General features: G+C 43.5%; 1 protein-coding gene and 1 pseudogene across 1 annotated transcript; both read right to left on the bottom strand.

Moving 5' to 3' along the window:
- Positions 1–1,441: 1,441 nt before the first annotated feature.
- On the bottom strand, positions 1,442–64,185 carry Gramd2b (GRAM domain containing 2B). The gene is made up of 14 exons (XM_036204908.1): positions 63,919–64,185; positions 27,900–28,019; positions 24,202–24,301; positions 22,535–22,601; positions 20,634–20,737; positions 16,692–16,787; positions 13,686–13,757; positions 13,511–13,591; positions 10,369–10,480; positions 9,631–9,753; positions 8,977–9,064; positions 7,757–7,861; positions 7,084–7,177; positions 1,442–2,021 (listed from the first exon to the last, which is right to left on the bottom strand). Exons 1-14 carry the CDS (start codon positions 63,999–64,001, stop codon positions 1,980–1,982), a joined length of 1,287 nt encoding a protein of 428 aa, XP_036060801.1. The 5' UTR covers positions 64,002–64,185; the 3' UTR covers positions 1,442–1,979.
- Positions 64,186–102,541: 38,356 nt separating this feature from the next.
- Positions 102,542–102,980, bottom strand: LOC118594755 (annotated as a pseudogene).
- Between the last annotated feature and the right edge of the window lie 18,916 nt (positions 102,981–121,896).

Raw genomic sequence — 121,896 nt, 5'->3', positions numbered from 1 at the left:
GGGTATGGCATGTGCTTTTAATCCCAGTACTTGGAAGGCAGAGGTAGACAGACCTCTGTGAGTTAGAGGATAGCCTGGTCTATAAAGCAAGTTCCAGCAAGAGCTACATAGTAAGACCTTCTCTCAAAAAATATTCCTACACGTAAAACCGATTTTGACTTGATTATTGCCTTAAGATGAACGTCTAGGTGGCAGGGCACGAACAGTGGGACCAGTGAGGTCCTAGGGGATAAAAGTGCTTGCAAAATAAGCCAGACAATCTAAGTTTGATGCCTGGAAGTTGTGGTTTAGAGAGAGAACTGACTCCTGAAAGTTGTTCTCTCTGACCTCCTGCACACACATGCACAAACACACACACACACATGTACAAACACACACACACACACACACAGATAAAATTAAAAAAAAAAAAAAAAAAAAAGAACATAGTACCCATTACGAGGGAAACTACTTGCCCAATAAAGTTGTGTTTTCGTGGCTTTTTTGTACCCACACTGGCGCCTTTTCTTCGGTACTTTCAGTCTCGTGAATGAAGCAGGCAGGGATGGCAAGCTATCTTATCTGAGGCCAAACACCTCATAAAATGTCAATCATACCCAGGAAGCAAACACTTGTCTCCTGATGTCAAAGCTCATTTACTTTCCTTGACATCATTATACCCCAAAAAACTTAAAAGTTTTTTTTTTTTTTTGACTTTTGAAATAAATCCTCCATGGTGGTGATGAATATGAAAGTCACACTGTGGAGGTGAGGACCTTTAAAAGGCACAGCAAGTCTGAGCCAAAAGAACTGACAAACGCAGGAAACAGTTACGTAGAGTCCTTTAGCCAATGAGTATTTATTAAAAGCCAGTGCACCAGGCACAGTTACCCAGTAGGCTGACAAAATACAAATGATGTAACCAATCCACTTATTAGCTTCTCTGATTAAACAAAATACATTTCATAGAAATGATTATAAAACGCATTGCAGATAGAATGTTTTACACTTACAGATCTTACGGTACCCTAAATAATTATTAATACAAAACATCCAACCCATACTGTAAGTAAAGTTAGCAAACCACCACTTATTGCTTTATTGTAGGAGAGAGACAGTCAATTACCATGCTGAAATGGGATTTAGAGTCCAACACAGACTGGCTCAAAGCTGCTACCGTGGTCTACCTAGAATCTCAGAAACAGCACTTCCCGTCACACAGGAAACCACTATTGCAACTTTTGCCTTAAGAATTAGTTGTGGTTTCAGAGTGAATCTAATTCAGTACTTCAGTCTCCCACCTCGAAGATTCCTGATCGGAAGTGGGGGAGAATCACTCCAATTAAGTACCGGTCCCGGGGAACAAAACAGCCCAATACAGATGCAACCTTTAATTCACTTTGCCAGACATGCTCACAAAACTAAAATGAAAAACTAAAACTCATAGACAAAAGAAATCAGAACATAAGCACAGAAGGGGGAAAAAAAACCCAACAAAAAACAAAAAAAGAGACCAAAATGCAGGTGTCTGAAGCAAGCCTGTTCATCTGGAAATATTCACTGCCTTCTTGGAGGCTCGTGGCTAATTTAAAGGGCCATGTTGAGTTTGTTGGTATATGGCGTACCCTTAGGTCTGAAGGTTGGTTGGGATGGGCGAAGGGAGCCGAGAGGAGGCTGGGGAGGGCTGAAAAGCATGGAGTGCAGTGTGTACTGACCATCACCATAACTCTCGAGCTACAGGTGTCCTCCAGGACCTTGCTCACCTCCCGAGATGGGTCTGTTTTCTTCAGGCAGCAGCAGAGACAAGGTCAACTTTTATTGCACAAAAGCAAAACCATTCCCTTTCCCCCTTTCCTGAGCTGGAGAGCTCCAAGTGCAAACACATCTGGATTCTCAGCCTCTTGCGCCTCTGGCCAGCAGGGGGCGCACAGCAGACTCTCTCGGGAAGCACCTTCTTCAAGGGAAAACGAGGTATTATGTTGGCCCCAGCATCTGGTCACTCAGTCACCGTTCTCAAGCAGCTTTTGTAAGTTGTTTTGTATCTTGAAACAATAAAAGAGATGCTGTTGTTATAAATTACAATATGTATCTTAAAGGTCTATTTGCTACGGCTGGGAAGTGCTGGACCTTATTCTACCCAGAATAAAAAGCTATGAGGATGTTAAATTTAAATATACAGCTCTGCCCTGCAGTTTTAACTAGCGTCATAATGTTTAGCAATTCTATTACACATTGCTATGCATAACATCCACAGAAGACTGGCTTCCAGAGAGACCAACTACGTCATATGTTTGGACCTCAAGACTACAGTCCGTGGTTGGGCATTAAAATGTTCTCGGGAAACACAGAATAGGCGAGTTTTAAAGAATCCAGAGCAAGGGATTCTGAACAACTATTAGATAGGCATAGTGAACCCTGTGGATCAAAAAAAACCAATATTCTTCTACAGCCTGGTATTTGTGTCCCCCAACACAACTCAGGGTGAAATGGAACCCCCAAAGTCCTATGCTGATGGTACTGTAAGGTGGGGCTGTGCTCATCATGGCGTTGATGGTTTGATAAGAAGAGACAACCCGCTGGGCGGTGGTGGCACACGCCTGCAGGTGGATCTCTGTGAGTTCAAGGCCAGCCTGGTCTACAAAGCGAGTTTCAGGAAAGGTACAAAGCTACACAGAGAAACCATGTCTCAAAAAACAAAACAAAACAAAACCAAAATGAGACACCCCTGGCAGCAAGCTCTCTCTGTCTCATCATGGAGCTCCCATCTGCAGGAAGTCCTCCACTAGGAATGCTCTCCCTACTTTGACCCTCTCGGCCTCCAGAACTGAGAGCTTAATCTACCCCTCCTCTTTATAAATTACCCAATTTGTAGCATTCAGTGAGAGCGCTGCATAACTAAGACACTGCTTGGAGGAAGTCTATGACATCCTACAGGCGTGTTCAGGGTGAGCAAAAAGAAAGGGCCTCTCGCACGTGTGTGTAGGCACTCATGTGTTTTTGCCTTGACCATGCCACCACATACACAGGCTGGGTCTACATCTGACACTGAGTGTGAGAGAGGATGAGTTACAGAACCGTGTGTGTACACAGGTAACAAGTGATAGAGTAAGAATTAAAAACAAAAATATGACTCCAATTTATGTTCTTCTTACTACGTCATTCTACCATGAATGCCACTTCCAGCCCTAAGAAAATAATTATTTCTTAACCTCTGAGCCATCTCTCCAGGCGGAAAATAATTATTTCTTTACCCATAAAAAACATTCCTGGGGGGAAGGGGCTGCTGGAGAGATGGCTTAGTGAGTAAGAGAACGTTTTTTGCTCTTGCAGAAGACCTGGGTTTGGTTCCAAGCACCCATATCAGGTGTAACTCCAGCTCCAGGTGACTTAATGCCTCCTCTACCCTTAAGGGGCACTTGCTCACATGTGGTGTACATCCATACATTTAGGCAAACACTCATACACTAGAAGAGACAATTTGATTGATTGATTGATTGATTGATTGATTGACTGAGACAGGGTTTCTCCATGTAGTTTTGGAGCCTATCTTGGAACTTGCTCTGTAGCCCAGGCTGGCCCCCAACTCACAGAGATCCACCTGCCTCTGCCTCCCGAGTGCTGGGATTAAAGGCGTACACCACCACCACCCAGCTCCAAATGACAAATTTTAAAGCATTCTGAGCTGGGGAGATGGCTCAGGGGATGTCACAGCTAGCTTCACCTTGCCACAAATTTAGAGACACCTGGGAAAAGGGAACTTCAGTTGAGGAATTGCCTCCATCAGACTGGCCTGCAGCCCTGTCTGTGAAACATCTTCTTAATTGCTAATTGATGGAGGAAAGCCCAACTCAGAGGGCAGTGCCATTCCCAGGCAGGTGGGCTTGGGGTGTATGAGAGAAGTAACTAAGACCCGAGTTCCCAGCACACCCAAATGGTAGCTACTGTCTTTAACTCCAGTTTTGAGGTGTGTGTGTGTGTGTGTGTGTGTGTGTGTGTGTGTGTGTGTGTGTCCAACTCCCTCTTCTGGCCTCTACATGCATGGTATACATGAGGTGCAAATACATACATGTGGTCAAAACATTCAGATACATAAAATAAAAATTTTTTTAAATCTTTAAAAAAAAATTGGGGGATGGGGAGAGGTGCTCAGTGGGTCACAGTGCTTGCTGTTTTGCAGAGATCCTGGTGTCAGTTTCTAGCACCCACATAGTGGCTTCCAACTGTCTGTAACTCCAGTTACAGGGGATCTGATACTCTCCTCTGGTGTCTCTGGGCAGCATGCCCACACACGGTGTTCTTATATACACGCAGGCAAAATAGTCATACACATAAAATAAAATAAGTCTTAACAAAGCGAGAAGGCAAGGGAACCGAGCAAACCAGTAGGCAGCTCTCCCTCCTCCATGGTCTCTGCTTCAGCCCCCGCCTCGGCTTCCTTGGATGACGGACTGTCAGCTGAAAAGCCCACTACTCCCCAAGCTGCTATTGGTCAGGGTTTTATCAGGGCAGCAGATAAGCAAAAGAGGACGGTGGACCTGTATCATTTGGCCTGTGACCATCACAAAGGCCCTGCAGTAGTTCTCAACTCTAGGCTAGGCATTTAGGGGCCAGTTCTGACTGTCAAGCCTGACAACCTGAGTTTAATCCCTGGAACCCATGCCGACTCCCACAAACTGTCCCCTGACTTCCACGTGTGCTTTGTTACGGTATGACGCATAGTGCACACTCATACACACACAAATAAATGTGGAAAAAAGAAAAAAAAAAAAAAAAAAGCAAACAGTGCCAGGGGCAGTGGCAGCACACGCCTGTAACCCCAGCACTCGGGAGGCAGAGGCAGGTGGATCGCTGTGAGTTCAAGACCAGCCTGGGCTACAGAATGAGATGCAGGAAAGGCGCCAAAACTACACAGAGAAACCCTGTCTCAAAAAACAACAACAAAAACCTCAGTAGCCAATAAATACATCAAATGCTGATTTTCAGGAGTATTAGAAAATATAAATAGGGGTCACAGAGATGGCTTGATGAGTATACTTGCAGTTCAAGTTTATTGAACCCCAGCTCTGTTCCTGGAACCCACTAAAGAAAGAACTGACTCCCCAAAAGTTGTCCTCTGACCCCTATATGTGTTCAGGGGCCCGTGTGTACACACTCCTTATACCCTCTCACATCCCATAATAGTAAATAGAAACTATAACAAAAATTCACGATGGGATTCAACTTCAGTGTCAGGAGTCAGCATGGTGTGACTGAAAGGCAGCTAACGGGGGACATCTGAGGGCTGACTTCACGGGACTTGAGGGGCAGGGGGAGGGGGGTCACCCTCGGTTTCCTGTGAACGTGACTGAAAGGGCAGCAATGACCATGAACAGAAACAGGGGAGCAGAGCTGAGGACTGACCCTGAGGCTTAGATATGACCCGTCTCCGACAGCAGAAAAGAATTGCTGCAAACAGCCGAGTCACGTCTCGGGATTTCCCACAGTGTATTTGGGCCTTTTCATTCCCGGGCTGTGCTAGGCAACTGCTCAGCCACCCCTGGGGACATTTGGGCCCAAATCTACTTTTTACAGACTCTGCTTCGGGATGCGAGTGGTCTCCTTTCATTTCTACCAGTCTCCCCAGCTGCCCAGCTGGGCTGGGTCTGAGCCCTACACAGACATGCCAACTGTGGATGGTGAACAAATCCTTCTGTGGCGTCCTGGCAGGGCCAGGCAGGGGAGGAGGGAGAAAGGCCAGGCCAGGCCAAAGGATTCTGTGGGCATCTGATCCAAAGAACAGCATTTACAAGTCAGAATGAGTAAAACTGAAAAACAACAGTGACCCCGCTCTGGAGAGCCGCAGGTAAAGGACTAGGGTAAAACCGAAGGAGATTCGAAAGGTCTGGACCGTGTGAAAGGAGAAGAAGTAAACCTTGATAATTAGGTGTATCTCCAGGATAGTTATGAATGGTCTCCTCCTCATTCATCCTCTTACCGTCTCAAATCTACGAATGAAGCTAAGGACAGGCCCGACCCAGGGAAGGTACTTTGGAGACAGAAGCATATGAGCGGGAAATGAGAGGCAGGTTTATTTATTGTTAGGATGGAACCACGCCTTCTCGAGTGCTAAAGACACTTTCTACTACTGGGCCAGTCCTAAGCAGAAGACCCCCCACCCCCAAGACAAGGTTTCCTCTTTGTAGCTTTGGCTGTCCTGGAACTCACTTTGCAGACCAGGCTAGCTAGAACTCAAGAGATCTGCCTGCCTCTGCCTCCCAAGAGCTAGGATTAAAGGCATGTGCCACCACACCCAGTCTTTTTTCTTAAATGATTTTACTGATTATTTCATTTTATGTGCATTGGTGTTTTGTTTGCATATATGTCTGTGTGAGGGTGTTGGATACCTTAGAGATGGAGTTATAGACAGGTGTGAGCTGCCATGTGGGTGCTGGGAATTGAACCCACGTCCTCTGGAGGAGCAGTTAGTGTTCTTAACTGCTGAGCTGTCTCTGCAGCCCTGAAAGCAAGCAGTAGACTTCTAACCACAACTTGGCCAGTGGTTCAAATTTCAGGTCCCCAGATAACAGCCTTCTACCTCTGACACCTGGAGCAAAGTAATTTAAAACTTTATTTATTCCTTATGAGCCAAGGTAGGGACAGGGATTAGACAGTGTTTTGTGTGAGCTGTGAGTCTGCTCTGTGGCTAGTCAGTAGTTTCTAGTTAACTCCCAAATGCATTCCTGCATGACCCCAGTGTCACTGATCACTTACCAGGGGTCTCATGTCCAGCCAGGGACACCAATGATAGACCAACTAAATCACTGTTTTGTGGTGAGATTAAATTCTGTTAAGTTCTGTTTGTTTATGGAAATAAAAGAGGCCAGTAGCAGCCGAGTGGTGGTGGCAGTGGCGCACAACTTTAATCCCAGCATTCAGGAGGTAGAGCCAGGCAGATCTCTATGAGCTGAAGGCCAGCCTGGGCTACAAAATGAGATCCAGGACAGGAACCAAAAATACACGGAGAAACCCTGTCTCGAAAAGTCAAAAAATAAAATAAAATAAAATGCCAGTAGCAATTGAAAGGAACTACCAGATTGCTCCTGTGCCTGAGAAAAATCAACTTACCTTTTCTAATTTCACTATGTTAGCTGTAAGTTCTTGGCAGAGGGCCTCCACATTTAACTGTACTGGTGATCCCAGGCCCGATGGGACTGTCTGCCTGTAAAGAAAAAGAGAAACATCATTAAGAGCAATCCCAGCAAAGACAGGCATGGAATGTTATTTCTGAACAGGAGACTATAGGGTAGAAGAGAGGACCAGCATCATTTTGCCTGTAACTGTCACAAAGGCTGGGTAGTAATTTCTCTGTGTAGCTTTGGAGCCTCTCCTGGAACTCACTCTGTAGATCAGGCTGGTCTCGAACTCATAGAGATCTGCCTGCCTCTGCTTCCCCAGTGCTGGGTTTAAAGGCGTGCGCCACCACCGCCTGGCTTACTGCCATTTTCTAAAGATAAAGGTGTATGGTGTAAGGCCAGGGTCACAACCATCATCTTAGGACAATTAGCAGAATAACATTTGGCATGTTTCTTGTAGTATTACTGGAGACGTTGACAGCAGCACAGGAATCATGCAAGGTTAAGTCACTCAGTCCTGGACCCTTCAGCCTCTTTACATCCCCAGTGCACACCCAGCTGAGTGCTTCGTACAGAACGTATTCTCAGTGTCTCCTAGGAAGGACTCTAAACTTAGGTCAACTGTTACACCAATCGGAAGAGCAAGCACTGGGAAGCTATCTTACCCAGTACTGTAGGGATCCACAATGGATGTCAGGGATCCCAGGCGCTCCTCCAGAGCGTTAATTCTGTATCTCATGTAGAAAGTGGAGGCGATCAGTGCACAGACACTAGAGGGAGGTAACAAGAAATTTCCAGTATGTTAATGGCCAGGAACCGATGTTTAAAAAACAATGAACTTGGAGCCATTTTTTTCCACTTTGGGAGCATTTTCAAAAAGAACCAAAGGCTTAAGAGACTTTGGGCTAAGTTGAGGGGCTGGAGAGACGGCTCAGCAATTGAGAACATTTGCTGCTCTTCGAGAGGACCTGAGTTCAGTTCCTGGTACCTACAGCCAGCTGTAACTCCAGTCCAGAAAATCCAATGCCTTCTTGTGGCCTCCATGGGCACCAGGTGTGCATGTGGTGTATAGACATACATGCAGGCAAAACATTCAAATGAAGTAAAAAACAGAAAAATAATAATAAAGAAGAAAATAAAAGAAAACAAACAAGCAAAAAAAGAAAACGGGTTGGTACTTATTATGAAACTTATACTAAGGAGACTCAAAATGCTGTCACCTAAGTCCTTAAAGTGCAAAAATCAGCCATTTCTACAGGATTAAGGCCACACCCAAGCCGGATGGCTAAACCGAAGCTCCTTTTTGGCACTCTCTTACTCTGGTCTGGGAGCCTGAGTAGAGAGCAACAAACCTTGTTCCCTGGAGAATCACAAATTCCTTGCTTTAATGGGAACCAGATGAGCATGTCTATTCCCCTCTGGTATGAAAGACACCCTAGAACTGAACTGGATCTTCTCAAAAAAGCAATTGGTTATAGACTGGAAGCTGATGAAAAGTTAAAAAAAGTCTGTGCCTAAGTTGTCAGTAAAGATGGTTGATATCTTGCTACAGATGGATGACATCTTGAAGATATTTTGGCTTCCGTTCAGAAGAAGTTGAACACACAGAAAAATAAATGAGCAAGACAGAGACGCTTCAGAAATTACTGACTGTTGCTCAGGACTCAGTTCTGTGGCAGACTCAGCACAATCATTATGAATAGCTAACCTAAGCCTGAGGGAAAGGAAAAAAAAAAAAAAAAAAACGCCCAAGAAGGAAATGGAAAGTGCCAAGAAAAATATGTGGGTTGAGTCAGCACAACGACTCTTGGCAACGTGAAGAGATTATTCATCTGCAAAACTGGATCATTTGCATAAACCACTTACAGAAAACATATCAACTTACACAATTGCATAGAATATAAGAATATGGCGGAGAGCTGGACATTTCTGAGACGTGACTTTAGGCAAAATCCCAATAGTTTCTGACTGACCTGTTGAGTGGAAACCAAAACAGCAGTAAGTCAGCACCCCAGCATACTTCTTTCACTTAGCAATATTTCAACAGGGAAGAGGTACATGAGATGCGGTCGTTCCCAGGTGGAAGAGAAAGTATTAGCAGAAGCCTCCTCCTTGGTATTTTAACCAGTAGGTTCATTTTTTCCCCCAAGTCATTTCATCTAATAATATATATTTGAGAGGATTTTTTTCTGCCAAGTATTGTACTGGGGGGGGGGGAGGTCAATAGAACAATGGAATACCATTATCATTATTGTTATTAATTATTATTATTGTTATTTATTATTATTATTATAGTTAATAAGTAAGAAACAAGTCAGTAACGAGTTTTACCGCCAATTTTTGGTTTATAATCTCAAATTTGTGAATAATGTGGCAACTTCCACGGTGACCCCTGGTAAAGCCCAGAACCAGGAACTACTTATTGAACACATAAGTGGGAAGGGAGGGACCATGAGAGGCAATCCCAGCGGGAAACACAGGGGCTCTTTACGTGTCAACCAACAGGAATCTCCTGCCCACCAACAACCCTGCTCCTCACCATGCGCAGGCAGGCTCTTAGCTTTTCCATCAGGGGCTCTGTTCCCGTGGGCATCTGTCCGAGGTGGTTTTGTTTCACCCTTGGTGACATTCAGAAGCGTCTGAGACTCGGTCACGTGGAAGTCTGTCAGGAAAATGAGGCAAGGTCAATTCGCTCCCCAATATATTCAAAAAATCATAGGATCAGCTACAAAGCCCATGTGTGGATCTCTCATGAGTGGGATGTGGTGCCTGTAGACTGAAGCCCAACGTTCACCAAGAAATAAAATGATGCAAGGAAGCTGAGGTGGCATCCACAGACAGTATCGCTGACTCCTACTGTTACTATTACTGAAATAGGTGAGAAACCTCATGTTGATCTCTCTCAGCCACCGTAGCATGTCAGTGTAAGAGATGCCTGTTAAATATGGACAGAGGAGATGGATTTTGCCGTGGAGGCTATTCTCTCTCTCTCTCTCTCTCTCTCTCTCTCTCTCTCTCTCTCTCTCTCTTTTTCCTTCCAGAGCTGAGGATCGAACCCAGGGCTTTGAGCTTGCTGGGCAAGCGCTCTACCACTGAGCTAAGTCCCCAAGCCCGAGGCTATTCTCTTATTAGGAACCTTTCCCCCAGTTTTCCTTTGCAACTGTCAACTGGGAAGAAAAGGATGGGTCTTGTTTTTCTTATTTGTTTGTTTAAGGTGGGTGAGGGGAGGGTGTTTCGTGGGGCATGGAACTTGAATCAGGACATGATTTCCCCAGACCTCGGGAGTTCTCGGATTCCGGAGTCTGCGAGCCGGAGCTGCTGTACCCTTCCATGTCTTGCCTCCGTTGTCGAACCACTCCATCCAGGTCTGAGAATTCATCGTTGAAATCCTGAGGGGGAGACAATGACGTGAGGAGACAGGCAGGCCTTTGTAAACCCGAGCCCTCTGGCTTAAGCTTGACCCATGAAATATGAAAATGAAGCACGGGTTACCACCCGCTACAGGACTTTCCTAACCTGGGAGTATCTGGTTACGGAAACCGAGATTCTTCAGCATGGTTAGAGTTCCCCTAAGAAACAGCACAGGGCTTGTTTGAAACAAATATCTAGAGGAAATCACTGGCTGGCTGGTGAGAAATGGCTAGTGAGAGGCTGAGAAGTCTCAGCAGTACTGTGCCCAACATCTGACTGCTGCAGACAGCAGAAGAGAAGAGCAGACAGCTCCAATCCGTTCAAATATGTAAACAAAAACGTTGCAAATTATAATAAAAAAAAAATGACAGTGGGCACAGCAAAGAAAAAATACTGTTGGCAAATCAAACCAAGAAAAGAAAAAGCTGCAACCTTTTAAATTAGATCCAATCAGGGTCGGCTAAGGTACAGAGGGTAGGAAGAAGATGTGAGAAAAGGTCACGCAGTTTTAATTCCCATTTCCCAGGCTTCCCTGAAGTGCTAAGGCCTAGGGAGACGCATAGTGTTCCCAGCTGGCCCTGGCAAAGGCAGAATGAGGCTGAGCTCTTAACTGTTGAGCTGCCAATTGGAAAAAGACTCATCTGGTAAGCAAATGAGCAGCTTCTGTGTTTGAGCTTTGTGTTTGTGGTCTTTGGGTCATCCCAACATTCATTAGATTCCTTATAATGATCTATAGGGTGAAAATTTGATTCATTGATTGATTTATACTTAATTTAATGGTTTGAGACAGGGTCTCCATCTATCTCAGGCTGGTCTCCAAGTTCCAAGGTAACTGAGGATGACCTTTAACCCTGGACCCTCCGGCCTCGACCTCGACAGGTGTGTGCCACCATGCCTGTTCCGTTTGGTGCTGGGGACAGAACCCATGGCTTTGTGCACGCTAGGCTAGCACGCTCCCAACTGAGCTACAGCCTAGTCTGAACAGTGAAAAACTTTAGTCTCTTCAACGTACTCCCGACTTACTGAATGCTCATCGTGTACAGGGCAGTGTGCGAGCCACCTTACACACATGTGTACGGCCATATGGTGAGCTCAGCTAGTGTTACAATGGATGAAAGAAGAGGATCAGAGTGGAAGGAACTTCCCTGAGGATGGACTCCAGCTGGGTGGGCTCAGACTGGAAACCATGTTTGCTAAAGTCTAACTCATTGTGTGTGTTCTGTACTGCCCACCTTTCCCCTCCCTGTGCTGTGGATCATTCTGATGGCTTTATGGAGATGGAGATCTACCCTCACTTGAGAAGCATCAGTAAATGCAGTCATGTGATATATAGCCTTTGTGGGTTTTGTTTGTCATAATGATTTTAAGGTCCATCTATACGGTAGCATGTATTAACACTTCAATTCCTTTCTATGAGTGGGTAATATTCCACTGTATACTGCTGTGGGATGTTCTGTATGTCAAATGTGTTGCTCTGATTGGTTAATTATAAATAAAACACTGATTGGCCAGTAGCCAGGCAGGAAGTATAGGCGGGACAAGCGGAGAAGAGAATTCTGGGAAGTGGAAGGCTGAGGCAGAGAGACATTGCCAGCTGCCGCCATGACAAGGAAGATGTAAGGTACCAGTAAGCCACAAGCCACGTGCAAAGATAGGTTAATAGAAATTGGTTAATTTAAGATATAAGAACTAGATAACAAGAAGCCTGAGCCATTAGGCCAAACAGTTTAAATAATATAAGCATCTGAGTGATTATTTTATAAGTGGGCTGTCGGACTGCTGGGCTTGGCGGGACCTGGAGAGAAAACTCTAGCTACAGTATACAATATTAAAGACATCCCATCCATTAGTTAAAGGATGTCAGGGTTTCATCCTACTTTGGGGCTATTATGAAAAATACTGCTACAAACATTCCTTTTTGTTTTTGAGACAAGGTTTTGTTATGTATTCTAGTGTGGCCTATGTAGTCCAGTCTGGCCTAAACCTCATAGCAATCCTCCTGTCTTAGCCCCCCAAGTACTGGGATTGCTGGTGCATGCTGCCACACCCAGATAAACTTTCCTGTTTGAATTTTTATGTGAACATGTTTTAATTACACTAGTTTTTCAAAATGCAAAAGAAGATTCATTGAGGTTGAAACTTGTTTTTGTTTTTGTTTTGTTCTGTTTTCTCTGTATAGCCCTGGCTGTTCTGAAATTCACTGTGTAGACCAGGCTGGCCTCAAACTCTGAGATCCACCTGCCTCTGCCTCCTGAGTGCTGGGATTAAAGGTGTGTGCTACCACCACCCAGCTGAAACTATGGGTTTGTAATTCCTTGACTTAAGGCAAACATTTATCAATAATTAGTGTGGGGTCAGCGGTTTATATGATATTGTTAGACCTGTCTTGGAAAAACACATTTCTATTATAGGTAGACATCATGTACAAATGGGAGATACACTGGAGGTGTTCACTGTGGTCTACAAAGCCTAAGGGAACCGTAATAGCTTTATACCTGTGACCTGAGCATAAGAGCTTTGCCTAGTCATTTCTGAGTTTGCCCATCTTTTCTAAGCTAAACTCTTGGAAGGCGAGAATTAGTTTTAATTTTCCCTGGCTTCTGATGGTGTACACCAGTATAGTACCCTGAATGGACCTTTGTGGCTCTCTTTAGAGGAGCATTGTGTCTGGAATGTAGCTTAGTGGAGAGTGCTTGGCTAGCATGCATGAGGGCCTGGGTCTGACTCCCAGCACCACACACAACAAGACCGGCAAGCAAGCGAGAAGCAAGGTCTTAGGTACCTCTGGTCTCGCTATCACACTTCTCCGTAGAATAACCTATAGATTACTAGAAAGTTAGTGGCCTCCTTTGGATCCTCTGCTTCTGGAGAGAGAAGCTGTGCGCTGCAGCTGTCCCCCAATTACACTGGTCATGAGTTCTTCCCAAGCCCTGGCTGTGATGTGAGCAGAGGGTAGCTGTGGCTCCATCTTTTGCTCGTGCATTTAGATCATTACTTAGATGGCTTACCAGAGGCAGAGATGAAGGGCGATCTGCTCGGAAACTATTTTCAGCAGAAGACGGGTTGGGACTGTTACCCACACTAGTGTTCTGAAATCACAGGAGTAAAATGAAAATCCAGATCAATTACAGAGCTTAGGAAATACCGAAGAAAGGCAGCATAGAATTCTGATGTCACACGCACCTCCAAGTGTCCACACACAGATTTTAGCAGTTTGTATGTTGAGTCTCTGGAGAGTAAGGAGACAAATATGTACTGGAAAAAAAAGTGCAATCAAGAGTTTAGAGTTAAAAAATAACTTGTCACGTAGGTTTTGTGTTTTCTTACAAATTTTTAAATTACATTTAGTGTTGGGTGTATGTGTGCAAGCACAAGCACTCATATGTGTGCCATGGTGTCCCTGTGGAAATCAGAGGATAACTGTTTCCACCATGTGGGTCTTGAAGGTTGAACTCAGGTTATCAGGCTTTGTGGTACACACAAACCTTTACCAACTGAACCACCTTTTTGGCCCCTAGCTTTTATATTTTCAAAAAACAAAGATCATCACTTTTACTATAATCTCATTTTTTAAAATCTGAACATTCAATTTTTTTTTCTTGAATAAAACAAGCACAATCCCCCTTGTGATTTTTTTTTTCTTTTGAGGCAGGGTCTCATGTAGCCCAGGTTGGCATCAAACTCCCTATGCACCCAAAGATGCTCTTGAACTCTCGATTGTTCTGCCTCCACCCGCCAAGGGCACAGATTATAGATGTGCATTCCAGTTTATGTGATGTTGGGGATTGAATCCAGGGTTTCATGCTGCTAGGCAAGCATGCTATCAACGGAACCACATCTCTAGCTCCTTACATCCCACTTATTGTAGTAATAAAATCCCCCAATTGAATTTAAGCACAATAAAAAAAAAAAGTGGAGCAAAATGAAAGCTCCCAAAGGATGACATGGGTATCCCCTAAAAGCATAGATGGGAGGGCAGGACACTAAGGCAAGTCTGGTGGTACAGGCTGGGTCCTCCAAAGTCCCCTCCCCTCCCGAGTGTTTTGTTTCTAAAGGTATTTTGTGATTCCTGGAGGAGGCCTGCGTTATTTGTTCTGACCTAGATTTCTGTAGAATACTTCCCAGCAGCTCTAACAGGGTAGTTCATTTTCATGGCACTTCTAGATTCTTCCTTGTACTAATATGGACATTCCTCACCCTACCCTATTCCCCCCCCCCCACAGGATGCTTGTGAGTTAAGGGGAAAAAAAATAAAAATCAAAGCTAGCCAAATATTTTTAATCAAATGACATATGGAAAGATTTTACTTCTGTGTAAATGATACATCTATAAGATTTGAAAATCTCCTTGTGTGTGTCATGGATCTTTTCAGACTGAATTTGAATGATTCCGTTCATTGACCACCAAGATAATGATGCAACCTCCAAGTCAGCATCATTGCATTCCAGAGTAGTGGGGCGCTATGGGCTCTGGCACTGGACAGATCTAGGTGCAAAGTCTAGCTCTGATGTACACTGGCAAAGATTAAGTGCTTGATAGCTATTTGTATCAAAAAAATAGGCGTGTTAATTTGTTTTTTAGTTTATCAGAATCTATCTATCATCTATCTATCTATCTATCTATCTATCTATCTATCTATCTATCTATCATCTATTTTGATCATTCATCTATCTTACTACATAGTCCAATCTGACCTCAAACTTATGATTCTCCCAGTCTGTTCCTAAGAACAGAGCTCACAGATACACACACTTGGCCAGAACAGCTGTTATTTTTCCTTCTTACCCATACTCCGTTATCTAGTGTGGTTAGAAGGTGAAGGTAGCTTTTATGCTTTCATGAAAATAACAGGTGAAACAAATGTCTAAGTGGAAAGGTTTCTGGCTGTGCAGGTTAGGGCAGCACAGTTCAGGAGTTACTCCAGCACCTTGGTATAGAAGAGAGGCTGTGTGTGTGTGTGTGTGTGTGTGTGTGTGTGTGTGTGTGTGTGTGTGTAGAGGTCAGAGGATAACTTGCTGGACTCAGTTCTCTCCTTCCATCACTTGGGTCCTGGGATAGAATGCAGATCTTTAGGCTTAGTGGCATGCCTGGTTTACATGTGGGTTAGAAAGAACTCTAATTAATTAATTAATTGTGTAGAGGTGTGTGTGTGTGTGTGTGTAGGCCTGTGAGACTGGGGACCAAACTTAGGCTGTCAGGCTTTTGTCAGTCCCTTAATTGGTGAGCCAGGTCCTCTCTCTCTCTCTGTCTCTCTCTCTCGTGTTTTTTAACACAAGGCCTCTCTGTAGTCCTGGCTGTCAATGGAACTCACTATCTAGGCCAGGCTGACCTTAACCTCACAGAGATCTGTCTACCTTTGCCTCCCAAGTGCTGGGATTAAAGGCATGCACTACCACACCCAGCCCAAGCTTTTTCTTTTTCCTTTTTAAACTTAGTTGTTTTTTTAAAAAGATTTAATTAATTAATTTATTTATTTATTAATTTATTATGTATACAGCATGTATGACTGCAGGCCAGACTTATTTATTTATTCATTCATTCATTCATTTATTTATTTATTTATTATGTATACAGCATGTATGAGTGCAGGCCAGAAGAGGGCGCCAGATCTCATTACAGATGGTTGTGAGCCACCATGTGGTTGCTGGGAATTGAACTCAGGACCTCTGGAAGAGCAGCCAGTACTCTTAACCTCTGAGCCATCTCTCCAGTCCCTAAATTTAGTTTTAATCTACTATTATTATTAGTGCAAGCATGCATATGTATGAAGTATGTGTGGCCGTGAGTGCTACAGTGCACACATGTAGAGGGTAAAGCACTATATTTGGGAGTTAGTTCTTTTTCCACTGAGGGATCTGGGGACTGAATGCTAGTGTCAGGTTTGCAGTTAGCACTCTTATCCACTAAGCCACCCTGCCAGGCTCCTGGATCTTTTTTTTTTTTTTTTTTTTAAATGAATAGATTTCATATCGATGTCAACTGGATGGTTGCAGAAGCATTGTTAGCACACAGTAGGTTCCATACCTTCGACATACTTTCCAGAGTACGTCATTCTGCCCACAATGCACGGTTAATGCTGTTTGCTTTCTGTGCGGTTCCTGTAAACTTGCTATTGAAAAGCATTAAATTATAACCACCACAACAATCACCACAGACAAAGCAAAGGTGGTCCTGCACTGCGGTACTCACCCTGTCTGTGACCGTCGATATGATCAGGGCATTTGGCACCAGAAGGGCGGTTTTGGTTTTCTTTATCAGGGTGACGGAGAAAGCTGGGATAGAGATCTGAAACAGAACCATCCAGTCAACGCCAGCTCAGACTTGACCCACAGCCCTCCAAATCTACATCTGGCTCAAGACACTACCAGCAGGCTTCATGAAAAACTGAATCTGGGAGTGCTGGGAACATACCACTGAGCTGTTCAGATGGGGTTTCCAAAGCCACAGGGCACAGCTGGGGAGCTCCAGACATGGTAACAGAACAAATATTTGCCCTGAGGTTCATGCATCAGGGTTCAAGGCTCCGTGGAGGCCTAGGGCTTACAGGATCTGCTCTGGACTTGGTTTTGGGGTTGAGAACAGGTGGGAGGGAAAACATACTGGACAGAAAGTCTTGAACCTGAATTTAGTCACATTACTATATACATGACCTTCTCAACCTGACACGCCATCCAAGCAAAGCTTCTGCCTCCTGATGTATAAGTTCAGACAGCCTTCCTTAATACTCAGAATGTTTTTCGGGATTAAATAAGATAAGGTTCGGAGGACATTCAGTGCTGAATAAAAACTTTCACCAGGTTCCTCATTTGTCTCATAATATCAGAGTTCATTTCTGGCTCAAATAAGAAGTAACAACAATTCTTACTCATCAGGTGAGACTGATCATTTAATTATGTCAATCATGCAAGGCTTAGATATCAGATCCTGAAATCTGTTTGGAGAAATGCATGGCTCATTCAAGGTCCTGTACATCAGAACTTACAAATGTTGGAATCTGAGCTGATCTGATCCAAAATGGTCATTTCCTCCTATATGATAGGCTCTAGGAATATATCGGATGACACAGAGAACAGTGACCACCACTGTTTGGTTTCAAGTGAAAACGACCATATCACCGTGAGCCCTCAAACAGTCTCTCACACATAGGCATGGTTTAAAACAAAAATGATTCGACTTGGTGCATAGGTACACACACTTACTGGAACATGTATTTTATTAAAAAGCTTCATGAATTCTGAAAGAGGTCAGTGGGTCAGTGGGGGAAGAGGAGGGCCTAGGGCTGATTCTGCCAGTTTGAAGGAATAGAAACAATTTTTTTTTTCCGAGACAGGGTTTTTCTTTTTCTTTTCTTTCTTTTTATTACTTTTTAAAGATTTATTTATTATGTATACAGTGTTCTGCCTACATGCATGCTTGCAGGCCAGAAGAAGGCACCATATTTCATTACGGATGGTTATGAGCCACCATGTGGTTGCTGGGAATTGAACTCAGGACCTCTGGAAGAACAGCCAGTGCTCTTAACCACTGAGACATCTCTCCAGCCCCGAGACAGGGTTTTTCTGTGTAGTTTTGGTGCCTGTCCTGGCTCTTGCTCTGTAGACCAGGCTGGCCTAGAACTCACAGAGATCTGCCTGGCTCTGCCTCCAGAGTGCTGGGATCACAGGTGTGTGCCACCACCGCCTGGAAACAACCTCTTAATTTTGAATATCTGCATTCACATTTGGTTCCCTGAGATGAGTTATCCTCTGCTCCAAGGAGTTCTAGGAAGGGAGACTGAAAAATGAGGGACCAATCCCATTTAGATACTTTCCTAAAAGCTATTGTTTTAAAGATTTCTACCCATAAACATTCTCAAGGGCAGGGGATAATTCTGACGTTGAGATCACATTGGAAAAAAGTACTTGAGATCTACTATGATAACAATGATATCAGAATGAGTCTGATTTGGCTACTGAGCAAGTGCCACAAGCACAGAGTGACAAGAGTCCATAAATTCAGGCTTTTCTGAGCCATAAATGACCCAGAAGGAATTTTAATCCTCTGTTCCATGGCTATACAATTATAACCAAATATCTTATGAAATGAAGACCACGTGAGCTTTCAGTGAGACTAGATGGAACATGATATACGCATGTTAATTTTACCGGCATCTGAAAAGCCCTTGCTGGTAACGCGTGTTTTAGGGTAGGCGTTCAGAAAGAGAACAAGCTGGCAGTCTTTAATCTTATTAGATCATGTTGGACTGAGGTCTGTTGACCCTTGAGGGAATTCTGTAAGACCTCTGAAGCCCAAACCTCTCTGACACCATCTTTGGGGTGGGAAGAAACAAACAGACCACTGTCCTGGTTTTCATCCTGTCGCTGCTAATTCTGTCTCCTCTCTCTGGGGATTAGCTGTAGCTCATACAGAAGAAGCCCAAGTGTGTCCATGTATTAAAAGTCCAGGGACACTCCTTTCAGCTTCTTTTTGTCACTGAAGTACATGCACAATTTTCAAACCATTGCTAAATCCCACTAGCTGAAAGCTCACTCACTGCCTTGGTGAACTTATACATTATTAGAAAAGAAAAATCCTTTGTTCAGAATGTCTTCAGTTCCTGGACTCTGACTAGAGACCCAGACTCGCTCTGAATTCAGAGCCATGTTTATCCCACTGAGAAGCAGGACCAGATCCCCCACAGACCCCATGACCAGCTTCTTTTAAATACAATTTATTTATTTTTATTTTATGTGCATTGGTGTTTTGCCTGCATGTATGTATGTCTGTATGAGGGTTTCAGATACTGGAGTTACAGACAGGTATGAGCTATCCTGTGGGTGCTGGGAATTGAACCCAAGTCCTCTGGAAGAGCAGTCAGTGCTATGAACTACTGAGTCATCTCTCCAGCTCTGACCAACTTCTTAAAATCCTGAAATCTAGAGTAATGGAGGACTACTACTTTGCATTGTACTAATTCAGAGAATGCCTCAATTCAAAATATGCCTGTCTAAGAATAACGTATAACAAGCATACATAAAAAGGAACATGAAGTATGCTGCTCTCCAGAGCTAACACCAGCATGATAGAGGATATTCATCATATTCGTTGAGTGGTCCTTATAGGATTACCAATGGCTGTAGGGAGAATGTTTAGATATAGTATATTTATTTCAAAGGGTTCATAACTGGCTACTTTATGGCTATTAAATGGCTTACTCATAATCTCCAAGTACAGTACCTGAAAACTCACTGAGGTCATGCAAAGCAGGAAGGTACTCCTCTGACCTCTGGCTGCCTGAATGAACTGTGCTAGATGGAATGCCATAGTTCACAGGCACGATCGTCTTTTCCTTCTTTGTGGGATAGTTTTAGAAAGCAGGGCCTCGAGAAACTGCTAGTTCCTTCATCACTGAGGCTGTTCTCAAGCTGTGGGTGTCCTGGGTCTCAGCTCAACTTTGTGTTTAACGGAGAATTCAAGGCAGCCACGTTAGAGCATATTTGAGGTCATGGGGCTCTGACTTCCACAGACAAAGCCTTGTACACTCAGGTTCCAGGTCCCTTGTGCCAGCAAGGGTGAGACACTAATTTACAAACCTGTTGTCCTAGAAACTGCTATGGATACAACAAAAGTGGGTGAGTTTTAAAAGTTTATTTTTAAAGAAGGGGTAGTTGTTTGAGGCAGGGTCATATATAGTAGGTTAGGCTCACCTGGAACTCACTTATAGCCCAGCCTGCCGTCAAACTCATGGAAACCCTCCTGCTAGAATTATAGGGTTGAGCCACTACACCCAGCTACATATTTTAGTTTTTAGTGAATGCCTTTGAGATAGATGAGAGCATGTTTCCCAGAAACGCACAAGAACAACTTCAATGTCTCTGATGATATGTGGGTAAAAGGGATTCAGGCCTAAGTGTGGGAGAAGTACAGGGTGATGTGTGTAAGGAAAGGGGGAAGCAAGTGGTGCTTTTGGGGAAGGGAGGAAGTCAGAATCATCTGGAGCATTTAGAGTCATCGAATTTGGAAGCACAAGAAAGGAAACTGGATATAAACTCAGGTCAGGAGGGAAGTAGTTAAATATAGCTAAGTTTAAAGTAATTTCTACTAAAACAGGCAAAGAATACCGTGTTAACCCTTTCTTCTAAACACACCAACCTTAGTGTCTTTTCCAAAGACTTTGGAATGAAAACAAATCCAGTTTTCCGACACGAAGAGCTTTCCTTGGTATAGAATTTCTTTCTGGAGAGCACAGGTAAAGCCTAAGAGACAGGTGGAGCAGCACCATTTAGAATCTCACCAAACTACTATTATTTCCATGATTTCTATTTCAAATAAAAAATTGTCTCTATTTTGGTGACAAAACACACGTTCATACTCCAAAGTCCCATTGTTAGCCACTAAGAAAGGCAGGCCTCTTCAGGGCCAATGCCTCCATTTAATGCAACTCCACAATGGCCTGTCTTGTTTTGTTGTTGGAGAGAGCTCAGCATGACCAGAGATGCTCCTGTCCACCATCTTTGTGACCCTGATTGAGCATGCCCCCAAACATTCACGTCTGTCACTTTAACTTTCAAGCATGTGCTCTGTGAATTTGGGTTAAAGCATGCCCAGAAGTATGTCTGTCCGCCATCTTTCCTTCTTGAACTATGACCTTAAAATGAGCATGCTCAGAAGCATGCCCACCCCCAAAGTGATTTCCTACGTTTCTAGATTCCCAGAATAAAACTCCTAGGCTTGCTTTCTTTGAGGAGGGCATTGCTTTGGAAATAACTCCTGCGCTCTTTATTCACTGCAGGTAATAGATTGTTCCCCATTTTTTAAATTTCTTGCTATACATGTTTTCGCACTTACATACAATATATGAATGTATTTTACTTGGCTACACTATCACTTCTTTATGAGTTTTTTTTTTTTTTTCCTTTTAAGATAAGGTGGTGTTGTGTGGTCCAGGCTAGCCAAGGAGTTCAAATTTTAGACCTGGTTGGGCTCAGACTTGAGAAGCTCCTGCTGTAGTCCTGAGTGCTGGGATTACAGGCACACATCCCCATGTCCACCTCCCGAGTCACCTTTAGCATAATAAAGTTGTCGTGACTAGCACATATTTTTCAATTCAAAGTGTTAGAGACGTTCTATTGTAGAAATGGGAGGAGTGCAAGTCTAATCCCCAGAAACCAAGCATGGTGTTTTCGGGACCTCCTCTATCTGCAACAGTGTGTTACCTGCATGCTAATATAAGCACTCCCGGTCCTCTCTTGCCAAGAGCCTAATGACTCACTGATGATATGATGGTCTCCTTGGGGAAAGAGCACATGACCACACCTTCTGCTGGTTAATGAACAAGTAGATATTAACAAGTAGATACCAAGAGAGGCTAGAGTTGAATCGTGGGTCCTGTGATGAGCCACACGCCCACCCGGCATGCTGGGAAGCTGCTTGGGTGTGACCACTATGCTCTAGACTCCACAGGCATGGATGCTTCTGTACACTGGGGACTATGCTTCCTTTCAGCCTCTTGGGGCAGCCTTTTCTGCCCCAGGCTGATTATCCTAAATCTCAGGATGACTCAGGCACAAACATTTCAGCATAAACAGAAATGGCAAGGACGTCACTGTGGAACCTTCCTGAATGACTGGGTATCACGAGAGCAGGCTGTTCCTTCTGTCTTACGCTCCAGGGTGCTAGTGAGAGGTGAGCGCAGCTGGTACTACTGTCATGGCATGCCCTATACCTTTCAGAAACTTCTTTCTTGATGACCAAGTCTCTGAAATGTGCTTTCCTTCTCCCTATACTGTTCAGACAACTCAAAAACCATTTTTCTAATATAATTCTTATTTGAAGTGTATGCATGTATGTCTGTGTACCATGTTCATGCCTCGTGCCCTTGGAGCCCAGAAGGGGGCACCAATGCCCTGGGACTGGAGTTACAGAGAGTTGTGAGCTGCCATGTGGGTGCTGGGAACTGGACCCAGGTCCTCTGAATCTGCTGAGCCATGTCTCCAGCTCCTTCAGACAGACTTCTAAACATGTAACTTAAACCAATAACAGACGGGACTTACTTTGCCTCAGTGGCTCTTCAGTCGGGACATCAAGAAATAACTTATGAAAGTGCATGTTCGCCTTGTACTGCAGGAGGGCAAAACACAGGCATCAGCACCGTCACCAGAGATTTTTCAACCATCACACCAGTTTAACTACTAATTTTCCAATTCAATCCTTCGGGGAGACACAGGGGACTCAGAATCACATAGGTTCATGTTCCAATACAATGAGCACCTTGCTGGGTGGCCAGCTGAGCATCACATCAGGGCAAAGGTACTCCCGATAAGACAGCAGATGACATTCTAAGGACTTTCACCAGGGAAGGTGCTAGAGCCATACACCCAAGTGCCCTGGGGAAAGCTCAGGGCTTAGAAGCTTTGCACTCAGCTAACCCTGAACTTGACGAAAGCACATGAGGCCAGAGGTAGATGAGCAGGACATAACACTCCAGGGTGGTACAAGTCCCAAGTGTCTGAAAATGGCATCCTTGCAAATTGTACCTGGCTGTACAACTGTGGAGATAATATACATCATCTGCATCCCAACCCCAAGTAGGTAGCACCCCATTCCAGGGTTAGGACACTGTGAATCAGGGATACTGGAGGAACATGACCACAGTGACTGAGAGACAGATCTAGGTCCTTTAGTGACAGGTTGCTCTGCTTCTAGAATGCTCCTGAGAAAATATGTGCTAAGATAGCGGTTCTCAACCTTCCTAATGCTGCCCACCCGTACCATAAAATTATTTCATTGCTATTTCCTAACTGTAATTTTGCTACTGTTATGAATCATAATGTAAATATCTTATATGCAGGATCTCTGACATGTGACCCCTATGAAAGGGTCGTTTGACCTCCAAGGGGGTCACTACCCATAGGTTGAGAACCTCTGTGACAGGAACTCTGGAAAGCAGGTCTTGGATGGTGTGCTATCTGAACCAGCAGAGCTCTCATCTACAAAACCAGACCATCTATTGGCATAAAGAAAGCTCTCAATCGGGCTGTTAAGTCTGGAAAAAAAAGGTAAGGAAAAAGGTTGGAGATATCATAGCACTGGAAGACTAAAACAAGAGGACCATCATGAGTTCAAGGACAGCCTAGGCAGCAGAGTATTGTTGGGGGGAAGGGGTTGGGGAGAAAGGAAGAGGGAAAAAAAATCAATACAGCATGTAAGTACATTATCTGACTGTTGACTGGCCCCCATGGGGGAGGGCAAAAAGCAATCTTTAAAAAAGGCACACCTTGGTAGGGCAGCTGTGGAAACTGAAAATTAAAAAATTAAATTTCATGCCTGTGCCCACTCTTTTGTTTAGTTCTTAGAAGGCACGAGTTCGTGCATTTAGGGGAGACGTGTACAACAACAAACCGCCGGACACTGGGGTCAGGGGTCTTGCTCAGCAGTGGAGTGTGTCCTTAGCACACAGGACTTGGGCTCAATTCCTAGAACCAAAACCCCAAGATAAAACCCGAACTCCCCCAATCTGACCCCAGTAAAGGTGGATTCTGTCACCTCTCTGGGTGCATTGAGCACAGACAGAGCTCTGACCTGTGTGTTCATAGGCCTTGCTTCTCTGTGCGGTAGGTACCGGTAGACCGCCGCTGCATTTCTGGATTCTTACTCTCCACTGGCTCCTCCCACGGCTGCGCGGCCCCCAGAGCCCACACATCCTGCCGTCCCTCATTACCTGGCTGGAAGACGAAGATTTCTTTCTTTCAGTCTTACTTTCTGCTTTACACTCATGCTTATCACCCGACCACGTGGAACCATCAAAACTGGATTTTGACCTGGGGAAATAAAACCCACAGAGATTACACTCATTATAAAACCTCACTGCTGTATCATCTCACGCAAAAGACTGACGCTAGGTTTTTTTTTTTTTTTTTTTCTTCTTCTAGATCCAGATCAGAGCTCACTACACTCTGAGGGCATTTGTGTACCACGTGACCGGGATGAACTCAGCAGGCCGCCATGATGAACTGCAGAAAGGGCGTTTGAGATGTGAAAGTAATTATATCGGTGCAACAGTGTTTCTAAATCAACAGAAAGGAGTCCTTGAGACCCATCACCCAATAAAGTTACAGCTGAAGCTCAATCAAAGAATATTTTTGTTTCACAACCCATTAATATTTAATAAGAATTAACTAAGTGGAGCATTGTGCTCAAGGCCTTAGGCACACAAGAAAGCCTTTATCCTTAGAGAGCTTGTGGGCACACACATCAAACATTGTTTTTCTTCTTCTTCTTTTTGTTAAAGGCAGTGCATGCCGGGCATGGTGGTGCATGTCTGTGATACTAACACATGAGGCTTTGGATAAGGGGGTCCCATTTGCTTTCTGGTCCTGCTCACAGCAAGTGAGAAGAACACATGGAGAAGTCTCAGAAAGCAATACTGGGTAAGGAAGTGCTCCCCCCACCGAGGGTGGTGCTCCACACGGCTGTGCCTTTTCCAGATCATCAAAGGTAGCATTGTCTGTCCCATCTGCCCACAGTCCACACCTCTTCAAAAAGTTTCCTTGTTTCTGCAGTTTGGTTGGCAGGGATGAATGCATTTGAGGCCACCCTGGGCTACACAGAATCTTCCAAACACAAGAGTGGGGTTTGGAAAGACGGCTTAGTGGGTAAAGAGTGAGTGTTACTAACGCATGAGGATCCAGTTTTGGACCCCTAGTACCCATGTAAAAAGACAGGCATGTCTGTGTGAGTCTGTAGCTTCAGCACTGGGTTGGGTAGAGATAAGGGGGTTTGCTGGGTTTATTGCCACGGGCCTAGCTGAAAATGGTGGACTTCATGCTCAACAAGAGACCCTGTTGAAAGGAATAGGATGAAGAGAAAGAGAAAAAAGGATATTTGAATTTCTCCTCTGGTCTCTCAGGGTATACACATGGCCTCACATAACCTTCCTCATCATGTGCACACAAGGCATACCACACAGACTTACACCATCATAAAAGCTGAGTCTTCCCTTGTCTGTTAAAGGCAGAGGTAGAACTTGGTTGCAGACTGATTTAAGCCTGGCTCTCCACTTTAAGCAGGTGTGTGTGAGTCTGCACATTATCTTCAGCCCTGTAGCTGAGAACAGTCATTTCAAACTGGAAAGCATGTATGAGTTCTAGAATTGATGCACGAACGTGTTTTATAATCATGTAGTTGCTTTATTGCTAGTGGCTGGAATAGTATACAGAAGGTCCATAATTTGACACAGTTTCTTAAACTGAAACTACTTATTTGGTTCAAAGTAGGTCTAGGAAGAATCTGAATGAATTCAAATGCCACAGAGGGACAGACATGACAGATGCTGGGCACACAGTAGATGCTGGTTTTCTCTGCTATGAGAACATAGGCTGTACAATGTTTAGGCTTCTCCCAGCAGTTTATGATCCATAAATCAGAAAAAGGACCTCTCAGCAACGCACTGTAGATGGCCTGGACCAACTCTGGATTAGCTAAAACATTCCCTGGGAATTCTGGGATTATTATTATTATTTTTTTTAACTATGAGTTTGCCTATACTCAACCTGAAAAGATAACTATTTTTACAAATGTCAAAAACAATAATGACATTTAGATAGGTATGACAGGACCCAACTGCAATCCTAGTATTTGGGAGACTGAGGCAGGAAGATCATGAATTTAAGGCCATCCTGGGGAATATTGTGGGTTAGGGGCAAGTCTTAGCTACACAGTACCTCAAACACAGACAATAACAACCAAACAATGCTGGGTGTGGTGGTGCACACACTTAACCCGAGCATTCCGGAGGCAGAGGCAAATGGATCTCTGTGAGTTTGAGGCTAGCCTGGTCTACACAGAGAGACCCTGTCTCAAAACAAACATTAAGAAAACAAAATGACAGCAGCAAATAAAATACGGATGGAATGCATCGCTTCTGCTGGTTCAGCGCATGTTATTGGGATTAGAAGGTGGCAGGCAGATGTTTTGAAGGACTATGCCTGGTAGGCAAATACACTAAGAAGGGCAGCTCTCTCTTTACGGGCTTGAAAGGCACAGTGGCACAGCAGCTGCTCTGCAGTGCAGACGGGAAGCTTCTTTGCATAGTACTGATTTCTCTACATCATCTCGGCCCTGGTAGTCTCACTTCCTACAGCTGCCCACAAGCAAGACCAAAGCCCAGTGCTAACTGAAGGCGCTCGAAAACGGTTAAGAATTCCCGGACATGGTGAGCAGAGCGTCAGTGCCCGGTCCTCTGCACCACTGTAGGCCATATACCCTTGTGGTTTCCTACGTCTACTGATGCACGCACAGTTCTCAACTGAAGCCTGAGGAAGTCGGAAAGAACTCAAGCATTTGCAAAGGTGACTCCCCAGTCAGTCACCGTGAAAGAACTGTGAGAGTCCACACATTGTGCTCTTGTGTGTGTGTGTTGGGGGGGGGGGGGGGGGGGGGGGGGGAGACACGGTCATTTGGTGAGTGGGGCAGGGTGCTCTGCCGGGAGACAGCTATAGGAAAATGGTGGAAGATGAGACACCACAAACAGGGTGGGCAGGGAAGACAGAATATCACTGGGAGTGGTACCTGCAAAGGGAAATCTGGGTAAGGAGTTGCAATACAGGCACTGATTTATGAGAGCACCAAAAGGAGGTAGAGGTGGAGAGCCAGAGATGAAGGGATGATAGCTAACTGTCTCCTGGCAGAGGTGGGGGAGGGTAGTGATTCTAACAGTCACAATAATGGGGAGGAGAGTCTTCCCCTTTGTGGAGAGTCCTAAAAACCACATGTAAGCCTGGGGACATAGCTCAGGGGTAGAACAGTTATATATGTGTTCAGCCTCAGGTACCAAAAAAACCAAAAAAAACCAAAAAAACAAAACCAAAATTAACACAACAACAACAACAAAACTTCTCATATTTATTCCTCTGGCTGCAAATACCTCTAAGCTCCCCCTTGGAAGTTTTTACCTCTGAGAGTGATAGATCCTACAGCTCTGTATTAAAACACATCGCTCCTCCTCCCTTACAGCCAAACCAGGGCTCCTTCACAGCCCCAGTCCCAGGACATGGGGAGCTCAGCAGATCCCTGGGATGGGTTCTCCTCTGCTCTTTCCCGGGGCTCCCAGGAAAAGTGAGGGCCAGGTGTGCGGATGCGGAGGCTGAGCAGATACCGGGTGCATGCTGCATTGAGAGCAGACCTTCCTCGGTCAACACGTCAGTGTTTCAGAAAGAGGCAGGCCTTGCGCAGAGGCTGAGGAGCAGGAGCAAAAGGTCCTGCTAGGAAGACATGAGAGTAACAGGGCAAAAACCAGGGCCATGCTTTCTCAGGGCAGGATCTGCTTAGAGTTGAGCCACACTCTTAACGACAACCATAAAACCAGAAGCACCAGTGTTCTCTACAAGCCTGAGAACAAAGGGTCCACTGAAGACTCACCACAGGCCAATGCTTCTCTTCTGGTCTGGGGACTCGGCCTCCACTGACGAGGTAGGGGACTGGGCCGTTGGCGACTTGCTGATCTTCTTCCTATCCTCCACACCATTCTCAGCCTCTAAGCTGGAGAAGAGAGAAAAGCGCTTCACTTTAGACATCCAGAGGGAGGCGGGAACAGAAGTGATGAGGTGCTCCCGAGTTCTAGAGAGAGGAATGACCTTCATTCCTCACTGGCAGCCTGGTCAACTCTGACAGCTGAGGTCCTTCTCGGGCTCCATTCTGAAGCCACTGCTCCGTGGGAGCCTTTTAATGGCAGTCCCTGCAGGTGACACCTGCTTCCCTTGTAAATGTCTGACCGCCCAGGTCTTGCCCGGCTCCCGGCCTGTGCCTGTGGCCCCCGAGCTGCTCAGCTCTGCCCAGCCAAGGCGTGTGCTGTGCTGCAGATCACCTGGAGGCTGGGAGAGCCTGTGTGCGCAAGCGCGCAAACTCGCACACATGGGTGGCCTCCTGTAGGTGCCCGGAACCCCCACCCTCTCTGTTTGCACTTCTCTTATGTCACTTATCACCTTTTGTTGTACTTATGACGGTCCCACTCCGGGTTGTTGTTTTAACTACGTGCTTCCCTAAGCAATTTACAGACTCTAATCTTTACAGCCGCCCAAACTAAGTGGGAATTATTACCTTCATTTTACAGGCAGGAATATCTTGCTCACAGAGCTCAAATCTATTTTAGTTCTGTCCCTTCATAAGGTATCTCTATATACATTCTTTTTCTAATTCCATCCACCCACCCCTCCACCCCTCCACCCACCCACTCATCCATCCATCCATCCATCCATCCATCCATCCATCCATCTACCCACCCACTCATCGCTCCATCCATCCACCCACCCCTCCACCCCTCCACCCCTCCACCCACCCACCCCTCCACCCACCCACTCATCCATCCATCCATCCATCCATCCATCCATCCATCCATCCATCCCTTTCTCCCACCCCAACTCACCCACTTATTCATCTTATCCAATATGGGCGTTCCAAGGTGGGGCAAGAATTGCATTCATCTTTATATTAACCGTTCAATACATCTGACAAGCAAAACCAACTCATCACCTCAGAAATGGCTGGTACTCTCATTTTGTAATTGGCATTTCTTTTTTCCAAGCAGATAAATGCTGAAGTTCAGAGACCAACCCTCTCCTTCTTCATTTTTTCTCAAGGTATAGTAAGAGGGTTTAGTCCACACTGTACTGCTTTACAAGACAAGAGGCACAATGGAAGCCTTTGAACCATGACTGGGCCAGATGTGGAGGCACACACCTTTATTCCCAGCACTTGGGATGTAGAAGCAGGTGTATCTCTGTGAGTGTGAGGGGCAGCCTGGTCTATATAGTAGAAAAAATGCTTTGCTTTAAAAGTTTAGGGGAAAAAAGTACTTTATTTAACCTCAGAGCCAATTTAATTTGTAACCTTGAAGAGTTTAGCAATTGTTAAGAGGTAAGGCCATGTGGTGGTTTGAAAGAAATATGGCCTCCAAAGGGAGTGGCACTATTAGGAAGTGTGGCTTTGTTGGAGTAGGTTTGGTCTTGTGGGAGGAAGTGTGTCACTGGGATGGGGGTAGGTGGGGTGGGCTTTGAGGTCTCCTATGCTCAAGCTACTCCCAGTGTCACAGTTCACTTCCTGTTGCCTTCTAATCAAGATGTAGAACTCTCAGCTCCTTTTCCAGCACCATGTCTACCTGCATGCCGCCAAGTCTCCATGATGACAATGGACTAAACCTCTGAAACTATAAGCCACCCCAATTAAATGTTTTCCTTTATAAGAGTTGCCATGGTCATGGTGTCTGTTCACAGCATCAGAAACCCTAACTAAGGCAGGCCATCTTTGCCTGTTCTCTCTATTCATGTATTTTATGTGTATGAGTGCTCTATCTTCATGCACATCACAAGAGGAGTTCAGATCCCATTACAGATGTTTGCAAGCTACCATGTGGTTGCTGGGAATTGAATTTAGAACTTCTAGAAGAGCAGTCAAGTGCTCTTAGCCACTGAGCCATCTCTCCATTCTCCATGCCTGCTCTTTCTAACCCCTAAGATACACACACACACACACACACACACACACACACACACACACACACACACCTCCCTTTCAATCTCACCAGGCAAAAATCCCCTTGGGAACCAGAGAGACTGACTTCTTTTATGTAGGAGATGACTTCATTTCAGCATCAACTTAAATACTTCCTAAATTTTACACAGGGTCAGATTGCCTCTTGGAGGTACAGCCATGGCTGTTGTGGCTGTCTTGTATGGAAAGAGCTGCCCTCCCTAAGAGCCACTCAGAAAAGGGTATCTCTCCTGATACTTGGCTCAGCAGAGATAGAAGTACCTTGCTCTGAGCACAGACGGCCTAGCAAGAAGCTGGAGAGGAACCAAACTGGGCTGGATTTCAGCCTCTCCTGGACCTGTCCTAACTTGGGCAGGCACTCTTGTATGGGCCAGGGCTCTGAGGGTCGAGTGCCACATCACATGGTGGTTCTGTTTCTGGGACTCTAGATTATCACTGGAGTCTCCAGCAAACATCCCTCAACATCCTATCTGAACAGTGACATTCAATGCAAGACACACTTCCACTCTCCTGGAACACGTGCAAATCTTCAGAGTCGCTTTTCTGCTTGACAGCCCTACTGGGGGCACATCGGCTTCACAGCCTTTCCTACCTGGTCCCCTTCATGTACCTGCTGCCTGCCTGCCTGCCTCCCTCCCTCCCTCCTTCCTTTCTTTCTAAGAGGATTTATTTTATTTTCAATTATATGTATGTGTCTGTGTGTGGGTAGGTACATGTGAGCGCAGGTGCCCCCCCCCCACCTGAGGCCAGAGGCATGGCATTCTCTGGGAGCTGTAGTTACAGGCGGCCAACCACCCAATCAATGCAGGTGCTAGGAATGGAGTCCTGATCCTCTGCAAGAGCTGTACATGATCTTAACTTCGAGCCATCTCTCTCTCTCTAGCCCCTCTTGCTGGCTTAACTCACTAGGTGCCAACGCAGTATCTTGTATTATTCACTTTTCTCCCAAATGCCTTCCTTATTGAATTACTGCTCGAAGTTCCTTAAAATTCAGGCACTTTCTGTTTTTTGTTTGTTTGTTTGTTTGTTTGTTTTTTGTTTTTCCCATGGCACTCAGCTTAGCATTTTATTCTACTGGTAAATTGACTGATGTGGGAGTAATTGTGCATTGTCTCAAAGAGGAAGTGAATCCCATCCATGGGCCAATTCAGTTTCAGGGTGTTGTTTATTTAAAGGTGCTAAGGGCTTAAGGGAGCTAATTCCCAACATGCACCTTTCCTGCAGGGGCCCCTCACCTTGGAGGCCTTGTCAGCGAGAGACCAAAACCCACGTCCAATCCAGACAGTGAAATCAGAGAGCAGTGGCCCACCCTGCTGAGCTCGAGGGAGTAGCCCTGGAGGACTCCCTGTGCTTCCCTTAGGCTGGGGAACTGGGGATTACTGAATATGCAGCCAGGCGGGTTTAACTGGATCATGAGCACAAACCCAGGGTTCGTTGTTGTTTCTAAACAAGAAGACAAACCCTTTCATGGACAAAGACTGAAAAGAGTCAGTGGGGAAATCCAATCAGTCTCTTTCAACGAGTATTTCTTGGAAAGGTCTTTACTAAGCTCTGAGCTTCCTCAGTGAGTGGTATTAGGATGTGGACCGATCTGAGTACCTACCAAGGGGACAGAAATTGCCCCAAGCACAGGACTTACCCTCACTTGCCTTGGCAGGTTAGTCGTCCCCCCCCCACCACCACCACTTTAGTATCCCATAGGCCCCCAGCGCCTTTCGGTAGGAATTTGAGAACAACGAGATGGCTAGCTTATACAAACAAACCTGTCCTGGCCTATGAAGAGACTGTGTATCATACCAGCTGGGACAAGCCAACTTTAACACCACCCTGCCACACACTGTTACACAATCCACAAATAAAAACAGGTCGGACCACCCTTATCAAAAGGTTGGTGTCTGTCATTTCCCAGACCTCTGCTGATGACTTAGATTCAGATTTCAGTTTTTCAGAATTATGTTTCTTTTCTTTTCTTTTTTGGAGCTGAGGATCGAACCCAGGGCCTTGCGCTTGTCTACCACTGAGCTAAATCCCCAACCCCAAGAATTAGATTTCTTAGGTAGAGGCTAGCATCATATCTTTATCTTCTGGTGACTATCCCTGGGAGTTTAAAGAACATTCAACATTTCTTTCTCTCGTGAGCACACTGCCACTAGGCAGAAGCCACGATTAAACTGCTTCTCAGGCGAAGGACATCAAGTGCCTTGCTGTGGTTTAGTTCCGGAAGCTGGAATCCTTTCCAGTTATAGTGACAATTCCGTGTTAAATTAGCCTAACTGAAGGCATTAAAAATAATATGTCACTAGACTTTCTCATGCTAGGAAAGGTTGGGGTCATTTTCCAGCCACCTCTTTTTAAAACTATACCCTTTACCATCTCTACGAGGATCTATGGAGGAAAAATTTCTGGAAATGGGACTGTAGCGGTGAAGGCCAGGTCAGAAGCAGCCCTGTTGCTGAAGACTGGGCCGCTGGACTGGGGACCTCACAGACACACACATCCCCACCTCCCAGCCCCCCACCCCCGGTCTGATGTGCTGCCTGCTAGCATCCTGTGGCTCCACCAAGAGCAAGAGCAGGCAAAGCTGTGATATTTGAGAAGCAGATTTATCCTCTAGGGATGGAGGAGGGTTCTGGGAATTGCTGGGTGACACCCTCTGTAAAAATACAGACAGTTGGTCTAGCTTCCAAAGGAGGAAGTAGAGTGGGCGTTAACAGGCAGAAGGGAAGATACTCTGAGAGACACTTTACTCTTTTTATGGCTGTTGGTCTAGTGAAAAGACGGTCCCTATGGAGCTGGAATTTCCCCGAAAATCTCAGACTGGAAGAAGGAAAACCTGGAAGCCATACCATTCAGAGGAAGTGCTTTGCCCTAGACGCAGATCTCACACAGTTCTAACATCTGATCAGGCAGCCTTTCAGGAGAGACTGGACTGAGATAGTGATGGGTTGGCCAACACCGCTTAGTGATGCCTACCTCTTGTCTTCTATTTAAACCTCGACCTCCAATCAGGACCTCAAACTGAGTCTGGGTGAGGGTGAAGTGTTTACCAGAACTTTCTATTTGCTCTTTTTCTCCAATGTAGCCACGCTGAACAAATCTCTTTTCTCTGCTTTTCATCATTATGCACCTCTTTATTGGAATATTGAGGACAGGTGGCTGAGACTATCTTGTTAGGAAGGTTGGGGCCCACTCTTTGACCTTTGAACTGCAGTGACATGAGGTGTGAACGTGTAGAAGTTGGCAGTAGACGTAAGGATGGCTGGAAGACCCTTCAGCTTCTCCAATGTGGTCAAGGCAGAATATCCCAGTGTAGATAGAGTGTATAACAACAGCTCCTGGTTTACAGTTCTAACCCAGCATGTCTTTGTCTAGCTGGAGTTTATGTGTCTACATTTCTACTTCAGAACAGATACTGTAAGCACCAATACACCTTGTGTGTTACAAATGGAGAGATAAATTCTTCAACTAGTTTCACGCGGCTCACTTTCTCTCCACAGAGGCATTTTCTTTCCCAGTAACTTGTGTGTATCTTTCTTAGGAGACTGTGCAAACGAGTGTGTGCATCTTATCCATGTAAAAGACAGCACACTATTTTATACCTTGCTTTTAAATAGGTTTCAAATTGTTTTAAATCGTGTCTCTGTGTAGGGTAGGTAGGGTGAGGTGAGGTATGTGAACACGAATGCAGACACCCACACAGGCTAGAAGAAGACATCAGATTCCCTGGAGTTGGAGTTACAGGCAGCTGGGAACCTTTGTGAGGGCAGGAGGTGCTCTCAATAGCGTAGCTATCTCTCTGCCTCCTAAGTTTAAGAAAATTACTTACCTATTTATTTGTTTATTATTGTGTGTGTGTGTGTGTGTGTGTGTGTGTGTGTGTGTGTGTGTAGGTCAGAGGACAATTTGTGGGAATTAGTTTTTCCTTCTACTAAGTGGGTCCCAGTGCCTTTGTCTGCTGCCAGTGTGCTCTAAAAATAACAACTACAACAACGTAAAGTACTGTATCTCGGTGCTCTTTCTTCATCAGTATGCATAGATCTTTCTCAACATCACCTCCCTTCCTTCCTTCTCTGTTTCTCTCCCTTCCTCTGCTCAATAGGGTCTTGCCATGTGACCCCCCCCCCTCCTGGGGTAGGATGACAGAAGTCACCACGCCCAGCGTCCTCATTCTTTTTAATGCCTGCATAGAGTTCCACTGTAATAAATAAATGACAACTGAACCAGCTCCTTATTGATGGTCATTCAGGTGGGTTTTAAGTTTCTGCAAATACAAAGAACATTGTGACTAAAGTCTTTATATTTATTGTGTGTATGAATATACCTATAGGATAGTATATATGCAACTCCTGTGCCAGAGTCATGAGATTTAAAAAGGTTGTAGGAATTGTCAAACTGCCCTTGGTAGAGCTTCTGGGACCTACACCCATGAGATACAGAGATACTTACGGATTCCTCCTAAGGAAGCGTGACACAATACATATAGTAAAAGTAGACATCAGAGTCCCTGACACATAGACTAAGATGAACATTTAGTAATGAATTCGAGGGCAAGAAACAGGCGGCACGAGGGAAGTCATCCAGAGACAATGTTGAGATGAGAGGGAAGAAAAGCCATGAGAGAAACATCAGGACAAGACAAGGTCCTGGGGGACGTGTGTGTGTGTGTGTGTGTGTGTGTGTGTGTGTGTGTGTGTGTGCGCAGCGTTGCCAGAAACAGCCTTAGGGTCACAGGAGGAAACGACCTGCTAGGAAGGGCTTTGTGAATCTGGTTTTAAGTAAGATGGACAGATGTGGGCAATAGAAAAACTGTGCCCCAAAAATCCAATCAAAAAAGGCTAAGAGAAACGAACACTAAGAAGCGGACATGATGCTGTGGAGGGGGGCACGGGGTAGGAGGCGGTTTGCCAGTTTGGAAGGCTGGGTCGAGTCTAGCACATAGCTACAGCAGCCTCTCTGGAGTCTTACAGCTCTCTCTCTGTTCCTGCTGGTGTGGGTGGAGGCACTGTCTCTTCCCACCCAACCCTCATTCCTGATCCTTCCTAATTACCCCATTTCTCTCAAAGCCTTGAGTCTCTCATGTAACTAACTCCACCGTGCTTCATTTCCAGGATTTGTGCTCAAGTGACTGAAAAGCAGACAAATGGAAAGCCAGCCCCTCAGAGCACCGTCTGTGCTTTGTGGAGTGAGGGGCAGCCACAGTGGTGTTCCCTTCACCCTAGGGGGACACACAGCAGTGATGTCCACAGTCGCTCCCCTGGAGCCTTCCAGAACATCAGGGCCTGATGCATCCTCCTCGGACTCTACCTCAACCGCGTCACACCACAGCTCCAGAGCTAACAATGGCCTTTCATGGAGCCCTGGATGTCACCCAAGCCCCTCCAGGGTCCTCCACTCTCCACCTACTTTCCATCCTGGCCCGGCTGTTGGTCTCTCCCCTGCACACTCTGCTCCCTCACATGGCCTCGGGAGAGGTCCAATGATCTCTCCTCTATTCCTATCAACCTCTATCTCCTCATTCTCAATATCTGGATGTAAAAAAAAACTGCAGTTAATACCAACTGACTGGACAAATGCCTATATCCGATCCAAGGATAGATGCTGCATTATATAGAAAGCTTATCCTGGAATTTTGCCTCAAACCTGCATGGTAACGTCCTTTTCAAACGTGGGTGACGAGTCCCACCGGCAGAGGGCCCCCCCCACGGAGGGTTGAGGTGAGAGGGGGAAAAGGCCAGTCTCCATGCTTTCCCCTGCTTAATTAGTGCTATGCAAACTTTTTCAAACAGACTATCAGTTAGGTGAGCAATAATTTGAAACCACACGGAAACCTGGAAAACTGTCTCCATTACTAGTAGAAACCACAGCAAGAAAAACCATAATCAAGTGAAATAATTTCTCGGCAGTGGCATTTTGAGGCCGAGCACAGTGGGAACCGACACAGGAGAATAACAAGGCACTCCATCAAGGAGGCGGCAGCTGACATGTCCGACCTCCAGCTAAGGTAGACTGATGTTGCCGATGGAGGTCTCTTGTTATTTACACCCTGTGCACGGGAATATTAGTTTTCATTGCTCGGTACAAACAAAATATGCTCATTATATTGCAATTGGAAACCAGGATATAATCTCATTTATTTATTTGTCTGTCTGTCTGTCTATCTATTTATTTATTTATTGTTTTTGAGAGGAGTCTCACAGACCTAAACAAGGTACAGCAGGCTGGCCCTAAACTTATGGCCATCTTCCTACCTCTGCCTCTTATACCCAGCTATTTTTTCACATTTTTGTCTCCATCGTTTTTTTTGAGGCTGTTCATTTACTAGTGATTGCTGAATATCAAAATAAATCACTTTTTATACACTTATGAGATATAGTGCAGATACTTATTTGATTAAGCTGTGTTTAGGGAAGAATTGGCTTTTAAATAGAATAGACACCTCACTATTCAGGGAAGAAAATGAGATAAAGTACAATATTAACAAACCTTCAGCTATTAACTATTATAAACATCAGAAATATCAAACAAGATGGAAGAATTGGTTAGCTATTTCAGAAAATAGCTAAAAAACGAAAGCTGAAATTTTGGAAAGTGATGTGGTCATTGGGAATATTTTGGAGGAAGTAACATAGAAACAGAGTATGACATGTGACTAAATCAAAATAGCCACTTGGAATTAAACACAATCTCGAATGGTAAAACGCAGCAAAACCCTCTCTTATTGAAATACAAACCAGGAAGTTGGGGGGCTTCAGGCAAAAGTCATAAAAGGCTGAAGGATTCAAGGAAGGAAAAAGGAAAGAGCAAGCTGCTAGTGTACCAGGAGTGCTGAAGCCCTGAAGCCGAAGTGCGCCTGAGGCTGCTATGTTTGCATCTAAGGTCGCAGCAATGAGCTGCTGTACTCCCTGAGGGAGGGCTGATGGGGGAGAGGGGTCTCCCATGGCATCCTGAGATGACGTAGCTTACAGTCACAACACTGCTGAGTTTGGTATATTCCCTGAGAGTAAGGTCTGTAATGCCACAGTCTGAATGTTTGTGTTTCCACAAAATCCCTGGTCTCTCTGGTAAGACACTGGTTCCCAGCTTGTTCCTAGACACTAGGTAAGCCTACCTTGCTCTTGAACTCATCATGCCTCTGCCTCAGCCTCTCCAGTGTTGGGATTACAGGTGTGTGTGTACCACAATGCCCTGCTCTACATAAATTCTCTTGTTGAAAATGCAAATCCTCAAATATGAGAAGTGAGGGGGTACAGTCTCTGGGAGGGGGGGGGACGAGTCAAGAAAGTGCAACTCTCACAAATGTTAGGACTGTCTGTCCTTCTAGAGGCGACAGTAAAGGTGAGTGGACTGGAACCAGCAGCTGGCCCTGCCACTAGAGATACAGATCTCAGCTGTTTGCTGTTTTGTTACAGCAGTTCCAACTGACTGAGACACAAGGCTTTCTTCTTCCAGGAAAAGAATGAACGAGGACCAGGTGGGAGTTCATAGAGAAAAGGGAAGGAGTCAGAAACACCAGAGAGCTACTAATACACTTTATGGGCAGAACATTCCTTCTGGTTAAAACAAATAAATGGTTCTTGGATTAAGTTTCAGTTCCCTTGTTGAGATCTTAGTGGAATTAAACCTACGACAACATTTAAGCCAGGGCATAGAGTGGGGTAGGGGGCGGAATGCATTGTAGTAGAAATACACTTATTTAGCCAGAAGGGAATATTTTACCTATGAACACTGCAATAGCATTTGAAGTTTAAACATACAAACAAAAGCCAGGACCACTGGAGGGGGTGAGGCAGACTCTGAAAGGATAAATGTTTGCTTTTGTTCTGAGGACTCCCCGGGGAGCTCAGCTCCCCTGTCCTGACCTTAACCTGTGGGAGTGGACAGGCACAGGACCTGAAAGCTGCACTCTGCACTGTGGCCGGCCTCTCTGGGAACGAAAGCCTTTCCTCTGTCCTCTGCCCTTTACTTCCCATGACTCTGTCAATCTGTCCCATGTAGGCCAATAAAATAAGTAAACACAGATCAAAAGTTAGAGGGAACCAAAGACCAAAATACATGGTCACGGCAGCTGGACTGAAGGGCACCAAATTCAAAACAGTTCCAGAATGTTCCAGAAGCTCCTCAGGCTTTGCTTCTCCCCAGCTCAAAGCCACAGTTACTGTTTCCTTCTCCTGTGTTCTGACCTCCCATTTCAGGCTGCATATATCTGAAGAAGCATAGGGTGTTCACCACATGGGAATTTCCCAGAGGCAGGCTCACCTGATGCCACACGACACCAGGTAATCAACGCAGCACGGAAGGGGAGGATCCCATGAGGAAATGTACTGGGAATAAATACTATGCATTATTAAATTCAGGATGCCGTTTCTAACTATCAGTCAGGGGTAGAAGCACCTGCTTGCAGTCCCAGCCATTTGACGGTTTGAAGGAGGAAGAGCTCAGGAGTATGGCCAGCCTGAACAATGCAGTGAGACTGGGTTAAAATAAAAATTAATAAAGCAAACCAAAAACTAACGAGAGTCAACTCCTAGAAAAGTGACTGCCAGCTCTTAAAAACAAGATATCGACACATTAGAGAAAACAGCTTTCTACAAAAGGCTTTGTAGAAACACTCCTGAACTAGATACATTTACTTAAGAAAAAAAGCAGTTCATCTATTCCTATGAGAAGCAAACAAAGCTTTAATCCCACTACTCAGGAGGCAGAGGCAGGCGGATCTCTACGAGTTTAATGTCAGCTGGGTCTACAAAGGGAGTTTCAGTACAGCCAGAGCTACATAGTGAGACCCTATCTCAAAAATAAAAAACAAACAAAAAGAAAAGAAAAGAAAAGATAGTATAGTTTTTGATCAAGTTATAAGGGAAGCTTTAAAAGAGTTAATTACATTTTTTTTAATTACAGAAGAAAGTAAATGTCTCTCATTTGCTTTTGTTTCCTCAGGAATTTATCGCCATATGTCATACATATTAATGTCAACAATAATTTCATATTTTACTAAAATAGTAATATTTAAATGCTATATTAACATATTGTTATAAATGTTGCATGTATTAAGACATGGAAAATTGCAAATGATGGTGCCTTACTGCTGTGGGAAAACATGTGTCTGTCCCTATATCTTAAATACTTCATTTTTATATTACTTTATTTTTGTGTGTATGTGAATCTGTTTCTATGTGTGTCTGCTTTGTTGTGTGTGTATGTGGCTGCCTCCAGAATCCAAAACAGGGCATCAGATCCCCTGGAGCTAGAATTACAGCCAGTTGTGAGCTGCTCATTGTTGCTGCTGGAAACCAAACATGGGTCCTCTGCAACAGTATTCTTAAATGCTCAGCCATCTGTCCAGCCCCTAAAGACTTAGATTTAATGCGATTTACATGAGGACAATTACCACCCCACCCCCTGTTTTTTTGAGGCAGGGTTTCTCTGTATAACAGGTCTGGCTGTCCTGGAACTCACTTAGATCAGGCTCATCTCAAACTCACATAGATCTGCTGCCTGCCTCTGACTCCTGAGTGCTGGAATGAAAGGTGTGTGCCACCACTGCCTGGCCAATTAAACCTTTTCAATGAAATAAATATGGTTTGATTAGTCTTACATTTGGCATTTTTATTTTCAATTTTTAATTTTCCCATTACAGATAAGCATTTTGTTGTTGTTGTTTTGTTTTTCAAGACACTGTTTCTTTGTGTAGTCCTGGCCTTCCTGGAACTCGCTCTGCAGACTAGGTTGGCCTTGAACTCACAGAGATCTGCCTGCTTCTGCCTCCACAGTGCTGGAATTAAAGGCATTCGGCATGTATATTCTTTTTTTTTCCCCCAGAACTGAGGATCGAACCCAGGGCCTAGCGCTTGCTAAGCAAGCGCTCTACCACTGAGCTAAATCCCCAGCCCCAACATGCATATTCTTAACCTGTAGTAAAAGCATGTAGCCTTGGAAAACATGTCTCTTCCAGGTGACTTCATGCTTGCAAATCATTATTTGCATCATGGGCACCAACCTGACACATAACCCTCCTACAGCCTTTTCAGTGAGGATGTAAGACAGGTTCTGTCCATTCTCCACAGACATGGGGGCAACCGTGACAGTCTTGAGGAGCCACACAAGGTGACCTCTGAAGGGAGCCCTGTCAATGCCCATCTGATGACGTTCCTCTCACCACGGCCAGTCAGATGTCCACCTTCTCAATATTTTCTAGCTGAGTTCCTTCCTTTCTTCCTCTAGATTAGTTGGCTTAGCCAGGGTCCAAAATGCCTCCTGCTTGGATGGACTCCTTCATTTGAGTTTATATACGACACACTTCCTTTCATATTTATTGGAAAATAACTTAGCCATCAGATCTCTGAAAACGGAGCAAACAGAAGAATCCCACTGTCTGGGTGGTGGAGCTCAGTTGGTAGAGGGCTCATCTAGTAGACATGAAGTCCTGGGTTCAAACCCCAGGACCACAGAAAAACAGATGTGGTGGCACATACATATACCTCCAGCCTTTTCGGGGAGAACGAGCAGAAGGCTGAGATGCTTAATGTCATAAGTTGAGAATGAGGCCAGCCTGGGGTACGTCATGAGATCCCACCTCAGAAACAACAACAACAACAAAAAAATGGAAACAAACCCTTCAAAACTTAGGATCACATCATCCCCCTGCCTCCAAAGCCCTGTAGTTCTCCATTGCCAATAGGATGACACTGAAATGAATAAATGGAATAAATAGGTCCTTTGCAAGGGACAGCTGGATTTCTGGCTCTGAAGCCTAAACACCTTAAGATGACTAGTCTGCCCCTGCTGCAAGGTCTCCTGGGAGATCTGGACGTCTATTTTTTTTTTTTTTTTTGAGATTTATTTATTATGTATACAGTATTCTGCCTGCCTGTATGTCTGCATGCCAGAAGAGGGCATCAGATCTCATTATAGACAGTTGTGAGCTACCATGTGGCTGCTGGGAATTGAACTCGGGACCTCTAGAAGAGCAGTCAATGCTCTTAACCTTGGAGCCATCTCTCCAGCCCTGTACAATTTTTTTTTTTTTTTAGATTTAGCTCTGGATGGGGTCACACCCTAAGTGACGTTTGTCCTAACTTCTCAACCTTTCTGGATCCTGAGACTTGTCTTCCCTAACTCATACCCCGTGAGCTATGACTGCCATGGCAATGTGATTCCTTTAGTACTTGACTTAAACATTACAAATAGACTATGCCTGTCTTTTCCTGCTTGGGCTGTCCCTCGGCCCCTGAAGGGTAGTGTCCCTGGTCCTGTCCCATCTGTGTAACCCACAAAGGTGTAAAGTCATTGGCCTCAAGAACTGCATGTCCCCTAAAGTCCAGACCATCTGATTTCCCCTTCTCTGCCACTCAGTGTCATCAATAGCGGCAGGCAGGGATGGATTTCACTTGGAATTTCCTGAGCTTAGATATACTGGAAGGCCAGAGACATTTTCTTTTTTCTTTCTTTCTTTCTTTTCTTTCTTCCCAAGATGCTATGATGTGATCTTCTTTTTTCTTTCTTTCTTTTTTTTCTTTCTTCCCAAGATGCTATGATATGGTCTTCTTTTTTCTTTCTTTCTTTTTCTTTTTTTCCAGAGACATTTTCTACCGTGGGATGGATCTTGATCTGTGGACTGGACCAGTGAGGGTGAGTCACAAGGAATCAACAGCTGCCCTCCAGTTCTTCCAGGAAGAGGAGTCTGCAAAGGTTGGGTAAGGAAGCTCACCTTCACTGAGGAAGCTTCCCCAGTCTTTCTCAATAACTGGGTGAAAGGTAGTGGAATTGGTCTGGTGACGGAAGCCAGATGATCTTACCACTCTGCTGGGAGTGGCCATTGGGCTACAGTGTGGACTTTGCTTGAGTTGAAAGGGCAATGCTCAGATACCGTAGGCTGCAGGGAACTGGGAGAAAACAGGGTAGACTTTTCTCTATTTATTCCTTCTTGGTCATGGAGAAGGCTACACAAGAGTCTCTTCCACGATCTGCCTAGGAGGCCTGAGGCAGATTCCGGGTGTGCCGTCTCCACCAGGGATGCCTATCATATTTGAGTGTCTTACGAGGAGGTGGGGATTTCCTATGACCCGGCCCACAGACTGTGTCACATCTGCATGGCAGGAGCTGTTCTTGGTTATGTCTTCCTCCAAGTTAGGAAACAGACATCTCAAAAGCCTTTGGGGAGGCCATGAACTGTCCAGCTGATTGGAGAAGCCGGGCACCAAGATGAAAGAAGCGGTGGTGACGGATTTCACTAGCAACATCTAGACTGACCTACTTTTTGAGATGACTAATGAATTTACATCAGGATGAGGTAACAGGAGGCACTCGTTCAAGAGAGAGAGAAAGCAATAGACTCTGAAGCTGATCCTGATTCCCTGCCAACCACACCCACTTCCTATTTATTTTGAAGCAAATCCCCCACGTTATCTTCTCATCTGTGGCTACTACAGCATGTAGCTGGAGAAGAGGTTTCTCAATAGCCAACAGCATGGCTGGGAGAGGGCACAGCAGATAAAGCTCTTGCTGCAACACAAGACTAGAGTTTGGATCCCCAGATCCCAAGTAAATGCCTAGTGGGTATGGCTGGCCCGCTGTAACCCCAGTGTTCTCAGAAGGCGGGGGAAGGGGATCCCCAGAGCAAGCCAACAGCCTACATTTGCTGTATCTGTGAGATCTGGGTTAATAAGGCAGAGAACAATTGAGGAAGAGCCCCAAGCCTCTACACATATGTGCACACATGTGTAGGCATGCCCCCCCCCCACATGGGAACACACATACACATATGCACCCACACCCCACACACATACACATGCAGAACACAAGTAAACAAAACCCAACAACAAAACCACAACGTCAAGTCTGAAAAAGGATCAGGAGCTGCAGACGCTAATTCTAATGGAGTTAAATCCAGATGTTTTTCTCAGGATGGTACTAATGCTGTGCAGGAGGAGGCAGGAAGGAGCATCTCTAGACATACGGTGAGGCACTGGGTACTGGTATGAAACTTGAGGGCCATATTTCGTATCTAGTCCACAGAGCTGCTGTCGGAGGCCAGGGACCCTACCTGCTCTGGCTGCTTAATCTGACATCTGGACCAGATTAGGTTTTCTAATTAGGAGATAGAGAAAGAGATTCCAATTACGTGGGTCAACATGAATAGAGTCATAACTATAACAGAATGTACCAAAGCATGCGGACTATCACAAGGCTGGGCTGGAAGATGGAGCCACACAGAATGCTACAGCTGCTCCTTTCCTATAACCCTTGTCCCATGCCAAAGGGACAGTCATCAGAAAAACCCAAGCAGCACTAGACCTGATAGTCCATCAACACCTCATGTCCCCCCTTGCCCATGGGGTATAAGTTCTGAAACCACCAATAGATATTTTGAAACTGCCAACACAAACTTCAGACTGTTCTGAATCCTACATGTACTATGTTCTTTCTGTACATACATACCTGTGATACAGTTTAATTCATCAGTTAGGCACAAGAGAAGTTGAAATAACTACTGCTAAAAAATAGACTGTATCGAAACACCAGTATCCTTATTCTTACAGTTCGGGACCCAGTATTAAGTCGAATACGAGTCACTCGTGTATCACCACTACATTATCAGCACAGACGCTGCAAGGCTAGTTAGGTGACTAACAGGTAGATAGTGGATGCCACCCCGATACACTGGAAAGGGTGTCTGGGTGAGAAGGAGTGGACAAATGTAAGAGTTTATCTTGTTACTCAGAACGGTATGCAACCAAAAACATACACATTGTTTACTTCTGGAATTTTCCATTTAGTATTTCAGATTGTAACTGGAACTTCGGAAAAGGAAGGCTATCATATTGTATAGGAAAGTTACCATCTCTGCTGGGCAAGTAGGTGTCTGGGCCAAAGTCTCTTTGAAGAGAGGGAAGAAAACTAAGAGAGTATGTGGTAAGGTCTTAACAGTATAGGTTTTGCCTGGAAGGGCCCTGGTTGTTTTTATCTAATTAATGGCACTCTAGTACAGAAAAACAAAACAAAACAAATCCTGCAGATTGAAACAATATTTAGTAAAACAAGAACTGAGATTAGAAATAAGACAGAAAAAAATGTTCCTCCTCTCTTAGGGGTCCTTTATGTGTGCTCAGGCCATACAGTGAACTGGCTCTGAACTCAAGGGACATTTATATGCCAGGGTCAATTGGTGCCAGGGGTCTGTAAAAACACACTTCTTAGCTCTACATCAGACCTCTGCACATCTCATACTCACTAAGATCTTGGCAGCATGGGGCCAAGCAGGGAAGAAACCTTGTAAGGAGGCTTGGTGGGGGGTGGGGAGCAATGGTAAATATATCCCCACACACCAGCATTCCTGGAAAAACAATCCCCATCATGCTGAATGTGTAATGCTGTCTTCAGAGTGAAGTTTCTATACTTATTATAGATACACTATGCATGTTCAAAATACGAACCTTATCTGAGTTTCCAATAGGAGGTACAATCATTGGTGAGTTTTGTTTGGTTTTAATTTTCTCTATGATCTCTGGTTGCCAAAGTTTCATAGATGGTAATGTTTTGAACATACGCTTTGAAAAAGGGGAATAAGAACACAATGATCACTGAGTGGCAGTGGCACATGCCTTTAAGGCCAGCACTTGGGAGGCAGAGCCAGGAGGATCTCTGTGAGTTCGAGACCAGCCTGGTCTACAGAGTAAGATCCAGGACAGCCTGGGATACACAGAAAAAAGCCTATCTCCAAAAACAAAAACAAAGAGAGAATACAATGATTTTGATACCTGCTTTGCACCACATCTTAAACTGGAGCAAATTTCAAGTAAGTTTTTAGGGGTGTTTGTGAGCAGCAGATTCACAAGAAAAAAAAAATCTAGAAGTCTTATAACACACAAACGTGATTGGACACTGGGAAATGCATCTGAAATTGGGTTTTGAATAAGTTTTTTTTTTTTTTTTTTTAAAGTTCTGGCTGATGTAAATACTTAGGTGAAGGAATGAGATTAGGAGAGAGTGGGTTTATATACTACATTCAAATCCTGTCTGGTTTTGTTTTGCTGCGTATTTGGTGTGGCTGATAATCTTGCTAAAAGTATTTTTATATGCATGGTAAGAAAAACAATTCTTGCCGGGCGGTGGTGGCGCACGCCTTTAATCCCAGCACTAGGGGGCAGAGCCAGGTGGATCTTTGTGAGTTTGAGGCTAGCCTGGACTACCAAGTGAGTTCCAGGAAAGGCACAAAGCTACACAGAGAAACCCTGTCTCGAAACCAAAAAAAAAAAAGAAAAACAATTCTTTCTCAGGATAGTAAGAAAAAATTATATATATATGTGTGTGTGTATATATATATACAGAAATACACTAAAACTTTCACTTCAGCCAAATAAAGTGTTTGCAACTGATTTGAAAAACTAATATAACCCCATTGTTACAGCTATTAGACAGACGCTGTTGTTTAGCATCTGTACATACAGAGTACAATTTATTAGGAGCCTGTAACCAGCTAACACGTTTCTAAGCTGACTCCCATTGGGAGAGCTCTTATATAGAATTAGAGCATACAGTCTGTTTTCAAAAAACCACTTCATATCAAGATCGTCCATCACTATGGTACCTGTGAAATCCTACAGGGCATCAGCACCTACATCTATGTCTCTCTATGGTGGGGTGATCAGATGACTTAATCATGCGAGGAGTATGGGAAAGGCAAGGAGTTTCTCAGAGACTGCTGTCGGAATACCTGTATATAATAGTGTGAGTAACTACAGAAGACTGGGGCCATAATGCAGTACTGCCCAGGGCGACACAGTAGAAGAGGCGTGGCCATCCGTCAACCCCTCAAGCGGTCTCAACCTCCTCAGCACCCAGAGGTGAGCCTGCCGCTTTGGCAATCTACATCCTACAGCCCACATGCTGACTGTGACCTGCAGCTTGGCTTCAGGGTCAGCTGTCCCAGCGTGACAGGACTTCAGTCTGTAATGTAATTACAGTCTTCAGGCTGTTACATCTCCACTAAGTGCAGCCAACCGTATCTTAGCATTGAAAAGGCTTCGACAGCTTCTGTGGAGTGGGCAGCCAAGTTGAAAGGGGAAAGAATATTTCAACTCATACCCTATCATAGAGGTTGTTTTTTCTCTTGCTGTGATAACAGATGTTCATTTTGGGAAACCCAAAACGGTATCAATGGTGTATAAAGAAACTGGCAACATAACAAGAAAGCACAATTTACACAGAACTCTCGTTGAAAAAGATCTTAGCGACCTTCTTCCGAGGCCTGTTTCAAGGAATAGAAACATTTACATACGATTTTATATAGGAGGACCATGTGACTTTTTTTTTTTTCAGTTTAAAAAATTATCTAAGATAGCCCTGAGTTCACTCTACTCCAAGAATAGAGATAAATGATGCCTTTTACAAATGCTGCAAAAGATCTCATTATATTAATATATTATTTATTAGCCTCATCCAATATTGATGGCTCTTTAGGATGTCTTGTTTGAATACTATATTTTTAAAAATTTTACTTGATCTTTCCCTTCATATTTCTGAGTTTAACTCCATGAGCCTTTTTTTTTTTTTTTTTTTTTTGCCTCAGACTTACATCAAGGTTCATGCTGTCTTCTAGTATTTATACAGTTTTGTGTTTAAACACATGATCAACCAGGAACTTATTTTAACTATGCAGTAAAGAGGTTTCTTAAATGGCTAACCAGTTACCCCATCTTTTCTCTGTTGATCTGAAAATACTTCCAGATAAATTCGGACTTCTTCCTGACCCTCCATCCTTAGGGCTTCCCCGCGATGTGCTCAGGCCTACGTTTCTATCATTCTGACTTCACCTGGGCATTCCAAGGCCCCGCTCTTTCAAAGGAATCTTAGGGTCATTCCTAACATCTTTCTGAGAGCCAGGGTTCATTTGCAGCTGCACACAGACTTCAGAACTGTTTATCAATGTTCACACTCAGCTCTCCTGAAGAAGGTAAGTCCTCCATTTATCCAGGCTGTCTCCTTCATTGAGACATACTGCTTTACTTTAAATCTAAATGAATTCACTACTAGGCATTTTATATTTTTGATTGCCTATCTGCACCTCTTTCTCCAATTTATATTTTAACTCATTGTTGGTAAGAAAGCTGACTGATTTTTCTGTCCTTTTCTTGGCAATCAGAAAACTTACTGAACTCTTTAATTGCGGTTTGGCAATTAAAACACAATACATAATACAACTTATCCTCAAATCCACTTGTATGTTGAGAAAGTCTGACATCCCACACATGACTCCTGACCTAGCTCCCTTTCTTTACTTTTCCTTATTGCCCTCACCCTCTGACACACTTTCCCGTGAACTCTGATACCTGGGTCCTTCAGCGTTGTGTTTGGGTGGCAGCTCATCGCCTGTAACCTCTAACTGCCACAGCACACACAGACATCACTTCCTGTCACTACGGCTCAGATTGCTCCATGCGGTGGTCCTCCATCAACTTGGTGTCCCTCATGCCTCAACTGCTTGCCTGTGATGACACAGTCTACCAATTCCCAGCCCTAGCCACAGAGGCAGACAGCTAGCTGCCCTTGATGTGTCCAAGCCAGTCTTAAGTGTTATAACCCCTGGGTTCTAAGCAGGTAGGAGAAACAACCCAGTCCTTACTGTGGAGTGAGATCTCTTCCATCAGACGAGCAGTTCTCAGACATCCTCTCCTTCCATTCTCCAAGCTCAAGTTCCAGCCACAGATCACACTTCTGAAGCCCCTAACCAAATGTGGCTTACCTCTCTAGACCAGTGGTTCTTAACCTTCCTAATGCTGAAACCCTTGAATACAGTTCCACTTGTGGCGGAGAAACCCCAGTCATATGTTTTGCTGCTACGTCATAACTGTGATTTTGCTACTGTTATAAATTGTAACGTAAATATTTTGGGAGACAGAGGTTTGCCAAAGGGGTTACGACCCACAGGTTGAGAATCACTGCTCTCGGTAATGGGTCCATGTCCTGACCAAGAAAGGGAAGCCTGAGGTTCACAGACAACAGCTGGTGTCTCCTCCTGACCAACAGTTACATCAGCACAGAACGCATCTGTTCACTCCTCCTGCTTAGGAAGGTGAGGTCTCTCTCTAAATGGTGTTCAAGGCCATCTCTGACACCCCGGGGTGTGTTCTAGTTTTCAGTTATCCACATCATCTTTTCTCCCTTTCTACTGGTTCCTCTCCCTGGTTTATCCAACAGGCTCTCAACTGTCATCAGTGAGCTTCTCCTTCCTTCATTCCCCTGCCACGCCTCCAGAAGCTGCTGCAGTCTGGACCTGCTGACCCTGCGTCCCTCATTTTCTGTCACCTAGCACATGGCAGTTTGGCCTGTAGGCCTGTTGTTCATTCCACTAAAATTTCTCCAGTGATTTTTCTATCACTAAATGCCAAGGGCAATCTTCCATTGTCTTGGGCATTTGAACACTTGGTCCCCAGATGGCGATGCTGTTTGGGGACGTTTCGGTGGGCCAGCTTTGCCTGCTTCCACTTTGTGTGCTGTGGTCTGCTCCCCCTGCCCCCACACACACCCTGTGATGAACTCCTGCCTTCTGAGACAATAAGCCTGGGTAGACGCTTCCTGTCTGTAAGCTGTCTTGGTCATGGCGTTCTGTCACAGCAACAAAAAACTGACGAACACATCACAATCGGATTCTCTTTTCCTTCTTAGTGGTTTTCATAACTCAGTCCCTCAGGAGCATTTTATTTTGTTCGATCAACTATTTGTTGGTGTTTTCTGCTGTGCTGTCTAATCCCCTGAAGTTTTGTGGCCTCTTCCTCTGACCTGCATGCCAACAACATCTGCATGCCAACATCTGCATGCCAACATCTGCATGCCAACAACATCTGCATGTCAACATCTGCATGCCATCATGGGCTCACCCCTCTTTTTAGCTTCCACTCTTCTTTCAAAATCTCCAACCTGATCTTAACCACCACCTGCAGGCTGGCAAATCCCAAATCTACCTTCCAGGTCTAATGCCCATCCCAAACTCAACTTTTATAGAAAGGAACCCACACCTTTATTTTCTATGCTTTGTGGAGTAATATAAAAGTATCATCATCCCTTCCACTCTCCTTCCGGAAGTAAGAATCTTCCTCCTTCCTTGTCACTCCTGTACATCACTTGGTTCTTCCAAATGTACTCTTCCATGGGGTACACACACACACACACACACACACACACACACACACACACACTACAATTATTCAGCCATGAAAAGAATGAAATTCTGCCATTTACAACAACATGCATTGGCACTGGAGACCATTATGTTAAGAAAAAAAATGCCACAATAGTAACTCAGGTGAAATCTAAAAAGTTAAGGAAGCAGAGAGAACAGTGGTGGTTACCAGAGGTTGGAGAGAATATGAAGGCGGAGGGATGGAGGTTGATGATCCATGGGTATGAAGTTTTAGACAGATGGGGGCAAGAAGTTCTGGTGTGCTAATGTAATGGTAGAGTGACTACAGATAACAATGAGTTACATATTTCAAAAAAGCTAGCAGCTATTCTTTTTAAGGTTTACTTACTTAATTTTATGTGTACGAGTGTGTCTGCCTATATATCTGAGTACCACATGGGCAGGGTGCTCAAGGAGGCCAGAAGAGGATGTCAGATGCCTTGGAGCTGGAGTTACAGATGGTTATAAGCCACCGTTTGGGTGCTGGGAATCAAACCCAGGTCCCCTGCAAAAGCAGTCAGTGCTCTTAACTGCTGAGCTGTTTCTCCAGCCCTGGAGATCACTATGTTCAACCTGATTTAAATATTATTCTATTCTATCTATCTATCTATCTATCTATCTATCTATATATATATATATATATATAAAACAAGGTATCCCGCTAATAGATAAGTTTTATGTATGTTAAAAAATAAAGTTGGTTAAAAATTGTATTGATTTCTGCCTTAATGTTCCTGAGGACAGAGTCTGTGCCAGATACTCCCCAATGCTGTCTAACAATGTAGGTACTTTAAAAATGTCCCTTAAATTCAACTACTATGCAAATATAAGTGTTTTCAAGACCACAAAGTATGCTACAAATGTTAAGTATATTTACCATGTGGACAGCTGATACCCCTTAGTATGTTCCTAGTTTCACTTCTGAGGAAAGAGCTTTTTCATCTTGTCCTATAGTCTTCAGACACAATGAAAGGTCACCTCTGGACTTGAAATGTACCAGAGAAGCATGCAGTGTTCTTGGTGATGAACTTGGTCCTCATTGGTGTACAAGCTTAAGTGAAGTTACTTATTTAGGCATTTCACTGTGACACCATGGCAATGTGGGGTCACGAGAATGCAGCTGAACACTGATACGGACCCACAGTGTCTAAGGGGTGGTCTAGCTTGGTTCCAGGGGCAGACCCACCTCACACAGGTGTGTTTACTTAACAAAAGAAATTAAAGAATTAATAAAAATGCTGAATCACTCAGGAATGAGGATCCTCTTCACGTTGAAAAAGCCGTTTCCAGTTTGTTAGGGCTAATAGAATTCTTTACACAAAGGCACCAAACAGTGCTGAGAAGTAGGGCAGTTTCTTCAAAGACCGATTCCTTAGGTTGGCAAGGCTCTAATAAACCAGGTCATTCCTTTCTAAAGGAAGGAACTGAGGACTCAAGGAGAATGGTTCCCCTACAGTGGCAAAGTGTTGGTTGCAGAGCCAATGTTGGAAGCAGAGCAAAGTCAAAGCAGGGACGGGATGCTGGCTAATAGGGCTCCAGGCCCTCCTCTTCCTGTTCTCTCTGTTCGGGACACCCCTAAGTTCACATCAAAAATACACATCCGGGTTGGGGATTTAGCTCAGTGGTAGAGTGCACACTCACACACTTACACACACACACACACACACACACACACAAATAAAATATAATAATTAAAAAAAAGTACTCTTGAACTTAGAAGGGTAGTATTTTTATTTTTCAGTTCATTTATTTCATGTGAGTGTTTTGCCTGCAGGTATGTCTGTTGCCTGCAGAGGTCAGAAGAAGGTGTCTTTGGAACTGGAGTAGCAGATGGTTGTGAGCCACCATTTGGGTGTTGGGAACTGAACCCAGGTCCTCTGAGTCTCTTTAGGCCTCTACTTTTTTTTTTTTTTTTTTTTTTTTTTTTTTTTTTTTTTACAGGGTTTCTCTGTCCTGGAACTCACTCTATTGACTAGGCTGGCTTTGAACTCACAGAGATCTGTCTGCCTCTGCCCTCCGAGTGCTGAAATTAAAAGGCATGTACCATCACCACCAGGCTTCTATTTTATTTTTTAATTATGTATATCCATGTGTCTGTGCACATAAGTGCAGGTTTCTGCAAAAGACAGAGGTGTCAGATCTTTCTGGAACCAGAGTTAGAGGCAGCTGTAAACCACCAGCCATAGGTGGTGAGAACTGAACTCCAGTCCTCCAGAAGGGCAGAATGTGTTCTTAACAGCCAGGCTATCTATCCAGGTCCTCTACCCTACGTTTTGAAGCAGGGTTTCTCACTGAGCCTGGAACCCACCAACTGGCTATAGTGGTTCCAGAGAGTCTGTCTGTACCTCCCCAAAACTGAGATTACAGGTGCACTCTGCTATTGGTTTTTCATGTGAGTGCTCATTATCTGAACTCAGATTGTCTTAGTTGGGGTTTTTATTGCTGTGAAGAGACACCATGACCACAGCAACTCTTATAAAGGAAAACATTTAATTGGGGCTGGCTTACAGTTTCAGAGTTCAGAGGTTTAGTTCATTGTCATCATGGTAGGAAGCATGACGACACTCAGACAGACATGGTACTAGAGAAGTAGCTGAGAGTTCTATATCTGTATCAGCAGGCAGGAAGAGAGAGTGACACTGGATCTCTTTTGAGCATCTGAAACCTCAAAGTGACACACTTCTTCCAAGAAGGCCACACCTCCTAAGTGCCACTCCCTATGAACCTATGGGGACCATTTTCATTTAAATTATACAGATGTTCTCATGCTCTCACAGCAAGTAAAATGGAAACTGTACAAATGGATACATCTCCCAGTTCCTTAAAATATTTTTAATGCTAATGCTATATCAGCATTTATCTGAGTATATCAAAAGAATTTAAAACCATTTAGAACAGAATAGCAATCATAAATACTTGCTGTTTTCATGGGGGCATTAATTCTAGATCTGGATGTGTAGAAATTATTGTAAATATTGCCCAGAAACTGTCTTATTATTTTATAGTTACAACTTGGTTTTGATTTTTTAAAAAAAAAAGATCTTATTTACAGAAAGGTTTAAAGGTATTTAAACTATTCTTGTCCACTTTATTCACCAAAATTGGCTTTAAACAACTTCAGGCTGTTTCCAGAACTTGAATTCTCTCTCAAAAGAAGAGGCGTTGCCAACCCTGTGGCTATTTGATCAGGCTTGGAAAGTAACTCTGCAAGACGGATTTTCAAAAGATTTTGTGAAACTGTGGCATTCTTGCTCAAGTTCTTGGGTTCCGTTGGTGACTACTTTAAAACAGACAATATTTACATGCTCTTCAAACAAATCAGTCACAGCCCTCTAGAAAAACATTCTAGAAACATCTGTACAAAGAAGAACTGAACTATGGGATTTATTTTACTTTATTTTATTGAGGTGGGGACTCTCTATGTAGCCCTGGCTGTCCTGGAATTTTCTTCATAGACCAGGCTGGCCTCAGAGAGACAGAAATCTTCCAGACTCTCCCTTTAGAGTGCTGGGATAAAAGGCATACGCTGCTATGTCTGGCTTCAACTATAGACTTTAAAATAGGAGATTTATGAATAACTACAGTGCACATCACAAAGTAAAGCAGCAATGGAAAAATAGTCACTTCTGTTCTGTCAGAGCAGAGTGCAGGAAGATCTCTGAGTTCTCGGCCAGCCTGGTCAACATAGTGAGTTGCAGGACAGCCGGGGCTATGCAGAGAAACTCTGTCTCAAAAACAAAAAGCAAACACAGGACAATGAACTGATAACCATGACGGCTCAGTTGGGAACCTCCCCCTGCACCAAGCTCAGAAGTCCACCAGCTAAGACCATGTGACAGCTGTGTCCTGATGGTTTTGTTAGTGTTAGAACAGCGCAGTCACTGTGTGGGTAAATAACTACGCTGCAGAGAACCTTGGGAAGAGTGGGGGTGTGATAGCAATGTCTGCTCTGTGGTCCAGATGTGTGTGATCACCCTTCAACCTCAAGCAACCCCCAACCCAAGTGCAGAACTTCTTCTTACGTGATTGTGAGCCACATGACGATGTTTTGGTCAATGAAACACTACACAGATGACAGTGACCCATGAGACTGCAAAGGATCTGGAGGGCTCAGGAGATGTCTCAGTGGTTAAAGTACTTGCATTCAAGCACCAGGACTGGAGTTCAGATCCCCAGAACCCACGGAAATGCTGAGAAAGTACAGTGGGTGGCCTGTTATTCCAGCCTGGTGGGGGGGAGGGGCAGAGATAGGATCCTCAGCCCAAACTGGCCAGAGATGCTAGCAGTATTCGTAAGCTCTGGGTTTGATAGAGACCCCCAAATAAATAAGATGGAAGAAGGATTGAGGATGATTCCAGACACCAACCTCGGGCCTCCACATGCATGGACACTCATGTGAATGTGCACTCACACATGTGTGTTCACACACCTGCAAATACACACACGCACATACACATGAGCATGGAAAAAAGGGGAAAAAATGCTATAACTAATTAAAATAACTCCTGTGACATTATAGCAATATAACATGGTATCATGATGTCCTCTGTGTTTATGGTGATGTTGGTACAGAGGAAATAATTGTAGGGCCAACTGTATGAAAGCACAGTAATATTATCACAAGGTACACACTGTTCGATACCAAAAACAAACTTTTAAAAAATATTTACTGCCATGCTTTTTATGCTCTCCAGATTTACTCTTTTTTTTGTTTTTTTGGTTTTTTTGGTGTCTCCTTCACTAAGGCCCCGGGGGGCAACAGATTAGGCCATTACATGAAGCAAAAGGCCTGGGTGGGCAGCAGTCTGGCATAAGTACACTCTCCGATGTCCACACCAAGGCAGAGTTCCCTAACAGTGCCATTTCTCCAAATGTGTTCCCATCGTCACACAACACAAGACTGGATGTCCACCTGAAACTCAGCCTTGTAAGGAAAACACAACACTGGATTTACGGCCTCACACGACAACAGAATAAAAACATTTGCTTCATTCTGTTAGAAGAAGCATGATACGCCGGAAGTTATGGAAAAGATCAGCAAGGCATTGGAGCACCTTTTGTTGAATTTAACCCATGCAGAAAACCTGGCAGGTCAAGGCTAAGGATTCACAAGAGGAAGTGCCATGAGTCAGGATATGAGGATCAGATGTCCTGGGTAAGAGCACAGGGCAACGGATGGGATTTAAAAAAAAAAAAAAAAAGCAATCGCTAACATTGAAAGAAGCTGGGTGCCACAGAAACACAGCACATGTGAATTTCTGCATAGAAAACGCAAAGCCGAAAGCTCTCCAAGACTCCTCAGGGTTACATCCCAGATAAGTCGTGTGCCACTGGAAGAATGTGAATCTTCTGAATTTTGACAATTTACTTACTATATGTTACATCTTTCTCCCATCTCCACCCCATACTACAGTTTATGACGTCCTGGGACATGTCAGCCCTGGGCCAACCGCACCTCTTACGGTCCCCATTTAAACTTGAAAGTGAGTGGATACAACACAGGTGGTGAAATGGAGGCTCAGCTGCTCAGTACTTTGCCAGGGCCTTTCTTGTGGAATTGGTCTTCTCAATTTCTCCAGTTTATGACCCCAGAAAGTTCTGACAGGAACCAGCTGTGATAAAAACACTCGCTCGCTTGCCCTTACTTTGACTGAGAGACTACTGAAACAATGGACGCAAGAGATGTAATTTCCCTGGAATCGAGCTAGAGGAAGGTTTCTGAATCCCCGGGGCCGCCATGAGGGGACCCTGTCTCCCAGAAAGATGTGCAGTTTTCAGACCACCACACAGGAGACCATGGATTGTAGTGAGGGCGTCAGTGATGAGTAAGTAGGGCGGGGCCATGGCTTAGTTATGTAGAACTCTGAACCTTAAGCCTGAACCTCAGGCCAGGCATCCAAAAGTGGACTGAGGTGGTGGTGGTGTCCCTGGGGTCCTTTGTCTCTCTCCCTACCTTGGCAAATCTCCCTTTTCTGGTTTTCAGTATTGATTTGGCTCCCCCTCCCCACCCCGCCCCATTTTTTTGAGACAGGGTTTCTCTGTGTAACAGCTCTGGCAGTCCTGGAACTCACTCTGTAGACTGGGCTGGCCTTGAACTCACTGAGATCTGCCTGCATCTGCCTCCCAAATGCTAAGATTAAAGGCATGCACCACCACCACCCAGCTTAATTTGGCTTTTTAAATTTAGCTTATCGAGGAGAGGTGACTGAGCCTGGCTTGTTAGCTCTAACAATCCACAGACTCTGACCCTAACTGCAGTAACAATCTTTTGAACTCACATGCCAGCAAGAAATGACCCAGGGTATACAGATATATAAAGTAGGCCTACAAATGAAGCAGTTACTGATAACAAATCATAAAGAAATGTATTTTAAAACAATTTTTGCTATATGTATAATTTTACTATTTCTTAGTGATGGATGTGCTTGATTATTGTAATATAAAGGATTAAATTTTGGCTGAATATTTGATACAAGTACTGCAAGGGACATCTTATAGAGTTGATAGACATCTTGATTTGATAACTGTCAATGCTGAGAATATTCCTTGGCAAATTCAGCAGAAGTATGTTTGGGAGAATTTCAGACACTGTATAATCCCAAACTAAAATTGGCTGAACAATTTTTTTTTTTTAAATATTTAAGATATGTGTGCATCACATGCATGCAGTGCCCTTAGAAGCCAGAAGAGGGAGTCAAATTCCCCTTGAAACCAGAGTTACACATGGCTGTAAACTGCCATGTGGGTGCTGGGAATCGAACACCAACCGTCTGGAAGAGCAGCCAGTGTCCTTGATACCTGGGCCATCTCTCTGTAGTGGGTCCCCAAAACAGCTTGACCACACAGCTGCCATGACAGGCTTAGAGGCCCAGACACAGCTCTTGTGACAGGCTTACTGGAAGGCAACATGTATACCCAGGAAAAGCCTTAAGTTAATACCACCCAGCGAGGGCCTACATGTAAGGGGAAGTACTGACATCCTAAACATTTTAACCATTAGATAAGGCTAGATAAGATGGCCACATGTCCCTGAGTCTAGCACACACCTGTTTTTGTTTTACAGATACCCCTAGACAAATGTCAGCCAATCAGGGTCCTGAACCCTGGAAATCCCCTCACCCAACCACTGCTATGATTAAAAACTCTATCCAACCTGGGCTCAGGGCTCTCTGCTCTCACCACTTAGTTGGACAGATAGAGGGACCAAGCTCAGAACTTGAAAATAAAGGCTCTTTGCTTTTACATATGGGATTTGGTCTCTGTGGTGGTCTTTTAGGGGTCCCGGTGATCTGGGCATAACACTCTCCAAGTCAGCAACTTAAAAACAGCAATTTTTAAAAAATCAAACATTCTAACATTATAATCCAAAGATATACTGATTTGATACAGGGCAGGGAATGATGACAGGAAAATATTACAAAGTCTCTTATCCATAATTAAACCGTTACATCCCTGTAAGAGCGGCAAACTTCGTATGTGCGGTGAAAATACCACAGTTCATAACGGAGAACAGTCTGGGATCTGGGATAGTGTTTCAGGCAGTGTTTGCTGGCATGATGTGGGGAGACAGTGCGCACCCTACAAAGTCTGCTTGCTCTGTGCTCAGAACCAGGGTGATACAGAAACCCACAATGTAACACAGTGAGGAACACCTCAGGTTCATTATGCATTTGATTTTGAGTTCACTGTGCCCATTTCATTCAGAAACCCATGACTGCCGCCAAATTTTTCTTGACTCCCACATTCAGTAATATATCCCATATGTGGATTGCATCCCACAGTTTAAACAGTCAGGCTCCAGGAGACAGGAAGACCCAAAATCTCAACTCTGATTCTCTGGATAAACCAGCAATTTCCTGTGATATTAACCCAGTCATAGAGCTGGTTTGGTTCACTACAGGTATTTTCAAACAAACCAGAACATGTGTATCTTTATCATTCAATGTCCCACCACCGAGGACTGCCTTCCAAAGTACTTTTTGCACTTTTTAATATACTATAATGTTTAATTCCTACCTCAAAGTTTAAACTAGCCACTTGAACACACACACACACACACACACACACACACACACACACACACACACACACACAAATGTAATAAAAGGAAAATTTAAAAACCACGGGAAGCTTAACTGAGAAGAGGTGAGATGGTTCAGCATGGTTCTTGCCACCAAACGGAGAACCTGAGTTCGATCCCTAAGGATCTACATGATAGGAGAGAACCAAATCCTTTGACCTGAACCCCTACACACACACACACACACACACACACACAAACAAAACCAAAAAAAACAAAAACAACCCCCCCCCACACACACACTAAGTTTTAAATGTAATAAAAAATTTTAAAGCTCAGGAAAGCTTTATGGGAAACTTTTACTGCAAGTTATTCATTTTTACTTAAACTTGAAATTTTTTAAGATTTCATTTTATTTCTGTATGAGTGTTTATCTGCATCCATCCATCTACATCTATCTATCTATCTATCTATCTATCTATCTATCTATCTATCTACCTACCTACCTACCTACCTACCTACCTACCTACCTACCTATGCATATGTATAACATGTATGTGCCTGGTGCTTTCAGAGGCCAAAGAGGACATCAGACTCCCTGGAAATAGAGTTACAGGTTGCCGTGAGCTATTAAATGGGTGCTCAGAATTAAACCCAGGTCCTCTGGAAGATAAATACTCTTAACTTTTAAACCATCTCTCCAGCCCCTTGAACTTGAATTTAAAGTTAAAAAAAAAGTATCCCCAAAATAACTACTGAAAATACCAGAAAGCATCCTTTGAAGGCAATGTTTCTATCATGCACATCTATTCTCCTGTTCTACTTACACATGGAGTTAAATAGATTTCTATAGTCTTATTTGTTTGTTTATATATCTAGTTATTTCTTTCTTTTTTTTTTTTTTTTTTTTTTTTGGTGTAGGGGGTCAAATCCAGGACCATATGCATGTGGGGCAAGCCCTCTCCCACTGAGGTTAAATTAAAATCCGTATGTCTCAAGTTATTAAAGTTCAGATTTAAAAAGACAAATTGCATTAAAATGTATATTGAAAGTGTAATTCATTATTCATTATTTAGGATATGATCCAAAATAACATTTGCTGAGAAATATATCTTTAGTTCTAGCCATTTGTTGAAACTCAGTAATAGTACCTTGACCACTACTAAATCAGGTCTATAATTTTAAGGAGCGAGTCATTTGATAATTTGTCAAAAAAAAAAAAAATGCTGAGCTATATGTGAACTATTCATGTATGTAATGGTGCATGAAAAATTCATAATGAAAAATGTAATAAAAATAGCAAAAAAACAAGGTAACAAAATATATAGTTAAATTATCCATTGTGGTTCAAAAAAAGGTAATACTGCACTTTTAAAAGTATCTTTTTAAAAATTATTTTTAATTGTGTGTGTCTGTGTGTGGGTATGCTCATATGTGTGAGAGGAACTGCAGAGATCAGAAGCATCCCATGCCACTGGGGCTGGAGTTACAGGCAGTCGTGGGCTGCCTGAAGTAGGGCGCCAGAAATCAAGTCAGGGGTCCTTTGGAAGAGCAGTATGTGCTCTTAACTACTGAGGCATCGCTCCAGCCCCGGGTTCACTGCCTGCTAACAGCAGATATGCAGTTTGGTGACAAGAGAGTTAATGGCCTCAATGTCTAGCACAATGACCCCAAAAGCAGTAGCTATGGGCAAGCAAATGAACCTACAAATAGCTGACAGAAAGTATGATTCAGACAACAAACATGTGGCGCTCCCCCGACACAGTCAGGCTGAATGCAAGTAGAAGCTTGCCAGATTTCTTAATTAAGGAGCCACGGGTCTCCACCTCCCTAGCTCACCAGCAAACCATTCTTCAAAGTCACCATTTGTAGGTCACCTTGAATAAATTCCTGAGAAATTTAGTGGGGGGTGGGGATGGGAATGTAATCGGTTTACAACCCTTTCCCACTTAGGGTAAAGATTCCCAAGAGCATCTAGTGGGTAGCATGTGGGTTGAGATATGCCAGCAATTGACGGCAGCCCTTGGTACAAACTAAACCTTCAATAAACAATGAATAATTATTATGACAGCAACACTAAATTCCAACAACTGACGACATATATACAAGGTGAGCACTGATAAGGAAGGAAGGGCTGTTTGTGGCTAGTGATGGGTAGAAGGTTGTACATGAAGGAAAATTGGAGTTGATTTCTAGAGATAAAAGAGAAAGGAGAGAAAAACCTCTGTGAAAAGGAGCAGAGGTGAGCAGAGGGAGCTGGAATGGAGACAATCCAACTCTATTCTTTCTCTATACTGTCTCCTCTGTCAGTTTTGTAAGAATATTTTCAAAATTTAATTTCTCTATTAATATTTCTGGTCCTGGGTCTCACATAGGCTATTCAAGCAGCCTACTTCTGAGCTAACATTATCCCGATTTTTTAATTAGGAGTTTAAATGTATTTATTTTTATTTTATGTGTATGGCATATGAGTGTTTTGCCTGCATGCATGTAATTGTACTGTGCATGTGTCTAGTGCCCTTGGAGGCCAGAAGAGGGCATCCAGCCCTTCTGGGACTGGAGTTACGGACAGTTGCAAGCTACCATGTAGGTGCTGGGAACCAAACCTGGGTTCTCTGCAAGAGCAGCCAGTGCTCTTAACCATCTCTCCAGCCCCCTTCATCAACACTTTAAAATGACTAATCATGACTACATATATTTATGGGGCATACACACACACACACACACACACACACACACACACACACACACTGAAATGAGTAAATCAAACTACTTAGCACATTCTGTACCTCACCACCTATCATTTTTTCAGGATGAGACATTTGATATTTTTCTACTTTGAAATATACATTATTTACGTCACTTTAGTTACCTTGCTACCCAACATAGCTCACATTTATTCTTGACATCTACCTGACATTCTGTCCTCTTTATTACAGGCTACACTCGCTTTGTTTGTGCGTGTGCACCCCACGGCACATGTGGAGGTCAGAGGCCAACTTTTGTGAGGCAGTCATCTCTTTCTACTATGTGGGACCCAGGGATCAAACTCAGATCATCAGCTGACTTTACACTCTGCACTATCTCATCAACCCTGAAACTCTGTGGCCTGATCAACAACTCCCCATTCCTTCCCACTCTGTACTCTGGCTAACTATCATTCTACTTCTATGACATCATGCAGTATTTGTCATTCTGAGCTTGGCTTATTTCCCTTAGCGTAATGTCTTCTTGGTTAATTCAAATGTCCCAAATGACAGGATTTCCTGCCTTTTTGAAGCCAAATAGCATCCCTACACCACATTTTCCACTGCGCATATGGACTAGATTTTCTTCATCCCTTCATTCATTAATAGATAAAGACTGATTCTGTAGCTTAACTGTTGTGAGTAATTTGGGTATGGTCATGGTGGTGCTATGTGTTTTCTCTTTAATACAGGGCTGCTAGTATGACTGTCTCACTGACAGTGATGTACAGGTGGCTAATATTAGGAAAGGAGGTTGAGATGGTCTATGCACATCCAGAATTAGAAGGACCTTAAAAATTTGGCAGAAAACTCTGTGTTTTAGAGTAGGCTATGGAGAGCTACTCTGGTGTTCAGACTCTGGAACTAAGGCCCAGGGATAAATGTTTCTATCTAGTGTTTCTATCTAGGGAGAGAGGACGTGGGCTGGAATCTGAGCTGCTGTTGTATTAATCCTGCTTAGCTTCTCCAAGTTTCAATGCTCTTATTTGTAAAATGGAGTTATAATGATGCCTATCTCATTCTGTGTGCAAATGAGCGTGAAGTGTTGAGCATCTTCTCTCTCACACAGCAAGCATTCTCAACAATGCCCACTATTATTACCCAGGTGGCTAGGTTCTGGGTCAGAAGGTGGTGCAGTTAGGATGCCATTCTAGTACTTTGCCACAAATGTTTACTGAGACACTTGGAAGCCCACAGAAGAAAGCATAAACATGTGGTAAGCTAAAACGATTCCAAGGGACATTATCACACTAGTACCACAACACTACAACAACACTCCCTTCTTTAGGTAACTCTTCTCCTGACACCAGAGCAAGAGCTGAAGAACTCAAAAGAAAATGTCTAAAATCTAGATGGAAACAAAAGTGACTCTGGCAGGCTTAGAAAATGTTGCCTTGCAGGGACAAATAAGTTAACAAATTCTGCCATATGATGGCAATAGTTAAGACATCTTAACTACACAGAAGATCCAGTCAGAGGTCAAACTTTTTACAGTACCTTGTCCACATAACATGGCAATGGCTACATGTGAGTCTTGCCCAACCTACCACTCTTCTGAGTTCCAGGACAGATGCAAAACCACGTTTATCTTTGAACTGACCACATGATTGGACAAGCAGGTACTGCAGTACTTGTTAACCAAAATGAATTTGTGAAATGGATTATTCCAAATGAAAGGCTTGTATCAGAGCTATGAGCTTCGGTATGGTCAGGCTTATTATTATCTATGAAAGCATTTCCCTAATATCTAAGCTTTGAATGAACAAAACTTGTACCGATGCTGTGGTAGAGTTTCCAATCAATCCGAAGCACAGTCTTATGCGCGGATCTAGACACTGGGGCATGGCGATTTCTAAGCTTGGCAGCTCTTCAGTAGACTTGAGTCATTTTTCTTTGTGTAAATGGAAGTAGACTGCCTTGGGTCAATCTTGGACTAGGAATTTTAAGACCCAGGTTCTCTAGTCCCCTTTGCCCCTCAATGCTCCAGTCACAATGCCTACATCATGGTGAAAGCATTATCCATACTGAGTTTTCTTTGGAGAAATAAAGTATGCATAAACATGTGTTACTTAACGGTTCATCTTTTTCTTAGATCTGAGTTCTTTCCTTATTTACTTTTGGGGTTTTGAAACGGGGTCTTTCTATATAGCCCTGGCTGTCCTGGAACTCGCTATGTAGATCAGGCTGGCCTCGAACTCATGGACCTTCTCCTGCCTCTGCCTCCAGAATGCTGGTATTGAAGGCATGTACCATCACGCCTGGTCATAGATCTGAATTATTATTATACAGTTAGTATTTTATTCGGGGTGAGAAAAAAACACATTTTATGGGGGTTTTAGTTCTGGCACCCTTTTCCCTTCATCAAGAGGAGTAGGAACTATACCACGTCTCAACCTTTTCTGCAAGATCAAGTGCAGGATGAGGAACATTAGCTTAAGCTGCTGGATACTGGATGGCAAGGAAAAGAGAGGTCAGGAGAACAGAGACCTAGGAGACAGAACGGCCAGGGCCTTGAAACCACGGACCATAGCGGCTAACAGCTTTTCTCCCCAAATGTCCATGTAAACTCAATGAACAGAATCTGGAGCAGTGGTCCTCAGCCTTCCTAATGTTGAGACCCTTTAATACAGTCCCTCATGTTAAGGTGACCCCCAACCACAAAATTGTCTTCATCGATACTTCATAACTATACTTTTGCTAGTTATGAATTGTAATGTAAATATCTGTGTTTTCCAATGGCTTTAGGTGACCCCGGTGAAAGGGTCGCTGGACCTCCAGAGGGGTCATGGCCCTCAGGCTGAAAAATGCTGATCTAGAGCCTGCAGTCACGCATGAAAGTCCTCACAAACAACAAGGCTGTGATTCACAAACACCACCAGCAACAACAAAACATCTAGATGATGCTCATGGAGGCTTCACTCTTACAAATCATCACTGATAGTAGTATCAATAAAACATTCCAGGCTCACCAACAACTTAATAGCATGAAATAAAATTGGGCTTATTTAGATATTGGCTGTGCCATTAGTTAATGTTGCAGCGATACGTTCTGACACATTATGGTAATAGAGCAAATCAGCAAATAGTCAAAGATTCCTTTTTTTTCTTTTAAAAAGAGGAACAAGAATAACAACCACACACACACACACACACACCTCTGGATTATTAAATAAGCATTCAATGTAGCACGAGAAATGAGAATGCCCTTCCAGGACGTAAATCCTTGTGATGGAAATATTTGTTCTCAGTGCGAAGGATTTACAGGTCAGATAGTGTGCAAATCCAATATGCACGGAGATGACTTAAGAGCACGAACACAGCAGCATTTGAAGTGTTTTTGTCTTAGTACATGTTTCAGTGTTCCTTCACGATACTGTAAAGTGTGTGTGTGTGTGTGTAAGGGCACACAGACTTGGAAGGAACGTATACTTGTCTCTTAGGTGGAAACAGCGAAGAGGAACTCTGAGCGCCAGCCACGAGCTCTAAATCAAATAAAGTACACATTATTGTGAAAGCGATCAACACATGACACCCAATAACCAGAGACACCTGGATCTCCCCAGGGATCATTCACAAATGGAAGAACTGAAGCAAATTTTAGCAAGGTTTCTTGACATGGCGCCAAGATTTGAGGAGTTTCCCCAGATCTCCTTTGGGAATTAGAAAACGTCAACTATGCTTTCGGATCCAATACTTCTCATCGCCACCGGATCACAAAATAGACCATGCATTTTTAATGGGGGAAGGCAGGGAGAAAGAAAAGGAAAGAGTTGGAGAAGGGGGAGGGAGGGAGAGAAAGAAACAGAGACAGACAGAGAGACAGAAACAGACAGAGAGACAGAGACAGAGGCAGGCGTTTCTAAACCCTACAGAAGTTTAGAAAGCCTTTCCCATCGGAACGCAGGCTAACAGTTCGGTCAGGGCGCGTCCCCCCCAGAGGTCACTTACTGGGCTGGGCCAACTTTGCCTTCTCTCTTGCCGAGCACTTTGGCGGGCTTGGCGTCCTCCACCTCTTGCTGGAGCTCAGTCATCAGGGCCGCGGCCCGGGCGTACCCTAGGACTTGGCTCCCTACTCGGGGCACCCGGCTCCCGGCCCTCTGGTGCTTTAGCCTTGGGCATCCAGGCGGCCGAGCTCCGGGGCCGCCAACCTGGACACGTTGGAGCCGGCGCGATTGGTCCGAGCCGGGCTGGAAGAGCCCAGGGGGAGGGAAGGGGAGGGTCGAAGCAAAGTGACAGCCCTTTTCCCCAACCCAGGAGGCAGAGGGAGAGCAAATGGAAACCTGTTGAACTCGTCTTTCTGGGAGAGGACGCTAATTGGCCAAGCAGGTGAAACATTTGCCTAACAAGACAATGCAGTAGCCGCCTGCTGCTCTGGGTCTTCTCCCCCCCCCCCCTCCGCACCTTGAGGCTAATCTGGGGCGGGGGACTGGGAGGTGGAGGTGGGGGATGAGTTGGAGCGGGGGATGGGGGGGGGGGTGGACTGGGCAGGAAGCGGACCGCATTGAGTGGTGCAAGCTCACACCAGTGCCCTGCGGGCCAGCCCATTGCCTCGCCCAAATTATCCACACAGGGTAATCTCACTGGGCACAGCCTCTCTGAGCTATATGAGGCCCTCGGTTTGTCAGGCGGGAACAAAAATAATAAGTAGTCACCTTTTTAACCCCGTCTAGTTCTTCAGTGGATAAGAGATGGGAGAGGCAGCAAAAACAACCTTCGAAACTTCCCTAACAATCTTGGTGGGTATAGTTTGGCTGGAGAATATTCCATTATCGTGTCAACAGCTTCCATAAGCAGATGGGTTTTGTTTTGTTTTTTGGAGACACCGTTTCTCTGTGTAGTTTTGGTGCCTGTCCTGGATCTCACGCTGTAGCCCAGGATGGCCTCGAACTCACAGAGATCTGCCTGCCTCTGCCTCCCGAGTGGTGGGATTAAAGGCGTGCGCCACCACCGCCCGGCACAGCAGATGTGTTTTTATGTATTTACAGATGGACATTTGGGGGTGTCCCACCTTCCGTGCTTCTGAATGATGCTGACTATGAACCAGTCAGTGACCTAGTGTTTGTTCAAGTCCCTGAGCTTCCATTCCTTCGGATGCTTATCTAAAAGTAGACATGCTGGGTCACAGGGTGCCTTGAGTTTAATGTTCTCCAAAGCCAAGGTCAGGCCCGTTTCGATGGATGAATAGGGTAAGTCTTCAGGTACACCCTTCGAGCTGAATTACAGAGCGCTAAAATACTGTTTAGTGTTTCAGATTAGCACTTCAGTGGTGTGGCCATAAGTAGGCAGAGCTAGGGGAGGCCATAGAGGTGGGGCTTGTGGGTAAAGTACCAAGAGTAAGGAACCTGCGGTTTTTTTTTTTTTTTTTTTTTTTTTAACTTGCTAAGTTTTAATTACATCACCAAACAGCTAATTGTTGATTCTTTCAGTTATTGGTTTTTTTTAAATTTTATAAATTGTATTACAAAAAAGGTAATAGGTAAAAAATGTCGCACACAAAAATTAACCAGAACCAAAGTCTATAACAGCTCAGTGAATTTCTCTGACGTTAAAATTGGCATTCCGGCTGAGCAGAAATGGGGCACCTCTTAGCATTCGGGAGGCAAAAGCAGTCAGATCTCTGCGTTCAAAGCCAGCCCGGTCTACAGAAAGTTCCAGGACAGCCAGGGAGACACAGAGAAACCCTGTCTAGAAAAACAAACAAACAAACAAACAAACAAACAAGTAAACAAATTGGCATTCAGGACAGAAGCTCTGAAGCTCCGCGTTCAATTTTACATTTTCAGTATCCAATATATTTTATGCACTTATCCAAAACCAAAAGGACTCATAAACAGAATCAGAACTAGCAAGACACTTAGCTTTATATCTTCTTCTATAACTCATGTTCATCACCTGCCTTGTTTTTCTTCATCCAATATTCAGACTTTCCTGTTCTCTTTTCATGTGTACTGTATTCATGTGTACATTTGTCTACATATTCACATATATTATTGGCTAAATTCCACACCATTCCACATAGGAGAGAGAACATGTGTTTTTCTTTCTTTCTGAGATTATGTGACCTTGCTTAATATTATACATCCTAAGTCCATCCATGTTCTACAATTTTTTAAACTCCATTTTCAATTGGAATTGAGCAGTATTTACACACACACACACACACACACACACACACACACACACACACACAATTTTCATGATCCATTAATCCATTAATGGAGAATGAGGTTGATTCCAATGAATAAAGAAGCAATAAACATGGGGGTGCCAATGTCTCTGTGTTAGGCTATGGAGTTGTCTGGACATATGTCCAGAGTGAAATAGCTGGGTCCTTGTGGTAATTCGATTTCTATTTTGAGTGAGAGGAATCTTCAAACTGATTTCCACAATGGCTGTATTAATTTGTACCCCCACCAACAATGAATCAAGGTTCTCTTCCAACTACTGTACAATCAAATTAAGCACAGTGTATACAATATAGCATCAGTCAGTCAATAAGGAAGTCTCATGTGTAGGACAGAGGCAGACGATGTTGCTGAAGATTTGGAGGCTCTTTGACCTTGTGCTGATAGGAAACTCATTACTTTTCTTCCTTCAGGCCTCTGGAAACCTAAATTTTTTCTAATATCAAAGAAGAATTCCAACTCATAGTTATTCCAGTTATTGGAATAACTTTGGTAGAAAAATGTGGACTCATCTTTTTGGAGATAGCACCTTCAAATAGTTCAGAATATTTGTCCATTGTTGACCTTTCCTTAGCATTGGTCTGATCCACTGAGCATCTGTCACAGGCTCAAGGGTAGAGTTCAAAGAATGAGTATGGAAATTTGAGTAGAGGTGTGGTTGTGGTGTGTGACCAAATGGTTACCTAATTCACAGAATATGGCAGGGTGTATATCTATTAGTCAAATGCATTGACTATGCATTAACTGGCTTCGCAGGCCAGTGTGGTTACTCACAGTCTGATGATACATTTTGGAAGGTGCCTATGTTTTTTCAAGAAGAAAACCAAAGGCTCTATAATAATTTACCCGTGCCCAGTATTCATCGTCAAAGTAACCCAGAAACACTTATCAGTCCATTAGTGTTTCCTGTTACAGTCAGTTATCTAAAGGGGAAAATGGAAAGACTTTGAGAGAGTAAGAAGAAAGTGTCACTGGAGAGCTTAATTCTAAGATGTTTGTGTTGTTTGTTTTTGTTTTTCTTTTGTTTTGTTGTTGTTTTTGGTTTTTCGAGACAGGATTCCTCTCTGTAGTTTTGGAGCCTGTCCTGGAACTCACTCTGTAGACCAGGCTGGCCTCGAACTCACAGAGATCTACCTGTCTCTCTCTCCTAAGTGCTGGGATTAAAGGCATGTGCCACCACCATCATCACCACCACCTGGCTAATTCTAAGACTTAAAGAAAAGTCTGTAAGAATCAAAGTTGAGATATATTACTGGTGGCTGATCACTTTGGAATGCTTGATATTTAATAAGAAAGTCTGGTGAACACAGCCTTGACAGTGGAAGAACGTACTATAGTCCATGGAAGCACCTTCCATGGAGCCTTTAAAAATAACAAGACATTTGAAATCCATAGAAAGATTTTTGAACCAGTATTTCCAATGCAGGTAACAGTGTTTAGTAGGACATTTAATCACTCGAGATTTCTGCCTAGAGATGAAACAAACCCCATGTTTCCTGCCCGTGTTGAGAGGAAAAGGACAGAATGGCAGAAGGTACTAGAGCCAAAGGGTAGTTCCAAACCACTAGCATGTATCTGGTTCCACGAGAACAGAAGAGGCGAGGCAAAACCTCCCTCACTTCAGCACTCTTTACATTTTTAAAAATTTAAATTAATTTCTTATTTATTTCATGTTTTTAATGCAGAGCCATGAGCCCTGCTTGCCTTGAACTCACCACATTTGGCTTGTCTGCGGTGCTGAGGATTGAACTCCAGATCCTTGTGCATGCCAGGCAAGCACTGTACCAACTGAAGTACATCTCAGCCCTTCATTCCAACATTCCTCAAAAAAACGAAACAAATGACGCCATGTGCTGTGGTTTAAATAAGTGTTCTTTGAAAAGTATGGTGCCCAGCTTAGGGCAGGATTGTAGAGATGGTAAATCCTTAGGGACAAGGTCTAAAGGGATGCAGCTAGGTCACAGGGGCCTATTCTCAAGAACAATGGGACCTTGGCTCTTCCTACTTTTTCTCTTTGGCTTCCCAGCTACCAGAAGGTGAGCAGTTTCCTCTGGGATGCTCTCTCTCCACACTGCACTTCCTCTGAGCAACTTCCAAAACAACCGTACAACTAATCAGAGACCCAAATCTTCAATACTGTGAACCAAAATGAGCCTCTCCTTGTCTATAAGTTGATTTGTCTAAAGAACAGTTATTTTGTTAGAGTAATGGGAAGCTAGCATACCACATAAGCAATAAATTAAAACCTACTCCATATTTTAATGCACCTGCCCATTTTCTAAATGGTAAATGGTATTGTCGAGTGGGAAGGTATCTAATGTCATCCAGATGAGTTCCTCACAGGCTTCGGGTAAAATCCAGCTCTTAGACCTAGTGAGAGGAGGGCCTGGTACTTGAACTTAGGTCTTCTGACTCAATGTCAACTTCTTTTCTTGTTTTTGTTCTTTTTTAATGCTTATATGTCTTTTTTTTTTTTTTTTTTTTTTTTAGAATTTCATATAATGCGTTTTGATGAAATTCATCCTTATTCCATCCCCTCCAGCTCTTCTCCTGTTCTCCTCCACTGTTCCCTCCCGACTTTATGTGTTTTGTTTGTTTATTTTGTTTTTTAAAAACCCACTGAGTCCACTTAACGTTGCTAGTGTGCATGGGTACAGGGCCTTCTACTAGACCATGGGCAGCCTCTCCTTTCCCAACAACCGTCCATTGTCAATAACTCCTCAACTACAGGTGGAACTTCATGAGTCCTTCCCTGGTCCATGCTGGAGTTTTCTCTGGCTTGATCTTGTACAACTCTTCTCTATGCAGTCACAGCAGCTATGAATTCATGTGTTCAAATGCCCTGTCATGACCAGCAAATACTGTTTTGCTGCAGATGTCCACTACTTCTGACAATTTTTCTCTTACCTCTTCCACTATGATCCCTGACCTGAGCCCTGGGAAGAAGGGAGGGAATATAAGCATCCCATCCATAACTGAGTGCTTTTAGTCTCGTAGTTTGTGTATGTTGACCAGCTATGAGCCTCTGTATTAGTTGCTATCTACTGCAAAAAGAAGCCTCTCTGGTGAGGACTGAGAGATGTACTTATCTATGGCTATAAAGATAAGAACTTAGGGTGCAGTTTATTATTATGTCCATCTAGAACAATGATAGTGTTAGGTTTCTCCCAAGGGCCTATGGCCTATGACCTAGACAGTCGTAGGCTTTTGGCTCAGTTAACGGTACCAGGCACCGTTCCATCTTGTTCAAGGCCATCTTCTTAACACTACTTAGATAGTCGCTCCTGCTTCAGTTGGAACTCTTGTGCTTGAATCTGATTCACATATTCGTACTTTGTCTTAATTTTACTGGGTGAAATGGAAAACTTGCCTATCACACCCTAAACAAAATTTAAAAATCAAACCTCCGTCACTTTTAAAAGATGAATCTGATCTTCAGGGTGTTCAAAAACAACAACAACAACACACAGTGCTCTGTAGAAGATAAATACCCTGTTTTCTTGCCCTCCAATGGGGGTGCTTGTAGGATTATAAAAGCCCGAATAATGCAAAACACATTTTGTTGATGGCAAAGAACATGTGCAATGTTGGAGAGTGTGTTGAAGGAAAGCCCCGTTAGGGGCACAGGTGTGAATACAATATCTGTGGAGAAACAACTTGTCAAAATGCAGAGAACAACTGACCATGAGGACCCAACCCAAACTAGTATACCTACAGTGCTCCCCCACATCTATGATGGCTCAGGTAATGTGTGGAAAAGGGAGCAGAAAGATTGTAGGTACCAGAGGACCAGTATATCTCCTGTGGAACAGTGACTTTCATGTATGATAGGAAAGCTGCCTCATGAAATCTCAAGGATATAATAAGGCTTGTGTAATGACAACCTGAGGTGACACCTGTCTTAGTCAGTGTTTCTATTAGTATGAAGAGAGACCATGACCACAGCAATAGAAACACTTTGTTTTGTTTTTGTTTTTTTGAGACAGGGTTTCTTGGTGTGACCCTGACTTATCCTGGAACTCACTTTGTAGATCAGGCTGGCCTCACTCACAGAGATTTGTCTGCTTCTGTCTCCCGAAGACAGGGATTAAAGGCATGCACCACCATGTCCAGCTTACCACAGCAGTTCTTATAAAGGAATGCATTTAATTGGGGTGGCTGATAGGTTCAGAAGTTTGGTCCATTATCATCATGGTGGGAAGCATGGCGGCATGCAGGCAGACATGGTGCTAGAGAAGGAGCCGATAGTTCTACATCTGGATTGGCAGGCAGCAGGAGGAGACAGAGAAGAGAGATTCACTGGGCCTGACCTGAGCATCTGATACCTCAAAGCCCACCCCCAGTGTCACGCTTCCTCTAACAAGGCCACACCTCCTAGCAGTACCACTCCCTGGTGACCAAACATTCAAATCTGTGAACCTATGGGGGCCATTCCTATTCAAACCACCACAACATGTCAATGTGGATGGAAAGAATTTCCCATCCATTGATGAAGGGTTGCAGACAATCTGTGGCTGCTGACAGAGGGAGAATGTCCCCTTTATAGGTTGTCGAGTCCCAAGTGACCAGCCCTAAACACATGTCTAGATAAGCAACATGAAATGACCTCAGTAAGTTGTGTGTACATGTGTGTGTGATTGTGTACATATGTATGTGTGTGTATATATATATGTATATATATATGCATATGCATGTGTAATAATAAACATTAAAAAAGAGGTTATGAATTTGAGAGGGAGTGGGTAGACATGGGAGGAACTGGAGAGGCAGAAAGAAGAGGAAAGTTAGTCAAGTATAATATTCATGTATGGAATTCTCAAAAGATAAAAATTTAAATCTAAAATAGCTTGTATTTGGAGAGAAAGAAATGTTTGAATTTAGAGCTATTTTTGGCAGCTGTATTTTGAAGTTTCCAGTTGTTTTATAACTGTCTGAAACTGTAGGGATTTCAATAATAATTTATTATTATTATCTCTCATAGTTCTATGAGCTAGATGCTTGTCCCTCATTGGGATACAGTAACATGGAGCCCAGAGATGGAATCAATCAAAAACTCAACTGAACTGGATATGCAAAGTGCATTTTCATTGGAAGATCTGGCTCTTTAGGTGGCCTAGCTAGGAGGGCTGAAAGCCAGAGGGACATCCCAGTCTCCCTGTATGATACTCTACTGAGTAGGCTAACTGTGGAATTCTTATATATAACATTGAGATCTTGATACGCTTGTGTGTGTGTGTGTGTGTGTGTGTGTGTGTGTGTGTGTGTGTGTGTGTGTGTGTGTAACCTGTTGGAGCCTTATGTTCTGCGAACCAAAGTTGAATCTACAGGTTCATTATGAGACAGCCCTGGAAGCCATGCCACTTCACCTGTGTCGGGTTCTATTTATCAAAGGTGAGCCACAGACCAGCCTAGAGTCTGGAAGTGAATACCAGGAACCAGGTCACTAGGGCATTGTTGTAAATATATGAGACACAACAGTGAACAAAAGGGTAAACACCCACCTTGTTATGAGTCCCACATTCTAGCAGTAGAAACCAAAATTCGAAAAGTACAACCAGCCCTCTGTAGTCACATATTCTGTCTCTTCAGATGTAACTAATTGCAGGTCAAAATGCAGATGGGCCTACAGTGGATGTGTCTACACTAAACACGCATGGAGTCTTTCCGCATTTGTATGACAACTACTTGCACAGCATTTCTCCAATATCAGGGATTGTAAATGACTAGAGATATAGGGGTTGTTGTTGTTGTTTTTGACACAAGGTTTCTCTGTGTAGTTTTGGAGCGTTTCCTGGAACTCACTCTGTAGACCAGGCTGGCCTTGAATTCACAGAGATCTGCCTGCCTCTGCCTCCTGAGTGCTGGGATTAAAGGCATGTGCCACCATTACCCGGCTTTTTTTTTTTTTTTTTTTTTTTAATGACTAGAGATTTAAAATGCATATTTTACAACAGATTTTATTAGGGACTTGAGCCTCACTGGCTTTTGGTCTTAGAAACGGTCCACAGAGGATGCTGAGGGACTACTGTATCTGAGTGGCATCGTTTCTCAATGCGTAAGAGATACAAAGACAATGAAACAGAAAAGAGTAGATGGAGAGGGAGACTTGTTTTCCATAGGATGATCGGGGATGCCCCATTGGAAAGGTGACTACTGTTCAGCTGAGCTTTGAAGGACAAGAAGGAGGAAGTCTGCATGCAAAGCTAGCCTGCCAGAGGGAAGAGTCAGGCAGAGGCCCTGAGACTGATTGCTGAGCTTGGCATATTCTAGAAACAACAAAAAGCCTGCTGCTCTGTAGTCTGTCTGTTGTAGGGAGGAAGTAAATGATGTCTCATCCAGGTAATGAGTTTTCTGTCTACTTTTTTTTTTTTTTTTAATCAGTTCTCATCCTCAAGAACAGAATGGCCCTCAAAACAAGGACCCTGTCTGTTGTATTCACTACTCTACCCGAAAGTGTCTGCTTAATGTTAAATGCTGTGGGGGTTTGGAAGAAAATGCCCCCCCCCCAAAGGGAGTGGTACTATTAGAAGGTGTGGCTTTGTTGGAATGGGTTTGGTCTTGTGGGAGGAAGTGTGTCACCATGGAGGTGGGCTTTGAGCTCTCATATATGCTCAAGCCAAACTCAGTGTCTCAATTCACTTCTTGTTGCCTGCATATCAAGATGTAAAACTCTCAGCTCCTTCTTCAGCACCATGTCTGCCTGCACACCATCATGTCCCACCATGATGATAATGGACTGAACTCTAAGCTGCCCCTCAATTAAATGTTTTCCTTTATAAGAGTTGCCATGGTCATGTGTGAAGTCTTACAGAGGTTTCCTAGTGAGATCTGAGCTTGCTTTACCCAGCAGGGCTGCATTAGAGGATTACTTGACCATGTGTGTGGTTACCAGGTGATTGGAAGGGTCTGCACGTGGCTGTGCTCAGGGGAGATCTTTTGCTCCACTCCTTAGAATTTCTATAAAAGGCCCTTTAGAAGATACAGGAGGGGCTGGTGGATATTGATCCAGGCCCTCACAAGGCTATCTTGTGTTTCTGTTTCTCTCCCCTCTATCTTTCTACCTAGTAACTCTTATCCCTCTCCCCTCAAGAGTACCCTGGGGAAAAAGTGGGGGTGGGTCTCCCACAGTCATGATGTCTCTTCACAGCAATAGAAACCCTAACTAAGACAGACGCTCAATAAATATTTGCCAAGTGAATCAATCATTGGCTCGCTGTTTTTTAAGACTGGTGCCCAACCACACTCCTGTAGAATTCTCACTGACCTAAGACATTCGAACACTGGTATTTTCCCACTCCCCAATGGGGGAAAGGAAGAAATGAAAAAGAAATACGTAATAAAAATTTCTCCTCCCAACTGAAAAAGAAAACTACTGGCTCATGCCACATCTCACTTTTCTAGTTGAGTGCAAGTGTCCCTAAACAGAACAGGGGAGTCCGAGACTCCCAGATGGTCTAGCCCATGAGCCACTATTTATGACACACAGATAGAAGGCAGAGTTGCAGAGTCTAGAAACATCCAAACAATCTGTTCCTTCCTTGTTTTGGGATGGTGCCAAGCATCAGTCATCGGACTGGCCTTTCTCCCCCACCCCCCACCCCTCGCCATCTTTTGACAGGTTCTGTTTCTCTCCTGTGAGCACTTGACAGTGTGGCCCACCATTGCCCTTGGCACAGTGTCCTGATGCAGCTAATGGTTATTTATCCTTAGAGTCATTTCTGCCTATCACACTCTGTGTTACTTCAGTTGCACACTTTTAATTGCTTGTTTTTTACTTTATTTCCGTTTTACACCATCATCCTCCTTTTTGACAAACTCTATCAGTGTTTTCTCATCTCGCAGTTCTTCCGTCTATTTACCTTGAAACACTTATTCACGAGAATTAAGTTAGCCCAGAAGAAATATGCAGGAAGAGTGGCAGAGGGGTTGTGGATTGTCAGCTAGCTACAGGTTTACTTTGCATTTTTGCTCCGTTTTAAAAAAGAGAGTCTTCATGTGAGGCAAATTGTGCCCAACCTCCCCTTTCTTCCCCTCTCTGTTCCTCCCCTTTCTTTTCCCCTCCTTTCAACAGTTTTTTTTTTTTCTTGGGGTGGGGGGGCGTTCATCTTATGGACCAGGTCAGATTCTGGGAGATGGAGCTATAGAAACAAACAAGCAGCTTGCTTTCCGTGAACTTGCTATTGTGTCGGAGAGCAGATCCACATATATCTCCCAAGCGTACATCCGTAGACTGTTTTGTTTTATAACTAGGCACTTGGTACTAAGTACCATCGTGGTGTCAAAGAGCGGGAGAGAGGAAGTACTGGCCGTTGTTCATTCCTGTTCTCCTGTCTTGGGTGACACGGGCGCCACCTCCCCTCCCCCACATCTGCACAACTTTTTAGAACTGGCCCTAGCTTGGAGTAGGAGCACTGGGCTCCAGTCCAAGCCCTTAGCTTTGTGTTGGAATGCGACGCCATTAATGGAGCACAGAATGAAAGTCCCCGAGCTGCACAGGGCCAGCTAGAGCAATCAATGGCACTTCTTTCTGCTTTGACACCATCTAAGCAGTGGGGAGGGGAGATGACATGTGAGTTTTATGTGAACCAATTGCAAAACAATTGAAAACTTTCCCGAGGACAGAGTGATTATTACAATCTATCTGTCTGAGAAGACAGGGCCTTTGCCTTCTTTCCGTAGGGCTACATGCTTTACATTACTTTCTGCTTAAAAAAAAAAAAAAAAAAATCCAGATGGAGTCAGCACATTTCTCTGTGTGTTAAGGTCACAGATTAATTAAAATCAGAATTCGAATTTAATCTTTATTGTAACCAAATAAATGAGCTAAAAATTAATCTTACTCCCTATCAGCTGGTAGGTAATAGTCTGTCTACCAAGACGTGTATCACAAGGGAGAGTCACTGGAATGCTTGGTGTTATAAAATTTAAAATTGTAAAAGCAGATCTGTAGTAGATAGCATAAAGCAGCTCCCACTGAGAGCTGCTGGATATCATCCTGGCTTTTGATTGTCTTGGCTTCTCTGCTGCAACCCCAGATGTTGTCCAGTGTTTATTTATTTTTTGTCTTTGGGTGTTCAAGGGATTGTTTTTGGTGTCCTTTCAGTAAACAGGTCTTCCTGTGGGAGCTAGAAGATTTCCTTGCTTGAACTCCATCGGGAGGAGTGTGTAAGGCTTGTCTTGGCCGTCAGAACCCTGTCTGGAGGTGGAATAAGGGCATGGTAGACGGCCAAGAGTCAGGCTGACCTGAGACTCTTCATACGAATTCTACTGCCTTGGATGGATGATTTACTTTCTTAATCTCACTTTCCTCATTTGGTGGGTGGAAGATGGGGACAGGAGAAGCATTTACTTTCTAGAATTACTGAGGAATTTTAAAAGATCATTGTATTGTGACTAATGTGCCAGACACATAGTAAGCATTTGATCGCTCTGAACTATTAACTATCATCATTACATTATTGACCAAGGAATTGCTTTTAACAAATTGGGAATGTGGCTGTCCCTTACTTCATCAGTCCTCAGCATTTAAAGTCAGCCCATAGTATATAGAATATTAATGTCACATGCTGGAGGAAGTTACTAATGCTACATGAGATGTGACCTGTGCCATCCTCCCAGCAGTCAATCTTATTCAGGCTAATTTATTCATGACAGAAATTAAGGTGATGCCTTTAGGTTAGAGGCATGGGTATGTTTAACTTGTTAAATCTCAGCCCTAATCTCTCATCTTCTTGCCCTTCCTCCCCTGCCCTGGACAGAATATCTTTCTTAACAGAAAAGCTTTAGTTTAATTAGTAAAAGTTATTTGAATTAGGAGTTAATCAGTTTTAACTCTTATGGAGATTGGTGGTGGCTTTGCTCTGCTTGGGACTATCCTGATTTAGTCCTGTCTCTCTGGCATACTTATAAGTTCCATTTCATTTCCTAAGCACGACTCTGTCAAATGTAGTGGGAGATGAGACAGTGTCTTATTACATAGTCCAGGCTGGCCTCAAACCTAAGAACTTCTTGCTTCTGCCTTCTGAGTACCCAGATTACAGATGTGTGTTACCACACTCATCTTTAACCTATAGTGTTGACCACACCAAATATTTCAAATGGGCATCCACTTAGCCAGGCTGCTGTGCTGACCAGTGGCTGCTCTCTGTCAGTCGCTGTGTTTCCAACATTTTTATTAAATGACTTGAAAGTTGCCAGCAAGTCAAGGTGAAAACAAATGTAACCAGTTATCACAATTGCTGGGCAACAGCCCAAGCTCACCCTCCACTGAGAGATAACTAGAGCATGTCCTTAAGCACAGAGCTGGTGGCTCATAATCCAATCAGAAGTTTGGATTTGACTAATTCAATCTTATTATTTATCTTGACTTTATTAAACACAGAGCGAGTAACTTTTGTTACTCACTGAGACATACTACGTGTATATGTGTAGGTAAACAACCTGGCTTCCTTCAAGTGATGCTTTCCTGGACTATTTTGCTTTAGGGAAGAAGAATGTAAGGCTGTTTATCCTAAGTCCCAGGCTCTGGCTTTCAGTTTAATCACTTGGGGCGCTTATTTCTTAGAGGCTCTCGTACCTAATGACTACTAAATGTCCGAGGGGTACGCTCTGCCATTCGAAAACCATAGCATATGCCAGTGAACACAGTGAGGTCAGCTCAAGACCCTTCCCTTTGTCTGTGTTACCTCCCATTTGTGTCCTTTATCGACAGGAGCTCTGAAAATGGTCTCTACATTGATCTTAGTGGTCAGTTCCCTGTTCCTATATATTGAACACATTCATTGAACACTTCAATACATGTAAGTTAAGTTTCAATTTTAACAATTTTTTTTAAAACTCCCACTGTCTTCTGTCAAAACTGGTTTAAAAAAAAAATGTGTGTACAGTGAGTAAAGTAACAGATGAACTAAAACACAGCACGTACCAAATGTTTAATCTCATTTTGTCTCTGTTCTGCGGATAAATGTCTCATTATCTCTGCTTTAAGTATTTGATGGTAAAACTTCATCGACGACAAAGGAGTTCTTGATCGGGACTTTCTCCCTGTCCTTTCTCCCATCCTTCTGTTAGTTCACGCGGTAAAGTGTATGACTCTTCGCCACAGAGACCTAGGGAATATCTGCTGACAACGTCCCAGGCCTCATAAGTCCCGGTTTATGAACTTTATGTGGGTCTTTACTTCTTGACTCCTCATTGGTCTTTCAAAGGTTAGTTGAGAGGCAGAATCAAAGGGCTCAAGGAAAGTAAGTAGGGTATTAACATACAACATGCTATGGGATGTTCTGTATGTCAAATGTGTTGCTGTGATTGGTTAGTAAATAAAACACTGATTAGCCAGTAGACAGGCAGGAAGTATAGGCAGGACAAGCAGAGAAGAGAACTGGGGGAAGTGGAAGGCTGAGGAAGGGGACATTGCCAGCCGCCGCCATGACAAGGGAGATGTAAGGTACTGGTAAGCCACGAGCCACGTGGCAAAGTATAGATTAATAGAAATGGGCTAGTTTAAGATAGAAGAAGTAAGCTGGGAGGTGGTGGCACACGCCTTTAATCCCAGCACTCGGGAGGCAGAGGCAGGCAGATCTCTGTGAGTTCGAGGCCATCCTGGGCTACCAAGTGAGTTCCAGGAAAGGCGCAAAGCTACACAGAGAAACTCTGTCTTGAAAAGCAAAACAAAAAGATAGAAGAAGTAGATAACAAGAAGCCTGCCATGGTCACCATACAGTTTGTAAGTAATATAAGAGTCTGTGTATTTATTTTATAAGTGGGCTACAGGACTGCTGGGGCTTGGCGGGACCCAGAGAGAAGCTCTCCAGCTACAATAACACGCTCTATACAGATTAGAACCTTTGGTTTTAGCGAAGAATTTACCAACACCAGAGATTCTCTATTTTACTTTGTTTCTGCTCACAGAAGGCCTGTTAATGATGTGCAGCCAGCCCTGATCGGGTTGAGTAGGTGTAGGTAGGGGACCGAGATTTTATGAAATTAAAGAAAAAGGAAATAAGGCAGTGGAAGAGAGATGAACTGAGGGCTTCTGATATGTCAGGTGTCCCTATTAGGGATCTCTCTCTGTGATAGTAAGAAACAAAGACTCCTCTTCATAGTGCCAGGGATGGGCTACTTGTCTCTGTGTTATTGGGGTGGGGGATGTTTTTGAAATGTTGTGTCAATTTTTTTTTTAATTAGAAATCTAGTTTGAGGGAAAAACGTGTCAATCGTTTGGACAGTGGGAGTCAGTTTATTATTCACGGAAAAATTAATTTTGTCATTTTTGTATTAGTGGCAAACGCACTTTCAAAAATAGGAAATGACTTTCAGGCTCTCTTGGCTTCACGGGTATGTAATTCATAGGCCACAAAGTTCACCCTTTTAAGTGTGCACTTTGTGGGTGGGGAAATGGTTCAGTGGTTAAGAACCGCTTTTCTTTTAGAAGACCCAAGTTTGTTTGCTAGCACCCAGGCCAAGTGGCTAACAACTGCCTTGAACTCTAGCTTCAGGGAGCCCAACACCCTCTTCTGAGCCCCCAACGGTGCTTGCAGACATGCATAGACACTCACATGCACACATAGAGATGTACACATGAGTAAAAATTAAAATAAATATTAAAAAGTAAAGTGCTGTGTGGGGTGGTGCATGCCTTTAATCCCAGCATTAGGGAGGCAGAGGCAGGTTCTGTGAGTTTGAGGCCAGTCTGATAGTGAGTTCCAGGACAGGTAGGGTGATGTAGACAGACCCTGTCTCAAAAACAAAGAAACACCCCAAAAGTAAAGCATATGTCTCTATGGTTTTGTATCACTAAACAGAATTGTGCAAGTATCATCACTATCCAACTATCATCCCCTCTCCGTAAACAGACAAAACCAAAAAGCAAACCCTTAACACTCCAGAAATCCAAACTCTGTGTCTGTGGGGCATCAGCCCCATTGTCCCTTCCTCCATCCTCGAGACTATCCTCTGCATTCTGTCTACAGATTTGCCTACTTTGATCATGTTATTAAAGTGGAATCGTGGAGCCGTTTGGAACCAGTCTTTTTCATCTGTCAGAGCATGTGACAGTATTTCATTCTTTATTATGACCAAATAACATTCTAATAACACTAATCTTCCACATTTTACTTATTTATTCTTTAGTAGATTGTTATATAATGACTATTTACTGTAATATTATATATTTATATACAATTATATATGCACTATAAGCAACATTGTGGTGAATATTTATGTGCCATTGGGGGCTCTGTCATTAGCACAAGTTTCTTCCCAGCTTTTTTGGAGGAGGTATAAATGACTGATAGTCATAAGCAGGTGTTCCTGTGGGCACGTGTAAATTTGCTGAGTCATATCATAATTCTATGTTCTACTTTTTGAAGAACTTGCCAACCTGTTTCATTCAAAGAGGTTGTATGATTTTTATATTCTCAACAATAGTATGGAAGACTCAATTTCTCTACACACCCACACTTGTTAGTGCCTGTCTTCATTTGTAGCCATGTTAGGGGGCACAAAATTGTACCATTGTGGTTTAAGTTTTCCTTTTTTAATGACAAATGATTTTTAGTGCAACATTCTACTGTACTGTTTATTTATATGTCTTGTCTGGTGAAAAATCTGTTTTAATCTTTTGCTCACTTTTAAAAAGACTTATTTTATTTTTATTTTATTTGTGTGTGTATGTGCACAAGTGCACATGCATGCCACATGTGTGTGGGTGCCTGTGGAGGCCAGAAGAGGGCATCAAATCCCCAGGTATTGGAGTTACAGGCACTTGTTGGTCATCTGGCATGGGTGCTGGGGATAGAACCCAGGTCTGGAAAAACAGTGCTCTACCACTGAGCTAAATCCCCACCCCCCCTTTTTTCTTAAAGATTTATTTATTTATTATGTATACAGTGTCCTGTCTGCACATATCCCTGTAGGCCAGAAGAGGGCACCAGACTTCATTACAGATGGTTGTGAGCCACCATGTGGTTGCTGGGAATTGAACTCAGGACCTTTGGAAGAGCAAGCAGTGCTCTTAACCTCTGAGCCATCTCTCCAGGCCAAGAATTCTTAATACTAGACCATAATCAGATAACTGCTTCGTGAATATTTTCTTCCGCTCTATGTGTTTTCTCTCACTTTTATGCTGGTCTATTGCATTTGATTTATAATTGCTGCACTAATACTTTTGGTTCCATATACTAGATTTTAATTACCTCCTTCCTGTAGGAGGGCTGCATATTTTAGCCCAGTTCTGCTACTTCAAGAAAGAGGGAGTTACAGATGGGAGGATCAGGGTCACAGGGGAGCTGAGAGAGCACGGGGTTAGAGCCTTCATCTAGAGTCCGGCTCCTCTCTTACCCTTGCCATGCCCACTCCCCAGCTTCCAGTCTGGAAGATGGAGGACAGCAGTCTCCATTTCCTAAAGTCATGTTTGGATTAGCTCTCGGGGGAGGAAGACATTGGCCACCGGAGACGGATCAGAAGTGTTACGTTGCTGTCGTTTTTAATTAAGAGACGGTGGAACTGGGCCTAATGAGAATCACTTAACACCTAAGTCACCACTTTGTTTCTCAGTGTCTTCTGATTGGCCTCCCAAATAAAAGTCCATGGTTGATAGGCACATAGAAATTATGATTTTATTTCCTTTGATCTCAATGATAAACAAGTCTTTGGGGTCCAAGGAATCATAGATTAAAAAGAATCTGTCATTTGTGGCGTACATTAACATTTTATCAGCATGTTCTTGCTCTCATTAATTAGTGGCTATTTATATAGTTACATGGAAAAAGAGTAGATAAAACTCCTTCTTTATCAGTTAGATATGGACTATAAGAAAGGTCACTTAAAAAAAGAAATAAAAAGAGAAGAAAGGTCACTTGATATGAGTTAAATATTTCCCATGCTTTGCAGCATTATCTCAGAACTTCCATTTAGGTAAAGAAGCATGTGAGGGCCAATCACATTGTTACTGCTCTTGTTTACTTACATTTTTATTATTGTCTTATTTGATGTGCATGGTATTTTGCTTGCATGTATGTCTGTGCACCAAGTCCATGCAATGCCCACAGAGGCCAGAAGAGGAGGACATTGGGTCTCCTGGGTCTGGAGTTATAGATGATTATGAGCCACCAAGTGGGTTTTGAATCTGGGACTTCTGGAAGATTAGCCGGTGCTCTTAGCAGCTGAGCCATTGCTCTAGCTCTGTTTAATTGTTGTAAACCAGATGCGGTGGAAGTTCAAAGTCAAAAGGTCTTAGTCCCGCCCACTCCTGTAGGCAAGTGCTCTAGCAAACGAGGAGGCACCATTCAATAGAGATGCGCTTATCAGTGCAGATCTACATCTATAGCTATATGAATTGTACAATGTAATTTTATGAAATGTTTATTTAAACAACTCAGTGTTAAATTCTACTTATAAAAAGTCTGATGACCATCTTCAGGACCCAAATAGTAGAAGGAGAGAACAAATCCCTACAAATTGTCCTCTGACCTACCGATGCATGCCACCACACACAGAAGAAAAAAAGAAACAAGAAAAAACCAGAACAAAAACAAACAAAAAAACCCACCCCTATCACTTCTTGGCCTTTTGGATAAGATCACTCATTAAAAAGTGTAACTCTTGGGCTGGGCAGACAATTCAGCCATTAGAGCCTACCCTGGCAACCCTAAAGACAAAACAATAAAGCTCTTAATTGATAATTAACATGCAATTGTATTTTTAGGTGCTGAAGAGCTATCAATTAAAGATGGGAAATATAGTGAACTTATATTTCTCAGTGCTGAAGATACTTAAATATCTTTTGGGAAAAAATCGGAATGACCCTCGGAATTAGTCTCTGCTGTGAGATGCTCACTCACAACAACTTAAATTAACATACTCGGGGGCCAGAGGTAGTTACACAAGTCATTAGCTATAACAGAAGCCAGTCCTGCTTAACACACACACACACACACACACACACACACACACACACACACACACACACACACACGGTGGGGGGAGGGACCTTTGATCCCAGCACTTGGGAGGCAGAGGCAGACAGACCTCTGAGTTCAAGGCCAAAGTGAAGCCAAAGGGTTCTCTCTCTCTCTCTCTCTCTCTCTCTCTCTCTTCTTATCTTAGCTTCCAACCTTCAAATCCAGGAGACTTGGGGGGAACAAAAAATATGCTGTGGGTTGAATTTGGATATTTAGGCTAATAGTGTGATTTTCAAAGTGGACACATGAAACTTTGTGACACAATCAGAAACACATATGCCTTCTGGTTGGTGTCTGTGTTGGTCACAGAGACTGGAAGTCCTGGAAGTCAGGACCTGGGTCTTTAGCCATCTAATTAACTTAAGGAATGGCTGCTTTCAACAGACTTTCTTCTATGAGCAGGTGTATGCTAGAGAGGAAAGAGTGTGTTCTTAGCCCCCTCCCCCAGGAACTTTCTCAGGGGAAATATTCCTTTGTTTCTGTGAGAATTTCCAATCCTTCACTACCTTAAAATTACAACAGCCAACTTTAGAATGTTTGTGAGTGTCAAATACTTGTTATATAAACAAATACACACACACACACACACACAATTTCATGTTTACTATTGTACATATTTCCGAATCCCACCTCCCTCTGGGGACTCTGCAGACAAAGGACAAGTAGGAGTGACCCATGCCTTTAATCCTAGCTCTCATGTGACAGAGGGAATTCAAGGACAGCTTGGTCTGCACTGTGAGTTCTATCCAGAGTTACATTACATAGTGTGACCCTGTCTCAAAATAACAATGACAAAAACCACAACAGCAACAGCAAAACAAAAAAATGAATTCTCTGCAATCCCGATTATCATCCCCTCTTTACTGTTGAAGAAAATGAGACACACACACACACACACACACACACACACACACAAATGGATAGTTCCTAAGTTAGAAAGTTCTACACCAAGCAATGCTCCTCACACCAACGCCCCCCAAAAGATGCTAAGGAGCTTTCTGTGACTGTTTAAAAAACATTACCCATCACATTTCCTATTTCACCATATCCCAGAAGCACTCAGAACACAGGCCATTGTCTTTTATGAGTAGATGATCCCCGACATGCCATGCTTTAGCTTTGTGTTTCTTCCACTTCCTGTGATGGTGTTAAAGAGAAGTGTGTTCAACAGAAATCATACTGTGTGTGTGTGTGTGTGTGTGTGTGTGTGTGTGTGTGTGTGTGCACACGCGCGCGTGCGCAAGCATGCATGAGCTGTGGGTATGTGCATGTATTTGTGTGTGTGCATTTTGTGTCTGCACATGTGGGAGCCAGAGGGCAATCTCTAATGTCATTCTTCAGAAGATGTCCTCCTTGGTTTTTGAGACAGGGTCTCTCACTGGGACCTGGGGCTAACCAATTTAGAGAAGCTGGCTTGCTCATTAACTCCGTGGATTCTTCTGCCTCTGTCTTCCCAGCATTGGAAGGCTACAGCTCGTGCTCTGCTGCTATTAACTATTATTATTATTATTATTATTGTTGTTGTTGTTGTTATTATTATTATTATTATTACTATTTGAGTGCTGGAAATCGAACTTGGGTCCTTGTGTTTGAGTGGCAGGAACTTCCTGAAATGTTGACTACTTTTGGGGGGTATGAATGTGGTTTTGTCAATTCCTGGAAGCAAGCTGTCTCTTCAGAGACTGGTTAGAACTACAATGATGTGGAGAGGTTGGAATGTTGCAGGTCCAGGGCTCATTACCTTATCTCGACTAGCTTTAGCACCCTGAATAGCCCATGCCTCGTCCACCTCTGTGGACGAGAACTAACATCCTGTGCCTAACAGATGAAAAACCTTTTGGGAATCTCAGTAGCATCTGAGGCCATCGAAAAACTTGCCTCATCTTGTTCTCACCACCTCTCTGATGTACCCCATCGATGTGTATTAAACTCGCCTTGATTTATGACTGTCTTTGTTCTGCAAAACTATAAAACGTCATGAAATGGCTTCAAATTTGGAACGTGGAATTTGGTTTAACCTAAATCTGTGTTCCTGGGCTCTGGCCACTCAAAATGGCTCCAGAATAAACTCTTATTCCCTTTAAGGCAGTGGTTCTCAGCCTTCCTAACGCTGCCACCCTTTAAAACAGTTCTCATGTGGGAACCCCCCCCCAACCATAAAATTGCTTTTGTTGCTACTTCATAATTGTAATTTTGACACTGTTATGAATTGTAGTGTAAACATCTGATTTGCAGGACATCTGATATGCAACCCCTGTGAAAGGGCCATTGGACCCCCTATAGGGTTGTGACCCACAGGTTGAGAACCATGGCTCTAAGGTAAGAGCTGTAGGTTTTTTGTTTGGTTTTGGTTTTGGTTTTGGTTTCCCTTGACTAACTAACACTGGGGTTTGGGGAGGTAACCCCATCAGGAGTTGAGGTGCATCTGTCCACCTTAGTGGAAACTCACAGAACTGCATAACCAGTTAGGGTCAGCAATCCCATAGTTCTCTTTAAAAACAGTATGGTGCCTATTTCTGAATGTCCCTTCTGGGGCTCAAAGCTATCCTAGGTGACATAAACTAAACTAAGTTATCATTGAATTTTGAAAATAGTAGGAATAATTTGGATCCAAGCCAGGTGAAAGGCAATGACGTTGGATAGATTGGGTCCATCCGTGCATTAGCTCCCATAGTTCATTTAATTTTTATTGGTTTTATTTCCTCACATAGCAGCACAGAAAACTTCCTTTCTTGTTCTGTCCCTTGCTTTTCTTATCTAGGCAGTGTAGGGAGTGACTGTAATCCATCTAGTTTAGTGAAAGGCGCTCAAGTTTATGGAAGTATTCCCACACACTGCGCAAACACAAGAGACAGTCATTTGTAGGGGGCTCTCTGTAAGCACTCACTCATCACGTGCATGCTTCCTGGCAAACATCCCCATTGCTCAGAGAGCTGCAGAGGAAGCAGTTCCTAGAACTTTCAATTCAATTCTCCTTGCTTGTTTTTTTATTTTGAACACAAATGCTAAATAAATCTCAAATGAACAAAGACAAAATCATATAAACACATTTGTTGTTGTTTTTTTAAAATCTGTTGACAGTAAGGGCAACTAAGTTGAGTTAATCTGTGTGTGTTTAAATTTTAAAGATGGGTTAAAAAGTAGAACATAGACGATTAAATCATGCTTTTCTTTTGAAGAACAGTTTTGGATGATCTGCAAATTTTAGTAGAATGAAAATTTCTCAAACCTTTCATAAATTGGTGCTCTCTCTCTCTGTCTCTCTGTATCTCTCTCTCTCTCTCTCTTGAGACAGATTTCTCTGTGTAGCTCTGGTTGTCCTGGAACTCTCTTTGTAGACCAGACTGGCCTCGAACTCACAGAGATCCGCCTGCCTCTGCCTCCCGAGTGCTGGGATTAAAAGCATGCACCACCATCGTCTGACAAATTTGGCTTTCTTATACATCTTGTTGTTGTTGCCAAAAAGATGAAATACTGGTAACAAGAGTTGCTTCCAATCCAGCACGAATTCCTTATAGGAGTTAATCCCCTCAGCTGGCCAAATCATATCTGTTCCTTAACCCAGCACTTAACAGTATGTGGCCAGGGGCAGGGTCTATTCATACCAGAAGCTCAGATCGGCCTGGTGAATACAGTCAGCTGTAGTCAGAAGTGGACACAGCCTTCGAGGGTCTGGGGTTGCGAAATTTTAAGTTTTTCTCTAAGAAACATCATGACTAAAAATCAGGTACAAAGGTGAGTATATTATTTTATGTATTTATATATTATTAGAATGAGAAAAAAATCAATTTGTCAATTTGAAAAAGGCAACATATTCTGTAACATCTTCAAATCTAGAAAAATAAGCACAAGGATTGATTAATCACTGGACAGAGTCTCTGAGATATATATAATTTTTTCAAATTCAAATCTATTCTTGTAAGTGCTAATCTATGTAACACAGATGTCATGGCTGTTTTTGTATTACTTTGAGGTTAGTCCCCCCAGTAGGAATTCTGACACACTAATGTGTGCAGTTACAGTAAAAAAATGAAAACCAGTCTAAGACTGGTTATTTAGTTCCGTCAGCTGAGTCCTGTCCATCTAGTTACCCCAGATGACTGGGCAATTGTCCCATCGCTTGGAACCTGCACATCTAATGATGGGAAGGACTTCTTCAAAGCCTAGCTTCTGGCTCCACGCACTTCAAACCCTTGTTTCTCCTTCCACTACCCACTGGTGGCACCTTAGGGGATGTTCCTGTTCTGATGCTATCCACCGTCCTGCATCCCTATGCCAGTAAGCGGAGAGAACGGGCTTAGTAAGCCATGCGGATGTTTCCTGAAATGCATTCCAAGCCCAGATGGTCAGCAAAGTCTAATGTGCACACAGAGATAAAGGTGAATTACAAAGATAGCTTCCACTGACTCCAGCTAAATGAGTCTCCAGACAGCGTTCCCTAGACCAGAATGTCAAAGATGCCCTTGGCTGTTTGACCAGAGGTGAAGTGTGGCAGAGGGCAAGCGAGTGGAGAAATACAGCGATCAAAACCGTGGTTAGACAGGTAGGAGTGTGTGAGCGCCTCACTAGAAACGCTCCAGGGGCCTTGGAAGGTAAGTGGGGGAGAAGGTTAAGCTGTGTTGGCTTGGTAAAAAAACAAACACAAAAAACCAAAAAAAACCCAATCAAACAACAAACGAGCAACCACACCCCAGTGTGATACATTCTGAAAACTGGCTGATACAGGACCTGGTGCCCACAAATTCAAAAAGACTGCTGACTTGGAGGCGCCAGAATTGGGGTCACAGAAAAGTCCCCCAGAGGTTGTACAAAGCCATTCAGAAGGTACGTCTTGAATGAGGAGTAGGAGTCTATGAGGCCGTTGTAGGGGAAAGAGGGACATGCTGTGAATTTGAAAACCTGGTGACAGCATGGCGCACCGTTACTGAGAACTTGTCCTGTGCTTTGAGTAGGGGACTGTGTGGAGGTGCTGGGGGAGAGACTCTCTCCTGGCAATGATAGCTGCTGAACACGTCCATCCTTTCCCGCTCTGAGAATTTCTGACTCTCCTTGGGAAGAGGCCTAGTCATCTGCGTTTAACCTCCTCCTTCTGACCTCCACATTCTGACCTCCACAGCCGCACTCCGGTACACCCTGGTGCTGCTCTTCGTTCTTGCAGCCGCCTTATGAATCTGCTTGCCCTTCACCCTCAACTCTGAGGGTCTCCAGCAACCCTGCCACTCTGACCTCCTTCACAGGGACACTTGCCCCACACTCAGGAAACAAATGACCACCCTAACACAGTCTCGCTTCCTTTGACTGCTCCCAAGTCCTGCAGGAGGGAGCAGCGATGTCCACATTTTCAGAACTCAGCTACCCAGAAGAGTCTAAATTTCCCTCTTGTCTCGGCGACCCTCGCCTCCCCCCCTGACCCCCGACCCCCGTGGGTAGGAGGAAAACCCAATTTGCTGGGTTCCTGCTCCTCAGCCGGTGAGGACTAAATGCTCCGGTCCTTAGCATCTGGCTGAGCAAGAGAGAAGGTCTGGGAGAGGGGAGATCAAGAGGGGAAGAGGCGCGCACGCCCTCCCCCACGCATTGGTGGCCCCTGCTAAGTGGAGAAGTAGGCGCTGAGTCAGGTCATCCAGTAGAGTCAGCATGAGCATGACTGGGGGGATGCCTTGCACTTCAAAGTCGGTCCCCAAACCAGAGCTCAGGGACAGCTGTCATGCATGGCTGGTCCTCTCTCCTGCATTCCAGCACAGCTCTGCCTCGCTCTTGACATGTTTACCATCATGAACTTGGTGTGTGTCCCCAAAACCCATAGTGGACCTTCCACGTAGGTGCCGATGAGTAACTTTCCCCTTGGTCCCACTGGCACAACGGCTCTCCCAAAGCTACTCGATCCAACAATTCTTGATTTTTCTATTTGCTGAATAATTAATTTAATTAATTAACCAACATTTAATTATTATGTCAATAAATTTAATAATATTATTACAATTTAATTATTAAGTTGAATCAACCTAACTATTAATTTGCCAAAGCTTTCCCCAATCAAATGTATACAAGTTTACAGCAATTTGTATTTCCTTTTTTTTTTTTTTTTTTCCGAGACAGGGTTTCTCTGTCTAATTTTGGTGCCTGTCCTGGAACTCACTCTGCAGACCAGGCTGGCCTTAAACTCACAGAGATGCACCTGGCTCTGCTTCCCGAGTGCTGGGGTTAAAGGCATGCACCACCATCGTCTGGCTGCAATTTGTATTTCTTAAAGATTGTCCAATGTCCTGGGTATTTTAGCAGATAATGTTTTTTGTGATTTTGAATGTAATGATACTGTACATATTATGCATTTTCAAATGAGGATTATCTTGAAGGGAGTTAAGGAAGTGCTCAGTAGCTTTTATAGCTCCTTGGAAAACCTGAATTAGAAGGGTAATTTCTTAGCTTGAAAAAGATTGATAAATACTGAAATGTTAGAGGAATCCCTTAAAATTGGAAACAAGTGGGCTGGAGAGATGGCTCAGCAGCTAAGGATACTTACTGGCTTCTCTTCCAGTGGTCCTAAGTTCAATTCCCAGTACCCACATGGTGGCTCACAACCATCTATAGCGGAATCTGATGCCCTCTTCTGGCATACATGCAGACAGAACACTCATATACATAAAATAAATAAATAAGTCTTAAAAAAAAACAACAGAAAACAAGAATATCTGGAATTGCTACCTATATACAACATTCTAACACTTTCTTACTTATTTAATTATTAAAAAATAAAGATCAGAAGGGTAAAAGCAGGTGGGGCAATGGCTCAGCATGTAAGAACACTTAGGAGTTTCAATCCCAGCACTCATAAAAAGTTCAGTACTGTATGGGGCAGAGACAGAAAGGTTGCTGGGGCTTGCTGAATACTAGCCTCATTTCAGGTTCAGAGAGAGAGACCCTGCCTCAAGGGAATAAAGTGGATAAGGAGGGAGCAAGGCATCCAATGTCCTTCATAGACCAGTGCACAATTGCACACCTCTACACACATATATAATACACCAGGAAACACACACACACACACACACACACACACACACACACACACACGTAAAAACAAAAACATTAATATTTCTAATCATACTATTATCTACAGAGGAACATTTTAAAGCTTATAAATTATCAAAACTAATAAAAGGATGTTGAATAAAAGATCAATTTAGAGATGTGCCCAAATACATGTGAACACAAATACACTCATGCACACACACATTCATGTGTAAAAATCCCCTCGGTCAATTTAGAAACCTAAATACATTTCTATATATTAACAAAGTAACTGCAATAAATGTCTTTACAATAGCAACACAGGAACCAAGTATCTAGGAATAAGTATAATAAATGATTTATATGATCTTTGTGTAGAATGATCTAACATTTTGAGAGTTATTACAGATGATCTAAGCAAATGGAGAGATACATGGTGTCTATAAATATGGATATTTATGCTGTAAAGATGTCAAATTCCTTAAATTGAACAATTGGTTTAATGTCATTTCAATTAAAAATTAAAGTCAATCCTGAGACTCATAAGAGTAACTATGCCCTCTAATTAGGTAAGTAGTCTTGTTTTACCTGATTTTTTTTTACTGTAATATGACTAAAAATTAATAACATGATATATGACAGACTGATTTTGCATATTAAGCAGAAGAGGAAGGCTAATCAATAAGTAATGTAGAACAATTCAATATCTAAATAAAAATTCTGATGCTGTTGATTAACATTAAGAAACAAAGATAAATTCCAAATGTAAGAAGACCCTAACTTAAAAGGAAATGTTAAAGAAACAAATTCTTGTAAGGTCTTCATTGTAGAGAACCACAACCAATCACAATGCAGACTTGTGGAGCCCAGTTCCAGGGGATACATCTAACAAACACCCCAATGCCTAAGGCTCGGGCAGCATTTCCCAAAAGGGACTGAGAGACTGTAAAAGCCAGAGGGTCAGGGAGTTTGCTGTGAGACTGTGTCTCCTCCTAAGGTCAGAAGGAGACCTTCTGTTTACTCCTACACCTGTAAAGTGTCACCAGCAAGACTGCCTAAGCATGAGCTGAATAAGAATGATATGATACCAATAGACATGTTAAAGTGAATGGTGGGAAGCCCACGGGGCCTCAACCCTATACAAAGAACTACAGATAACTGAGGACCACGGAAAGTGGGAGAAATAGTTTTCCCTAGTGAAGAGTTCCCAATTAGTTACACAATACCAAATGGTCAGCCCTGAAAACATACATACAAGGGTCATTATGCAGACTGAGGTTAATTTTAGGAATATATGTGTATATACATCATAGATACATGTGATAACAATTAATGAAAAAAAGAGGGCATGAATTTGAAAGAGAGCAAGGAGGGGTGTGGATGGGGGGGGGAAAGAAGGGAGAAATGATATAATTATATTATAATCTCAAAAAATACAAGAGTAGAAAATAAAGTCTTGGACATAGTGTGAAAAGACAAATTTGAATGAAACAAAAAATGTTACAAAACCTGCAACTGACAAAAAAAAATTACTATCTGGAGTACTTATAAACTGTCAACAAGAAGAAAAAGATAGTGAATCCACCAAAGAAGTGGAATTTAAACATGGCAGCCACGCTGGAGTGATGCTCCTTTTGTTAATGAGGAAAGCATGTGAAAGTTGTATCAGGATTCCATTCCCTGCCTTCCAAATTGGGGAAAACATCAAATGAAGGCAATTCACATGCCCTTGAGCACGATTTTGGTGGTAGTGTAACCAACACAGTAAATTGGAAAATGATTAGGCATTGATGGGCAAAGTTAATAGTGTCCTTGATCTATAACGAGCAAAGGCTTCTTCTACGTGTGTACAGCATACCAGGAGACATGAGCCTAATGATGCTTTCCTTGAGCCTGGAAATAACATTCTGGGATGTGGAGTGCACATCTGAAGTGAGATCACATCATACTCTCTTCCCCCCGCCCTCAGGTCGGCTTGTCATACTTGGAATAGGATGCCAACCTTCACCCTCCCCTTTCTGATCCTGTCATGGACCTGTCTCTCCAGGATCCTCAAGATTTCTGTCTTAGTCAGGGTTACTCTTTCTGTGATGAAACACCATAACCAAAAGCAACTTGGGGAATTTGACACTTCCATATAACAATTCACCACCAAAAGCAGTGAGGGTAGGAACTCAAACAGAGCAGGAACCTGGAGACAAGAGCTGATGCAGAGGCCATGGAGGAGTGCTGTTTACTGGCTTGCTTGCTCCACATGGCTTGCTCAGCTTGATGTTTTTTTTGTTTGTTTGTTTTTTGTTTGTTTGTTTTTTTTAAAAGGATTTATTTATCATCTATACAGTATTCTGTCTGTATGTATGCCTGTGAGCCAGAAGAGGGCACCAGATCTCATCCTAGATGAGATGGTTGTGAGCCACCATGTGGTTGCTGGGAATTGAACTCAGGACCTTTGGAAGAGCAGCCAGTGCTCTTAGCCTCTGAGCCATCTCTCCAGCCCTCAGCCTGCTTTTTTAAAATAGAATCCAGGACCACAGGTCTGGGGTGGCACCACCCACAATGGGCTAGGTACTCTTGCATCAGTCACTAATTAAGAAAATGCCCTCTGGGCTGTGGTGGCACATGCCTTTAATCTCAGCACTTCGGAGGCAGAGGCAGGTGGATCTCTGTGAGTTTGAAGCCAGCTTGGTCTACAGAGCGAGATCCAGGACAGGCACCAAAACTACACAAAGAAACCCTGTCTCAACCCCCCCCCCCCCCAAAAAAAAAGGAAAAAAAATGCCTACAGGCCGATTTTATGGAGCCATTTTCTTAATTGAGGCTCCCTCCTCTGAGATGACTCAAATTGACATAAAAGTAGCCAACACAAATCCTTTATCCCTGGCACATGTTTCTTTCCACACTGTTCGTGGCTGGCTCTTTCTGTTGGGTTCAGTATCATTTCCTAGGGGAGTCCTTTACCATTCCACTTCAATTAGTTTTCCTTCCTTATTTTCTCTCTTGGCTTTGACTTGTTTCCTATTAAAAATATGGATTTTAAATTATGCATTTATGTATGCATGCTTGCATCTAGTTGTGGTTTTTTTTTTTTTCCAGGCTTCCAACATTAAACATCATCTCTGAGAAGCCAGGGACTAGCCTCCTCTTGCTCATGATTGTATCCCCTCCATACAGCCTGGCATACAACAGTTACTCAATCAACTTTGGCTGAATTGCAAGCTTGAATAAAAATAGTGTGTGGATTCTATCTGCTTCTATTTAAGGTAGTTTGTTGATCTGAGAATCAGCTTTATCAGCTCCAGTTCATGGGAAGGGTAACAGGAAACCAAACAGCCACAGCTACAGAAATTCCCAATATATATTTAGCATATAGAAGCTACAGAAATTCCCAATGTATTTAGAATATAGAAGACATGTTTCTTGTTCTTATTTTATATCTGAAAAATTTAACCAATGTGTGCCCGAACATTTGTTCAAGTACTTCCAGTAATTTTATACATAAAATACCAGGATGTTTCAACTAGATTAAAGGTTCTTCAATTTGTACACTATTTGGAGGTATGTTAATATATTTTTAGGTTGTTTCCAATACACATTTAAAAGTAGCACTCATAAATGCTAAGATGGAGAGCTGATGTTAAATATTATATAGGCAATGTAGATCTGGATCTTTTTAGAAAGATGTGAACATTTAGATTTCAGCAGCCTTTTCTTTTTGTAAGGATTTTATTTTTAAATTGTGTGTGTGTGTGTGTGTGTGTGTGTGTGTGTGTGTGTGTGTGTGTGTGTACATGACTCCAGTGTCTATGGACAGAAGAAGAAGGCATCAGAGTCCCTGGAACTGGAATTACACATGGTTGTCAACCACTAGACATGGGTACTAGGAACAGACCAGACCACCAGTCTCCTGTAAGAGCAGCAAGTACTCTTAACTGCCCAGCCATTTCCCCTTTTCTTTTTATTCTATTTACTTACTGAAAATTGTGTTTATTATATTTACTTAAATCACACCTAGTAATGTATTTTTGTTTGCTAGTGCACCTCATTTTTCCTCATTATTTTTGCATACCAGAGAAGAGCTTGCAAGTCTGTCTAAGAGGTAGACAAAGACAGCACATTTGAGAGTCAATTGAACACTCAACAAAACATGAACATAGGCTGCAGGGATTTTACATTTATTTTTTAAAAGATGTATTTAATTTACTTTCCTGTGTATGAGTGTTTTGCCTGCATGGATATCTTTGTACCACATGTGTGCAATGCCCAAGAAGGACAGAAGAGGATATCAGAACCCCTGGCACTGGAGTTATAGTCATGAGCCACCATGGAGGTTCTGGAATTTGAACCCAGGTCCTCTGCAAGAGCAGCCAGTGCTCTTAACTGCTGAGCCCTCTCTCCAGCCTAGAGTTTTAAATTTTTAGTCACTCGACTAGCCACTGAATAATGGGTGGAAAAATTAAGCTAACATGAAAACTCACAAAAGAATTATTGAGACTATATTAATAAGGAATTGAGTTTTCATTAGTAATATGTAATTGCACCATATCAGAGCAGCACATTGATAGTAACATAGCTAAAAGGGGATATGTCCTAACTGTGGTCAAAAGTTTTATAAGTCACCGTACAGTATATAACTGAACCTGAGCACGTAGTAATATTCAGTATTTAATTAGAAAGGCAAGAAAGAAGACAATTGTCTGAATGTCTTAAGAACTACTACTTAATAACATTTTAATAATAAGCCAGATTTCTGGTTTTGATTGTCTAACTCCACTTCCTGAAAACCTAAGAGCAAGTCAAGAATGAGGAAATTCCCAGTGTCCAGTTATCTGATATGAATATGGAAGAAGACATGAAAGATTGGGCTTAGTGGTGGCAATACTTGTTGTTTTTATTTTATTTTATTTTCCTCCCTCCCTGCTCATATCCCTTCTCTCCACTCCCTTCCAATTCCACCCGGCAGGGTGCCTGGCCTAAGAAGTCTCTGGCCAGTGTTTCTCCACCAAATGAGGTCGGAGCTCTCCAAGGGCCATCCATCTGCTGGGTGGCTGGAGATGGCCTGAGTAGTCTCCTGGATGGCCAGGCCAGGGCAGGGTCGTACTTACCCGAGAAACAGAAAGCTGGGGCTGTCAGAGGAGCTGTTTAGGGCCTCGGGAGTGGTCTTCAGGCTACTGGGAGTCTCGAACTTGAACACATTGTCACTGGAGGACAGTCTTTTCTTCCCCATTGTACTCTTGGGCTCCAGCACTTCAAGAAGTCAGCTCAGAAGCTCATCGCTGGAGCTCTCAAATAAAGTGAAAATTGTCGTATTCCAGCAGCAGTCACAGCTCCTGCTTTGCAGGAAGCTCCTACCTGACTCTGATCTAGCCCAGGCAATTTTTTTTTCTCTCTCTAAAGTTAGTTAATGAGTAACGTATCGGTATGACACAGCACGGTTCTCATACTACTGACGTTTACTCTGAAAGAGAAACAAATATGTTTGGGAGTTCAGCTCTCACTTTATTAATATGAACATTCCTGAATCTGTGGACTTAGGCAGAAAAACCTATGGAAAAACAAACAATTAAACCAAACCACGGAGGAGCAGAGCAGGTGACAGGTAGACATTAAAAACAGGATGCCCTTGCTAACTGCCTGAGCCTGCTGGGCAGGGTGAGGAATGTGGATGTGCTCTTTCCCCACACATACAGGAAATAATCCTCATCACTACACCCAGGATGCTTAAAGCTTTGCTTGGTCCTCAGAACCTGGAATTCTTCTGGAATTCTGATGGATATGGTAAGGCAAAGTCAAGCGAGTCCAAGAATTCTGGCTGTACATTCTGCTGAGTTACAGCTGGCCACAACCTTTAACAAAACTGTAACAACAAAGACACTTAAGAAGCAAGAGTTTGAGCCTCGTCTCTGTCACTTGCTGACTGGGCAGCTCAAATGGTCCCCACCCTACTGTGTTTGGTGTGGATCTCTCTGCCTCATAAACTTAGAAGATAAGGACAGGAAAGAATGTGTCACGGGAATTTGTAACAAAGCATGGGGCCGATATACATTGTACCCAAACCCAGCAAGTTCAGAAAGGAAATTTCTTTGTGTGATAATATTGAACCACTTGATGCTCATGTGATGGAAAACATCAATGTCTTCCCATCAGTGGTTCTACAGCAAGGAATGTTTGGCTTCTGTGATTGGCCAGTGACACTGGGGAGAAGTACAGATTCGGAATGTGGAAGGGAGCAGAGATTCCTAGGAAATCAAACCTTCAGCCTTGGCCACAAGATCACTCTGCTGATAACCAGGCAGGGCCGGGTTTGCTGACTCCACCACTCCCTTGAAGCATACTCTGGAGATGAGACAAAGTCTGTCTTCCAGTGGAACTTTCCTGGTACCCAGTAGGGTGACCTGATGATCTTTGTCTGCCTGAGGTTTTTCTCCTTTTAGGCCTGAATGTCATGACTCCTAGGAATCAATCATTGCTGGGCAAACTGACTGGTGGCCACACTATTGTCCTGCACTGAGTCTCCCATGGTATCTTGCACCAAGCTGCCTCTGTGCTTCCTGATGAGGTGGAGTCTATGCTTCTCTTTTGTTCCCTTGCCTTGGTATTTGCATTGTGTGGGAAATCACCTTGCAAAGACATGGCATAAAAGCTAAGTTATTCTAAAGTGTTGCATGGTACCGGTCACCAGGTCTCTTAAAGAAGCAGCCACCAGCAAGCTAGTTTCTAACTTGTTAGGAAAAATCTGCTCAGCTCAGATGTTAACAAGCAGCAAAGTTCAGGATGTCGTTTCTCTCCTGTGGCTTTTAGCCAGAAGCAATGTTTAACTCAGAATGAATTGTCTCTGAGGGAGACAATTCTGGTGTCAGTGTGATGGGCATAGCTTTCACTAGGAAAGCTTCCCAAATATTCAATTAACAAAGTATCTATCCATGGCAAAGCTCTCCACTAGCCTCCGGCTTTCATTGCCTGTCTGCCTGCTCTCTGTCATGAATTCTCACAATCTGCATTTCAGTTTAAAATTCTTGGCCAAGATGATGTTCAAAGTCTTCTCAATCTCTCTGTGTAAACACTACAGAGTAAAATTTGACTCCAGATATTTTTTTTTTTTATTCTTCAATCAAACAAGGTTGTTTACTTGAGCCCAAGCGTTCTGAAGTCCACGTCTGAAGACGGTAATAATCTTCTGGTGCTAGGCTAGATTTGGGGTGGGGTCTTTATGACTGTACAATCTTCCCTTCTTTCTCTTTCCTCTCCCCCCATATTTTCTAGAAGTGTGGAGTTTGGATATCAAGACATACGATCAAACCAAAAAACCAGACAAACAATTTCAAACCAGTTTCCCAGAGGCATGGCATATAAAATTCTATTTATAAGTGAATGTTTCCTATGTGATTACGCAGGGTTGGAAGTAGACTGTGTCTTGTCTGGTATGAATGGCATTAACTTGTATGCTATAAGCTCATTGTTACTGCTGTTTGGGCATAGAAGGTTCCAGTATGCAGTCTGTACATAGACAGAATTAAAAAAATACTACGGACGACAGGGAAGATTATGATTTTTAAAAAATGTTTATTTTCAGTTATGTGCATGTTCCTAGATCTGTGTGGTGTGTGTGAGTGTAGGTGTCCACAGAGGCCAGAAGTGGGTATTCAATACCCTGAAACTGGAGTTATAGGCAGTTGTGAGCCACCCAGTGTGAGTGCTGAGCGCCAAACCTGGATTCTCTGGAAAATTAGCAGTGTGTGCTTTCAACCCATAGGACCATCTTCTCCAGCCCCAAATTGTGAGTTTTAAGCTGGCCATGTTTTCACTAATTTTGAGTGGAATCACACATAGTGCAATCAAAACGTGTGGTTTCTTTTCTCACTGTGATGGTAGCTGTGTGGCCAATCCACAAGCAGAGTTAAGACTCTGGGGACTCCAAGTGTCCCCATTTATGGTAATGGTTGCATCAAGTGGTTTGTACTGTTCCAGGCTGCATTCCATATAAAGTCTCCTCCAGTGTCTTCGAAACTTTCTGTTCCATGGTTTCTGTGATGAAGATTGGAGATGAGAATGAAGGGAGAGGAGAGACATTGCCCTTGACATTATATAATTATATAACTCTCTGTAGAGGTCGTGACAACAGTGTGGAGTTTGGATATCAAGACATACGATCAAACTGAAAACACCAGACGAACAGTTTCAAATTTCAGAAAATTTGAAAGATTAGAAAATCAGCCTTCCAAGTGCAGGAACAGAGCACACTTGAGGCAACCTTTCCTTTGTGCATTTACTTGGTCTTTGTGATAGAAGGGAAAGAAATTTAAAAACCCACTTTCCTATCCTAGTCCAACTACTAGCCTGGGCAAATATTTCCATTGTTCTCAACTCTCTTTGCTTACATTTATACATTAAATTATGGTTGTTGATTTGGGGCTGGTGAGACAGTTTCATTGATAAAAAATAAGCTTGAGACGAATCTGACAATGAGAGTTCGATCCCTGGAAGCCACAAGGTGGGAGCAGAGAAGCGATTTTGGCAACTTCTGACGTCTACATCTAGTGAGCAGTGTACACACACCCCTCCCAACAGAAGACAAATAAACAAAGATCAAAAACTATAAAAAAGGATTCCTCTTCTCCTCCCTTCCTTCTTTCTCTTCCTCTCCTCCTCCTCGTTCTCCTCCTTCTCCACTCAACATCTTTGCAAGGCCCACTGCTCAGAGCCCGCACCTCTGGATCACAGTTCCACGCTCATTTCACAATGCCAGTGACGCACCAGGCCTCCCCTGCAGTCCACTCTGGGAATGAGGCCCCTCTCCTGCTGAGGTGGAACGTGTCCTTCACTAGTCATACCTTCTATGGGAGCCTGAGGGAAAGCGGTGAATGTGGGTTCAAAGTGGTTCTCATCACTGTCGGAGCATCTCAGTTCCTGTGTGTGTCAGGCGCAACAGTGAATTCCTTCGAACATGATCTCTGGGCCGTGTGGCGAATAGAGGTGTCATGTTTAAAAAGCTGCAGCCTGGGACTCAAAATGGACTGACCAGTTCTCCCATTCACAAGATAGGGACGTTCTAGATCTCACTGTTCCTCACCAACAGAGGGCGCTGTCGGTCTGGCATTTTGTCCATTTGGCTGGCTCGCATTAACAGCAGATAGCGGACCCACAAGAAATCTACCATTTCTAAGTTTCTCAGCTGCGGGGCTGCAGCCACAGAGACATTTGAAAAGGACTAAGTGACGTTCAGAAGGGAAAAGGTCAGAAGGCCGAGGGTTCTAGTTCTCACGCCATTTCAGGTTGGCTGAGGCCCTGCCAGAAGGCAGATACTACACATACCATGTGCCTGTCCTGGGTGAGCTCTTTAGGAGACCCTTGGCTGTAGCTGACTGAAAAGTTCAGCCCACAGAATGGTTCCCTTTAAAATACCTAACTGATGCTATGGCTTCCTTACTCTCCTCTCCCCACACTGTAGCTGCCTGCTGCCAGGGGCTGACCACCTCCAATGATGGCTTAGCTCAAGTGTCACGGCGTTTGTTCCTTCTCTTCTCCGTGGCTTGCATGTCCTGGAGCTTTCTTTTTGTAACTTTAATAAATTATCCTCAATCGTCCATTGGAGTTCATTCTTTGTCCTTGAGCTTCTGTTTATACCCATTCTTAAATTCTTTTATAGAGGAGACGGAAAACCTCAAGTGGGATCCCTGATTTGCCAAGTGCCATCTGATGACTCTGCTGGGACTCTCCCAGTTTTCTGGGAACGCTTGGTTGCCCGCCTTTTCATTGGCAAGGAAAATGAACCTGTTCCCACACCCCTAGATGCTCCATGATCCCTGGTACCTGTGTAACAGACATGGCATTACATGTACCTGTAACTCTAGTGCCTGGGAGTGAGGGGTGGGACGGAAGTGAGCTGGATAGCCAAGCAGGCTGGCCAAAGCTGTGAGCTTTGAGACACTGTCTCAAAAGATAAGGTGCAAAGTGACAGAGTAAGATCCCCAAAGCTGACCTCTAACCACCCCCCACATGTATACATATGCATACAACAACAACAACAACAACACACACACACACACACACACACACACACACACACACACACACCCCATTCATTTTTAGCATTCTGTTATGGTGACTGACTGACACATTTCACATATAACAATGTTATGTTAATAATCTGGCTTTCCAGAAAACAAAGCTCTAATGCTGTATTGGATGATTTCTATCATGTAAATTCTCCCATTGTGGCTGATCCCAAAGTGATGCCCTCATGGCTTGGTGACAGTCCTTGTGAGTCTGCATAAGCTGACTTGCTCATCTTGAGACAGACACTTTGACATTCAGGGCTGGGTGGGTGAAGCACCTCCATCTGCCCCCAGGACACTAGACTTAAGTAGGCCGTGTCCTCTGATTTAATTAGCATTATCAGCTGACACATTGCATGGCAGCTATTGCATACTCTGCCTTTGGCTACATATAAGTTGGTAATTATTTCTGAAGATACTATGATTATCTGTGCCTCTGTAGGCATTTTTGGTGATATTATTAGAGTAAAATATATTATAACATAGAAGTTACAATTTTCAAGTTAATAGGTTGGTGGTATTATTCATAAAATAAATGCTTATTTATTTATTATTCTGAAAATACATAAAACATAAAAGTACCCCCTCCCCCACCTCCCCCGTATTTCTCAAGAAAAGCACAGTTCATCTTGTAGTATCATCAAAAACAAAAACTTTACTCCCAAAGTTTGTCAAAGTAGGTTGATAGTCCTGAAAGTATGTCCAACATGACTAAATATGTTTATCACTTTTGAGAGCCCTTATCAGAGGGAGAAATAAAAAATATGTCTTCCTGGCTCCTTCCTTCCCAGAGGCAGTTGAGATGACATTAACAGTATGATTGGATAACCTTAGGACACAGGTTTGCATTCACCACCGGCCATGATGGTTTTGAGATGAATCTAGGCTCTTGAAGTTGATTAATGGTGGCCTTGTCAGAGGGGCCGCAGATGGCAGTTGACTTCAGGGTGTCAGCCCACCAGGGGGCAAATCCCTGATGAGCGAAGTATCTCCTATAGATGGCCCCAAGACCACAGACACCAGAACGTCTTTTGTTCTGCTGTGCTTTTACATGTTGCTGCTGTCATCTTTCTCTGGTATCTGGAATGGGTGTGAATAAGTGTGGGGAGATCCCCACTGCCTGTAATGTAGTGTGTTTGTCTCCTGGAAACATCCCGTCCTACTGGGAATTTTTACCTGTGGATTATTATGAAGATGATTTCTTCCTAAGCTGTACTGTTTAATTGATAATAATAATGTTAGTTTAAATAGAGTTTTGATGGTTAAAAATAAAACAAAGAAGTGTCACACAGCTAGAACACATGAATTTCTACTGAGGAACCATATAGACTGTGGCTTAGATTAATGATTAAGAAAAACAATTGAGTCCCAGTAGCCCACCTAGTTTAAATTTTTTTAATCTTAATGTTGGGAGATGTGTTCACAGGTTTCAGAGTGCATCACAGCTGAAACAAAGCTTTGAAAACAACTTAAAGTTAGACTAAGATGTTTTTGTTAAATAACTTTGAGGTGAAAAACCCAAGAAAACAATCTAAAGTTTTAGAAGGCACATAGCTGAATGTGGAACTCTTTAAGGTCTGGAAACAAGAACAAAGCAGCCCAGTTGTCATTAGCTGACTGCCTTTCTTGCTAGGATGATCAAAGATGATGATTAATTCCTTGTACCCATTTTTGCCCTCCATCTCCTGATAGAAAAAAAGTGTAGATGAGCAGGTGTGCAATTTAAAGTAGAGCTGACTGGTTTTCATGTATGAAAGTTTAGATTTGTGATTCCTTTAAGATTCCTTATAAGATGACCTTTCAAGATAAATAATAAAGTGATGGATCCTTTCTTTGTGACCGCCATGTGCAGACTTGCCAGTAAAAGAAATGGCCAAGAAAAACATCCCCTGCCGGTTCACACTCTGTTAATCTGTAACAAGTTATTTAGACGTGAATGTATGTGGGTTCTTGGGATGACTTTGTTTTAATCACGTAAGGGAGATGAAGCTGTAGACAGAATACAGGAAGAGGATGCAAAAGAAGAACAAAGAAAAGGCCTGAAGGAAACCATCAAGAGAGTGTGTATCTTTTCCCTTTACCCTCTCAGACAAAAAGGTCACAGCACATCAACTCTGTGGATTTCCCTTTGAGCCCTGCATTGCTGGAGGCTGGTCCCTCCAGGCTGTGGAAGTTGATTATGAGGTTTGGGGACTAATATTCACCTTACTAATATGGACTTTAAGTCCAGTTAAAATAGCTCTTGTTCTGGGCATTGGTGGTGCATGCCTTTAATCCCAGCACTTGGGAGGCAGAGGCAGGTGGATCTTTGTGAGTTCGAGGCCAGCCTGGTTTACAGAGCGAGATCCAGGAAAGATGCAAAGCTACACAGAGAAACCCTGTCTCGAAAAACCAAAAAAAAAAAGGTCTTCTTATAGATATTTCATCTCTGTTTGGAGGGGATGATGACCTCAAGCTCACAGGAATAATCAGTAGCAAGATGAATACAATTCCAGGCTCCCCTCATTTCCTCCATAACCGGAGGCTTTCTACATGATGGTGCTCTGTAGAACCGCTCCTCTTTGTGACTCATGGGTGGTTAACTCCCTTCAGCTGCAACCCATCAATGTGTGTTGTCTGTTCCTTTTGTTCTTCTTTGGTTTGTTGCTGTATTTCCTCCTCCTCCTCCTCCTCCTCCTCCTCCTCCTCCTCCTCCTCCTCTTCCTCCATCTCCCAATTAGCCTTTTTTTTTTTGTTTTTTGTTTGTTTGTTTTTGTTTTTTTTCAAGACAGGGTTTCTCTGTGTAGCTTTGCGCCTTTCCTAGAACTTGCTTTGGAGACCAGGCTGGCCTCGAACTCACAGAGATCCGCTTGCCTCTGCCTCCCAAGTGCTGGGATTAAAGGTGTGTGCCACCACCGCCAGTCCCAATTAGCCCTTTTATCTATCTATCTATCTATCTATCTATCTATCTATCTATCTGTCTGTCTGTCTGTCTATCTATCTATCTATCTATCTATCTATCTATCTATCTATCTAAATTGAAGGTCCCTTACTGGTCCTGCTTTCATGAGTGACCAAAATCAAGGGGAAGGGATAGGCAACCAGCTGGTACAGGGAGGGTCATTTCCACATATCATTTACACAAAGAACTAAACAGAGCAGCCCAGAGTCACTATTGTGGTTAGAAGTTGGCGGCATGGCATGGGGGCGGGATGAGGAGTAGGGATGTCACTAAAAAAAATACAGGCTCTCCCCAAACTGGGTGTCTGGGAAGGGACTTGGTCTGCAACAACCCAAGAGGAATCAGAAGATCAAAGAAAGCAGTTTTGGAGGGCAGGAACCACCAGGGACTGAGTGGGGATGCTCCAGGCAGGGGACTGGAGGCCGCTCACAAAGCCTTGCCCTCCAGGGAGGTGACAGCAGCCACTTAGTTATTTTGCCAGGGTGCAGTGGTCTTTGACCAGCTCTTAGCAGTTTACTTGTGATTCATATTTGATTCCTGTGAGATTCTTCTTGATAGCATCCTCAGGGCTGGCATTGTGCTCTTAAGGGGTGTACTGTCTGGGGCCCAGAAGATGAACACCAGGCCCTCCTCCTTGTTCTTGATTGCATTGTAGACAGCATAGTGGCGGTAGCATCTTGGCAAAAATGATGTAGGGTGGTCCACAGTCTGCCCTACATCCCCCACAGATCCCCAGGATCTCCTTGTCCTCCTCCAGAAGCCTCGCCTTCTTGCGTTCCTTCATTTCCGGTGTTGAGGACTTGTGTACTTCCATGTCATTGAACACCTTGATGACACCGTCAGAGACAGTCACACCAGAGGCCATGTTTCCAGAAGCGTTCAACACAGAACTGAGCCAACCGCAGCTGCTGTTGGGATCTGACTGAGTGCTATATTTCTCCTACAGAATATTTTAATAGTTTGAGTTCACCCATGAGTGTAAAGTCTTAATCCCTCGGTGTTAATTCTGAGTGTGTCGTGAGGTGGAACGCCTGCTTCTTTTTGTTGTAGTTTGTCCATGCACCTTCATTGAGAAGACTGTTTCCACTTTGGATTAATTAACTGCATATGTTAGTTACTGTGTATTCCCGGGACACTAATTCTTCTCAGCAACATAAATAGAAACATATTCAGAATTGGCGAGTTCTCGATTATGCTTGAAGTAAATGGCCACAGAGCAATGATTCAAATGCATGCCTGGGATCAGAAGCCCAGCATCCTCTGGTTGTTTCATAGGGCCTCTTCAAAAGGAAATACAGCCCCTGTTCTCCTGACCCATTACATATTATAATATGCTTTCCGTTCCCATCATCCATCACAGGCAGTGTTTGTCTTTACAATGCTGCCTGTGACCATGGCGGTGTCTTGTCATGTGTATCTGGACTTGCTCTCTTTATTGGCCAATTTCCGGGCAGTTAGCTGCCCCCCATAACCCTCCAACAAAAATCTTTACTGTTTGAAGATGGACGTCTTTGAGGGATTTAAAAAGAAATCGAGGGTGGAATAATGAAGAAATAAAATGTACCTCTACCTAGCTGCTAATAATTTGATAAAACTTAAACTAGAAAACAAAGGAAAATTCCCAAACCCATAGCTCCTGCTTAAAAAAAGAATTGAAATTATTTTTTGATTCTCTCTCCTTCCCCGCCCCAGTGTGTGTGTGTGTGTGTGTGTGTGTGTGTGTGTGTGTGTGTGAATGTGGTATATGTGGTGTGTGTGTGTGTGTGTGTGTGTGTGTGTGTGTATGTGGTGTATGCATGTGTGTGTGTGTGTGTGTGTGTGTGTATGTGGTGCATGTGTGTGTGTATGTGGTATATGTGTATATGTGGTGTGTGTGTGTGTGTGTGTGTGTGGTGTATGTGTATGTGGTATATGTGTATGTGGGGTATGTGTGTATGTAGGTGTATGTGTGTGTGTGTGTGATGTATGTATGTATGTGGTGTGTGTGTGTATGTGGTGTGTGTGTATGTGGTGTGTGTGTATGTGGTGTGTGTGTATGTGGTGTGTGTGTATGTGGTGTGTGTTTGTATGTGGTGTATGCGTGTGTGTGTGTGTGTGTGTATGTGTGTGTATGTGTGGTGTATGTGATGTGTGTGTATGTGTGTGTGATGTGTGTGTATGTGGTACATGTGTATGTGGGGTATGTGTGTATGTAGGTGTATGTGTGGTGTGTGTGTGTGTGTGGTGTATGTGTGTGTGTGATGTGTGTGTATGTGGTGTATGTGTGTGTATGATGTGTGTGTATGTGGTGTATGTGTGTGTGTGATGTGTGTGTATGTGGTATGTGTGTGTGTGGTGTGTGTGTGGTGTATGTGTGTGTGTGATGTATGTGTATGTGGTGTATGTGTATGTGGGGTATGTGTGTATGTAGGTGTGTGTGTGTGATGTATGTGTATGTGGTGTATGTGTGTGTGTGGTGTGTGTGTGTATCTATGCACATAAGGCCAGAGGCATGGTGCTGGGAACTGAACTCTGATCCTCTGTGGGACTAGTACATGCTTTTAACAGCTAAGCCGCTTCTCCATCTCCTCATTAAAAGGAACTCAAGAAACATAACCTAAAACCAAACCCATCTTTATGGATTAAAAGGCCAAATCCTGCAGAGCTGACGCATTGAAGAGGGAAATACAGCGCCCTCCCGAGCACACTGAGTCTTAGGCTGCAGTCACACCTTTCATCCTGCTCTGCATCACTCACCTGCCTTCTCTGTCTGAGTTCTTCAACTTGAAGTACACAAGAACCTCGCCTAAGTCTGTTTGCTATGCAATGAATATATATTCATTTTTAGAAGTCCCTGAGTGCATTCAAGTCTGTAGTATTGTGCTCACTTTTGCTCAAGGCTCTAAAGACAAGCAAGGAAAGTACTTCCATGAGCAACCAAAGACCTCCTCCACGCAGAGAAAAAGACCTCTCACACAGCAAAGCATCTGCACGCTACTCTTTCCATTGTTTGTTTTTCCAGGTCTGAGACCTGTCACTTACAATTCCATGTCCAGGTCCTCTGGTTTCACATCCCTCCAGGGGAGCAAATTCTTCCAGGGCATTAGCTGAGCTTGCAGTGTTTTCTGGATGCTCCTCTTTGGTGACAGGGGCTGCTCTGTTCCCTTCATCTCCAGAAGCCAGCTGGTCCAAGAAACTCTGGAGAGTACCAGGAAGGAACTTCGAGTTTATGCTCCACTTGGCCAATGGCAGCTCTGTCAGCCAAGCCTCTGGTTTCTCTTTCAGAGGCTTCTCAGCAGGATGGGATCAGCCACACCCAAAAGTCCACCTGTGGCTCTGAAGGTGACCACAGGAAATCTGTGCAGCCACTGTGGAGATCAGCTAGGGAGGTTCCTCAAAACTAAAAATAGAGCTCCCATACGATCCAGCTATGCCACTCTTTAGCATAGGCAGGAAGACTCTAAATCAGCAGACCATAGAGAGACTTGCACACCCGTGTTTATTGTAGTGTTATTACAAGAGCCCAGATAGAGAAACTTGATGCCAACGAGATGATGAATAAAGAGAAGGTGGTAGATATACACAAGGTGTTTTATTTCGTCTTAAAGAATGAAGTAGCAGCATTTTCAGGAAATCGGATGGAACTGGACATCATGTTAAGTGAAATGAGAAAAACCGAGAAAGACAATTATGTTTTCTCTCACATGAGGAATCTAGGTTTAAATGCATGTGCGCACACATAATATAAACATGCACATACTCATTGTGAAAGCCTAGGGGGACTATTTGAGGGCAAGGAGGTGACCAGTGGGAAATGGGATTAAGGACAAGTGAGGGTTACATTACTAGGTTCTACACCAGTCCTGATGTAGTCCTTTCTCACCAGAAGGCAGTAAGCGTATGCAATCTGAAGGTTTCCACCAGAATCCTCAGTTTATCCAAGTACAGGACTATATATTGTATAAACCAAGCCTCTCCCATGCAAGTTGGATGCTCACTACTAGATTTTATTTCCACTGTTTCAACTGGAATTTCTGTAATCAGAACAGAACATGTTTTTGCTCAATGTGTTCAGTGCCAGGTTCACCGTGGTTCGTCCCTCACTGTGGAGAGTCTAGGAATATTTACTGAGTAACAAAACCTGCATGGGAGGAAGGGATTCATGGGAGTTGCTCTTTTCTGTTCTCCGTAAGTGGTTCCATCGTGTCAACAAGGCTGACACTAACGTTGCTTATTAATTGGAATAAAGACAGGGTCTACCAGCATTTTTTTTTCTGCTGTGTCAAACAAAATCTCAGTTGTTGAACTCAAATGGTTGAACGTGTTTCATGTACTTAATGCAGGATCACTGCAGAACAAAGGGTGCATGGGAAGATGATTTATTTGCACAGGAAGTTCTAAGCTAAAGATGTTCAAATAGAAGAGCACAGCATGTTTTTGAGTTTAAGGCGAGATGGAACCAGAAGTTCCCATGAACAAGACTATTAGGACCATAAATGACTTTTATTCTCTGGTCTCCACCCTCTTTCCTCCTCTTTGATGAGAACTTGTCTGAGATGCTGGGGAAAATTAGAGACTCTACTGCCTGTGTTCGTCAGCTTCTTGCCACCGTGACACCTGAGAAAAACCACTTAAAAGGGGAAAAGATTCATTTTGGCTAATGGCATGAGAGATTTCAGTCCATGGTCAGTTGGCTTCATTGCCTTGTGCCTGAGGCTAAACAGAATATCACGGCGACTAGAGAGGGTGGCTGCCATGGCTCTGTTTAAATCAATGGTTCTCAGCCTTCTCAGTGTTGCAACCCTTCAATACAGTTCCTCATGTTGTGGTGACCCTTCCACCATAAAATTATTTTCATTGCCATTTTATAATTGTAATTTTGCTACTGTTACGAATTGTAATATAGACATCTGTTTTCCAATGGTCTTAGGTGACCCCTGTGAAAGGGTTGTTCAGCCCTCAAAGGGGTCAAGACCTATAGGTCAAGAACATCTGATTTAAATTCATAACCTCTGTGTCCCCGTACAGGACTCTTTGTAACTTCTGACCACTTTAACTTGGGCATGTGATTTGCTTTGGCGAGTAGAATATGGCAGATGTGAAGTTGTGACAGCTGGAAGCTTAGATAATCAGTAATCTGTTTCTTCTCTGTGGTTCTCATGGTAACATGCCTGAATCACAGGCATCCTCCTTGAGAGGCCACCTGGGCAGACCTGGGTTACCCATCCATGGCAGACCACTCACCTCCCAGCTCATGGGCTATCTCGCCACAGCCTCGTGAATGAGCCTGACCCAAATCTATGTGACCTGGATTTCCAATACTTGTGCTAACCTGTAGGCTCATGAAAAAATGATAAAGCATCTTCAACACTTGTGCTTTGGATAGCCATGGATAACTGCTGCTGACAGTTATTCATGCTATAAATGGGGTAAACTGGGAATAGCTTCTCCCAGGGACAATCACAGTGTGAATATCAAGTCTTTGAAGCAAATTAAGTTAAATCTGAGGCAGCATCTGCATCAGGCAGAATCAAGGGTGCACCAGAGTCTTCATGGAATGATAGACAGAATCATTGCAGAGCCAATTTGTTGACAGTGAAGGGTAACATTAGGCTCAGGATTATGACATCTGTGAATGGTCTCAAAGTCAAATATGGTAGACCAGAACCTCACCCTCATGTCCCCAGTATGCTGGGTCCACATCCACACCACCTTTCTCTCCCTGCACTCCACTTGAGGTTTTTCAACAAGGTTCAGGACAGGGCTCAGCATCTTTCTCCTCAGGCCTGTTCCCCAACCACTGTTCTCTGGGACCCAGCTCTTCTGTGGTAAATAGGTAACACACCATTAGCGTGACAAACATACCATCAGTGTAACACCACACAGCTTCAGTTTCTGCCTCATGCCTGACCTGGAAGCGTCCTCAGACATTCTGAGGTCTTAGTAACCATGCAGTTCAGTTTTCTTTTCTGAAACTGGTGATGAGGGAAAGATATTGGCCAAGGTCTATGGTTTCTCTGCACTGCTTAGCTTCACTGTTAAGGAAAGAAATAGAAGAAAAACAAGAATTGATTGCTTTTAAGAGAGGCCGTCCAAGGTCCTTTTGATCACTGGTAAAGACGCTTTCTGCTGACTTGGAAACTTGGAATTATGGGCCAAAACTTTGGTAAATATTAACTCTCATTTTACTACTTTTCTTATCAGCCACAGAAATGAAAGTTCAGGCTTCACGTGATGTGCATAAATCCAAAGTCACAGATGTGATTGGAGGTGAGGTCTTAAATGTAATAACAATCATGATCATCATTAGAGAAAAAAATATGATAATCTATCTCCTGCTCGACCTTGTGAAGGTATAACAAGGTTGCTCCTCCTTAGGAAGTTCCTAATCCCACGATGCAATTCCAGACACCTAAGGGAACTTAAAGGCCTTCTCTAGTCACCTAATTTGATGGAAATCCTCTCTAGACACATCATCTCAGTTTTTAGGAAAGCAGGAAATGGCTCCTCAGAGGACAATGATGGAGGAATGTGGGATACATTTGAAACAGTAAGTAACATTATAATGATGGTATTTTCTAGAACAATGTGCTCCAAACCATGCTATCAGAACACCTCATCTGTATGTGGTCACCCTGTCTCCACTCAGTTTTTCATTTGTAATACATGGGCTTGGGGACGAATCAGCGTTTCCCTAATCTGTGTATAACTCCTCTAACCCGTATAAAAGTTGGGAAATCCTGTGTAAAGTTTCTGTTCCTTAGAGAGACCTTGATGAAGGTCACATGTGATAAATCTAGGCACCTATATTAACCCAGGCTTAACTAATAGAGATCATGGAAACCCATTAACACCTGTTGGAAAGATCTTATTTGAGATATGCAGACACAGGCAATTAAGGCTTTCTTTGGCTGTAAACATGTCTACTTTTGCCAAGGGAGGAAATAAAGGAATCATATTTTGTTTATTGCCTATTTTACCAGGCACCATCCAAGTATTTTATATTTTTCTTATTTACTACTTACAATAACCATATGGAATAATATTATTTTACTTTGTCAATACTGACTTTAACAATTGCCTTTCCACCCCCCTCCACCCACCCATAACCAGTTTAGCTTTATGAAGAGAGCAACAAAAAAATACAGAATCTCTGGGGGTTCTCTTGTTTTACTTTTTGGCTTTTTAAGACAAGGGCTCTTCATGTAGCCCTGGCTGGCCTGGAACTTGCTATGTAGACCAGACTGGCCTTTGAACTCGACAAGATTAGCCAGCATTTGCCTGCTGAGAGTGGGGATTAGAGGTGTGTGCTACCATGCCCAGTAAGGCTTGCTCTACAAGTGTGTAAGTCTATTACCAGTCCTATGATGAATACCATATATTCAGTGATGCCCTGACCCTGTCATTTCCTGTGACTGATCCTAGTAAACATCTCAGATTTAATGTGACCAAAGTAAACATTTAAATCTCCAACAAATTTTTAAATCTCCTTGAAAACTTTCTCTCTCTCTCTCTCTCTCTCTCTCTCTCTCTGTGTGTGTGTGTGTGTGTGTATGTGTGTAACCTTTATCGTCACAGTGTTTCCTCATCCACCTGGGTGATGGCGGAACAATGTAGACCATGCTGATGTCTCTCATTGCCTCACGTGTCTCTAAACACCACTGCCCTCATGCTAGACAAATAGCATCCAGGTCTGTTTGTCCTTTCTTGTGAATCTGCTCTACACAGGGTGATTTTAAAAGACAAGTCATACCCTTTACCCCCGGCCTCATGCTAGGGATTAAACCCATGGCAGGCACTCTACACTGAGCTACAGTCCATCCACAGGCTTTTTTAGCTTTCGTGTTTTAGACATGGTGGTGGTGGTGTTGGCAGGATGTTCTTCAGTGTTACCCAGACTAGCTTTGAACTCCTGGGGTCAAGGGATCTTGCTCTCACAGCCTCCTGAGTATCTGGGTCTCCAGGTGTAACCATCACGTCTGACTTTATTCTCCTTAAAGTTGCCCAATGGTTTCATGGATTGCTAAAAATAAAATGGAAATGCAACCTCTGGCCCTGATGAGATAGATCCCTGCCCTCATCTACAACTTTACTTGGCTCATACCTACTTCCATTGGCTTTCTTTCTGATCAGCGACATGCCAGCCTCGTCCCTAGACTGCAAACCTGCTCTGCCCTCTGCTTAGACAGCCCCCACCTCCAGCTTTTGCCTGATAGATATTTCTAGTATTGCTGTGGTCTGAATGTGTTGCCTAAACAATCTAGAGGTTGCTAATGTGATACTGTTAGGAGGTAGAGCCTTCAGGGCCGGTTAGAGCACAGTGGCTTCTCACTTGTTAAACTAGAGGAGACTTCACACAGGCCTTAGTCTGTTTAAACTCCTGCTTCACTATGAAGAAGACCCTGACTAGAGAAGGAATACTGAAAGCTCCCGGAATAGAAAGAAAATAATCCTATTCTTGATATATTAGCTATTTGCAGATGTTTTCTTATAATACTACAAACAAACTGATAAGTTAATAAAAGAAACAGGTTTTTTTTTGTTGTTGTTGTTTTTGGTCTTACTTTGCTTTCTCACCATTTTCAATCAATGTGCATTTTGAAAATAAACACATGTAAAGACAAATGCAGTGTCCTCAAATAGATTGCAAGCACATGGGCTCAGAAGTGTTTTGGATGAGATTGTTTTTCCACACAAAATTTAATTTGCAAAAACCGAACAGGAAGAACTAAATAGTTAAGGAAACTAGTCAGATACATTCGCACAGAGACAGTGAGACTTAGGAAAGAGAAAATGGTTATCATGTGTTAGAAGTGGGGAGTTTGGGGGGAAGCAGAAATAGAAAGTATACACGATTAAATATAGACACTGTGAAATTCTTATCCTGTTGCTCATGCCTGGAAAAGGCTTTTCCCAGTGGCTTTCTTCCTCAACACAAGTACCCTAAGTGAACAAAAGGAAGTAGCTGAAGGGCCTTCTTCCCTGAGACCCTCTTGGGAAACACCTGTGTGTTAGAACCAAGATGAATACAAGGAGAGCCTGCTAAGTGTAATGTTTCTAAAAGCTGGGGAGCTGGCAAGGAGTGACGTAATGAAACCAGGTATCAGGATGGTCCCATCTTTGAAGTCCTGGTGCCATCTAGTGGCCAATAAATCCTGATTCTAGACCGTAGTTTCCCCCAAAGGTGCCTCGTGATGTCTCAGCTTGTTTCAGAATTGAGCTAGGAGCTTGGGCAAACACTGTTTCCATGTGGGTTCTTTGTTCTATAGGTTCAGTGTGTGAACACCTCATTGCTATTTTAAAGACAAGCTTCTAGATGCGTCTGCTTAACTGATTTAAGATTCAAGGCTCTCTTTGGAAGTCAGTTCTGTTGTCTGATTACTCTCTGCACCTTCCTTGTTTTTCTTAATAAAAAGTATTACAGAGTGTTTTATATTGTAAAATCAAAGTGAATTGTGATCAACGATACTCTGATGTTTTTGACATAATCAAAAAAAAAAAAAAAAAAGAGCCTAGCACTGGGGGAGGGGGCAGTTAATCTCTGCTGAGGAGAATCACTGGCATTCTCGGCCACGGACCAGCCGGGCATGACAGGTGACTTGGCTAACCTTAGGATCCTCGTTCATCTTCCATCCTACTAATCTTAATGATTAAATGAGTTTTCACTTCTCATTTTTAAGACTTAAGTCATTTCAGACTTAGAAAAATCAGAATCCTCATCTTTCATTCAGATTCCTCACGTGATAACATTTTCACTTATTCATAGCAGATCTATAAAAATTTTAAAAGCATCTCAGATACAATAATATTACTACATAATTTATAGAGTTCATTAAATGTCCCTACTGTCTCATGAATGTTCATGATTTGCATCCTATCTGGGGTTTACATTAAAGTATGTAGGCTTGACCTCCAGCCTGTAATAATTTGGAGTCATTTTATTGTCTTTCAATAGACATGGCTCTTTCAAATCATTCTAGATAGTTAATTTGTATAAGCCTCAATTAGACTTTCTGATGTTTCTTCCTGATTATGTTCAGGACTCATGTTTAGTGAGAACATTGCAGAAACAATGTTTCTGCCATCAGCTCAGCAGGTCAAGAGGTCAGTGATGCCAATGGGTTCCAATCATGTCAATTTCAATTGTCTGGGCTTTGGCGGTGCCTCTGTGGTTAGGTGTCCACAAAACAGTCATTGCAGATGGCTCTAGGGAGGTGTTTCTGTGGACAGCTTGTCTTGGGAGGAATAACCAGATCACAGGCAAGCTTAGCCAGGATGACATTAGATGAGTTTTGAATGGTTCATGGAGTTTTGAGGGTATGTGTAATCTTCAGGAACCCAAAGATACTTGGGAACTTCCTCAGACCTTTTATGAAGCTTCCTAAGGAGAAGAGTCTTCAGATGTAAAACCAGATGGGAAAGAGCAGACTTTGCTGGCTCACCCATGGCTGACATGCTCTCTGCTTTCACTGTGGCTATCCTGGACATTTCTGCACAGACGTCTACCCAGGAGTTCTTCTGGAGCTGTGTATCATACCAGGAGCTTTCTAGATCGATGCTCATCTTAGAAACACAAGGAAGTTCTATGATCAGCCTTGGTGAGTGGAGCATTGGATGGATGAGTAGATGTTCCCATTCCTCCTGCACCACACAGGGCTTCACTAAACAGGGGGTGTGGATGCTGACTCAGCATGAGGCTTCATCTCACAGCTGGAATTGTGTTTGAGAGAAAGGATGATAGCCTGGAGAATATTAAGTAGGATTCTGTGACTTTGAACATAGAGGATAGATACATGAATAAGATAGATAAATGGAAACACACACACACACACACACACACACACACACACATGCAGAGAGGCTGGGAGAGGGAGAAGGAGAGAGAGAGGGAGAAGGAGGTGTGTGTGTGTGTGTGTGTGTGTGTGTGTGTGTGTGTGTGTGTGTGATCCATGACAGGGCCAAATGGCTCAGATCATCATCCTAAAAGTTTAAAAATAGAGGCTTCAGAGAAAACCCCCATGTATTCTTGTGGACGTTTTGTAGTCAGTGAAACAGGCCCAGGGTCCATTCTTCCCTTGCCTATGTTACAAGCATGTGCCAGGCTTCGCAGATTCAACTACTGATTTGTTGTGTCTAGAGTGGGCTGGACTCATTGAGGTCACTCTGTGGCTGCCCTTCCCTGGGCACCATCAAGGAGTTTTTGAACACTAGGGCTGGGTAGTAAGGGCCTCTGCACTTCCTGGAACTTTCTCCATTATCAGTCCAGAAGCATGAGCAAGCCCAGCTGAACAGCATCTTGAAGTCTAAGCTTAGACGTCACACATAATCACCTCAAATTAATTCGTTGGTCAAAGCTGGTACGTGGCTAACTTGGTGACCAAGACGACCTTGGCCACTGGGGGAGGGGCAGCTTCATTGTTCCTACAAGAGATCTCAGTACCCAATGACACAAGTGTTGACCAGATTGAAACTCATCACACGCTTCCTGCCTTCCCTAATGAATGTTCTTGTTCTCTACTCTTGTTCCTAGCAAATAGTTTTAGCTAGGACACCTGAAGTTGTAATAGGTTTTGTTAATCCACGTTAGAAGAATGGAGGGGAAAACACAGGGTTCCTGACTGACTTCCAGATCCTCTGAAATCAATACCTCTAAATATGATTAAACTGTACTTCAAAAGATTTGTTTTATGTAGCTCAATGTCCTATCTTCTGTGTTTGTGGTCGGGGGAGAGGGAGAGAGAAGGGGAGGAAGGGAGGGAGGGGGAGAGAGAGAGAGAGAGAGAGAGAGAGAGAGAGAGAGAGAGAGAAGCTGTCTGGATGTGCCATTAAGTTTGTGGGAGCATCTTGATTGTTCTGACACTTATTATGAAGATGTTTATTTGTAATGCTGGCGGTTTTATGAAGCCTCTGTAAGTTTTAGAGCCTTGACTACTGGAATTAACTGGGAATAGTGGTTTAGTTACTCAGACATTTACCTGCAGTGGGAAGATCAAATCCTTGTAAAGAGGACTCTTGATAACAAGTGCTGGTCATTGGCAGAAATAGGTTGCAGATGCCTGTTTACGTGAGGACTTGTTGGGTTAAGTGTCAAATGATGGGCAGAGCGCTGTGGCAGAACTTGATCCCTCACAGGTTCCTAGGATAGAGCTGGAGAGAGCTGTGGCAGAAGCTGGCCCCTCCTAGGCATCTGGACCACAGCTGGAGAGACAACATAAGAAGGCTGTATTCCAGAGAGGAACGCAAAGACTGCAGGAATCGACACATTGGCAGGAAGGACAAGCTGGTTTTCTTTTCGAAGAAGACCCCAACAAATAGTCCTGACATTTAAAAAGTCATTTATTTATTTATTTATTTATTTGTTTGTTTGTTTATCTGTCTATCCATCCGTCCATCCATCCATCCATCCATCCATCCATCCATCTATCTATCTATCTATCTATCTATCTATCTATCTATCTATCTATCTATTTTTGAGACAGGGTTTCTCCATGTAATTTTGGTGCCTGTCTTGGATCTCGCTCTGTAGACCAGGCTGGCCTCGAACTCATAGAGATCAGCCTGGCTTTGCCTGCTGAGTGCTGATTTCCTTTTGTTGTATTTTAAGGTGTTTTAAACTTACTCATTTGTGTGTGCATGTGGTGTTTGTATGTATGTGCTCATGTGTGTACATTTCTGTAGGTGCACGAGCATGTGTGTGAAGGCCGGAGCTGACACTAGGCATCTTGCTCCATTATTCTCCACTTTATTTTGGTGCAGGGTATCTCACAAAATCTGCGCTCATTGATTTTGTTAGATTGACTGAGCAGTGAGTTCCAGGGAGTCACCTATTTTTTTTTTTTTTTGCCCCCAATCTGGGGTTACAGCTTTTACAAGGGCACTGGGGATCTGAACTCAGGTCCTCATGCTTACACAGCAAGCTTATTTACTGAATAAGCCAACTCCCTATTTATTTAGATTTATTTTGTGGATTTTGCCTGCATGTACTTTTGTGTACCACATACATGTAGTATCTAGAAAAAGGCACTGGATCCTTTGGAATTGGAATTATAGTGTTAGACACTTTTGTAATAGGCCTCCAGACCTTTGTTGTTCCTTAGACCGTAGCATAACTGACTCTATGATGGAAGGTCTACTCAGGACTTGGAACCCAGCACATAGGCAGCAACACCTGCCAAAATGAGAACAAAGACCTAATCCATCAAAAGCCATAGTTCTGGAGCAGTATAAATGTACTAACCTTGCTTTTGGCTTCTGTAGTTCTGCTTCTGGCTTCTTGTTAACTGAGGTATGTCAACCTAGGATGTAGTTTTTGTGCTTAAAAGCTCGTCCTGAGAAAGGCTCAGGACTGCACTTAGGTCCCAAACACCCAGTGTACTTGCCAGCTGGCTAATAAAGGCTTTCTATTGGCCTCAGCCTGTGTCTTAGTAGCCTTCCCTGGTGGATACCTCACAGAGCTATTGGATGCTGGGAACAGAACCTAGGTCCTCTCCAAGAGCAACAAATACTCTTAACCATCTCTCCAGGCCCCCTTAAGTTTTATTTTTGACAAAAACATTTGCTTTCTTGGTTGCTATGACAAAATACCAAATGGGAGCAGTTTACTCATCTGTTTTGGCTGTTTGACTGTGGAGCTGGGAAGCCTAATGGTGAGTGTGAAAAAGCTGCTCACATTGTTTACACAGTGAGGGACCAGAGAGAGAACACTCGGCTTGCTTTCCTTTCTTCCTCTTTTTATTCAGTCCAGGTGCCTAGCCTATAGGATGATAACACTCACATTCAGGGTTAAACCACTCTGGGCACATACATCCTCAGAGATCTACTCAGAAGTGTGTCTCCCAGGTGACTCCAAATACAGTTAACTTGATGATAAGTATGAACCATGACACTCAGGGAATACAATGTAATGTTCCCATATGTGCAAATGTTGGGGAATGATCAAATCGAGCTAATTAACATCACACAGAGCTCTGCTTATCAGCCCCCCTCTCTCCTGAACCAGCTGCTCAACACCGACTTCACCATTTGCTCTTTGCACATTTCCTCATAAATGTCAACGGAAGCTTTGACATTTTAATGCTGAGGTCCAGGTATGTCAAACGCTCTCTTCTGAACTATTTGCTTAGACCCTTCTTGAAATTGAAAGGTAGCCATGATAAAGCACAATTACTGCCCTGTGCAAAACCAAACATGGAACTCACAAACAGTGTGTGGGGGGAGGTGGACACAGAATGTTTGCTCAATTTACCAGAGTTATCCAGAGCTGGGAAACATGAGTAGCCGATCTACAATTAGAGCAACAGGGGGCCATGAGGGGAGGGGTTGCTGGCAAGTGGGGTTTGAAGTTATCACCCAATTGCTGGTTACTGGGGGGGTGGGCGCGGTTTTGCTTTGAAAATTCATGGAGTGTTGCACTTACTGTTTGTGCTCTTTTCTGTTTGCTTTAGCTGGTTACAAAGTAAAAGATTTTTCTCATTGACTTTCATGGGAGGCCTGAGACTAGGGGCCTCCAGTGGTTTCTTTCTTTTTTTATTTTTTTAAAGAAAAAAATTAAGCCTGGAACATTTATCTCTTCAGACCTTACTTCTTTCTTTGCAGTGCTGATTTGCAGTTTCTTGGGTTTGGATCTCTTTCTAGGCTATGTTCAGGGGGTCAGGCACTTAACACGTTAGTGGCAACCAGCACCGGAAAGAAAATGACACACATCACCAGGAAAGACAGTGCGGCAGTAAGGCAGAGCTACAGGACAGCTTTTTATTGAGAAAAGTTCATCGCACTCCAATACATGTGGAAGCCACCGATAAAAGACACTCCTTCTGAAGCCACCTTAAGGGCAAACTGAAAATTGGACATTGAACACTGAATTACTGAAGCCAGTATTTCCAGACTGAGTTCCACCCGGAACAGGGCAGACGGCTATACCATTTGGTGTTTCTTGGAGAAAAGTTTTAAGCAGAAATGTATATGATTTCTTTGGAAGGGAAATAGAATTCATGGGGTCAGGCAATATTCTTGAAGTAGTCCACATTTGCCCACGTTAACATTTAATGGTAGCTCTCGTGGGCTTCCCTTGGCCCAGCAGGCTGTGTTGGTAGGCTCTTCTTTCCTCTACTGCAGCGGTGTTCAACCTGGGGGTTGCCAACCTCCTTGGGACATACATATTGGATATTTACCTTACAATTCACAACAGTAGCAAAATTACAGCTATGAAGTAGTATCGAGTTAATGTTTGGGGGTCACCACAACATGAGGAACTGTATTGAAAGGGCCTGGGATGGCTCTCAGTTGTTTTCTCTGATCGTTTGGAGACTGTGGTAGGATGATGGACATCCTGAAGTGGTCCTTGCCGGTGGAACCATTCAGAACAGCAGCAGCTGATCCTGGTCCCTCTGTCCCTTAAAGCCAGAGATGCTATCCTTCTACCTGCACATTCCAGGAGGAAAGATCTCAGTTTGGCTTTCTGGTGACTGACAGCAGGCAGTGATAGCTGTGATGGGGAAACTGGAACTGATCACTGGGGTGTGGATTTTAAGGTTAATTAAACACTTGAGTCCATGTGATACGCCTAGCCCATGAACGAGAGATTAAATTCCTCTCCCCCCAAATTTATTGGATGACATTTATTGTGCAAAAATATTAGCACTGGAAAGACAACTGAAGGAGAGGTTTCAGAATTGGAAAATAACTATGTTGTCTTATTTTTGTGTGGGTGTCAATGCATATGAAGAAATTCAGAAATGTAGAAATGGCCCAACAGTTGGCAAAGAGGGAATCTGATTATTCTAGAAGGAGGGAACGCTATGAAGAAGAGGAGCATCATGGGAACTGTGTGAGAATGTTCCCTGTAGGCAAGGGGGGGTGAGGGGGAGGACATACCGGATACAAGACTAGGGACCCGGAAGCTTGGTTTTCCTTGGAGTGTGCACAGAGGGCTGAGAAGTTGGGGATGTTCAGGGTTGCAGAGATGGGATGCCTGGGACAGGAGGAGGAATCTAGGCCAAAGCTGGGTGTTGCATCCCAAGCCCGAAGAGCAGCAGAAGGATTAGGCAAGGGGGAGTGGTATGTCTCCCTGAGTTTTAGAGAGCCAAGTCAGCAGTCATGTGGGTTGTGTGTTACAGAGAATGCAGGCAAGGAGACTGGTCAGGGACCTGTTGCAGGGTTCAACACACTGAACCAAACTCAGATGGGCAGCTTCTTTGAATAGAGAATTCATCCTGGATTTAAATAGCACACATATGGCTGGCTCAAAGCTTACAAAAGCAGGCGATAGGTTACATATGGGGTGTAGCTGAGTGACCACACTTGCCCAATGTGTGAGTCCCTGGGTTTTGATTTCCAACCCTCAAAAACAACTTAACAAAAATATGAGCAATTTCCATGTTATCTACACAGAAGTGAAGAATATACAGTGTGTGATACCACTGATAATATTTTCATGCTCACAGACTTCTGGGTAATTGGGGGTGTGTTTTTTGAGGTATGCTGTAAGAATACATCATATAGGAGCATTGAAAACTGGCTTCATATTGAGACCCTTAGGGAAACCCAGTGGAGAGTCTGGCATCTCAGGATGAGAGAGGAACACACTGAAACATGGAACTCTGAGGAGAACAGAGGTGAGCTGGAGGTGAACCAGAAAATGACGCATGAGAGTGGAATGCAGAAATGGAAATACGGAACGGAGAAGAGGGGCGACCACGGAAGTTTGTCTGAGAGCTTTTCAAAGGATACTCAGTGGAGCCTGGATGTGGCTTCCTCAAGATGAAGGTGACGTGAACGATGTCTGAGGACACTTCAGCTGGGATACCTGTACCCTCTTCTCCTGAACAAGCCCAACAAGGGAAACCAGCGGTGTTACCTCAAGTATTTCTTAAAAGAATGCACGCTTAAAGACACGCTTTTCTTTTCTTTCTTTCTTTTTTTTTTTTTCTGATCCACCTGCCTCTGCTTCCCGAGTGCTGGGATTACAGGCGATGCTTTTCTTTCTTCTATTCCTTTTTTATTTTTCAGGGCTTCTCTGTAGCTTTGGAGCCTGTCCTGGAACTCTCTCTGTAAACCAGGCTGGCCTTGAACTCACAGAGACTCCCCTGTCTCTGCTTCTGGAGTTCTGGGATTAAAGGCGTGCACCACCACCACTGCCTGGCAAGACAGACAGACTTTTCTTTTAAAAAGTACGTATTTTGTATCTGAGCATGACTTTCCGGTATCAGGAACCCAAACTGGTCACAGATGAGGGACCGGAGGGATGTTCTAGGATCATCTGGTCTCTACCCAATCGTGTGGGGTCAAACTGATGTCACTAATTCAGAGCCAGTAAAACGGCGAGAGTTTCTCCTATAAGAAAAGACAAAAGAGGTCAATGGACTGGAGGATAAGCGTGTTTATGACAAAAAGTCCCACACCATCTCTAACTGTTACAAGAAACACAGCTCAAAGGAAGGACACATGTCGGGTTACTATGTCCATCTACAGTTTACCTTAGGTGTTAGCAGGGAGCCGGCTCTTACCAGTGTCTTCCGGGCAGTGGGACAATTTGAGGCCCCCTTCCCCCTCTAGACCCCAGATGCTGTGCATCTGCTTGATTTCTTGGTTCTACCATTCTCTCACCTATGTTTTTCTGTTTCTCTTTCGTTCTTTCTTTAGCATTTACCAGTGTAGCCTTAGCAGGGGCCGCACGCATGTCACCAACCATGAGCTCTGTAAAGCAGATGGCCGTAGCTTTCTGGGTTAAGTCAGGGTGCGGACCGTAGGTTTCCCCTAGCTCATTTCACTCTCCTAGTTCTTTCTAAAGGGCTCCACTGAGCTTGAGTCCACGCTTCCCAGAGTCAGGTGAGTGAGGGCTGGTGTACCCTGACGGTAATAAAGACCCCAGAGGGGGTGGGGGATGCTGCTGAGCGCTACGTTTTCAAATGGGTTCCTTAAGGGATCCGTGTTCTGATCACCTACTAGCGAGTACCCAGGATGAGTTCTTATCTTGGACAGACTGCAACGTAGCCCTCAGACTGAGGAAACCTCCTCCTTGCCTGCACTGCCCTGCTGAGTGTCTAAGTACCTACACTTCATTTCCTCTCTTCCATCAAGACACAGTGCTCGGAGGGTCAGAGAGGAAAAGAAGGAGCTAAACTCTGCCCTTCAAAGTGACATCTTCACTTGGACTTGATGGAGTGGTCTGAGATCTCCTGGGCCTTGATGTCTCCGAGTCGTTCCTTGTCTAGTGGTACACCTTAGCCGCTCACCTTCCAAGGGCGTGAGTGAAGGAGAAGGCATCATCCACTGTCAAAAGCCACCCCGCTGCCATTTTGCCTCTGAACACGAGGTATGAAAGGAGTGTAGAATTATCCTCCTGTAAATGGAACAATCTGATTGTTCTGTTGTTAGAGATCCCAGTGGCTTCCACGGGTGACCTGGCTGCCACCCACCAGAGCCGCTGCCTGGATCTGCAGAGCTTGTAGCAACTCTGAAGGATGATTTGAGGTAGCAGAAATCTCTTATGTTACAACCTCTCTGACCTTTCCTGGGGCTCACTCAAAAGCTGTACCTGGGACTGCTTTTTGCTGGGCTTTGAGGTGATATATCTTCATTAGGACTTAGGAGTAAATAATTTTTTAAACCCCTAAGAAGGAAGCAATTTGTCTTGAACACAGTGGGTTTGATCTTTAGAGAGAGGTGAACAGCTCGCCTTTTTCCTCAGCAAAAGCTGAAGATGATGAATGAATTGCCCAGGGCTCAGAAAGTCTCTTTACAATAGGGAGCGTTATCTGTGGGGGATTTTAAATCAATGTGCACGTTGTCCTTGCCTAGGACTGCTGGTTTTCACAACACAGCGTTGCAACCGCTCACCTGAGAGGGTTAGGACGGAGAATATCAAGGGAATAAATCTTGCAAATTACAAATGTCCGCGCTCTTGAAGGGAAGGATAAACTGGTGTGGATTAAATGCATTGGTAGTTAACTCTGAGCCACCAATAATGGATCGGTCTCACATTAAAGAAAGAAATCAAAGCGTTTCCCCTTGGAGCCATTTAACCAAGAGGGAGCTTGGGTTTGAATTCTTGACCTCATGCCCCCTGTGTCTTCTGTCCTCTTGTCTGTCTGTTGTGGGAGTCTGAACCTGTGCATTTCTGAAGACTGCCTTGTGAATCTGTCTGTGTGTCTGTCTGCTCCTGTCTGTCTATCCCTAAGAAAGGGCTTTGCTCTATATTTATTGAACATTCCAGAAAGTATCACATGGATGGAGGAGTAAGGTACACTTTACAGAAACCATAAACAGATTCTTACAAGGGATTAATTCACAGGCTCCACCTGACTCAGATAACAAACAGCATTACAATGTCATTGTTTATCAAGTAATAGCCAAGTGTTGAGTTCAACATTTACAGTGGAGATTTGCTTTATAATAAGATTGCTCTCAGCCTCTACATTTGCTATTTTCAGCAAATGATGATTAGAACACACATGCATTATTCTGGGCCAAGGGTGTGGAAGAGTATGTAATTTAATATTACAGCTATGCAAAAGCTTAGGTTGTAAGTGCTGAGTACACGGGAAACTCCAGTAAGTAAGGCTGGTTGTCACACTCTTCTCTTAAAGGCAGGTTAAACAAACGGGCGAGGTACACAGCAGGACAGCAGTATTAAGTCTCATGTGGCCTCGAGGTGTAGTATTAACTTTGACTGTGAGGTCCAGGAAAAGTTCCAGTCACTTAGAATGTAAGAGTGTTGTGTGTGTGTGTGTGTGTGTGTGTGTGTTTTAATCATAATGCACTGCCATGAGCTCTCTTCAAAGCCTGGTAAACACTTTATAGAC

Source organism: Onychomys torridus, chromosome 13, assembly GCF_903995425.1.
Source record: "Onychomys torridus chromosome 13, mOncTor1.1, whole genome shotgun sequence".
Classification (NCBI taxonomy): domain Eukaryota; kingdom Metazoa; phylum Chordata; class Mammalia; order Rodentia; family Cricetidae; genus Onychomys; species Onychomys torridus.
Note: the sequence above shows the minus strand (reverse complement) of the source record. Positions and strands in the feature narration are given on the sequence as shown.

Excerpts from the sequence above, each read along its gene's own strand:
- Gramd2b (XM_036204908.1), bottom strand. The coding sequence starts at position 64,001 with ATGACTGAGCTCCAGCAAGAGGTGGAGGACGCCAAGCCCGCCAAAGTG. Across the intron at positions 24,302-27,899 it reads AAGAGAAGCATTGGCCTGTG|GTCAAAATCCAGTTTTGATG; the intron begins GTGAGTCTTCAG and ends TTATTTCCCCAG. Across the intron at positions 9,065-9,630 it reads TAAGAGCCTGCCTGCGCATG|GTCAGTCAGAAACTATTGGG; the intron begins GTGAGGAGCAGG and ends TCCACTCAACAG.